This window comes from Anas platyrhynchos, chromosome 14 (genome assembly GCF_047663525.1).
Source record: "Anas platyrhynchos isolate ZD024472 breed Pekin duck chromosome 14, IASCAAS_PekinDuck_T2T, whole genome shotgun sequence".
Classification (NCBI taxonomy): domain Eukaryota; kingdom Metazoa; phylum Chordata; class Aves; order Anseriformes; family Anatidae; genus Anas; species Anas platyrhynchos.
The window spans coordinates 14,261,742-14,404,468 of NC_092600.1; the positions used below are offsets into that span (position 1 = coordinate 14,261,742).

At 49.1% G+C, this 142,727-nt stretch overlaps 4 protein-coding genes across 13 annotated transcripts in view; all 4 read right to left on the minus strand.

Annotated features, from left to right (window-relative positions):
* Positions 1-8,671: 8,671 nt before the first annotated feature.
* FGF18 (fibroblast growth factor 18) lies at positions 8,672-79,275 on the minus strand. 3 transcript variants are annotated; one of them, XM_072023323.1, is made up of 6 exons: positions 79,159-79,275; positions 78,076-78,112; positions 60,117-60,254; positions 53,195-53,375; positions 27,523-27,629; positions 8,672-9,683 (listed from the first exon to the last, which is right to left on the minus strand). In XM_072023323.1, exons 1-6 carry the CDS (start codon positions 79,236-79,238, stop codon positions 9,417-9,419), a joined length of 810 nt encoding a protein of 269 aa, XP_071879424.1. In that variant the 5' UTR covers positions 79,239-79,275; the 3' UTR covers positions 8,672-9,416. The 3 variants fall into 3 exon arrangements, with proteins under 3 accessions (XP_071879424.1, XP_027324380.3, XP_027324382.1); XM_027468579.3 differs by lacking the exon at positions 79,159-79,275 and adding an exon at positions 78,444-78,755; XM_027468581.3 differs by lacking the exons at positions 60,117-60,254; positions 79,159-79,275 and adding an exon at positions 78,444-78,755.
* A 9,333-nt stretch (positions 79,276-88,608) lies between these two features.
* NPM1 (nucleophosmin 1) lies at positions 88,609-101,107 on the minus strand. Its single transcript, XM_027468443.3, has 11 exons — positions 100,943-101,107; positions 100,359-100,438; positions 97,601-97,720; positions 96,694-96,787; positions 95,668-95,771; positions 95,228-95,289; positions 94,782-94,836; positions 93,534-93,623; positions 92,498-92,599; positions 89,933-90,007; positions 88,609-88,965 (listed from the first exon to the last, which is right to left on the minus strand). Exons 1-11 carry the CDS (start codon positions 101,004-101,006, stop codon positions 88,927-88,929), a joined length of 885 nt encoding a protein of 294 aa, XP_027324244.1. The 5' UTR covers positions 101,007-101,107; the 3' UTR covers positions 88,609-88,926.
* Positions 101,108-130,633: 29,526 nt separating this feature from the next.
* Positions 130,634-133,444, minus strand: TLX3 (T cell leukemia homeobox 3). Its single transcript, XM_027468561.3, has 3 exons — positions 132,791-133,444; positions 132,312-132,555; positions 130,634-131,625 (listed from the first exon to the last, which is right to left on the minus strand). The coding sequence occupies exons 1-3, from the start codon at positions 133,200-133,202 to the stop codon at positions 131,415-131,417; spliced, it is 867 nt and encodes a 288-aa protein (XP_027324362.1). The 5' UTR covers positions 133,203-133,444; the 3' UTR covers positions 130,634-131,414.
* A 7,989-nt stretch (positions 133,445-141,433) lies between these two features.
* The window catches only part of RANBP17 (RAN binding protein 17), a 161,041-nt gene continuing 159,747 nt past the window's right edge, over positions 141,434-142,727 (minus strand). For all 8 annotated transcript variants that reach the window (XR_011803456.1, XM_027468264.3, XM_038186373.2 and 5 more), the window contains one exon: positions 141,434-141,907. Coding sequence is in view for 7 of the 8 variants with exons in the window: in XM_027468264.3 (XP_027324065.1) it covers positions 141,811-141,907 (97 nt within the window). In the remaining variant the exon portion in view is untranslated. The remainder of the gene's footprint in view (positions 141,908-142,727) is intronic.

The following is a 142,727-nucleotide window of genomic DNA, read 5'->3' on the forward strand; positions in this document are numbered from 1 at the left end:
AAATGCTCGCAGCAGGGTCTGTGCCAGGAGGCGTGGGCGCAGCCCTCCCTGGCTCTCCAGCCTCCAAGCCCAGCCAGAGCCCCGCTCTCGCTCTCACCCACAACCTCTTCTCTGGAAGCTTCCAGACCAAACCGCTTCTGCTCATCCCCGCCTGCCCCTTTGATGCGATTTTTCTTCCCCCGTTGGTGCTGTTTCCGATGCCCTGTGGTTACCCATCCTGGAGCTCTGTGTGTGCCCGGACCTGGGGCAGCTCCAGGTGCCTCCGCTCCCTGCCCAGCCTCCAAGGCGCTGCCTCACTGCTGAGCAGAGTCCAGCACGGCCCTGCCTTTGGCTGTGAAGCAGCCAAAAAAAGGGTTTGGTTTCCATCCTGGTGCCTGAACCACTTGGCTTTGGTGGATGAACAGCATAACGCAAAGGCATGCACCCCAACACCATGCCTTGCTCCTGGCTCCTGCACCACACAGTGCCGGGCACGAGCCACCTGTAAATTTACAAGGGGAGGCTCTGCATGCTCCAGGGAGACAGAAGGACTTCTGCAGGGCCCGTGGACAAGCAGGTGGTGGGACAGCAGCACCCCCAAGAACGTGTCCCACCACCCGAGCCTCCTGCTTGGAGCAGCTGGCTGGGGAGGGCGAGGCTCTGGTGGTGCTGAGCACATGACGTGGTCCCAGGTCACACCTCGTGCAGGTACGAAGCAAACATCCAGCCCTGAACCACCTGGCTCCTACAGCAGATCGGAGATTAGGGCACTCCAGGCCAGGTTCAGACCACCTACGGGGACGGCTGGCAGCAGCAGCAGCAGTGAGGTTCAGCCGCCCAGGACATCCCAATCCCTAAACGGCCCCGCTCTGCACCCACACTGCTTCTCCACCCCCCAGAGCAGGACCATCTGCACTTAATTGCTTCTGTGGGACTGTGCTGGAGGAAGCCAGGCGGCTCCATGGAGGCAGAGCCGGTTGTCCTCTCCAGCTCCAACCAGGTGCACACAGCTGCCCTGTGAGCAGGCGGGCCTGTACCTCGTGGGACGTACTTTGGGATCCACCACGAGGAAATGCAGGATGGTGTTTGCAGGCAGCGTGGCTCCTCGGGGAAACATGGCTCTGGATCTTCGTGTAGGGGTGGAATGGTAACGGAGGGAGGAAGGACCCTGGGGGGCATCACGGAGCCCCTTGGCTGCTCCCTCAGCCAGCACAGGAGCATGAGAGATGACAGGGATGTGTGCTGGAAAGGGAAAAGGCTCCAAAGCACAACGGGAGGTGTCTTGTGCAGAGCCGTTTAGCATGAATAAAGCAGGGAGAAGCCACCACAGCTTTCACCATGCAGAAGGGGAGAACCGCCCATCCATAATGATATGGTGCTGAGTGCCCTCCTTGTCCGAGGCAGGTCTCTCACAACACAAGTCCTCCATTGCTGAGGAGCAGGTCTTAATTTTGCATCCTGGTTCCCCTTCCCAGACCAGAGCTATCACCAGCATGGACGCACTCCCAGAGCCCAAGCCCCAAGGGACAAAACCCAGCCCTGAGCCCTGTCCCACCAGCCGTGCCCCACACCCGCCTCGCAGTGAGTCCCAGTGGTCAGTCCCAGTGGTCAGTCTCCAGCCCCTGTGTTAATTTTCCCCAAGCCCAGAACCAATCTCTTTTAACAGGTTTGAAGCCCGCTGCCTTTCTCGGAATTTCCCCGCCTGCGTTTTGGGAGCAGGTGAGCGGGCAATCCCCATTCACTTTCCCTGCAGTCTAGACTATTCATTACTTTCCTGTCTCTAAATGAGGCGGGCGCAGTCCTTTCAATACCTCTTCATAAAGCGTTCCCTCGCAAGGCCTCTAATCGTTTGCATTGTCAGCCTCTGAGCACTTATTATTCCCCCTACATCCCCTCCGAGATCAGATATCCAGCCTGGAGCCCAGCACTTCAGCACGGGTCTCCTCGGGATTCCCGACGTGAGCAGGCAGCCTTTCAGGAATACTTTTCGTCCCTCTCTTTAACCATCCCCATATTTTGTTTTACTTTTCTGACAGCAAAAAGGAAAAATACCTCGGAGTCGTCGAGGATGGTTCAAGAAAAGTGCGAGCGATTGCAATTAATTTGGAGCCCTTGGAGGTGTGCGCAGAGCTCAAGCTATTCCTTGCAGAGTGCCGTGCCCCGCGGTTGCCGGTGGTGAATTTTAGCTGCCATTGTGCTGCCCATTCACCTAGCTTTGTGTGGTCTGACAATATCTCAACCCAAGGTGGTATATGGTTGCAGGCACTGCCGCTCTCGTTATTTACAATGGCTAATTAAGATCCTGCTACAACCTTCATCCCACCCTTAATTCTTATGAAGCAGCCAACAAAAGGTTTTGATTTCCTTTTTGGCTGGAAGACCTTTTGGCTTCTGCAAAAAGGGGATTAAGAATGAAAGCACATAAAGGTATGTGCACAATCACAAAGTCATAACAGCTCTCCCAGTGCAGTCTCCCAGGAATGAAACGCAGCATTAGCAAGAAGGGCTAATTGGGACTGGTTTAAGGAGTGCACATTGTGTAGCAGAGTCCGGTAACACTTTTGATCAAGCAGACAACACAGCCACAAATTGCTTTCTTCCCTCTCCAAAATATCTGACCCCAGAGGAAATGGTATTTTGCCTTTCCCTAGCAGTTCAGATGGACAGATGGGATGGGAACTGCTGGTGCACAGGGACGTAGCCTGGACAAGGAGACAGGTCCCCAGCACTGGCTCTGATGGCACTCACCAAAGTCACGGCTGTCACGGTCCCATAACTTGCCTAAAGCCATGGGCAGTATTTTGGGGTTTCAGAGCCACACCGGAGCACGCAGGCTCCGTCCCCTCTTGGCATTCAAGCAGATGTGGGTGTTAGACCCAGTCTCAGGTGCCTCCTGAGAGCCTCCTCGCTGCAAACCTTGCTCACGTGGGAGGCAAAGAGGATGGCCTCCCTCCTGCTGCCTCCCCCGCGGGCAGCAGCACCCACAGAGGGCTCTGCTGGGTGCTCCCCTCCCAGCCCAAAGCTTCCCCTCATGGTCCCCGTGTCCCCGAGCCAGCTCTGCGAGCCAAGCTGGGGAATCTGGTTCGTTAGCTCTTGGCAATGCCACCCCTCGAAATGTCATGGCATGCAGAAATCTATGAAAACCAGAGACCTGAGACATGTGTTTTTGTTTGTTTGCATGTGCCAACATTTCCAATGTCTCAAAAATGTGTGCCTGCAAAAGCTGCATGTGTGTTATTCATTTAGGATCATTTTCAGCCCTTATAATAGGAGGCTCATTTTATCCTTTTGAAAACTCTCGAGCAGAGATGATCACAGCCCTAAAGCCTGCCATCGCTGTAAACAACATTTAAGCTCCACGTAGCTGACTCTCCTTGGGAAATAATAGTGCCATGAAGGAGTGGAAGGGTTTTCACTATTTGCCTGTGTCAGATACATGGATAGATAGGCAGCTAATTCCTTTAGGTTCCTTTGTAAACTCCAGCCAAGATTTTTACATTCTGATTCATGCAAATACGGTCATATGATCAAAGTAACATGTGCTACCTCCCAGAAACTAATGCTCTAATCACTTACGTGCCCTGGGCCATGGCCTATCTCACACCATCGCTTTGCTCCGTGGTTCCTGACACTGCTTCCTCCTGTCTTTGCACACAACATCCCTCAAGTAGACAGCTGGCTCCCAGCTAGCCCAGGACAGGGCTTGCTTCAAGCTGGGAAGCATCACAAAATGCCCCAAAAGCCATTGCCTTCTCCCTTTCTTCTTCGCCCATGCCAAGGTTGCTGAAGGCAGATTTCTCCCAGCTACTGATGGTGACAAGGGACAGCAACACCCCAATAGAGCTGCGTTCCTCCAGATTCCTTAGCTCGAAAGTTTTGGGATGAAATCTCCAAATTACAGCTTTCTCCCAAGATTCCCACAGCTCCTCCAGCTTACTCAGGATGCAGTTTCAGAATTGCCTGCTCTGACAGCAAAAGGACTCCCTTGCTCTAGCAGGTGCAAATGCAGCCAGGCTGAGCAGGTTTGGGATGCTGGGCTAGGAGAGGGGCACTTGGGGTCTTCATGCCTTTCCCTGGCCCCATCCCTTTGGTCTCACCAGGACCCCCACCACCCATGTGCTCTGCCACGGGGCTCCCAGCCTGGCATGGTCCATGGCCTTTTGTATCCATACCCACACACAGGTATTGTGCCCTCCTACATGAGGCTAAAACACCATGGGGTAAAGTAAAACATGCTATGAGCTCTTTTCCTCTGGTTACAATTGCTGGAGAAGCCTCATCAGCTGGGACTCATGTCCTGGAGACAAGGGGGTGGTGGTGGAGGAACAGCAGGAACGAGCAAGGCATGGCTAAACCAGGAGGGCTGGGGACGTGGGGATGGCCACAGGCTCCAAGGAATATCTCTGGGTGTCTTTCACACAGAGCACACCAGTGCTTGGAGTGGGGTGGCATTTGCTGAAGAGACAAACTGCCACAGGAACAGCATTTTAGAGGGGGGAGTTCAAATCTCTTCGGAAATTTTGAAATCAGTTTCCACTGAAAAATAAGCAGGGGAAATTTCTTTCAACACCAAATATTGTTTTTTGTTTTCAACGTGAAGTTTCTGATTTGTCTCTGTCTTTTTTTACCTTTAAAATCATCTACACTTAAGAGAAGAAGTAAATTGTTAAATAGGTTGAATTAAATGTTTTTGGTAAACCCAAATCTCTCCACCCAGTACTTTGTCTCACTTAAAAAAGAAAAGTTTCAGTTTGACCTGATTTTTCCTCCCTAATTTTTCAGCTCACACCGTTGGAAATAACAGAGTCTACGTAGGTTACATCATTCGTGAGGAATCTCCTCTCATCCGTCTCCAAATGAATAACAACAAACATTCAAAAAATAATTGAAGTTTTATATATATCCCTTGGCCATTCAGGTGGTATGGCTGGCACGAGACAGCGGCACTTTAAACAGCTGTTGTGAATCTTAAGTGTAAACTTCCACCCTTTGGCAGTAAATCAGGAAATTATGCATAGGAATATACCTGCTTTCCCTTGGAGTAGACAAAAATTGCAATGTTTAATGCCTTGAGAGGGAATGGAGGAGAAAAGTTTTTCCCCAGGGTCACCCGGGCTTTGTCCTTCCCTTTCTGCCACTGCCAAGGGCTGAGCGAGGGAGACCGGGGCAGGCAAAGGGTTTGCAGGGACTGTTCACAGTCTCACTGGCATCCACACACCTCCTCCTTCTTTGTAGGCAGGTACCTGCCTTGGAGATTAAAGAACCAGCACTGCTCCACACACATGCACTTCTTCACATAACACAACCTTATTTTCCAAAGCTAGGTATGGTCACGCAGCATGTTCTCCCATCCAAGTTCACATGTGTTTTGTGTTAGCCAACCCATCCCACCTAGAGCCAACCCAGTGTCAGAGCTTTGCTGGTGGACAAAGTCTCCCCAGGGAGACAAATCGATTGACCATCTTCTACAGCCCAGCCTGGTGGGGCCAAGCCTGCAATGACAGCTGTGTTTGTTCAACAAGGCAGAACAAAAATATGCCGTTGTTGAGCAGGAAACACCAAACCAGCTTCTGCTGGGGTTAGCCGAGCTCACCTGGGCACCTTGCATGGGGACCCGGACACTCCTTGGCCTCTTGGCTGGTGCTGAGCCCCAGGCAGGGTGCAACAAAGCTGTGGTGAAGGTTTGCTGCACCCTTCTCTGCCCAGAGCTCCATGGAAGGCGAGGTTGAAAAGGGAAGGGCTGATCTTAGCACAGCACAGACAGCAGTTCACGAGATCCTTTAGTTGGGTTGTATCTGCCCCAATGACAGCTGGACCTGTTTCTATCCAGACTCTTTCCCTCCTCATTGCCCCTCAGACAAGAGGTGCTATGGGAAGCACACCAGTGCAAAGTTCAGATCTGGACCAGGATCCAGACTTTTGCAGAGCTCCAGTGCTTCACCTGGGGCTTGGGCTCTGCTCAGGACAGCCTCAGAGCCCAGCTGGGCATGGACCACTGACCCATCACTGTCATGGGACCAGCACAGGAGAACCACCAGGAGAGCCACCACACAGAAGATCTCCCCAGCCAGCAGTCCAGTTTGTGCCAATCACTCAACGTATTGACAAAAAACTCTTCTCTGGACCTACAAAGTGTCCCCCCTAGGACAGACTCACATTTCGGCATGCCTGTGGGCCCTGCAACACCTGCACCCAGCTCCATGACCAACCCAACCACGGCGTTCCCAGAGCACGCCACGATCTGATCCCAGCTAGGAAAACATCGCTACACATCTAGCCGTATTCCTCGAGCCGTAGTTACAATCTGCTATTATGAACTTCAATTAAGCTGTGTATTTGTTTAAAATGTGCCCACCCAGAGCTCCACACACATTCATGCCATCAGTTGCTTCGAGCAATCGCCTAGTGCTACACCCGTTGCTATTGAGGTTATTTCCACAATAGTAATTAAATCCTCATTAACAGTTTTCAATTATAAAGTAAATGAAAGGTAATAGCCTACAAAGGGAACCGCAGATCATATCCAGGGAGCCTGAAAAATTTCTGAAAGGAAGAAATAAACGCAGAAAAGCTTCTTCTCCACAGAGAGCGGGGCTGCTGGTGGCCACTGGCAACCTCCGGCCTAACCATGGGGCATGACCCAGGCCTAGAACCACCAGGTGCCCGGTGGCCGTCAGCATCGGCCTGCCCAGCTCTTGGCATGTGGTGGAGTTCCCCTATTTCTTCTCATTTCTTGAGTGTCTCTGCTCCCGAGCACCCATTTGCCCTTCCTGAAGGTGCTCTGAAGGCAGCCTGGTGATGAAATCATCTCATCTATCCTGCTGCTTTCTGTGGTTGTTGTTTTAATGAAGCGTGAGGAGCGGATGTTCAAACACACATACGCAGCACACACCATCCTCAGCCAACAGAGCTCTCTGAAGGCACCAAATCCAGGGGAGCAACGCCATCTTCTCACCACAGTGACTTTTCACAGCCTGAGGAGCCCACCTCACTGCCATCCACCAACTATTTCTGCAAACCACAACTGTCAGAGGCCCCTGTTGCCAATGCACAGCCCCTAGTTCGCACTTGCCAGACTCCAAACCCCTTCCTGTGGGCATTGCGGGACAGGGAGCAGATCTCCCCCAGTTGGTCTTGGCCTCACAGGAGACTCCTGCCCAGCCTTTCTCCATCACTCACTGCCTCCACCCCTTCTGATTTCCCCAACGGCAAACAAACCCTGTCGTGCTGACAGCGATCCTCAGTGCTATGGGCCATGGCTGTATTTCAAGGAGAAGAAAGGCATCCATAAACCCTTTCTTGCTCTGGAAAGCAACTGGGTTTCTCCTCTTGGAGGAACTCACACAGCAAATGTACAGCCGCTCCCCATCGCCCACCCCCAGAGCTTCTCTGAACTCTCCCCAAATCTCTCCCACGTGAATCAATCTGAAGGCAAAGCTGGCAAAGCCTTCCAGCCCCCACCAACCATATCCACCACCGTGCCATCAGACAGCGAGGTCCCACTTCGGTGCTGGTCCCCAGGTGGGTCAGGAGTGGCTCCCACTGGAAAATGGGCTGCCCGAGCCACTACCCACAGACACGGGTAGGGCATCACCTGTAAGGCTGCCCAGCCTCTCGCTGAGCAGCTTGGAGTGACCCCGCTCAGCATTGTTCATTTTTCTCCAGGCTTGCGAGGTTTGGAGATTTGCTCAGATAAGCATCCTCAAGTTTGCATGCTTATCTGCACCATCTCCCCAACTGGCTTTGATCTGCAGGATTTGGCTGCAGCTCTCAAAGCTATCTTGAGAAAGCTTGTTCTTGGGAGAGCCGTTCCTCTGATTAACAAGAAAAAGCTTTCTGAGTGGCTCTGAGCAGTTGGAGCCCTGGCTGGAACCGGGGAGTGCAGCAACGTGCGCACACTGCAAGAAGAAAGTCAAGCGAGCTTTTCCTTAAAGCTTCACTGGGTCTCGGTTGTCATTTCGGCAATGATTTAAGGTCGATTGTTCCACCTTTTTGCTGGTCCCTATTTAATATTGTCTCACCCACCCCACCAGGTGGGTCAGTACATGCTGCTGGCAAACAGGGAGCAGCGCTTCATGTTTACACGTGGCTTTACAGCATCCAAATTCTCTGCAAAACACTTGCAAGGAAAATTGGCTGTGCTGAGGAGGAAAGCAAATCAGCGAGAGGCTGGGGGAACCGGGCAAGGAGGGAATGGGTCTGTTTGGGGCTTTGCTAGGTCTAGGGAGAGTTTTAAAAGATAGAAGAATACTGAATCACGTCGACTCCATGGAAACAAATAGACCCTCTCAAAAACTCCTGTGAAGGAAACATGAGCTACACGTAAGAACATGTTAATTGAGTCATATGCTAATTTTCCAGTTTACCTTCTCCTTGGCCAAAGCTTTAGGAAATATTTGGTGTACTGAAAAGTATCAAATTTAAGCCTTGCTCTTGAAAAACTCCAGCACATCAGCCCATCACCCCACATAAGATTTCTCCCTTTTGGAAATGAGGGAGAAGAAAGAAGACAGTCTAGAGGAAAAGGAGAAATCACAGAATTAAATTAGCAATGATGTTTATAGCGGGGAAACCATCTCAAACATACTGTATAGCCCTCACATCAAGGGTAAATGTTCATCAAAAAAACAAACAAAAAAAAACAACACTATTCAGCAAAGGGAAAGAAGCATGAACAGCAAAAATATATACATGTGTTTTAAATAATTTTTTAATTGTTGAGGCAGTAATACTTGGTTCATGGAACTGCAATATACAGAGAGGTGAAATAAATAGCTTATATATATATAATATATATAATATAGCTGGTTTTAAAATATTCCCTTATCATTGGTGTACTAGGTCATTTTGTAGTCACTTGAATGTATTTAGCAGCATTCTCCAGAACTGAGCATAATGCAGGATCACGGAGCCGTGACACCTTATGTCGTCAGAAAGGTTACAGAAGATCGATGCGTCGAGAACTCCACGGAAACTCAGTCACTGCGGCACACACCATCTTGTCTCGGTCCAGCTTGCAGCAGACAATAAATAGATTACTGCAAAACTGGCAATTTTCAGGGCAGGGTCTCAGTAACTTTGGGAAAGAACTTTGGTTTTCTTTGGTTTTATTTATTTATTTTTAATAATTACTTTTTCCTCTGGGGATATGCTTGAAAAGTTGTCCTTTCCAAAAAGAGAAATAAGCACCTGTGTGTCATCAACAACAAGAAGTCAATTTAAATAGAGCAGTTCATTTTGTTTTTCAAGTCACAATAAATCCCTAACAGCTTTTCCCCAGCGTTTGCCATCTAGTCTTTTATTAATTTTTTTTATTTTTATTTTTTTTTAAACACAATGTACAAAAATAGAGCTTCTTCCTTATTTTTAATGTAAAAATATTCCTCTGGTGCAGTTTTTTTTTGTGGTTTATTATTGTGACACTGTTTTGTCTATTTTTAACTGGGGTTGGTGGGTCGTATTCTCTTAGTCCTCTTGGTGACTGTTGTGTACTTGAAAGGTTTCTGTATCTCCACTTGCCCCTTTGGGTACCTCTTCATAAAATGTACATCTTGCTGGTTCTCCCGGGTCTTGGGCCCTTTTCGTGGCCTCCCTTTTTTGGTGAATCCAACATACCAGCCTGAATATTTTGCTGACATCAGTGCCGTATAGTTGTTTTCTAGGACTTTTTCAATGAAGACACACTCCTTGCTGGTGCCATCAGGCTGAAAAAGAAAAAAAAAATCATTAATCATTATCCAAATGCAAGCACAGTGACCAAAACCCAATTTGGCATAAATAAAATCATCACATCTGGACTGTTGTTTTGGTTCGACATTGATAATCGGAGCAGTAACAAACATCAGCTCAAATAGAAATGATTAAAAAACATAAGATCACCCATTATGTGTTTTTCTTAAGTACTTCTGTCCGAGGGGAGATTTTTCAAAGACAACAGTCTATCCAGTCCAGCTCCTTCAACTGCAAGCAAAGCAAGACATTTCGCTTTGCGTATTCCACTAGCAAGGAGGATGAATTGAACTTGTTCCAGGGAAACCTCATACAAGATCAGGGGAAGAAAAAAAAAATTCACATGGGCCAAACAACAGTGCTTCTGCTTCTACTGCTCACTTTTGATATATTTCCAAAAATACCTTGTAAGCTGTGTCCACAACTACCTAAATCCCTCTAAAATTATTATAAGCCTTGCTCTAAGCTTTCTGAGTGCTCTGAACACTCCCCCAGCCTCTCAGGCATGACAGCAGGCAAATAAATGGCGCATGGGGCTCCTGGAACGAGCCGACCCCACTTGGATTCCCATGTTGGAGCAGCCCTTCAGGATGGGTCTGCATCCTACATACCTCCTGCACCCCAAAGCCAATGAAGCTTGGGGACAGCTTAGGGACAGCGGTGTCCTGGGCACCACATCCACCCCACAGCACGCCCCTAAATAGCTTTCCTCTTCACAGAGGGAGCCAGGCCTGAATGCAGCACTGGAGGTCAGATGCTCCTGAGTGTGAGAGCTGTTCCCTGACCACCTGGGAGCAAAACGCCCACAGTGCCAGGACTATTCAGATGCAGCCTAATGCAAACACACCTCCCCATCACTGCCACGGGCCCGTGATGGGACAGCACCCAGACCTCAAACTGCTCACTGGTTTCAGATTTTGGCAAGATGGGTTCTCCTCAGCTTGGAGGCTTTCTGCCAGTCCCAGAACTGAATTTGGAGTGTGACAACATATCAGTCTCGGGTTGGATTCAGGACTCCAATCTGCACAGCACTCACAGCGCTGGAGGGGGTTCCAGCATCACCCAACAGCACGTTTAAGTTGTTATGCACAGCAGAAATTCTTCTCACCTGCAGTCCTCTGCCAGAAGACACGTTTTGTCCTTTAACTGCTGATTTACTGGTGTGCACCTAGACCACATCACACACCGAGTGCCTCCTGCACCAGCGCTTTGTTTTAGGCATCAGAAGATATTGTGTAGACACAGGCTCACTTCAGCCCTGGATATTATATCAGCCCTGTGTGTTTTACAGACTCTGCCCAGCAAAGTCAAGTAAGGGGCTTTGGGTTCTGCAGGCCCATGCTTACGATTAAATTCATCCCTCTCTGCACAAACACCCCAGTGCCAGACCTGTCTGTCCCTGGGGGAACAGAGAAGCAACAGTGCCCAGCCCCTCCTCACGGGGCTGCTGTGGGCACAATGCTGGGGGAACGAGCCCCTTCCCCACGGCCAGCTCTGTGGGGCCAGGCTGCTGCTGCATCCTGAAAGCCTCCCTGAAGCCCTGCACACCCACAGCAGCTTGGTGCACTCCGGGGGAGCTGGTGTGCAGGGGCAGGAGAGAAGCACCAACAGTCCGAGCAGCAACATGTGGTGCTAACCTAGAACCATCCTGTCTGAGGGGGTTCGTTACCACACGTAGGTCTCATTAAGAGGGCAGGAGAGATCACAGCAAGTTCTGCACAACAGAACAGGACGGTAACAGGGAGAAGGTTTGAAAAATGGCACTGGATGACTTCCTCTAGCATCAAACAGCTAACCCGGGGGTCTGCATGCCTACGGGGACAGAGCCAACTGTGCCATACAACAGCAAACTCCATCCTGGGCCAGGCACAAAGGTCCTAATTTCATCATCTGCAATCTGAAGGTTACAAATGCATTAATGAATGGCAGAACTAGGCGAAGCACTGTGGTTTCAGTTCCTGGGGGGGTCATTCTCCAAGCCCTGGGTTTGATCAAAGCCACATGAGTGGGGAAGGGGGAAATCAGTTGACACCACAGGGTTCCACCAGGTTTCAATGTGAGGCCATAAAACCAGCCCCAGGTTTCTCAGGGCTCAGCCCACTAGAAACCTTTCACCAATGAATGGAGAACTTTTAAACAATACCATGGCTGGCTTTCAAATCCACCCAAAACCAGGTGCTGATGAACCGACCGAATTTGTACTGCAGGGGCAGCAGGTAATTGGAACGGCTGTTTCCCTCGCGCTTGCAGAAAGGTCCTGGCTTTGAGCCCTGACCTTGTTGCTAGGAGAATTGAGGCGTTTTCATGCAATTTGGGAGGTTTCCGCTTGCACTGCAATGTCAGTTTCTCATGGAAAACGAAGACTGGAATTAAAAGAAAACGTGTGTGTAGGAGGGGGAAGTTATTCTATTCATAACAGAGAAGTATTTACTTATACCTTCAAATTTGCCGACAGAGGCTAAGACGGAGACAGGAGGTGTAGGAATAACAAGGTGCAACTTCAGGCCAACCTCAGGGCTAATTTGAAGTAAACAAGGTACACGAGATAAAATAACTTCGTTCTGGAAGAGGAAGAGCTAAATGATTTGATAACATGAAATTACAGCAACATTTACAAGTACTTCAAGATAAATCAGGATAAGGACCTTGCTCTTCCCCAAACAGAGCATTCCTGTACGTGCTAAGACATGTCAGAGACAGACAAATGATTTTCAAATACTTACAAGATGATTTTACAGCATCTGTTATAATCCCCAATAGAGCATAAATCACTCACACACGTTACCTACACCATGGAGAGCTGGACCCACAGTAATCTATTAGGGCAAAATAACAATTTGTAAGGGTTTCCAATATTTTCTGTCACCTTGTTTTTATCGGGTGCCAATCATTTCATCACGTCCTTGTTAAAACAGCAGCCCAACACTCATGGAGACTGCTGCCTCGGTCCTTCTCTCCTCCATGGGAGAGAAGGATGGAAGAGAAAAGGGAGACAGCTCTCACCACGTGTGAGTGGCTTTCGGGCCAAGACAGCCGGTGACAAGGCAGCTTGCCCTTCTCTGAGGGCTCTCGATGCAGTTGTTTGCCACCAATATGGGGCTGCAACCTCTCTTGCAACGTCAGCAGGGAGATGCTGCCAAGCTGCATTTCATACATACTTCGCTGTCAGGATGCACCTTGCAGAGCACTCACCCTTCAAAACACAGAGTTTTATCTTTTGAACTGATTCTTTAAAATAAACAGGACTTCTTGAGAGCCTCGCAGCTGGGCAGGAGCTGCTGAGCAGCGGGGGAGGACCTGCACCCAGCCCCAGTGCCCTGACAGCCCCTCGGAGCAGGGCTGGCATGAGGGGTGCAGACAGACAAAATGCAGGGAGAGGAATCCACCTGCAGAGCTCCCAGCTGAGACCCTGCCCCAGGAGAACAAAGACCTCAGCAGCACTGAGGCTGTTCCTGTCTTTTACTCTCCTGAGGCTGAGGAGCGGGGCTAGCTCAGCTAGCAGTGCTCAGTCCCTTTTGCCTCTGCAGCCTGCTGGCACCTGCCTGCCTGGAGGAGGTCAGTCTGCAGGCTGTTATATGAATAAATGAAGTTTTAAAGAGAAAAGCTCAATACAGCATAATGGCTTAGGCCTTTCTCCTCCTTTTTTACTGAAAGCAGAGTGTGTACAGCATCCCCTCCCTGCAGGAAGCATCCCTGCCCAGCAGGACCACAAGCCCCACGCGGGTGCTGTGCCCCAACTCCCTTGGGACCAGTGGCCGTGACACAGCCCACAGCTGCCTCGCAGAAAGGGCTGTGGGACTGAGCCTCAGTCTTGCACCAACACCAATGCTCAGCTCCTGAGACCTCAGCTCTTTCCAGAGAAATAAAGATTTTTCTTTTTTAAACACACCCCCAGTCCCTGTGAGACGACCCGGGAGCTGTTAGCCAGACTTGAGATAAACTTCTTCCAAAATGCCTGACCTAAAATCCACCCTCCACAGAAAACTCTCAAGCATCAGGCAGGCCTGCGAAGAGGTGACAGAGAGCACAGCCCTGAGGGTGAGACACGGACAGACCCAGCGAGGCAGGCAGCGTGCAGCCGTGGCTTCAGCGGGGCATCTCCAGGAATTCACAGCCGGGCACCAGCTCTGGATGCGCCCAGCGGCGTGGCAGTGAGCTGGAGCTGTGGCAATCTCTTTATCAAGCAGGGCTCAGGCAGCAGCAGCTGCTCGAAGTCCAGAAATGGATCTCTCTGCTGCGGAACTGTTTATCCACCCCGGGCCAGCTTCACCCCGCGTGTAGCAGAAGGCTGCGGAGTTAAGGGAGCTGCATGTGAGCCAGGGTCTCTCCGAGTGCCACGAACTCACCAACGAGGAGCACTGGATTGTTTGTGCAGAGCATTTGGCGACGGCCTCCCCAGTATTAAACGTGAAACATGTTGAACTGACACTAAAGCAGAATTAAGTGCCAAAGCATTTGCTGCTTCTACAATTACACTCCGGAGCGCTGTGGTGCTCCTTCTCTCCCGCTCTCCTTTTTTATGACCCAACTTGGTCTTATTGTAGTTTTGCTTTCTTGTTTTAAGTTCTCCAAATGGAAAGGATCAAAGGGCTCTTTGTTGTTGTAGCAGGAGCGCGGCTCTGAGCGAGGCATTACTGCCACTAACAGCTTGCTGCTCAGGGGGAATTCACGGGAGCCTCTGTGCCACCAGCCTGAGCCAAAGCATTAGCAGGTGCAGCAGCCGCCTCCTCCTCCTCCCTATTAGCCCGCAACACTAAGCCACCTGAGCAGCTTTTTATGGGAAAGGGAGGCCAGGGCAGGTTTTCTCATTTATGCTTCACAAATCTGGCTCAGTGGGCACCGGCAAATCCAAACTTCCTTGGCTTTTACGGCAACAATAAGCTTGCACAAACGGCTCGGATAACGACACGGAGCAGTGAGAGATGCCTCCAAAAACTGAAAGGTTTCTCTGTTCGCAGAGATCAGGGCGCAAATTAAGCCCTGTGAGTAATGCTGTGTTAAGCTGTTGTTCGCTAAGCTTATGTTAAAACACCTCCCTCCCCTCCCCACCAAACCATGCTGAAATTAGGAGCTCGTGGAGTAAGGCTGGGGTGACTGAAAGCACTGGTGATGGGCTGCAAATAATGACAAACAAGCAGCCGTATGAAACGTGCCTGTTAGGACCCAGGAATGCCAGCTTGGCACAGGACGCTGTGACACTCAGTGTTTCAGGAGAGACGGGGATGACTCCCCTAATTATCACCTCCCTGCAAGTTCAGCCCCTCCAGGCTCTAAGTGAAATCATGGAGACACGAGCCCCCCATGCAGAGCCAGGACCCAGGAGGAGGGAAAGCTGCTACTCAAGCAAAAGGTGTCCAAGTGGGACACTTGCCTACCTTTTTTTTCCAGGAAAATCCCTGAAAACGGACCTTTTCTGCATCCCTCCCTCCCCCTCTGCAGACAGACGTTTCCCAAGCAGCGCTACCCCACGGTGCTGGGCTCTCACACCACCCCAGGTGAGAGGTCCCCCCACGGAGCACAACAATTATTTCAAAGGCTTGCTGAGAATTCCCTTCTAATGCTGGCACTGTTAGATTCGCGCGCCGCATTATACAGAAGAAATCCTGCCCTTTGTTTTCTAAATTTCAGAGCAGTGACAGCATGGAAGTCTTACGTTTTCAGGAAATGTCCAGCTCAGGACTCCCAAAGAGCCTCCCTGACCATCCCCGGCTGAGGACCAAAGGCCAGTGCACCCAGCATCACTGATACCCCCCTATAAAACCCCAGAGCAGTTTACGCAGCAAGTACGCAGTGGCGTGTGATTTTCAGCAAGCATATTACTTCAGTGTTTTTGCACCAGCTCAGCTCAAAGTCAAACAGATGGGCAGCACACAGAGCCTCCAGACTCACCCCACATGGCTCGGAAAATCCCGAGCGGAGGAAGGTAAGGCAGGAGCTATGTTAACGTAGCAGCTTTTAGCACTCCCACCTCTCCCCCTTCACACGTACACCTTTTAAACGCAGGTCAGAAAGCGTGACAAACGAGGCGGGCACAGCAGCTGGCAGCCACAACCCCGGCAATGCTATAGGAGAAATCCCCCCACAGCAAGGCAGATCCCAGTGCTGCGGCTGCCGGTAAGCTGGGCGCAGCCACACTCGTGCACTTTATAGGCATTATCGGGACAGATCTGTCAAAAGCATCCTGATGCTCAGCATCCAGGATTTATGGCAAGGACTCCTGACCACAGAGACACCTCTTGACCCAAATGCATTCTTGCTCCTAGACCAGGCTGTAAATCAGGGAAGCTGCATCTATAACTGCCAAGAGTTACTCAGCTCCATGCACGTTTCCTCCAGCTCTCTGGCCTCTGAACCTGCGCAATCCTCTGAGGAAAATACTTAGGAGTCATGATGGGCAGTTCAATAAAAGTGTCTGCCAGAGCACCGGAGAGGTTAATTACGTACACAGGACATCTAAGTGCATGCATAAAGCAGGGGAAGTAATGCAAAAATCTCCGCAGAGGCGATTCTCCAAAGAAGGTGCATCTGCATTTGCAGGCCCAGTTTCAAACTAGTTTTGCCCATGTTTCGCACCTGCCCATACACTTGTAGGCACTCCTGAAAGCAAATATGGGCAAATAAATGCAAATATGGGCACAGTCTTGCTTGTGAGGGATGGGACCTGCAGGCTTTGCAGAGCCCTGTCCTGCCCAGCTGCCAGACACAGCACGAACTGCAAGAACCAAGGAAGGAAGAGAGGGTTTACAAGTTTTTCTTTCCTTCTCCATTTCACTCAAAAACTCCACTTTTCTAACTGGTATCTGCTGAGCAACCCTCGTACAACCCTTTAAGAGCATTTTGTCACAGGAGAAGCAGAAGGATACGGAGATGAAATAAGTACTTGTAGGGGTGAACCCAGCAAGGCTGTGGCTGTGTCAGGACATGCCTCCTAACCTGCTGCTTCTGTCACAGGCAAATTTATTGCTAACAGCATGGCAGGGAGGCACATATCCATAATTGGAGCAAATTAGGATGGCTTCATCTGGAAAGATGCACATTTGGTTAATAGAAATTCCTAACTGCATCTCAGAGAACTGTGTGTACTTACTATTAATGACAAGAAGTGTCAATCACTCTTTAAATGAATTTTATGACAACTTAGGAGGATGTAATTTAAGTGAGTACTTTGGGTCTCCTGCAATAGGAAGCGAGGCTTCAGAAGATGTGAAACCACAGGCAGGTTTCAGACATGACATCTGAGCAGATCTGTGACATCCACCATTCCCTGCACCTGATCCAGCTGAATTTACGCCCCTAGGTGCTAACTGAAGGAAGACGTGGGAAGGTATTGCTACCCATCCACACAAAGCACCACCTGTTGGGTTATATGCAATGCTGGGCTTCATTTTAGAGCAGCCTCCACTGAGACCCGCAGGCTAGTTCTGAACTTTCTGTACGAGGTATGTAAAAGCAGCGCCATCCACCCTTCGTTATATGGTGACCTGTGCCACCACAGGAAAACTTAAATACTTTTGATTAAAACATCAGGTCTAGACAATAACTGGAGAAAAAAAAAAAAAAAAAAAAAAAAAAGCCAGACCAGAGCAGCTGCTGACCTCATCGTAGGCCTGCTACATCCTACATTTACACGCATTAAACAAACATGTACCGACTTTCTAAGTTGCCATTTCAAACAGGCACAATCCCATTCAGCTGACATTCTGGTAGTGACACCAGTTTCCCTGGGGTGAGTTTAAATCAGCGGAATATAGGACCAAGAAAGGTCATTGATTATCTGCAGAATGGCATTAGTTCTGTTCACATCAAGTTATATTGCTAAGAAAAAGGAGAAGCCCACACTCAAATCAAGTGCTATCCATAAACCATCGAGACTTGCTCCAGCCTGTGAATGACAAACTGTAAACAACAAATGTAAAAAACTGTAACTGCAAACAACGCATCAAAGGCTTTTAGGACTTGTTCTCCTTTAGGAAAACCTAATACTGCTCTTTAAGCACCCAAAAGACAGCATAAGAACATGTCAGGGACAAAAACATACTTAAGCAAGATATTCTTTACATTGCCTTAACAATGGTATTGTAATGGCCACACCAAATGGACTGTCTTTTGCTGCTGTTGGAGCATAGCTTTTTATTCTCCACTAACGAATTAGACTCTGCTCACTTCACATCCAAAAACCACTTGAGAGTCGAGCAGAAACAATCCTTGAGCAGCTGGATCCACCTGACTGCACATCTCAACTGCATCCCCTTAGGGAAGACAAGACCACATTGCTTTGTTCCTTGTTAAATACATCAGTGTATTTGCAAAGTAACATTTAGAAGAAATATCACCCCATCTTAAAGGCTCTCAAGACCAAAAAAATTGCATGTGGGACACAAGATGATCTAAGGAAAGCAATTAAATGCAATTTGATACAAGCGTCTGCACAAGGCACATGCAGCACACCCTCTCCACCCAAACAGGGTGAGGCATGACCAGGGCTCACCAGGGATGATCACCCCCTCTCAATAATTTTAATTAATGTTTAACCCTAGGGAACTGAAATACTCCAACGTGACACACAGCTGCAATCACCAAGAAACACAGACGACAGGATGTTAGCAGCTTTATGGTGACACTTGCTCCTTGAACACAGAAAGGATTAAATTAAATTATCACATAGCTTTCAGGAAGGTGGCATTTTTTGTCCAGAAGGGGATATACAGCTTTCTGCCACAAGCTAAGAAAAAGCTTTAGATGTCAAGCTCGCAAGCCTGGTCTGCAACATAAACCCTGACTTTGCAAAACTCCAGTCTGAGAGACAGAACTGGTAGTACTTAAGATAAAAAATACGTAAGGTTTTCTAAAGGGAAACATGAGGTTTGCTAAAGAGGAATTGCAAGAAATCTGTGAACTTATTACACAGCTCTCTGGTGACCAGACAGACAACTGGGACTCCATACCATAAAAGCAGAAAAAAATATATTTTTAAAACAAAAGGACAAGTGGTTGTCAAAAGGGACCTACCTTTTGCTTTTTTTTTTTTTTTTTTGAGCAAGCACCTGACTTAAAGTAGTGTGCCATTACTGAGAAGCCTAAGTTAACGGGAGATGCTGACACATGCCTCCAACATGACTACGATGGCCTCTTGACCACCTGGCCTGACCCACGAAATGATGTATCGAGCACCAGTCCCATCTTGGATGTTTTCACTACCAGCCGAGGAAGCCCTGGCTCACAGGGCGCACAACGGATGCCACAGTTTGGTTAAAGCAAAACCTGTCTTTGGTTAGCCTCAGAGGATCAACATCCACCTGAGGTGCTTAAAAGATTGCATCAGGTGAAGGTAACACAGCAGGACTTAGCACACACCTTAATACCCACATTATTCTTTTCAGATGCTAGATGCCCAACCCAAAAAATGTGAGTGCTCTGCCATGCAGAGCAGCTAGATCGGAATCCAAGCCCAGCAGCATTGTGCATGCTTAAATGTGCTTAATAACCTCAGTCTATGAAACCTGTGAGCTAAAGCCATCAGACCATGCAGGTAAAATGAACACTCAGCAGCCAGTGCTTTGAAATCTGAGTTCTTTGAGAACTGAGCAGCAAAGGGAAGCCATTGGTAAGCTGCCCATGTGGTGGCATAAAGCTCTGTCCGTGCAGTGCCACGAATACCACAACCCTCTAGGTCAAACAGCCTTCAGAGGTTTGGCATCCAAGCGTACATACACAAACACACCCCGAGGCCAGAATCTGTTAAGAATTGATGCAGTTTTTCACCATGTACGAAATAAAGGCATCTTCTCCACATAAGCAAGTTTATTCCATCTCTTCAATGTCTCCTGCACTGAGTGAGCTCAAACACTTCCAGCAATTCCTGGCTGTCCCCATCCTCTGCGCAAACTTCCCAAGCCTCATGGCTGTTCAATATTCGTCACCATCCACAGAACTCCTCTCCTGCCTCTGAATACACGGAGCTTCAAGATGACTCTGCTCTCCCTGCATCACCCAGACCTGCTGCTCACCACCCCCCAATGCCACGGAACATCTAAATTCCTTCCACAGCATTCATTCCCGGCATCACTTCCCCCTTTCTTTTTCACCTCCAGAGAAACTTTTAAGTAACACCCTGCTGTAAACAAATTGCCAAAAACACAGACCCAGGACAAGGCCCATTGCTAACAGCAAACATTAACGCCGCAAAGGCCCAGTTAACTCACACAAACCCTGACCACTTTGAAGGAACCACTGAGCACCTAAGTCTATTTGCTTTTGTGCCAAGGCAGCCTCAGTGTAATAAACACTGGAAAGTAGTTTCACTGGGTTCAGCCATAAATGGCTTCTTGGGAATCGTTACACGGTCGTGCCATTCAGAGCAGGGATTCCTGGAAAAGCCGGGCGACGCTCGGCATCTGAAGGCTGCCCCAGGCAGCCCTCAAGGACAGGAGTTGTTCCAGTGTGGCTCCTGCCCGCTGGGCATGCAAACCCAGAGCAGCCCTCAAGCTGAGATGCTCCATCCCCCTGCCACCTACAGCTTCAGAATGGAGGGTAAAAATCACCACAGCCCATTAGGGAAGGTGCATAATGGAGTCTGGCTGGCTTCAGAGAAGTTCCACGACAAAATTATCGTGTGTCTGCATAACTTGAAACGGTACAACAGCAACGTCCCTGTAACAATGTCTAGCAGCCCCTCCAACACCTCTCCAGCACTGCAGAGATGTGAAACTGCAGCAAGCAAACCAGATGCAAATACCCCCAGCATCCACAGAAGTTTGAATGCGATGTTTCAGTTTGCCCAGCAATAGGAAAGGAACAGCCATGAAAGGCTGCAGTGTTACCAAAAGCTTCGTGGTCTGGGGGCTGACAATAGAGGAGGGTGATTTTAGCTTCCGCTTGTGCCTTTAATTTTATGAGAATCTCAGCTTCTAAGTTTTCAGAACAAAAAAAAAAAAAAAAAAAAAAAATCAAAATTTTCTCCACTGGTCACAGGGAAAAAAAAAAAAGTCTGCTTAGGCAAATGCAGAAGACTAATCGCTCAATGGGAGGAAAACTGGCATTGTCTTCTCAATGGTTTCAAGACCTTTGCAGTCCTGGAGGCTCTGAGTCAGGATTTTTGGGCACTTGTGGTTGGTTTCAGATCAGGTCCATATTCCAACTACGAGAGGGTTCGAGGTTGGTTGGCTCCAGGTTCTGCTGGGAGTGTTTATTTAGATGACTAAAACTAAAACTCAAAGGGGAATAAAAGCTTGGGAACGGCTCATTTTAAAAAAGAACCAATTCCACCCTATATGAAGAACCAGATCGCAGTCCAAAATGAGATCTGAGCGAGATCCAGCAAAAGCCATGTCAAGTTTTGTTTGCAAGTGAGATGCCAAGTCAGAACAGTTTATGATTGAACACATCACAAAGAGATCCGCAAAGCGCCTGTTATTAAACCTGACACTCCACTGTTCCTGCTTGTGTTTTTGTTGCCAGTTCAGCATTCAGCCCTAGAAATCATTAGGTTTTATAAGTCCCTTTTCCAAGCAACCCGAACACTGTGCAACTCTGGGAAAAATTCCGGATAAGCATCAAAGCTGTGTGAAACTCGGAGTCCTGCCCCAAATCCAAGATGCAGTTAGGCACGGTTTTAAATATACAAGCTGGGGAGTGCAAGCACCTTGTCTGCTGGATCTGAGGACCAACCTACCAACCCCTTGACACATGAAACTGCTGAGTAACAGAGATCACAGCTGGCAGAGTGCCCCCCTGCCACACCATGCACCTCCAGAGCAGCTCGGCCCATCTTGGCAGCTGTGACAAGCTCTGGCACAGGGAGGGACCAGGGAAGACCCAGGACCACGAAGGACATCCTCAGGTAGGCAAATGGCCCCAGTCTCTGAGCCCACCCGTGACCGTCCTTGTTCTCAGGCTCGTGCAGACCCCTGGCTTTACAGAAACAAATTGTTTGCCCACAAACAATTTTGCCCCTTTGTGTTTCAAAGGTGGCTTTTCAAGAAAGCTCGCCCTCAGCCTTGACCTTGTGTCCACCCAAGTCAACTGGTGAAAAAGTGGATCCAAACACACTAACAAGGCTTTGGAGAATCCACCTGGTGTCTCTCAGCCAGGAAGTCCCCTGTCCTACAAAGGGTGGCTCCCAGAGAATAACCCCGAGCCCTTGTAACCCTACACGCTCCTTTTCCTGCAAGGCCAGGGGTGTTGTAGAGGGCCAAGACTGCATGCAAAGGCCGTAACAAGCGCCTTCGCTCTTTGATGCTGTCAGAGGTTTTTTTAGCCAACTTTCCTGACTAAACACACACATGCTTCAAGAAAACCCCTATTTTAAAGCTGTAATGTAAACAACCCCAAATTATTACTATCCCCTAAAGGCTACTGCTGGCAGGAATCAGTGATAAAGCTCTGCCAGAGCAGTCTGGCATCTAGCAACAATTTGTTTGTTGTCCTGCAAAAATACAGAGAGCCTTGCCATATGGTATTAGCAACTTTCTGGTAACATTAAGAAATATATTGGCTTGGAAAGCAGTTATCACACCAGAGAAAGCCTTACGTTTCTGAGGCAGGTCTATGCTGTAAGCGGCATCAGCGTGGCCGTGGCAGTCAGGGGAGGGAGGAGAGGCAGAAGTGTGCCACCTCCAGCCCCAGAGCTGGTAACCGGACCCTGGCACTGCCTTGCGGCAGGGCCGAGAGGAGCTGCACTGCGGTGCTCATCTGTGCTTGGTGACTGCCATGAGGGTTTCAGCATGGCAGGCACAGCAGCAGCAAATTTGTCCCCAGAAAGCCCCCGCGTTACCTGTCATTGAGCAGAAGCAATGCTCCAGCCACCCCAAACAGCCAGCGGGGTTCCTACCTTGCCACGAGCAGCTCTTTCCCACCGTTCAAATTAAACAAAGGGAAAGCGGAAATAAAAGCAAGCTCATTAAATTGTTATTTTTCTCCCAAATAACGCATAAATATTGTAATGATTTTCTGAGGATGTTTGTATATGGGGTCACTGAGGATTTTTGGAAGGAAACCAAAACAGAGATGGTGCAAGTCAGCATGTGGTTTTAGTGGGAAACTGCCCATTTTATAGCATCCCATAAACTTTGGCTTCAATTCTTCTGAAGGAGCTGAACTGATATAAATGAGAAGAGGCTTCTGGGGACACAACTTGTTTCCAGATTTGACATGCAGTGCGCTTTTCTGTCTGGCAGTTGTGTCGAGGAAATCATCAACCAGAAACACGCGGTCATCACAGCCATCTAGGAAAAAGAGCTGCAGCTTTTCTCATGCTTTTCACAACCACCACCACTCCCTGCTTTCCCCTAACATAAATAAACTGGCAGGGGATGATACTTGGGACAGACCCCCTTCTACCGCTTTTCTAACTCTGCCCCTGTTTCTGGAGTTTCCTCCGTAGCCACGTCCTGCCCCAGAACAAGGGCTCGCCCCCATTTACAGCGGCACTGAATCTCCTGCAGGCTCACAGTGTCATGAGCACAGCAGCACTACACAACAGACCAGTGACAGCAACCACGTTGTCCTGACAGCTCCTGTGCTCAGAGCCCCATCCCACCCTGGAGAGAGGGCCCCAGCACCTGCCGCCTGCTTCTCCTTCCTGGAAGGGTTGAAGAAGTGTCTCCAAGCACTGAGAGATGGAGCTGTGCTCAAAATGCAACCAACAAAGAGTGAGGAACAATATTGCTGTTGGATCCGGAAAATACACAACCCAGCTAAGGCGAACCAGCCGTGGAAGAACATCAGTGGGAGTGCTTGGAGCATCTTCTGAAGAAATTTCTGGATCAAATCTAAGACATGCTCAGCCCTTTCCCCATTCTTCTCAAATCATTTGGATTCCTTCCAGTCATTACTTACCTTCCCTGCTCCTACATATTGCTCTGAAAAAACACGTCTCCCTTGCCTTGGTCTACAAGAAGCAGCCTCTACTCCTCCTTCGCAACTTTGCAAGCAGCCTTTCTCTTCTGCCCTTGTTCAGTCCAAAAAACAGGCCTGTTCCCTCCTCTCCCTTTATAACGGGGAGAGCAGAATACTCCTGGTATGGACACCAGCACTTGTGCAGACCACACCGTGTGATCCAATGGGTGACTGCTGCAGGACCACAGGAATTCCCTGCAACTCTCCCCGGGGATCAGAAGGTGCCCCAATCCCAAGGACCAGCCACTGGCACCAGCTGTGCCCAATGCAAATCTGGGCCTCTCGTGGCTCCCATCTCAGACACCCTTCAGAGTAAGCGGTGGAGGGAGGTATCAACCCCTCAAATAGCACTGGGACTCCTCTGCCACCTTCCAGAAGACACTGATGGATCTTCAAAGTCTGTGTGTTACGTGAGGCACTGGGGAAATCAAATCAGTGCCTAAAGGAAGGGGCAGAGCTTTGGTAATGTGGTAATGGTGCCAACAGATCCACTTTAAGCTTCCGACAGATTACTGACCTCTTGCAAACACTGTCCTAATGAGAGGGCTGGGCAGAGACAGGCAAAGGAAATCGTCCCACAACTCTAGATAGCACAAATTTGCAGTAAGGACAGACACAGCAAGGGCAGTTAGAGGTGGCCAAGCTAATTAACAGCCACCTGCTCACATCCTGGTCTGCCATTCCTTGCTGTGGAGTTTTAAAAGACTGATCTTTGAAAAGCATCAAGTCCCCACTTCATTGACATCAGTATCTCAATGCATGGGATAAAAGAAGTGGAGGCAGAGAGAAAAAAACACACCAGAAGAACCACAGTTAGCAGCTCTGAGCCCCTCCAAAGTGACCATTAGCTCTTCCTACCCCCCAGATTGAATTATTGCAAATATTCAGAGTTCCTGCATTATAAATGAAAAGTCACCTCGTGTGTTTTGCTATGAACTCCTACGTATGAAAGAAGCTAGTATATCTACGTGTGCTAAAATAGACACCAAATACCCACAGGCAAAAAACATGGGAAAATAAATAAATAAATAAAAAGAAATCTTTCTTGGCCCTTCCTTAACATAACACTAAGAACCAACCAAGAAACACAATCCAGTTTGTTTTCCCCTGGTGCAGGCCACCTTTAACAGAGAAGTCACTCCTTGTACAACCCATCCAGTTTTCGTAAGCAGCCCATAAGAATATTGGTGACCTCAGAAAGTGTGAGCTGTGACAAGAAATACTGTCAGAAGCCTGCCCCACCACCTCTGAGCCCTTTGGCCAATGTTAGCTGTGAACACACATGCAGTAACAAATGAGTGAGAAAACACAAGGCTTTGGGCTCCTGAGAAAGCTCCATCAGATGGCCTACACTCAAAAGAGCTGGCATGAGTGCAACTTCCAATAAATAAATAAAGAAGCCAAAGGCTGCTCTTCTGAACCCAGTGGATTAATCTGTTTGCCTGCAACGTAACCAGCTCCAAAGCACTCCCAGTTTCTGGAGTGCTTCGTCACAAGTGCCAGCTGAGAACAACAACAACCTGCTCCCATTTGTAATGCCCGTTGTAGGTGATTATGGGAAACAAGAAGGACTAAATTCAAAGCAGGTTTTCAACTGGGGGGGATCCAAAAATGCTGACTGAGAAGGAGAACAAAGCCAGATGGCATATGCTGGTATTGTTAGGGATTATGCAGTGTAAGGCAATAGGAAATGAGCAGAGAAAAAGAACCAATTTCATCCCATGGCTCCTCTGCTGCCAAATGAACATACCGGGGCAACCGTGAAACAATCAGTTTATGGGTTTCATTCCCCTCCACCCCCAGACTGAACTTAAATATTTGTATAAGCTGAGGCGTAACTTTTATCTAATGTTTTCCTTGGGGTTTACTAGCTGTTTAGAGCATTCAGTCTAAAAAGCATTCCCTCAAACTCTTGCCACAAAAAGAGCTGAAACTATGATACTAATTAAAACCACACTCTTTGGTATCAAGAAGACATGCTATTATTTTCTTTTTTGCTCATGAGAAGCTGTTAATATGGGCAATGCGTCTGGAACATTTTCCTTCCAAACGCAATGCTCAGTACCCCCTCCTGCTCAGGTCGGCTGGTTTATGAACTTGTCAGCAGTCTGGGGTGGGAAGGCTCAGATGGCGTATTTACAAGAATAGATTTATTTTTTTTTTTTAATAACAAGCTGTTTGCCAACTTAATGTTATAAAAAGCACATCAAGAAAAAACAAAAGCTTTATGCTGCATGAAAGGTGACAAGCTAAAGAAATGTCCTGCCTTCTTGCCCAGTGGGCGAAATAAAGGGACTGATGTTGCCAAAATATACTATACATTCTGAAAAACAGCCTCTGACTTTGCCAGGATGCTTCTGGACACTCAGCACATACCGGGAAAGAATGTGGGTGGCAATGTGTACCATTAGTGACCCACACTGGGGTAAAATCCATTAAATTAAATGGTAATATTTCATGCTCATTTTAGCCCCATCAAATTTGGATGCCTCTAAGGCCTCCATTACTGTACTACCAGCACCTCATAAATATTAACATATTTATCCTCACAACATTTCTAAGACAAGGGGAAAAATGCTATTATTACATATAAATGATAGAAAACTAAGGTGTAAAAAAAATCAGCGGTTGGGTTTGCGTTCAGTGCAATGTTCAAAAGCATCAGCGTGTATCCCAAGACATCTACACCCAGCCAAAAACCAAATCTCTTGTCCAAGATCAAGCAGTGGTGTCCCAGTCAGAGCAGGTAATTACACCACAGAGGTGCAGGAAGCAGAGAGCAGTGCCCACTTTGGTCCAGCTCTCCCGGAGCACCACGTATTCCCAAGTCCCCACTGATTTTGAACAGCATCCTGGATGCTCCCGGCGTCACAAGAGCAGATCTTCAGTGAGCTAGGCAGGGCGCCACAGCTAGCGGCTGCATCTGAGAGATCTGGGCTCAGTCTCGAAAGAAGCATCTGTAGTGCTTGTGAGGAAAACAAAAGTGGCAGGAAGGATCCTCTGGGGAAGGCACTTGTCCCACAAGTGTCACTCTTGGGACCACAAAAGTAAATAATGTTTCATCAGAGCAATTGGTTTCTGGTTTCTGTTTGGGAGTGTGGCTTTCACTGCTCTGCCTTTGTTGACTCAAAACAAAACTCTGCTTCCCTTTTTCACAGCCACAAAGATGCCAGATTTTAATTTCTGGCGGTGCATAGCGTGGGCAGAGGGGGAGGGGGCCTTTTGGGGTGTTTGGTGATATTTTAGCTTTGAACAACCTCCTGCCTGCTTAGCAAGCTTCTAGGTTCGCCAACAATACAGAAAAACCGCCTAAGTTACAAAAACAAGTTAATACGTAAAAATATGACTTCAGCAAAGAAGTTAAGCTGCATGGGTGAATATGCTGTAATTTGCTGCATGCTTCCATCGAGCAGGGATCCAAAGTAATAAAATATTCCTGTAACGCTAGAACCAGGAGGCCCAGCCCTAATAAGATGTTCGGGTTCCAGTATTAGCTTTGCCACCCTACATCCTGACTCACCACTGAAACAAGTTCTCTGTTGCTACCCTTTCTAGCACGTCCCTGTGTTTCCTTTCTTCCAATTTCATTCTAAAGTCAGAATTGAATCAAGTCATGAAGTTATCATGGAGATGTCTGTAACACTGTCATGCAGAAATGACATCTTTTGTCAATTTCCTCAACCATGAAATGCAAACCCACATGCACCCAAATCATTGCCACAGAAACACGGTGGCTGGCTGCAGATTTGGTTTTATGGATGTGGAGGAGGCTTGGTGAAGTTACGGACTGCCTCAAAATGCCACGTTCCTGCTTTTCATTTGAGGCTGACAGACACAGCTCATACACACCATTACAGCTTTGAGGAGGCTGCTGAAGGTAACAGTCGCTTTACAAATGAATTAATTGGAAACACTTACCTTTCCCACTAGCTTGCCTTTCCTGTTCATGCAAAGGTAGAAGTCTGTCTCCTTCCCTTTGATCCGGACTTGACTGCCAAAAGTGTCCGTTTCCACTAGAAGCTGGGCTTGTAAAGGAAGAAGAAAAAAAAAAGCATTTACCAACGTGGTCACATGAAGTTAGAGTGTGCAAAGCTGAGCAGCGTATCGTCTCATTGCCTCCCCCTGAACCACACCACGCTGCTTGGATGCCCTACAAGGGAACAACTCAAAGAACCATCCATGCGCTGGGCTTCAGACTTGTTACAGGTGCAAGTCTGACACGTCTCCGCTGACTCCTGTGCAGATGCTCCAGATTTAATGCCCGTTTAGCACAGAACATGCACGCACACATGTGCGCTCCATATGTCTGTACTATCCCATCAGGAATACAACGCTAGATGCTCTCCTGCACACTGCAGGAGGGTTCTCAGTAAGAAAGTGGATTTAATTCTCATGCAAGGTACAAGACTAGCACGACTAAAATCAATTTCCTTTCCCCACAGGCAGCAGCCCTCAAACGCTTCACAGAAGCATCCCAGCCACACGCTCGCGGTGCAGACATCTCAGCGACCTCCTGAAGATCCCTGTGGCAGCTAGCAGGGTAGAAATTCAGCACTTCTTGTTCTGTATGATGAACACCCACGCTCAGAAGTCCTCAGAGCATCTAGATATGTTCCCAGGTCGTCTCTGATTTCTTTGTGGCAATCCACTTCTGCCAAGCCCTTGACTCATGCTCTAGCTAGGAGAAATATGGCCAATCTCATAATGCCTATTATTAAGGCTACAATGCTGCTTTGGAGCATTTCCAGCAGCCATGGCAGGGGCTAGATTTCTGCTGCATCTTTAGACAGTCTTGACACAATTTTATTTGCAGAATTGGGTCAAGCTGTCACCCAGATGCGTAGCATGCTATCATCATCACTGAAACCTATACACATTCAAATTCAGCATTTCATTCTGTCTCTGATCTAAACACAAATTCCAGTCATGCTCGAGGTTCAGATTCCAAGAATTTCCCTGGAGAGGCAGGAACATGCAGACTGGACATTTTGGTTCAGCTCCATCTCCGATATGCAGGGGAGAAAGTAGACATGGTAGAAACACAATGCAAGAATGTGTAAGTGTCAGCAAGTGCAAATCCACGGTCCTGCTCTGGAAATTCTCACGTTTGTAAGAACTGAGTCTTACCGTAGAAACACAGTTTTTGCCAAACTCTGGAGAATGTTTGATCTGTGCTGCAAAAAGTCACATTCTTTTTGGCATTCATATTTCAAACTTTAAAACCCTCTAAGAGCAAATATGTTCACTGTAAGGATTTACCATGGGGATAGAAATAGGAGTTTGTTTCATTTAAACACATTAATATTTTTCCCACTTGTAAAGTCAGCTTTTGGCTTCTGCAGCAGAGCAAATATCACAAACCTTTAACTCACAAGGGCCCTAAATGGAGTTTTCCCTTTGCAGCTCAGTCACATACGCAAGTTCAAGGTTTGCCAGCTACCAGCTGTTTACATTTATTTAGATATATTAAACCTTTATCACAGGGGATATCTAAAGAACAACTTCTTTCAGACAGCAAATGGGATAACACCTGATTTGTACCAGTATACTACTTGCAAACACACATAAGTATGGACATTTATCTCTAAATCTTTCAGAAATGGAACATATTTTGGGACGGACACCAGCTTGCCAGCAACAGCGGAGGGCTGCAGGCTTTGTGTCCCCACCTGCCAGGGAGGCACCAAACCAGGGATCACCTGCACGCTTAAGTGAGGAAGGGCCACACGAACCAGAAATGTTCCACCATAGTAAGGACATAAAGACAATCAAAGCCAGGATAACAGAGCATGTCACAGATCAAAGACAGGGCTACAGGGGAGGCCGAGCCAACTGGTATGTCCTTTGGAGAACGCCCACCACTACAAGCAGCTCAGGGGGGCTGCTCTATGTGGTGCTGCACAAATGGATCAGGCAATAGCCATTTATCTGTAAAGAACTGACTGTGAAAGACTGACTCCTCACATGAGGAAGGACCTGAGCACTAAATGGTCAATCTGAGAGTGGGAGAACAGCAGCCTGATCGCAAGAGGCAGTTCCAGAGCCAGCACGAGAGATGCCAAAGACTGGCTCATGAAACACCATCAACACCCAGAGCTCCGAGGAGCTGCCTGCAGACCTACAGTGCCAAATCCACCCAGTGATGCAAGCGGGGCCACCAAAGGGCTGTCCAGCCAGGGCTTGACAGCTTGCATGCAGGCGAAAACAGGACGCTGCAAGTTTGCCTGTACCACCTGCCCCGCTCCTGCTAGCCCCTGCTCGGAAACACGTCTCAGCTGCAAGGCATCCCCTGTCCCCCCGAGCCTCAGTGCTGCTACTAGAACTCCTAAGAATAACCCTGAATATCATATATGGGTCTTGTCCAGGCAAAGGAGAAGCAAATGTTGAAAAACTCTCCATTCCTCTGCTTGGGCTGCTGTCCTGCCAGACGGTCAGCAACCCACACGCCTCCAGCGCTGGGTGCCCCCTGTGCAAGTCCGTGCTGCGATGAACAAACACGGGGCACACCGTCTGCTTCCCCCACCCCCTCGTGCTGCAGCCAGTATGAGTAATATCCAAGCTGATTTTAATTTGAAAAATATCACCTTAAAAAGATGCCGGTTCCCTGCTGTGAAAATTAAAACCATCTGGATGGAGTGATTTCAAATAATTAATCTAGGTCTCCTTTGACACCACTACTAATTAAAATATGATACCTTCCTCCCCCTTTTTAAATAAAGAATTTAAATAAAGTTTAAAGATCTAATAAAATAATGTTATAATTTAGAATGAAATGGGACTCACCTTTCCTGTGGGCTGCAGAGGTTATGCCAGCACCAAAATCCCTCCCGGATGAGTGCCACTGCATGGACCAAGCAGCAGTGGATGGGCAAACACCCAGTGCAGCACCACACCAGTAAAGGCACCCACATAACCCCCTGTTCCAACAAGGCTCATCGGCCCCTGCACCTGAAGTCTAGGAACAGGGAGCAGAGGGAAGGAGGCTCAGCAGAAGGAGGATCCTGGCTGCCAGAGCATGGGCTGAGGCAACTCACGGGTACCGCTTCTGGAGAACCTGAGTCTTAAGATACTGTAAATGTGTTCTTACTTTTAGGTATCCTTGTCCTCCTTTCCTGCAAGAGAGATGAGTCTGGGCTAGGGTTCACAACCCAGTTGGTTTCTAGTCTAAGGCACCCTTTAGATTCTCCTTTTAAAAACAGCCACCTAAATGAGGGAGGATTTACCTGTCTCTACCTAAATTCTCTCAACAGCCCAGATAACGTCCATGAAAAACACATTTAGCTTCCAGACAGCTAAAATCAGCTGGGGTGAATCCCAGCCCTGTAAAAGCAAGGGAACTTTATGTGAGTTCTCGATGGAAATCAGCCACACCAGGCAGGGGCAGTGCCCCCACAGCAGCATGCTGCTCACCCCACTGCACTCCTTACTTTGAGCTCCATTTGCCCCTGGATACACTGGGAAGAGATTACAATCTTTATTTTCAAAAGCCCTGCACTCTAGCCTTCAGATCAGGTATTATTGTTTAAATTCTTTGACAACTAGATATTCTGACATATTTTCAAGGAAGGAAAAAAAAAAGAGAGAGAGAAACAGAGAAAGAAAGGAAAAAAAAAAAAAAGATGTCTTTAGAGGGTAAGATCTTCTGCTACATGCTTTTGCCTTATTGGCCCATTTAACCTAAACCTTCCTGAAAACTCCCACTGGAAGAGACTGGAATTCCTCAAATGTCTAGGTGAAAAGGATTACATATATATGTTGAAAAGCTATCTTCCAGCTAAAAAAACACCAAGTCAGGGAGATATGCAAAGGTGGCAGAAAATATGCCGAATTATCTTTCAAATATTTTCTGGGAGTGCAAGGATGGGAGCCAGAAAAGCCCAGGGAAAGAGAAGAGAAAGAGGGCACAGTAAGCACCAGGTTTATACGGTATCACAGAATCCTAAGTGCCAGCTAGTTTCAGGTGCAAAGGACAGTAAAAAGGAATATGCAAGTAAGGTGCAGCAGGACTGGATAATTATGAACATTTCTGAAGAAGCACTGACCATAATCAGAGTAAACCAATTTGCTTCTTCTCACTCTGGTTTTGCCTTCAAGGAAAGCTAAATGAGACAGGCTGGAGGAGTCAGTCTGCTGACGGCCAGCACAGGAGCCCATCTAACCAAGTCCTCCTGTGCTGTATTTGCACTTTCTGAACTAACAATTTTTAAAAGCTTCGAGGCCAGGCTACAATAGTCTACATCTTCAACAGGCCAGCTAAGGGAGGCTTTCTGGAGAAAAGGACCTCAGAGGGACCAAGTTCTCAGGCTTTTGTCATTTTTTTTTTCATTACAGTCTCACACAATTCCAAGTTGGGAAACTATTCTCAGTATCTGAAACCATTTCCAGTTAATGAAAAGAAAGGATGTATAGATGAACTGATGCTGTGGCCACAGCTCCTGCAATGGAGAACAGCTTTTTACATAGTTCCCAGCACGTATCACATCTAACTCATCCCCTGAGAGTTTCGGAGAAAAAGATTTATTCTCTTGTAGGACCTTCCAGTGAGAAGCCCAGACTGGCCAAGAGCAAACTCTTCTGCACATCCATGCAGTTTAAACTAGTTTGAACACTGCCTACCCCACCAAAAACCATGAATCCTTTTGATTTTATGTATGACCACAACATCAGAGAGAAAGATCCTGTCTCCACTTCACATTCATGACATAACGAAGAAGAAATAATGCCAAAATTACATAAAGTCTGTAGAGTCTAACAAAGCCTGTAGACTAAGGAGAAGTGAGGGAATCTATGCTGCATCCATTATTTTTATTTGCTCACTTTTATATTCCTCCAAATTGCATCATTTTAAATAGTTACAGCCCATACAACCCGATCCCCTTCTCCATTGCTCAGGTGCAAATCAGGTGTAACTACTGAAATCGGTGAGGCTGGTGGTCGGGAGGGCAGAGCTCTGCCCCACCTCGCAGTATCACAAGCTCATCCCGTCTGTCCTGGGGGAGCACAGGCTACGAATGTCAAATCACAACAAGGGGTGGTCACGAGGAGGTGGTGGAACAACTGCTCCAAGGTTCAGGCCCCCGGTGTTTCCTTCTAAACGCCTCTAAGCACCCATGTTTGAAGGGACGACCACCACCTCTTGTTCAGTCAACTGATGGAGTTAGGGACAAAGACAGGATTTCAGGCATGTGAGCCCCTTGGAGCATCAGCCCCTTCTTATCCCCCATGGCACTCCTGTGTGCCTGCTGTTGGGGCTGGAAGGGGAGCAGGGCAGAGGGCTCTGTGGGAACAGAGGGAAGCTCAGAGACAACCCGTCCCTCCCGTAACAGCACACACCAGTGCTAGCAGCTCTCAGGAACCAGACAGGTTAAATATTTGCATGGGAGACATCAGAAGAAAATCTATAATGCAGCAAAGACCTCAAAGGCACTTACACTGCAGCTACTTGATCTTGCACATACTTCCACACAAAGGATTTTGCACACCTCGGAAGTCCCTGGAGTGCTGATAAGGATCGCTGCATGGCCTCGGGGTCCTGTCCCTGGGTGGGTTGACACAGGAGGTAGAAGCTTTCCCCTCCAAGCCCTCCAAAGGGCTGTCTCCTCACTCTGCTGCCTGCAACCACCTTAAGGTCTTGAGGAGACAGAAAAGCCCAGGATCCCAGCAGCTTCAACAGAGAAACGAGCTAAAATTCCCTTCCTAGCACACACTGGAGCATCTTCCCAAGGTTTTTACCTCTGAAGTAGCTGATAAGGGCTTCAGTCTCTGGGAAATGCTTCCAGGCACTCTCATCTGCAACCAACAGTCTAACGGCAAAAAGATGTCCTGTCCTGTTTCCAGGATCCTGAGCTACCCACTCGGCGCTTGCTGGGCACGTCTACGTGACGCAAGGCCAAGACATGTGGAAATATCCGTGCTGGTGCCAACCACACCAGCCCATGTACCCAACCCAATACAGATGTGTGAGCACAACACCCTGCCACGGGCAGTTAATGCTGCAGGGTGCACAGGACAAGATATTCAGCTACTAAAGGCATTTGCGTACTACAATGTCACTTACATGCTGCTGAAGCATCCACTCTTTAAGCCTGTCACACTGCTAGAGGCTGCACCTTCAGAGATGCCCACCCCAAAATCCCCTGCCAGTCCAGCAGCGGCTAACCAAAGATGCCCAAGGAATGACTTGGAGCTGCCAGCGCTCCCCGAGCATCTCAGGGATCATCTCAGGTGAGCCTGCCTCACAGCTCTGCAGAAGGTGTACTGCTTCTGCCAGAACGGCAATACCACGGGGAAAAAAATGAGTCTGAAACAAAGAAGTACTCTTCTCAGGATTGCCCACTCTGGCTCCTAAAGGAGCTTTCAGACACAATCCCTATAAGCTAACTCTATTAATAACAATGTTCGTCTTGAGAGAAGTCTAAATGAAAATATTCACTTAAACTTGAGGTCTTTAACCAGTCCATACATATGAAAATCGTTTGACAGTTTAGTGGACATAAGACCAGAATAATTACCTATGTAGGTCTTAACATGTTTTACCCAATTTAAATAAAACAAAACAAAATTATATATGTATATATATGAGGACAACATTAAGACCATAAGTACCATGATACCTACCCAGATCTGCACTACCCAGAGTCCGGTTATCATTTACCCACATGAAAAGTGGGGGTAAAACATTGTCATTCTGGCACTGAGCCGTTTGCACCCATTTGTAGGTATATGAAAACAGGATTAAGCACTGGAGAATAAGAGACTTGGCCTCTTGCAGATGTTTTATACATAATTCACCATAGGAGACACTAAAAATACTTTGGCAGTAGCTTTAATTATGGTGAATAAGCTTATTTAGACAAGATTCAGTAAAACTGCAGGCAATAGGTTGTGTGCTTTAAAAACGTCTGGGCGGGGAGCGGCAGTGAACAAATTCTGAACTGAACTTTACCACCTGCGAGCTTGCAATGACTAAGACGTAGGCCTGGAAAGAGAAACGTTAAAAATGTTAGCACAGAAATTCCTCTATCTCACCAGGGTGTCTTGCTGTCTCCAAACACAGCTCAAGTGGACAGTATTTCTACAGAGGCAGGAAAACTGCTTGAAAAGCTGCCAGGCTCCAAGTCTGGAATTAGTGAAGGATGAGCCTCAAAAAGTTCAGAAGCTCTGTTATGCTTGAAAAAGCACCTAAAATGAAAAATAAAGGGCCAAACCCTGATGTCTTTGATCATTCTCATTTGAATAAACTCCTACTGACATAGTAAAGACCAACAGACAAGGACCTCAGAACCTGGCCCTGAGCGTGCAGCTGAAACGCATCCAAAGTATTGGAGTCTCTTGGGTCTGGAAATAACGTGAACCTTCCCCGTCCCACGGAGGGCTAGAATTACCACAAGAACAAACTTTGCAGAAGTTATTTTGACTCTCTTGTTCCCAGTCTCAGCTGAACCCAAAAAAAATACCGATGTACACAAAAATAACAATAAGCAGAGAATGACAACTATGGGAACCCCATGTACTCTTGCTTCTTCAAAGCTGCTCTCTTTGTGGCCAGAGGCGTAGGACAGACTGTATTCACCCCGAAGCACTCATCCATCTATCTTGGGCAGCCTGGTGGTTGGCTGCTCATCCTCGGCAATGAAGTAGGTGTGATGTTAGCATCACCACATCCCCTCACCGAGGAGTCCCAAGCACATAAATCTCTCCCCCTGCCAACACCGTGATGGTTTCACACACTCCAAAAGTTAGCCCCATCCAGGTCGTCATGTTGTATTTGTGCATACTCCAAACTGGTGTCAAATCAGGAGCAATGCATAAGGTATTTGCGGTGTTAGTTGAATTAAGTTATCAGCCACATCTGGCACAGAAATGAATGTTACACATATACCATGCAGGTTTTATTATTCTGTGCTGCCCAGTAAAAGTTGAAAATATGACAATTAATTTTACAGATAGGAACATAAGCGTGCTTGTGCATTTTCTCAAAGGGGCTCATTGTAACTCTCCTTTCTTCCAACAAGTTAAAATATGTTGAAAATAAAGTTGCACGATGCTACGGTATTTTCAATGGGATTCTTGTGGCTCTGGAACCCAGAAGAGCAGAGGCAGCAGCACAACCTACCTGAAGAAAATGTTCTGGCATAGAGAACATTTCCCCATATGTTTTAAGATTTTAAACAGGGATCAGTGTTACAAACGGATGCAAACACATTTTCAAAGAAATACAACTGGCTTTTTAATGCTCATGCTGCTGACACTCGCTTTTGCCATACAGAATATAATGTTCTAGTAAGAGAAGTATACAATTGTCAAATGCCAACATGACTTTTCCAGTACAGGTTGAAATAGGGGAGCGAGAACTGATCAGCTGCAGAGCCTGGTCCTTCCGTTCCAGGTATGCACACGCTCTGAACCGACTGCAGCCAAGGTGTCCCTCAGAGGAGGGTTTTCAATATCAACCCCTTAAAAAAGACCTCTCCCCACAGACATAACACAGTTCTTCCAGCTATTCTCAGAGCAGCAGCAACAGAAATAATAAAAATCTGATAACAAATTAACTCTGCCTTTAGCACCTTTGGTTTCATATCTATTTCTGGAAACATGTTTTTTTCTTAACTATTGCCTTTGGTAGACAGCATATGTAGGACTATTTACCTGCCTTTTACTTCATTTTAAATTGCATGAAAAGTTTCAAAAGTGTTTTTTTTTTTTCTTTGCATTTCTATAGTCACTTGGGACAAAAGGCATCTGGCATTGGATATTTAAATAAGACCTGTCAGAACTGTAAAATTAGTTTTACGTTTTAATAAATGTATTTTAAAAGCTCTAATGCAATTCTGTATTCAAAGCCCAACTGTTCAGATTTAGAAAAGGAGATTCCAAGTTAAATTTCAATATAAAAAAAAAATTGAGTACAGAACTAAGCCAGTTTTCTTCTGTGGCATTACGAACAGGAGCAGCAAAGGGGCAATATCTCTAACAGCTTACTGTTATTCTGTGTTTAAAGAACCAGTGTTGATAGCATGAAAATCCATATTATTATTACTTATTCCAGTTTCAATTTACCTAGAGACACACATCTTCTATAAAGCTCAGATTTGGTCCCATATTTACATCCAAATGTTTTTTCCCAAATACTTCAGTTTCCCAAATACTTTAGGCTCTGCTTATCTGTATGCCTGTAGGATCTTTTAACAAAATCCCAGTTTCTGTCTTGATTCATCACCCATATCACCGTGTTGCAAAAAGCCTGCATAGAAGCCAAGCTCAAACAGAACACGACCTTGTCCTGCTCCAGACCCTTGTCCCAGCTGCCCACATTTCTCCTCTCCCTGCACTAACGGGGGTGACCCTGTGGATCTGTGCAGGGGACAGTCCCTCGACACGGTGGGTGACACACCGGCAGGGATGCTGCTGCTGTAGGTGTCCAGCCTATACCTGTCCTAGCACAGAGGAACACAGCTTATTTAACTTGGAGGGCTCTTTAATCAGCATATAATTCACTTTTTAAAACTTCAGACATTGGGATAAAGCAAAAACGCAAAGGAAAATCCCTCCTCCCAGCCCTCGGTACCCTATGTCCATGATGAGCACATCGCTCCTCCCTAGCTGGACACCTCATTACTCTCCTCTTATCTCCTACAATCTTTAAGCAGAGCAGAGTACACAGAACAAGTTTCCCCTCGGTTATTTACAAACAGTAGAGTTGAAATATTTAAAGGCAACCCTGATGGCCACATCTTTAGCCTCCATGGTCAGGCCAAGGAGTTGGACCGCCATTCACTTCTGTGGCAGACAAAGCCACCTTAGGAACCAGGCCAAGGTGACCAAGTTGCCCCATGGCTGCGGCCACCCCAAACTCTCAGATGGCCACCGCTGCTGCAAGAAGAGCTGCGGGGACCATGACATCCCTCACGGGCAGAGCCACAGGCGTTTGGGGGCCCAAGGTCGTGCCACACAACTAGAGACAGCCCTTGGGAAACAACAGCCTGTCTGAAAGCTTTGTAGCCCCCTGGCAGGGTTGCAGCCACCTTAGGGCTGACACACAGGGGAAGAGCAGTTCCTCCACCTGAAACCTCAGAAGGAGCAAAGGAACCAGCTGCTCTGAGTGAAGAAGCTTCTGTGCAAGCTCCTGGCAGGGAAAGGGGACATTCCCTAACCCAGGAACCCACCAGGCCTGGCCCTTCACCAGAAAGGGGCAGAGCATGGGCGTGAAATGAGCAGAGACCCTTTTGTAGCCCAGGGCAGGCAGGGACAGGGAAGGGAAACGCCGCAGGTGTGAGCAGGCTCCACACAGCCTCCAGCCTCCCCACAACAGCTGTGGTGCTTGCCTTGCCTCTGCCTTCCCGACTCAGCGGTTTGCTTCAGGTCCACCTCCAGTGTGAAGAGTTAAAATTCATCCCCAACTGGCAAGAACAAGGAGGAGACAAAAAAGCAGGATGCTGGTGAATGATAACAGTGGGTGGCCGGTCGCCCGTGGCTGGTGCGCTCTGCATACAACAGGCACAGCCAAGTGTGTCTGGCCATAGACAATTATTTCACTCGAGGTGTGTGAACCGGGAGCTCTAAGAGCCATTCTCACGGCGAACCAACCAGCCATGTCAGGGAACAAAACCGCTCGCCGTGAAACGTCCCTCTCCTCGCTTGCGTCTCCCCACCGGGTTTTTCTGTGTTGTCCTTCCCGCTGCGGCATTTGCAGCGCTCAGAAAAAAGCAGGTCAAACATCCTCAAATGGGGTATTTAGTGCTTCCCCTCGGGTTTCCGTGGCTTCCCTGCCATTTTCCTACTGGACTTCCGAGCGCGGCAGTATTTATTGGGTAGCGAACTGACCCCTCGGCTGCGGTGGGCGAGAGTGCCTGACGTTAAGTGCTGCTAATGCGTTTTGCATTTGTGCTCGGGGGCAGGAAATCTCAACTTCCAGTGCCAAGGGGTTAATTATAATTTATATAGCAAGATCTCAGGCTGTGTTTTTTTTTCTCCAGCTAATTAAGAGGTACAATTACCTCTGAGAATCAAAGGGATATTTTGGTACCCAGCTCTTAGAAACAGATTACAGGCACTCAGAACACAAGGACATCTTAGCTTTTTTTTTTTTTTTTTTTTTTTTTTTACGTGTGCTTCACTGTTGATTGAGATCATTAAAAAGAAATTGTCGTATTCATAATCCACCATTAAAATGTACTGGAAAATGCCTATGAAAACAGTCGCAGTACATTGACATATTGCCCTGCTGCTTTCCCAGGGATTGCCTACATTTCCAACAACACATTTTCCTGGTATGTCACCTGCCGCTCTGGGCTCTGGGAAGAGGCACAGATCTGGGCAGGCTCACACCCTGCCTGGGGCTGGGGGCTTCCTAGGAGCAAGTCAATCCCCTCACCTCATCTGCCTCTGTCGGCTCCTTTCCTTCATGTTTGTGCAGAGGTTTAACAACTACAGTTCTCTTCCTCACCCCTCCCAGAGGTGTCTGCCAAGCCATTTGCAAAGGGTTAATGTAATTGAATATTCAGACATGGGGGGGTTGGGTTGAAGATGGCAAGAAAAAGTTCTGGGGAGCCTTGAGGTCCTGCCCTGGGGAGTCACCACAGCTCCACACACAGCACAGGCTGCACCCTCAGCCTGTCTTGGCACAGGCTAGCACATACGTATTGCACCAGACGTTATTTTTTAGGGATGCAGCGGACTATTACTCCGGGAAATGAAGCGCTTAAGTTAGAAACTGGTGCTGCGTAATTGTCAGCAGACCACATATGCTACAGGCAGTTACACGGCAGGCTCTCACGCATCTGTTTCAGCAGCTTTCACCCTGACCTGAAACACAGCTAGAAGCACGCGTGGGGCTGGCGGTGGCACTGAAAACCAACTATTTTTCTACAGAGGATACTAGGAACGTCCACCCATTTGAGCTAGACATGAAGCATGTGCTACCAGGGCCAGCAGAGCTCAGCAGCTGGTATCTAATGTCACCTGCCTCTGCCCACCACTTGATTAAATCTTCCCAGGTTTGTCTGGCTGCCCTTTGATGTGCAAAAGTAGCTAACTGGCTGTGTTGAATTTGCCGCAAAGCAGGAGGAAGTACACAAACCAAATACATGCTGTGAAAAGCGTTATTGTTAAATTATGAGGAGATAATGCAATCAACACCTCGGCATGGAGAGACGCTGATTGGTACTGCTCATCTCAAAGGAGCTCCGAGAAGTTCATTTGAAACCTGACAATCAAAAGCTCTGTGGCCTTCACACATCCTGCACGTCCTTCCAGCCCTTGAACCACTCCTTGATAGGCAATCCCCCGAGAAAGGGCACAGCAGTTGGCACAAGCTGTGTTACAAGAACATTTACAATTTACCCCAGCCTGCAGCAAACAGAGCAGTCCCTGCATTTCCAGGACTACAGCAGTCACCAAACAGAATGCCTGGTTTCACTGCGGGAGACCAAGTACAAATAAAGCAAGCTTTCCTATGTAAAAGTTGATATTTGGGGTATAAGATGGGGAGAGTACTTTTTAGAAGGCTTATTATTGTGTACAGGAGGGGGAAAAAAAATGCACAAGACCTACTAGGTGGTGCAAGCCAGGAAAGCTCTGCTGGAGGGACAAACCAAGACTGCATCAGTGCAGAAAGAGCCACATCTCTCTCCTAATGCCAGGTACGGCAATGGGCGCGAGTGCATGTAAGGAAGTAGCAGGCGGGTAAAAGATCTGGCTCAGCACTTGAAAAAGCAAGACAGGAATCACGAAACTGTTGCTTTGGAGTCCTAGCCTAAGCTGCTAACCTGCAGGATGTCTGGGGAAAAGAAATTGTGAATGCTCGATCAGCAGCACAACCAAGTTTTACAGGATAGAAAAAGAAAGGGAGGACAGATCCAGTGGGAAATACCTATCTACCTTTCCTCTCCTTAAAGCTTGCTGTTTATTGAAGAAGCAGCAAAAGCTCCAGCACACTTTAGAATACAAACGCTGACAGTGAAATTCAGAGCCCCGAACCGCTTCCAACAGGGAAAATATACTGACCGCAGTCTGTTTGGAGGTCAAACAAAATCAATAGCCTTTCTCTCCAGTCTGTCTCTAAACTGAGCTTCTTTCAAAGACATCCAGAGAAAATGGCTCATCTTTTGTTGTTGTGTGTGGTTTTGGGTTGGGCTTTTTTGTTTTGTTTTGTTTTTAAGTGGTCAAAGAGTCACAGGAGTATAGTATAAGAAAACTCTTTCCTCCCTCAACATACCTAAAGGATTGTATAAAGGTCAAAACTGCCCATCAGTTTTACTACACAATGGATGAGTTATCCAATTCTTGGGGAGGAAACCAAGCTGGAAGCTGCTTAACACTTGGTAAGAGAGGAAAAAATAAATCAATGTATTTGCTTGATCAGGGTATGTTTAAAGCTGGTTGTCAATTAGTTCGACACAGTTTGCTGTTAAAGAGCACAACAATTTAGCCCCAGGAGCTGAAATTTGCTGCGTTTCCTCAGGTTCCTCCTGCTGAGAGACTGATATTGGTTTCAGCCAGGTCAGGCACTGAGGAGAAGGGCTGAGGCTGAAAGTCACAACAGCAAAGCGGGGCTCGGAGAAAGGAAGCCTGGAGCGGATACAGCAGGACTGGGGACTCCAGTCTGGAGTCGGGGAAGCAATCTGGAGAGACAGACTCAGGCCAAGGGATTTCCTTCTCTGCCTTTCCTCCCCATTCAAAGTACACAGTAAACTGGTTTAATGTCCAGAAAGGAGTAAAGACAACAGATATTGTTTACAGCACTGGTGCAAAGCATGCCCCTCCACTACACAGAGCACACCTTGTAATGAACTACAGGTTACACCCGTGGTGCAGAAAGGTATCGTCTTTACAAACACAAGTCATGTCAAGCTGAGGGAAAGGGCAGAAGCACTAGCATGGCAGCATGGATAATTTTGCCTGCTTCTAATTTTTACAGGCTACAAATTCTTCAAAATCACAAGGAGGAAAGGGAGGGGCAGACCACCACAAGATGCTTCCTAAGGGTCCCACTGCCTCTGATGAAGAACCACTGTCTTCAAAGTAACTGATCATTGACAACTTGATCAACCAGGTCTGTTCTGATAATCACTGCTGAAAGACACTCACCAAATCACAGAATAATTTAAGCTGGAAAGGATCTCTGGAGGTCACCTGGCTCAACCCTCTGCCCACAGCAGGCCCCTCAGGATTAGACTCAGCTGCTCTCCTCGAGAACACTGACATTCTTGGCTTGGGTTAAGAATACCTCAGGGTGTATGGTTATTGTGTCAGATATCGCTGCAGACGAACAGGCCTGGGCTCCAGCAGCAGTGGAACTGAGAGCAGACCCCAACAGCAACCACATGGCCATGGCCGTACCCATGCCTGCCCCCACGATGCCTGCAGCCAATGTATGTGGAGCTGCACTGATTCACATTTACTTTTTGGGCATCAGGAAGGTATTAACATCCACTCCAAATCCAGCCACCATCCACACAGCTCCCACTGTCCCCAGTTTTTCACTCTGGAGGTCGAAGTTTCCTCTCCACTCCCCTACCACACATCTCCCCACTGACTCTGTGCCTCCACACTGCAGCTGGAGGACTGAGGTCTGGTGTGCTCCCACACTGCTGATTTTTGTTGCTGTCTGTGCTTATTCTAGGTATATCAGAGCTGCTACACGTCTCGGTAACTTCCCTTCTGCCTGCAGCATACACAGCATGCCAGCCCCAGAGCTACCCGGATCCTGACTCATGCACCATGCTGCGCACACATATGCTGAAGGAAGAAGGCTTTGTTCCACCAGCCGCTGTAAAGGGCACCTCATTTCTGAGCAAACATATTTAGCATCTCCTAATTAGGATTTTAGCTTCATCTTATGCCCACACAGGTTTGATAGTTCTGGCACTAGAAAATCCTGGCAAAGCCCAAAACAGGTCTCAGCACTGATGACAGTCAAATGTTCACCCAAACTCGTTACAACTGCGAGAACAACCAATGTGACTGTCCAGGAACTAAAATGCAGTTTCTTTGTTATGCTTTTGAGCTCCCCTCCTCCAGTCCTTCCAGGTGGCTCAATTTATCCAGTGGCCATACAGCTCTTATGTTTACTTGTTAGCACCCCCAAATTAGTAGGTGTAAAGTCAATATCCTTTTGCCTATTTGCTCCTAACGAGTCACCAGTCAAAACTTTAACTTGGAAAAAAAAAAAAGTCAAGAATGCAGATGCAGAAGCAAATGAAATAAAGGTAAGAATTGCTGCTGACCAAGCGTCACACAAAGAAAAGGGGCTAGCCTGGCCACGCAGCACCGTACTATTGTCACGGGCTAAAACCTAACTGCTTTGATTTGCCTCCCACTGGCTAAAATGGCTTGAAATGCAAGGTCTTAACAAAGGTGCAAGACACAAGAGGAACAGGAGGCACTGCTGGGCACTTAATCTCCTTTCAGTCTCACACAGTTGCTTTGGAAATGGCTCTGCTGAAGTCCGAGGACTTTCATGACCACAGGCAAGAAGAAACTCAGGGCTCAGTCATAAAAGAGATCCAACACTGTGACCCCTCCAGCTCCACACAACAAGCAGAAATTCTGTTCAGGATTTATACTAAAGTTACCCATCCAGGCTTCTGGAATCAGAGACAACAAGACTGATGCCAATGAGACAAGACCAGCTTTCAGCAGCTGAGTTCACCCACTGCTTTGACACATGTAATTTCAAACAAGGAATCCCAAAATGTCCTCAAGTGGTGAACAGGGGGGGTTATGGGAAGGATATCCCCCACATAATCTCCCATAGGAGGAGCCAGGGACACAGTGCAGACCTCATGACCACCCCTGGCCAAGCATTGGAAGCCATTTGGACATTGCTTTTCCACTTTTTAGATTTATCTGGTGCATATATGCCATCTGATTCTTAGCTCTTCCTTGCTGCTTCTCCACATCACAGGGTCTTCATCTCTTGCAGTGGCTGCGGGTGATCTTCTCCTGCTGCTACGGTTCCCTCTTCATATCTGGTTGTCTGCTTCCTCTCCTGCTTATTCTTGGAAAAAGCACTTCAGAACAAAGGGTATAAACCAAACCATACCAGCCACGCCAGCTTGAAGCCTGGATCCCAAGTGTATTTCGCCTGCCATATGCTCCAACACCGACCAGAATATGTTTCAGCTTGCGTCACCACCATCCAGGCACAACATCCACTCCTCCTCCGTCGCACGAGCGCAGTTCTTTGATGAGGAACAGAAGCAGCTGAGGATGAGGACTCATCTCCACCGCGCTACCTGGGGCCAAATCCTTCCAGCCAAGACAGCTGCCATCCAGTTGTGATCTCTGGGAAGCTGCTCGTTGGAGAAGACCCAAAGCTCATTACTGTTACAAGAAGGCTGGGTCACAGCAGATGGCTGGGTTTTCTCTTACTGCTTTGGTTAGAAAAGCACCCTTTTTGGCAGCTGTAAATGCAAAGGAGAAGGCCTTACAGGCAGTCATTTCAGCTCAGACACAAGAGGAAAATAAATTTGAGTACTACTGAGTGCTTCTTCAAACTCAGTCACTCCAGGTAGCATATGCAAAAGATAGGCATGTTCCTAAAGTGACTACAACAAACATCAGGGACACAAAGCTCAGGAGACATTTAGAAGCTCTCAGCTTCTATGTCACCATAAAAGCCTGAATCGTCTCTTATGGGCATTCTGAAAATACTTAAAATTCATTAGGGACAAAAGCATGCACTATTTATTGCTGGCACGGCTCATTAAGAAAGATGCTCACACAGTGCAGCCATGCAACCATCTCCCTCCAACCCCAACACTTCTCTCTCTCACAGTAAGAAAAAATAATGATTTTTTTTTTTTTTTTTTTTTTTTTTTTTTACTGGGCCTTCTCTTTCCCTTTACTTCCAGCTTGCCTTCCCCTTCTTGCGAGCGCTGAGGAGACCGCAGACGCTCTACACGTGTTCTCCTCTGCATCCGACTGGCAGGCAGTCTGGAAAATGCCAGTATTGGAACGGCCTGAATTCAGCGGTTTCTGAATGCTGATCGGACACTATTTCGTTCAAGCCACAGATAGTCACTTTTGGGGGGTATTTTCAGCTCCCTTTTTGGACTCTTCCAGATTTCCAAGCGTCATGCATCAGCAATTTCTCGTCTTCAGAGATTGATATTTTTCACCTTTCTGCTCAGCCTGAGGCTCTGTGCAGATTCGGAGGGGACAGGGCTCTTCTCTCCTCTTCCAGACGGCCACGCAATGCTACTGGCATCGTGAATGTTTGCTGTGCTCCACCTCGCGACTGCGGAAATTCCTATCTGGTTTTTTAAAAGTTGAGGTAAAATCTGAGCAATTAAAGTGCCTTAGTTTTTATAAAGCCTAACACCTTTCTTGAAGAAACCCAAACCTGAAAACAGCAATGTCCTCACAGCTTCTGAAAATACCAAAATCATTAGTTTTAACCAGACTACTGATACATTCTCCATTACCACCGTCTCGTTAGCATGTCCCCACTCATAACGCTGTTATCTTTTGGAAACCTACAAGGGTTTATTGCAACTCTCATGTTGGAGATCAGGGAGGTACAACTCAAGGATGTTGAGACAGAGGATGAAATTCATGCTATTTCCTCCCAGGTGAGGAGCAAAAGTCTTTACCCCAGCACCTAACCTGGTCAGAACGCAGTGGTGGAGGTTCTCCAGCTGAGGAACACTGCTGCCACCACTGATATTAAGTCTCCGGCAAAGCAAGCTGCTGAATATCAGTCTGCAAACTGCACTCTAGTGACACACCATCTTATCTTCAAAAGCAGAACTGTGCTCTTCACGCTCCAAGTTTTCAATTTCCCATCCTCTGTTTAAATAGGCATGAAGGTTATCACCATTATTCGTTTCCCCCAAACGTTTCTTACAAAGGACAAATCTCACCGGCCTCTTGACAACTCACACAGTCATCTACAGAGAAGCCAAAAATTACTAGAAGTCAATTTTTTTTTATTTTACAAGGTTTTCCTCCTCCCTGCAAAGTAAAAGCAATTTAAAAAGCCCTTCAGAAACATTGCAGTGACTAGCCTATTCTCTGGGCACTCTTAATTGTGTCCCAATAACCAACTTGAATTCATGATTGTCTGGATGCTCAGATACTGGAAAACCTCAGAAACCACAATACAGTGCTTGATAACAGACATTAAAATAAAACAACTAAAATCAACTCAAGACAAGTTCTGTCAGCACTTTTGTGTACAATCAGCCATGGCCTAGAAATATTTAAAATTATGCAAACATCTTGTAGAACTTTATCTCCCTATAACAACATGAAGTCCCCATGTATAAATTTTGGATAGAAGTAATTTTTGCATGAATATGCCTAGTGCCTATTTAGAATTGCTAAAGAGAAAGGGAAGCCCCAACTTTGTTTTTGTGTTATTTCATCACAGAGAAGAGCATTTAGCAAAGCAGCTGCTCAAGCTTCATGGGAAAAAACGTAATCACAGCAAGGCAGGAACAGATAATATCATATTGACCTGTCTTCAGGGTCTGGGCATTCACATTTTCATAAAGTGCCTAGGAAGATAAATCACTATACTAATAATATTTGTATTGATTATCTAAACTGAAGCAGCAATCGACTCCATTGTCTCACTTCCTCTTAAATTGCTCACAGATGGGATCCTATTTCCTATTCTGCATTTCTAATGGGAACACTTAAATCACAGCATAGAATTATATACACAAACTGTTAACAAAAACTCTTTTACGACTTGCATGAAAATAAAGATTTTTCATTTTGTAGCTCACTTTCCACTCTGCACAGAAATTAAAAATGACAAATTATCAGCAGACCTTTATATAACTTCTCTTCATTATTTCTGGGCACCTAACATTTACTGTCAGACAGGACTAGGTTTTCCAAACACCAAGCAGTGATTATAGGGGCTTTAAGTACAGACAGAACTAAAAAGTGACTCTTTTTTTTCCCTGAAAGTAAAGGCTCTTTAAGACAACTCAAGGCCCAAAAGTCGGGAAATTAAAGATCATTTTTGTGTCAGAGGAAAAACAAACAGCAGCTTCTGCTGTAAGGGCTACTACAGGTACTTACACCAAACAGGGACTGCAGAGGCAGCTGAACTTCAGGTGTGAAACAGACCACAGTGGGAGTCTGGGGTAGCAGCTATCAAAAACAAAAGTTTAAGAAACCAGCAAAAACGTACATTGTTTGAAATAGGCTTGTCATAAATCAAAAAGCAAAAGGTTTCTATTTTTTTCCCCCCAAAAAAAAACTTTTCATCTTGCCTAAGGAGAGCTTTCTGGCACAGACACAGAATAGAGCAGAAAAAAAAAGTCTGAAACGTACAGATGGTTCGTATAAGACGATTACAACATATTCGCATGGCTGCTGAACCTTTCAGAGTCAACTCTAAGGTGACGGCAACTGAGCCTCCTCGCCGCACGGGGAAGCCTGGGAGGTCCAGCTCCAGCCCCACTGTTCGTGGCTCAACAAAGCCGCGAGTCGGCTGCAATGCTTCAATTCATCCCGCCGCCCCTCGCTCCCCGCGTCCCTGCGCCTGCTTTCAAAGGAGAACTTTGCCACTGGCTGACTGCACCACCCAGATGAGGAGGGGAGACATTTTAAGGGAGAAAAAAAAAAAAAAAAAAAAAAAAGCAATCAGGGGATGTTGGGCAAGAGGAAAAAAACGAGACACAACACAGCAGCTGGACAGCGAAGGCTTCTCGGGCTTAGGCCAATCACCAGGACCCATATGACTGTACAGCTGCCATGGTGAATGATCATCGCTTACGCTGAGGTCAGCTCTGCCCCCGGGCTAAGTAAGTGAAAATAAATGGTTTAGAAGATAAAAGGTCTTTTAAAAAAATTATTTGTCTTGTTGTCATGTCAAAACTGTAATGGGAAGAGACTGGAGGCAGCAATACGTAGTTTAAATAGGAAACAGCCATCCTGATGTTTCAGCTGAATAAATTACAAGGCAAATCACAGTGCATTCAGGCTATCTGGCTCATCTACACTGGGCCAGACAGGCCCTTTTCCACATACCTGGCTCCTGGGAAGAAAAACGGGTTTCTGAATGCCGAGCTTGTGGAAATACAGCTATTAACTAGCCTCAGCCACCGCTTGGGCTACATCTCCCATCTTCCTTGCAGGTTAATTCTGTGCCTTCCAGCCATGAGTCTAGTTTTCCTTCCCGATCTTCCCAGGGGGATCAAAATTGATTTTAACTATTCTAGGAAGGGAAAGGGTTAATCAGTTTTCCCAAGGCAGCTTGCTGTTAAGGTGCCAGAAATACTGAGGGGAAAGAATGACTTGCTAAAGATGGGACAATGGCACTGGTATTTTGCATTTGTTTCCAGGCTTTGAGATAGAACAAATGGGAGTCATTAATGAAATGAGTTTAGGGAGTTCTAAATTAGCTGTCAGGCTGCCAAACCCAAAGAAGTGCTATGTCAGCTCATTAATTCTGGAGAGCGCAGGATTACCCAAACCTAGGAAGGAATCCTGCAAAATTTCGAGTCAATTAAAGGAGGCTATTTTGCTATAATAATATTTTCCGCACATATTACACCTCCTCATGGAACAGAGCCCACTTCTACCACAAATGAAATCTCTGGCGGGATGGAGTGTGGCTGATGTCTAGACAGCTGTAATGCGCTCTCCATGGGCTTGTCCACTGGCATCTCTGGGAAGCTGCAGCAGAACAGCCGGCAGGACTGCCAGCTGCAGGGCACATCACCCAGCCCGGGACAGCCCCAGGGAGGATAACCCATCTCCCCAAGCTCTGTGCTTCCCCTGCACACATGAGGATGCTGGTTGCAGCCTTCAGAGCTCGAGATCTGCCCACCAAAACAGAAAGTACAGGGTGCAGTGATGTGTACGCCACCTGTGATACATGAAGGTTTTTGCTTCCCTTCTCGGTCCACCTGATGCCAGTCCAACTCCGTGGACTTCCCATGCATTTTGTTGAGTCCTGAGCTAAAAGCCCCTGTGCCCAGAGGGAGTCCTTGAGAGCACCTCACCGGCTTGGGGTCAGTCCATCCAGCAGCCAAAAACACCAGCAGCCGATGGGATGCTGGGGATGAGAGAGACCGTACCTGTGTGCTGTGTCCCTTGTGTGGGGCATCTTCAGACAAAGCCTCCCATAAATGAGAAGATTTTATTTATTTATTTTTAACTGGAAAAGACCAGGTCAATGGACAAAATAGCAGTGGGTGATAACCTGTAGCACACTAGCTAATAACCCGTCTACGTACACCGTGCCCTCACCTTAAGGATAGCCAAGTATTTGCCCTAAATAAAAGTTAACTAAAAGAAAGGGTGAGCACAAACACCCCTCACATCCCCCTCACGTCTGTCACTTCACATTGCCCCTCAGGACAACAGCAGACACTTTAAAACAAAAATTACATGGCTGTGAAATACAAATGAGGCAAAAAATGCCTTCACCCAACCAAGAGAGCTCTGTCTCACCAACTGCACCGGATACAAAGATAGTGAACAAACAGGATAGAATGTCTTCTGCCTTTTGTGAAATGAAAATAAATGAAAGGATCTAAGGTTTCAGGTCACTGATCCCTCTCTTCCCTATCTGTACCATTTATCGGAGGTAGAATATAAAGGTTCCAGGTCCTTTTCTTTTTTTGTCAGCACTTTAATGGTTGTTTTTTCTCCTTCCCCCTTTCATTTTCTGAATGAAAGGACCACTTAGGAACCTGTAAAGTAATAATAAGCTTATAACAGGAATATTGTTTTTCTGGGCCAGTGCAAACTCTTCTGAATAGGTTGAGGAGATTAAAGTAAAAATGCAATCTGTAAATAGATCAGTCATTTAATTAGTTTATAGTCTGTTAAGAGATAATATTTTGCTCACATAGATCCGTCTGTTATCTAAAGATCTCAGAGCACTTTAGGAACATCAATTAAGCCTTAAAAGAAAACAACCTTGGGAGATAGGTAAGTGTATTTAGATTAATTAGTGTAGCTGTGAGCAGCAGGCATTATTATTAGATTTAATTTAGTCCAATAATTGACTTATCTGTTAATGGATTCTAATTCATCTGAGAAGGGATCAAATCCATCTGATTAAAAGGATTACATCGACTCAATTAATTCTATTAACTGACTTAATTTGCCATTTAATAATTCCACACATGGGGCCAGATCTTGGCCCTGAACAATGCACAAGCCAAACATCACATACCAGAATTATTATGCCAGTAAAACTATGCATTACAGAGTTGCATTTTTCCTTGCACATGGGACACGCGGGCCCAGATAAAACATTCAGGGGGGCTTCCTCCCGTTGGACTTCTCCTGGCCCTGCAGAATGCTCTCTCGCTGAGCCACGACTGCTCAGTCATTTTGCTGTGCTTGTGATGGCTGCCTGGAAACGAGCAATTCACTGCCTGAGATTTGTCACTTCCCCTCTTTTCTGGGCATTCTCTTCAACCAAGAGGTGAGAAGTTTTACAGAAGTCAATAAAACCTTGCAATAAAACTAACCAACTCTCCCTCCTTCAAAGGCAGAATAACCCTCACACGCCAGCCATTTGGAAGCTCTGTATGTGCAAAAAAATAAAAGGCATCTCTTCACTTGGACACACTGTTCTTTATCCAGTTGTGAATGTATGGGAGGAGAAAGGTGCTAAAATGTTATTAGCTCCCCATCCTTTAACCTGGCTAGTGCTTATTGTTCACGATGAGCACTATGGACCATAGCCATGCTCTCTCTCTCAGCAGTACTTCCCACACTAAGCCCGAGTCTGCACTGCCCTTGTTTAATATTAGCTTCTCTTAATTGGGCTGAGTTCTTGGAAGGACACAGCATCACTTTGAAAAGCCATGAAAACAGCATCTTGCCCCCAGTGCAGAGACTCTTAACACGCTCCATCCCCTAACCTCTGCTGAGCCTCCTGCTCACAGCCTGGACCCTGCAGCAGTGAGACTTGGAGCTGGAAGCACGCTCGGTAACACTTGCATCTCACAGCTTTCCAGTTTGGCACCTTTCTGCATTGCCTGTGCTTGTGCCCAGGGGGATACAACTGTCCCCCACGACTGCAAAGCTGGAGCCCAGCACAGGCGTTTCGAGATAGCCCTGCCTGGGTTTGTAACGTGGCTCAGGAAGGAGTAGGCAGGAGAACTCAGGGCTGGAGCCAGCTCACGTTCCACCTCCACAGGCACCTTTTCCCACATCTGTTGCTTTTTCTCAGATGTTGGCTCCTGCTCGTCCTCTCAAAGCCTTCCCCAGGCTGACACTTAGTCTCTGTAATCCTTCCAACATCAATTCACATCACCTCCACCATGATCTCGCCTTTCCGTGGGGACAGGGTTAAGACAGGGGAAAAGCTGCGGGAGACTGCATCGCCTGCAAGGGCAGCGCAGCCAAGAAAAGGAGTGGGAACTGGGCACTCCCAAATGCTAAGCCTAGCTCTGACTCACTGTGCCAACTTAAAGGCAGGAAAGGAAGAAAGAAGAGAAAAAGGGCAGTAGGAAAAACAGCCATCTGCTGCTTAAGAGGAAAGGTGTCCTCCTACAGAGGCTGTTCTGACCAGCTACACAGATTTGGATCAAAAGTTCGCAACTGTTCAGATCCCCAGACCTGGTTTAAGCCTCTCTCTGGTCTTGATCAAAGGTTACTCCATAATAATGCCTCTGGGGGAGGGGTTCCCAGCACATAATGAATCCTGTGTCATTGCCTTTGTATCCAGTTTTGGCTGTAACACAGATGGTTCTCACTTCAGTAACTCCGACATCTCTCCCCCCTTCATTATCACAGCTAGGAGCTCTGCATGGTCACATCCTGGACCTCCATGCCCCACCTCACTGTCTCCCCGATTATCATGCTCTAAGTGTTCCTGTGCCAAGCAAGATGATGAACAGATTTCCATAACCTTTCAGCATGGCTAGAAATGGGGAGGCTTTGCAGCTTGACACATCAAGGAGTTTTATTAGTGGGAGAGGGGGAGGGAGCAGGCAGGGGTGTTAGCAAATGGCCTCAGCGGTCAGTCAGCACACATCGGGTTTTTAGAAGGATGCCAGCAACCAGGAGCAGAGAGGATTTGGTGGCGAGCAGCAATGTGCACGCCAAGGAGCTCTTCAGACTGGAAATGTAAGGCTCTACAATTGTGCAGCTTCTCCACTGGTCACGAGCACTCCCCTGCGCTAGGATTTGTTGTTCAGACATGATTGCATATGTATGAAGGGGACAAGATGGGCTTTGACACATAAATTAGCACTTGTCAGCTGCTCACGGGCACACTTCCCTGCTGCACCCCACTGTAAATGCTGCCTTCTTTCACGGAGAAGCAAACTGCATCACGTTACCTGACATTCACCGCGGGCAGGAGCGCTTCCTGGGAAGCCAGCAGCTAGCACACAGCGACTAGTTTACATATCAAACCTTAAGAGAATGAATGTAATAACATGACACAATAATTAGCAGCTGAGTGGCACTTTGCACTCCTGTTTTCTCTGAAAATTTTGGAATGACAAAAGACAAGGTTGAAAATCCCTCAGGGCAGAGCCTTTCCTGAGACTGGGTGAGTTTGCACAACAGCTCTGGGGGCTCATTTCACAGCAGTCAGGCACTTTCTAGCTGACACCTCCAGTGGCACAGCTCTGCACATGTTGGCGTGGCAGTAGCTGCCCCGCTGACAGGCACGGACCGTATGTCATCCTGTCCAAAGTTCCCTGAGGGAATAACAATTCCCATATTTTGTCCTGCCCTTCATCGTACCCCATTTCCACCTCACCAGCACGGCACATGAAGTCAACCTCACGTGACACGTGCATGCCAGCCAACACATACGAACACATCTGCAGTGACACATACGGACTGTATGTCCGTAAGAGAAAAAGGACCATTTCTCAAAACAGCCCTGAAACCCTTCCAACAACAGTCATTCAGGCCTAAAACAACTAGAGCAAAATACCTCTGCCAAAGCCATCTCCAAATGTACCAGCATTAGAGAGGTTTTTTTGCATAGTACACCCTCCTGGAGGCATTTCTATCATAATGCTTATGTGCAAATCAAGACAAAAATAGTTGAACATACTGCTAGCCTGTGCAAGTTAGTTGCATTTCTGCAGGATCTACGTGCCCCAAAATTCAACTTAAGCACTCAAAGCTCAAAAGTCTGCTTAATTTCAGCTCAAAGCAAACACACACACCCAGAAAGATGAGAGGATGCTTCACTCATGCAATGGGATTCATCCAAACTCAAGCCCAGGTCATAACCACAGCTCCCAAGTTGCTAAGCCCAGGGCCCAAGTTCATTGGAAAAAAACATTCCAAGTCACCAACCTCAGTATCATTTACGAATTACACCAGGCAAACTGTAAGCTCATCTGATAAGCAGAAAAATTAATTTTGTCTTCAAGCACCATCATGCACTCATAAACTGGGGCATTACTGTACTGTGGGAGCTGCCCACAGCTGGGCAGTGAGCTGACAGCCTGCTCTAGCACTGTAAATTCCATGTTCTTAATCTGAAAAGTTTCTTTTTTTTTTTTTTTTTTTTTCTCCCCTGTGATCCTCTGCATTTTATTGCTCTTCTCATTTTTCTCCCATAAGGTTCTCAGGCCAACATAGTGAATTCAAGCTTTTGAACTGGAGTCTGGGGGATCCCAGTAAATATTCTTACCATATTTATCTCCATCTTCTCCTTTGGCACTGATCCTCCTGCCCAGCACTTGGATGTGTTTCCCGCTTGTCCTGCTGTAGAGCTGATAGAGCCGGAGCTGCTTCCTGCTCACATCGTCCCTTGCTCGCGTTTGGTTCTCCACGTGTATCCGAAAATCTACATTCTCCTCGGCAACAAACATCTGAAAGCGGGAAGGAGGGTGGGGGAGAAAGAGAACAGAATAAACTATGAAACAAAATAAGCATCTTGGATAGAAAGATTACACATCAACCTGCCAAAGGGCACATGGCGCAAGACGACTTAGATTTGGCTGGCCTTCACTTGACAGTCAAGGCCGTGGTATCAGGCACTCAAAATGTAATTCTATCCAGAGCTGGCTCTAGACAGTAAACCAAACCTGGATTTTTACAATCAAACTGTGGGGGGTTTTCTGAGTAAAAACTTCTGCTCGGTCTTGCTTTGATTTAATCCTGGTCAGCCACACTGACCATAAATTAGGCTCGCTTTTGCATATGCATAGACTCTACCAAGTTACGCAGACATGTATGGGAGAAAGGGGACTGACAATTCCATTTCAGAAAATTCGTGCTTCACCTTCAGCAGCTGCATGGATTAATGGCAGGGAAGAAGTTAAGGGAAAAACCTATTTATGCTGATGTTAGTAGACTGGATTCTAGCTACACACAGGCATAAAATCTAGTATGATAAAAGTGCCATTTGTTTGTGGGCCCTCTTCAGCATGTTTGTTTCCAGCTTTGCTTTAGTGAAGCCTGATCACTGCTGAAGGTCATTTGCTGCATCTTTGTCCACTCCAAGTCAGGGAGAGATCATTTGGACCAGCAAGAGCACAACTGACACGTCCAGCAGAGAGGTCATTACCAGCGGGGTTCTGGGCACTTGCGCCTCTTCCTGTGTTTTTTCTGGCCAATAGATTAAATTAACCTTAGTTAACTACAACCTTAAAATATTACAAGAAACTTTCTCAGCCATATCTGCCCTTCTCTGGAGATATTGTTTCCAATCTCAACTTACGGTTCCCAAGAAACACTGAAACAGGATTCCTGCTTTTGCTTTAGAGTCATCCCAGCTTGCCCAAGGTCAGAGGACCAAGCAACCAAGATGCTCTCAAGAAGGCCCTCCCAACTGGGAGGTTCAGCAGCACACACCCAAAAGCACTTCACACCCAAACAATACAAAAGACCAGAAATCACTCCATGATCTGCCCTGAGAGCTTTTGCACCACTGTGACCATACTGCCTATACAAATCCAACAAACAGACAATATTTTGTTGACAGACTCCCTTCACAGTATAATAAATAATTCAGAAACCAAAAGCAGCAAAATATTATTGAGAAGCACACAAGAACACTACCACACAACAGGCAATTTTTAATTTGACCGTGACAAATAATGTTCAAAGCTTGCTTATTGTTGATGAGTTCTAATGCTTTGTACCACTTGCACGTAAGAGATGAAATCCACAAGAAGAATCACACGGGAATCACACGGGAATACCTAGGTTTGGGGCTGGCAAAGGAATGCCACTTGTTCCTAGCAGGACTTAATACTTCCACTCCTAACACATTCCAGCTACAGCACGCTTGTCCTTCTAGCCTGAAAGCAGCAATGTTCTGATATATTAGTGGGTGGATGGAGCTCACGATGAAAATGAAAAGGGGTCAATAAGTCCTTGTAAAGGTCCATTCTGGCCTAAAACACATAAGAGCAAGTGGTCAAAGCACAGAATATAGACCCTCTTAAGCCTCCTACATCTGTCATCTCATACCAGCAAGTACTTCAAAGCCAAATAACCAAATACTCACTAAAAGTCAAAACCTCAAAAGAACTTTTTAGCTTTTCCAATTATCAAGTAGACACACGGATCAGCAGCAGGAGGAAAACTTCAGGCTGGCAGTGCTGCTTAGCACCAGACCTTCACTAAGCAACACAAACAAAAACATTATATTCAACACGGTGGCAACAGCAATGAGGTTCACAGGGATGTTACAGAATTGCCTTTGCTGCCCTTATTAAATGCTGCGTTTATGCTATTTGAATCCCAAGTCCTAGGAGAGAAACCTATTTAATTCTCTTATTTTACTGTCAGAAGTCAAAAGGAGACTGCAGGAGCTGGACACACACGCTGCAGAGCGAAGATTCAAGGTGATGCTGTGTCTAAACAGACAGTCAGCAGGATGACAGAAGTGACAGGCAAGAATCACACAAGTAATAGAAGCAACATTTCCCACTCCCTGCAAACAGCACAGCAAGAAGCAAGAGCACGCCTAGCCCTTGCACCTGCCAAGAGGACATGGCATGAGGCTAGCAGAGCTGAGCCTTTGCTTGAGCCAAGCTCTGCTCGCTTCCCTCTCCAGGGTCACCAGAGCTACCCTTTGAGCAAAGCAAGCAGGATTTGGCTTTTAACATGAATAATATTAATTTTTTTTTCTTCCTACATTTCTTCTTGCTTTCTTTTCAAATAATATTGTTACAAAGGATGCTGACCTACTAAAAATAGAGATGTTCAAATAATGTCAACAGTCTGCCTCGTACCCACAAAAGCAAGGCTATTTGCAGTTAAGATTCTGGCTTCACCATTCTAAGATTTAAAACAGATTTTAAATCAAGATGACGTCGCTCCATTGCTTTCACCACATGTTAATGAATTTCACATTTTTTCTAGGAAAAAACAAAACAGGTGGGATTTGAAGTAGGGGGAAGGGAAGGTTGTTTTGCTTTCTTGGAAACTTCAAATAGAAAAGGCGATCTATTTTCCAAAACGTGTTTTAATTGTCTCTTTGCACTGAAACACCTTCAGGGTGAACCAGCATCCCCACACTTTTCCTTTGCTGTGTCTGGTCTCCTATCTGTACCTAACAGCTTTCGTCCCTAAGCACTTTTCCACAAATTCACAAGGATGAAGCCCTGGGGTATGCTAGGACAAGGCCCAGGACCAGCCTCAAAGGTCCTGATCCTCCCTGACCGTACCCATGTCACCAGTCCAACCGAGTCCCCACATATAACACAAGGTCTTTCAGTGAAAGACAGATTTTTAACTTGCCAAAGCAACCTCCTTAAGAGGTTTCTCACTAGAGGAGATGAGCTGCGTTCACCTGGAGCTCAAGCACTTGCACCATGAAGGCCCCAGCCTGTAGCCAAAGTGCACACATGGCCTCTGGGCCATCCATGGAGCCACCTTGTGCTGCAAACAGCTCCAAACATGTTTCTCACAACTGTCCTGCATGGTACTGCATGACAACCAGATAATAAAGCGCTTCCTCCCAGCTCGAGAAGGGTAAGCTTTTATGCAGTGGGATGAAGTCAACTATTTCTCCCCAGAACAGGGCTCCCCCCAGCTGAAGGCCTGGCTGGGCATGCAGCTTAACTCCAGCACCCAGCAGCTCATCCAAGCACAGAAGTGGCCTGGCAGGGATCAGCCGGGGACAGAAGTGGCAGGGATCAGAAGTGGCCAGCAGGGCCATCCAGGTCTGTGCCAGTCTGCCCCTCTAGTAACAGGCCTAGCTCTAAAGCAGGGGAAGAAATCCTGAAAAAGGAAGGTGGAGATGCAAGTTCTCTCCTTGTGCCTGACCTGTCCCCCTGGTCAAGAAGCCCTGATGCAGAGAAGCAGTGAATCACTGGGATTTAGCTGTGTGCTTAAAGATAAGCACATGCTTAATCACTTTGTTGAAACAGGATGCTCTGCTGGAGCATAGCCAAAGTGAATTAGCTGTGCCAGCCTGGGCTGCATCTGGCCCACAGCAAAGAGTATCAATATTCTAAAATAAAATTTCATGCAGTGTTGATTTCATGAGATAAAACCTATTTGATCATTGCTGCAATCCATTCTCACAGTATCCCTGCCCTAAAGAGTATACTCCCTCAAGCAGCTAACTTTACTGAGATAAGGAGGTCCATTTATATATACCAAAAGAGTGGCTCTCCTTCATAAATCTCAAAAAAAAATTAGTAACATATGCATCCTTCGGTAACTGATCGCCAGCACTCACTCAAGAAAGTCACCTAAAACCAAGTCCATTCACCCCTAAATGTATTTTTGTAACGATCACAACCACACAAAAACGAATAATGTCTTCAAGTCCTAGCCACACTTTAAAACTTTAGGGCTTTAAGTTGTATTCACCAAAGCAAAATGAAATCTTTTTTTTTAAAAAACCATTAATGTGTCATTACTGCATAGAAAACATTACACACAAAATGACCACTTTTGCCTTTTAATCTGATCGTCCACACTAACCACCTTGTAACTGCAGATCCTGCAAAAAGCACATAACCCAACTCCCTGGAAATTACCATTGCTTTTCCGTTCGCTTCAACAAACCATAGATGAGGCCCTGGGCCAAGCACCTGCATGTGAGCCGTCTGGGGTCACCCAGCAGTGTTACATGCCAGCAGGAAAGTAAATTTGCAGCACCAGATCAGAACTGCTGAAATATCCTTACTGCCCGCAGTAGCAAACCTACAGATCCAAAGTTCATCACAACAGCTCTCCAAAATCAACGGCTAATTGTATCTTCTAGCTCCAGACCAGGAACATGACTTACATTCTCTTAAAACAGAAAAGGATTTCTTACATTACTTTATCTCCTCCAGCATTTTGTTGCTATTTGGCATTGCATTGTGGTCTATTCTGCAAATCTATTCAACTGGTATGGACCTTCACTGCCTTTGGAGGACAATTTTAGCATCTCCAAAGAGCAGGTGTCATTTAGCTCCATCTAGTTCTCTGCCTGCTGCTTATAGTCTGCAAAGTCTAACAGCATCACATTCATTTTCATTTGTATTCTTCCTTTATTTTCCTTTCCAAACAGTTCTTCATCCATTTATCACCACATTTTTCAGCAATAATACACAACTACAACAGCCTACCAGAAATACAGTTTGCAATATAGAAGTTTATGCAAGGGAATAAATAGCAGTCCTTTTGGGGAAAAAAAAAAAAATCACCTCAAGCAACTGATGCATCTAAAATGCCTTACCAGAAATATGTTCACTTCTGAAAATAAGCAGCTCTCCCTTCTCTTTGCTTTCTGTTTTACTTACCCAAGCATTCAAGGTAGGTCCATGTAGTCTTAACTCCTACTCAGTCACAGCAACTAGAAGTAACGTCTAATTCGTCTTCTGACAGACTACAGTGGGAAATTTTCAGTGCTTTTTTGTGGAATGGCTTTCAAACAATGACTGGATTTCATTTGAAATAACTTTACAACAATCCATCAGCTTAAAGAATGACTATCATATTTGTTAAATCCCAGATGGAGGGCAGGGAAAGACAATTTTGCTGATGCTGCCTAGGGTTTCAGCATTAAGTAATCCAAGAAACAGTCAAGAATCACAAAAGCCTCTGACAGCAGCACCGTGATGTTAGTCCTACACAAGCTCATGCCACAATTCTGAAAACACCACCACGTTGTTTTGAACTGCAAGCAATCAAAGCCCCGCCAAGGTCAATGAAATCCTTACAGTGCCAAACCATGTTTACGGGATTTGGCTTTCCATTCAACCAACCTCTGCACACTCCTCATTTTCTATTTTTAGCTTTCCGGTAAAAGGGAATATTAATATGTTATTGTTCATGTCATAAAGCGTTACAGCATTAGATGTCCAAGGCCCACAGCATGGCCAAATTAGCTGGGAGCTGGACTTCAGAATTTCCTGATTTTTTGCTTTTTATCGTACAGAGTCTCCAAGCCTCATCAGAGAGCAAACCATATGTCATTCCCCAAACTGAACTAGAAATACAAAATCCCTCTCACTGAGGGCCTTACTGATTTCAAAAGATAAACAAATCAAGCAACTCAAAGTCCTTTCAAAACCCAATCTGATAAGCAGGAAATACTTATTACCTTTCAGCCATCAAATCAACCTAATATTAATGATTTTCTCCGTGACCTTCTAAACACATGAAAGTTAACTTAATAAGGTCAACAAGAGGATATCCAAGACAGATCTCTCTCAAGTCTGCAAAGGCAAGTAACAAACCGCTTTGCTTCCATGACTTTGGCAAAATTCCTCTATGCCAATTACGAGATTTGCTAGCTCACCATGACAGTCATTCTTTGACATACAGTGAAACATAATGCATTCCTTATTTGCTGCTTTTTCTTATTCTTAACTGCAAAGTCAATCCACAGCCAGAATGTTGTTACATTCACATTATACAGCCCAGTTCAAAGCAAGACATACATGGATGTGGACTGCTTTGAGGTACTCACTTCTTTGTGCTTTTTTGGAAATTAATCTAACAAAGTGCCCCATGCAGGAACCCTAAGCAAAGGGAGAGAGCACTTCAGAGCAAATCTCTGTGCATCCAACAGGAGAGAGGCTATGACGCAACACTGCCAGGATGGCACAAATGTTATGTAAACCTTTCACAATAACACAATAATTTAGATTTTTATTTCATTGTTGTTTTACAAAGTGACTTCCTTCTGCTATTCACAGAACAGTAACTTTTCCTTGAAAAATAAATCTCCAAAAAGCTAAGTCACTCTCAGTCCTGGCAGATGTCACCTTGAACGATGCCCATGTACCCTACAGGATGCCCAGTAAGAAAGGGCAGCATGGTGCACCAAGAAATTGGTTATTCAAACAACACAGACACAAGGCTCCCAGACTCCACAAAAGACCCATGATGCTTACAAAGTATTTGACTTTGTTGTTGTTGTTGTTGTTTTGTTTTGGGGGGAGGGGGTTGTTGTTGTTCTTTGGTGAAAACATGAATGTCCTATTTAAAACCCAAATGCCAAATAATCTCAATTCACAAGAGCCACATTACTGCATAGCCCATTCACAAATTGAGTTATAAACCATTTTGGGGGGGGGTTGTTTCCTTATAAGGCTGTTTTAGGACCAGACTTTGCTAATGCTCTATGTCATAAATTCTCTAACTTGTGTACTTACGTCCAGTTTACGTCTATTTATTCTTGTACCAACAGCGTCCTTGAGCTTGAACAACACTTTTCCCCCTTGCGCTTCTCCTTGTGACGCATTCAGGCTGCTCCCTTTCTCCGCTCTCCTCCCAGCCTTCATTTCGCCATGCTGGGGAAGGAAGAAAGCCAAGTACGGCCGTGTTCGCCCGCTCTCCTCGCCGACCGCCCCATGCCCACTCCCCACGCCAGCCCCCACCCCAGAGCAGCTCCCGCCCGCAGCAGGGGCTGGTGCTCAGCACCGCGCTCTCGCCACCATCCAGCGCGGTCACAGACCCTCTCCACTGCACACGCCTGGCCTACCCTGGCCATTTTCACAGCTGCATTGTGTTGGTGGTTTGTGGCAGCCACCTGCCATGCACATGGGTCCCCTCCACCTTTCTATTCCTGCCCACCCCCCAGGCTCTGGCTACAACATGAGGAGAACGGCTGGGGCCTGGAAGAGGGGACATGCAGGGTGCCACATACATGGGTCCAAAAGCTGCTCTGCAGTTTTAGCCTTGCTGTCTCCAGAGAGCTGCCTGCCACACTGGGAGAGGCTGTGTGTTAAATCTCCTCGAGCCTTCATCCCTCCAAGCCACACAGCTCCTAAGGGAGACAGCCATGGCTCGGCCAAACCACCCGGCTGCCCCCCTCGGCATCCTCTGCCCGTCTGAAAGCAAAGTGCCCATCGACCCGATGACGGACGGCAGTATTGCTGAGTGCGGCACAAAACCACGAGGAAGTGCCAAAAAACTGGAACCTGAGAAGGCCTGAGGAAGCAAATGTTTTATGGCCTATCACTGAGTACTTGGCTGCTTTCTAGAGAAAGACGATGATGCCTTCGAGAAAACCAAGCTTCTCCTTTTGATGATGGGCTGAATCTCAGCCAGGACTGTGAAAACGCACCATTTGCTAGATGGTGACATTTTAAACTCGTTCCACCCAGGGAAATGGTTCAGTCTGGGGAAGAACAGGGTTTCAGCCTTGATTAATGATGTAAAGAAACAGCCACGCTGTGTAAAACCAGGAAAGGAAAGGGGTGGGAAGGCTTGCAGGACCAGGCCTCTCCAGCCAGCGCTGCCACTGGAGCAAAGCTCAGCACCCAAGTTTTGCTGCAGTGCTGTTCTATCAGACATGCACCACCAGCAGCATCCTCCACATCCCTCCATCTGCCTGTTCTCACTGATTCAAAACCAGGTCACTACCTGCAATGCGAGTGACATTGTTAATACATTACCAAAAGCAGCAGCTCAACCATATGCAAGGGCAAGCCCACCCCTGCAGCATCCACTCTTCCCTCCACAATAGCCTGCGTTGTGCCACGACATGGCAGTGCCAAAGGGACCAAGACTGAGCTTCCTGCTCACTGAGCTACCAGGACCATAAGGAACCTCTTTCCCCATGGGATAAGTTCCCATTACCTCCATTAACCGAAGCAAACCATTCCCATGTATCTCAACCACATGGCTATCCGCAGGACACTGCCTTTTACCATAACTAGATTCTCTGCAAACACAATTCAGACCTTAACTTTTTATTTTTCTCCAGTTGTAATTTTTTCTTCTTCTTCAGGATTGGTGTTAATTTTACTACAGCTACCAGTCAATGAGCAAGCAGGGCTTTTTCTTTCTTCCTTTCTTTCTTTGTCTTTCTTTCTAATGCTTGTTATATCTCTCCTATATACTTCCTCCCTGCACAGAAATATCCCTTCAAAGCTTGATATTATTGAGCAGCTTTCAACCATGCCCAGCAGAGCCATGTATTCTCTGCATTTGTCTGGCCTTTGTTTCTAGGAATGAAATACCAGTGTCTTAACAGTGTGACTTCATTTCACTACTTCATTCCAATACTTGTTCTATTTCTATCCCACTGGGTCAAACTCACCTATTGTGAGACCTCACCGATTTCAATTACATCAGGGATTAATTTGTTCCATGGCGTTGAAGCTGTTAATGCAATCCTTGCTGGCTCTAGATTAGAAAAGGCACGATCAAGACCTCCCTCGCAGGCAGTGTGTTTAACAGCAGTCTTGATCTTCATTTTGTTCTTTTTCTCCCCCCCCCCCCCTCCTTTGTGCCCCTTTGCCCCTCTTTTCACAATCTTCTCCTTCCTTTCTAAATTGCCCTTATCAGAACTGGGTGGTCCTCCTGACTTCCACTGTTACTGGCAGAAAGTTGCCTTCCAGCAGCCGCTGCCCAGCATTTGCGAGGGAGCCTTCCCTGCTGGAAGGTCAGCGGCGACAGGTCCGACCTGGCGCTGCACAAGCTCGTGGCAGCCGGGCTGCTTCATGAAAACAGAGCACAAGGAAGGTCTCAGCAAGGGACGTTAAAACCAAGTCCTCCTGCGCTGCCCTCCCTCTGGCATCGCCTCTCCCCAAGATGTCACAAGCAAGGGCCAGCTCTGAGGAGTCACTGCAGGACTCCGCACACCCAGGTGGATCTGCAGGAGCTCAGCTCTGCAGCTCAAAGCATCATTCATAGCAATTAGGTTCTCTAGGAAAAAAAAAAAAAAATAGATTCACCACATTGCAGGTAGAAGCCTGAAATATGAATTTGTTAAGTGACTCTAGTTCTCCATTCTGGAGAGGGTGTGATCATGGCAACCCAAACTGTGGTGCCAGCTGAAGCACTTAAATGTCACTGGGACCATGACCTCACTGCACTTACATTGCTCTGGATGCTTCCCACGATGCAGATTAAACCCAGCCTGTGCCATGCAGCCCTTGCAGAGAAGACAGGGTCAGCTCTAGAGGATGCGTTACTTTACAACAGGCTTCCCAACAGTACTGATCTGCAAAAATCACTGCTTTCACAAGCTTGAGCTTTCCAAAGTACTCCGCTTTAACACTGAAATCTCCTGCTTTAATTATTCCCCAGATGGTTTTTGCTGGGCAATAGCTAAGCTCCTATTGTTGCAGCTTCACCACAGTTATTTCCGACACCTGCAAGTTCAATGAGGGCAAAACAAAACCCAAAACAATTTCCCACCTTCCCACCGTGCCTTCCACAGGGTGCACTCTCAGGAGGAAGTTTCGGCATTCATTAATTCACCACACACTCCACATTCCCAGCTCAGACCGACTGCGCTGGCTTTCAGAGCGCCAGGGACATCACTGAAAGCGGGTCCCATGGGACTTGTGAGCCAGACACAGTACGGCACTGTCACCTTTGGCATGGGAGACAGCAGAAGCACCGTCACTTCAATAAGCTGAAGCTCCTAGCTGATCAGAGGCAACATGCTCCAAGCTCTGCAGGTGCCACAAGTGACCCATGGCTCTGTGCTACTGCCACCACTGCTAGCACCAGGATGTATTTTTTGGAAGTAGATTCATGCTTATGTCCCCCTGCCATCACCAGAGCAGCCCTCCCTCATGGCATGGATACTGCTGCAAAGAAAACAGTAACCAGGCTTTGCAAAACAGCCTCAGTCAACCTCTGAAATCCCAGCTCCACAACACGAGCAGTTGGATTCGGGGAGCTTGCCATACTACAACTGCCTTTGCTAACAACAACGACAACAAAAACGTTGCTTTTCATTAGGGAGAAAATACTCACACTGAAATCAACTGCCCTGATATGCAGGAATGAAAACTAGCCAGCAATTCAGGCTGCTGCAAGTAGTTGTCTCTCAGTGTTTCTGAACAGTTGAAATGTGCATTCAAAAAACAAAACCTGGAGAATAAAATGAAAGTCTCTTCAGCCTAAAACACACTCACAAAGCAAATCTGGTGCCCAGCACGGCAGCAGCACAGAAACCCCTGAGCCCACGCACATATCACCTGCACCAGGAGCCATGAAGGAGGCGATTTTGAAGCAGACCCAGAAGCAGCAAACAACTGCCCCCAAACAACAGGGAGTGCCTTCGCAAAAAGCGTGGGCATCTCTACAAAAGGCAAAAACAACAACAATAGGGCTGCCCCTGCCCTGCTGCCCATCCCAGGGTGCTGCTGGCTGCGTGGCCCCAAATGCATGCCTGGCTCGAGCGGCTGCAGCGCCCCGCTTGGCACACAGCAACAGAGCAGCCCGGGCTGGCCATGCCAGCAGGCTGAGGTGGAAACCAGGGCAGTCCTCACTGCAGGGTGTTCTGGGACAAAAGCTACACACACACCCCACTAAAAATACTTAAAAACAAATTGTTCATCTCTTCAAATGATACCAAAAAAAAATACCGAATTCAAAACAGTCCTGAGCTTTTCTCTCCTTCCCTCCATCAGCAGGCACATCGTTCTGGGGCAGATGCTCCAGCCATGAAGCTGTGTGGCCTGCTGTTCTGCAGCAGTAAAGAGAAGAAACCCCAAGCACACTACCCTGAAACAGGTCAGATAACCCTGGAAAAAGGCAGTCATTCCTCTGTAGGAGTTACAGTGACGCTTTAAAGCACAAGCCCGTCGGGTCCGAAGTAACATCTCTGGCTCTTCTGCTCAATGCCAGCCCCGCTGGGACCTCCACGAAAACAGCAGCAAAAGCCCAAGACATGGGAAATGCAAGTGATGCTCAGTAAAACACCACTGTCAGGAGGAGACAGACGATCACCAGAGACCGATCTCCCCAGAAAATAAATAAATATTTGCAGTGGCGGCACAGCAGCAGGGATCTGGTGTTTACCCAGGTAGCTCCTTTCATCCCGGTCCCTTGACATCGTCCAAGGAACACACAGGTCCCTGCTCCCACTGCAGAAAAGCAACTCCCTCTAGGGTAAAGCATGGCAACTGCCGACAGCGCACACAAGTTTAGGGCAGCATTTCCAGAACTCCTTTTTCAACTGAGTTTACAAAGGAAACAGAGATGGGAGCTACTGCCCAAGGAGACAGCTGTTAGCCACCAGCACCCATCTCACATGAAAGGTGGCTTCTCCAAAAGCACACAGCTCCCATTGCTCTGCTGATTCAGTGGTGAGGATGCTGGAGACCCTATCGAATTATCCTGTGCCACTTCTCCTCTATCACATTTCCTCTGGAAACCTTTCACTAAGCTGCAGACAGTCCCACTCCTGCTTATTCTGGCAAGATAACACAGTGACCTGACATGGGACAGCTGCCAAGTGGAAAGAGACCTGCTCAGGTGTCACCCCATGATTCGGCAGCATCTACACAGCTCTGGAATGTAAGAAAACAGCTGTGGGCAAGGACGGGAGGGTTAATTCATCTAACAGTACCTGGAGGCCAATCTGGGGATTTTCTGGAACTGCAGGAGCCGTTTCACTGGGAAGCCAATTAATTTGTGCTGCCGATACCTCCCTTCTGCCTTACCTTCGTCTCTGCCAGCCTGCATGCGGTTTTTATTTTTTCACGCCTACTTTTTGGACTGGCTGGCATTAGCTGTTTGAGATGCCAAAGCCTTCGCATAACTCGTCCCCTTCCCTCCCTACATCTCAAGTTTCTGTTTTCTGTTTCTGTTTTCCTACAGGTGCCTGCAGATGAGGATCACCTCCACTCCTGCTGTCTCTGCAGGTTCGAGGAAAGGATCAAATCCATTTTATGGAAACTACCAAAGCATCACCGGAAACTGGTAATGCACAGCAGCCCCAGTGCGTTTCCTGAATGCCAGCCTGCTGAGGCTAGTTATTGAGGGAGAGAAACCCCGTCTCTCTGGGCTGATCTCTTTCAGATACAAGTCAGTGCCCGATGGGGATGCCCAGCCTGGGGCAGCCTCTTCAGCCTGACCCCGCACAGCACTGCAGGAACCAGCCCCTGGAGCTCTCCGCAGCCACCAGGGACTTGGATAAAGCAAGGTCCTGTGGTAACAACACTGGAGGAGGATTAATCAGGGTGAAAAGTGGAGCAGGCCAGCAACTCGCCCAAAAATAAATTGCAATTTATGAAGTCACAGCCGTGGAGCTGAGCACCTGTTTCAGCCACACACTTTGCCAATGAGTTTCCTTTTCCTTTCCCCACATTACCGTGACCAAGCACCTGCAATGTTAGGGTCTGTCCCGCATAATCCTCTGCCTGCATCCATGAGAAATATCTTTATCTGCAAAAATCTTGCAAGTTATTTCTGGAACAGGGCTTTCCAGAGCTGATTTTGATCAGTAATTCACTTATTTGAAACATAAGATGTAAAGTTTCCATCGTCTTTGTGTGGGAGATATTTTGCCTTGATTTTGCTGTAAGGTTTCGCTAGGCAAACAAAGCAACTCCATGAACCGTGCCGCACAGCGGAGCTTTCCGAACCCCAAAGACATCCCTGCAGGAACCTGCTGAAGCAGGCAATGGACAGATCCAGTTTCCATTTGAAGATGTGTCACTACTTTTAAATAAATCTCTTCAAATGTGCTTACCTGGGAAGACCCAGTTCTATTTAATGAGTTTAATTGATTTTCACTAACAACCGCCTTTTCCACTTAAGGGCATTTCTCCAGGGCCATGCCATCTCAAAGCACACTGCAAACCTGCCGCCACCGTCCCAGAGGTGAGACAAGCACCTCTGCAGCACTACTTTAGCGGGTACTGAGCTGATGATGGGCAGTGCTAACAGGAGCACTGAGCATGTATTTGGTGCTCCCGGCTTCCCTTTAAAGCCCTGCTGCCACAGCGTCTCCTTTCTGATGAAGCCCGAGGGTATTTATCGCTGCCTGCTCCTGCTTGCAAGTCTGCTTAAACAAATCACCCCCGAGGCTGCTGCCTTGGGATAACGGGCTCTGCAGGCATTTTTTACTCGGAGTTATCAACTCTGCTCTGCCTGCAAAACCCATCAGCCATAAAGAGAGAGCAATAAAAAATACCCTGCCTGGGCTACTCTGCGCTCTTCCTCCAGCACAGCCAGCACCACGTATCTGCTAACAGCACGGAAAGTTTGCTTTCCCCACAAGTTATTTTCAAGCTCTATTATCTCCCCTGTTTACACCACGCTCCCTCTATTATCAAGAGATCTCCAAGTAATTTATAAGCCCACCAGCTCCCGTGCTAACGTGGCAATAAATCAGGCTTACACAGAGTGTTGCCTACTGTTGGGAGCAGCGGGCAGGACGTGGCTGGGCGAAGGCACGCGGCAGCAGCCACCCCACGTCCTCTGCGGCCACCAGCCCCCTGCAGATCATTTGGGAACCTGGCTAACTGCCCCACAGCCTGCTCCTGGACAGCACTGTGCAGAGGTAGGATGTAAACCGTGTCTTAGGAACCCAAGAAGCTGCCAAGGGAAGCTCCATTGAAAGTGGAGTGGCTTTTTTTCTTCCTATTTTTTCATTTTTTATTCCTATTTTTTCAAGCTGATACCTAGCTAGGCAGCCCTGAGTACTGCATCTCTACAACTCTGCCTGCTGAACCCAGTCCTTGGATGAGACAAGTGAGACAAGGCACGCACTGCTGATGTGCTCTTCCAAGTGCTCCACCTTCAGCAGCGCTCAGACAACTTGTTCGGAGTGGGCTGGTTTTGTTCTGAATGGGCTGGAGGTTTATTTTTAACTATCTGGGGAGGATTCCAGTCTGTGCCTCACCTCGCTGTGTTTTCCCCATCCGACACAAATACAAGCACACAAAAGAGGGTTTTCTTTTTAAAAAATCCAACCGAAGGAGGAGGATGTTTTTGGCTATTTTCCCCGAGGAAAGAGGTTGCCCATCTAATAATCCCTAAATGGGCAGTGGGTTGTTGGGTTTTCATCTGCGCCTTTGAGCCTTCGATCCCTCTGCCAGGTTGCTGGTTTTCTTTTCCACAGAGTTGCAAAACCCCTGAATAACAAGGTTTGTGCATGGAAGTGCTGACACAAACCTTAACTACAGCATCCTGAACATGATACCAGAATAAGGACGCTCCCTGTGTGGCCCAGAGTATGGATAAATAAAGCATTTCAGCAGCCAGCGCCGACAGATCATAAACCTCCACAAGCATAAATACCAACAACAACCCAAAAAGATTAGAGGGCTTATGGGTGAGCCAGGCTGGGATGATTTAGAGTTGGGGTGGAAGGGTCATTATTTCTGAATAGGTGGGGGCGAGCAGGCCAAAGAAATCAATAAACCATTCGGCTGCCAGGGAAGGAAGGGGCCAGGCTGATTGCGCGGACGCGAGCCCGACGCGCTCCGCATCAGGCTGGGGACACCTCGGGCTCACCAGCGCCGACGGCTGCGGGCAGCACACAGCACCCCGCTGCCAAACGAGGGCACCCATGGGACAAGGCCAACCTCCGTCCCCGCTGCAAGCACGAGCTGCGGGACCGAGCTCACCCCGGGACTAGCTGCAGTGGGCTCCTGCTTCCTGCAGTGAGCGCAGAGCTTCGCAGCCACCTTCCCAGACCAACAGCTGCTGACCGCGGATTTCAAAGGCCATAGCAATTCCTCCCCTGCCTTTTTTCTCTTCTCATTCAGCCCTCCTCGTTCCCAAATCTTGGATGTTTCCTTCCCCCGCTTCCTTTCTAGTGAGCTGAGCAATGACGAATGACTTGGGCTTAACAGGCGTTGCAGTAGGGAGCGGAGCCCGTTTATCAACATAACAAATATATAATGCACAAATAAACACCTACTTGTACCTAATAGGCCAATGCACCTGGAAGCCCACCCTTGGGACGCCACATAGCCGGGCATTCAGGTGCCCATGGACATTGGCAATGCCAACAACTTCCACGAGGAAGCCTGAGCTCACGAGCCTACAGGTGCAAATAGGAAGGATCGCCAATCCCAGCTAACCAGAGCAACGAGGCGGTGCTTGGCATGGGGGGGAAACTACAGAAACCTGCTCTGATGCCTCGCAGGGAGCCAGCCACCCCCTCTGCTGCCTTTCCAACTATATTTAAAGGAAACTCTCTCTATATCAGTTAATAAAATAGCTGGAAACCTGACCAGGTCATGTCAAGCTTAGCAGAGTTAATGAGTTTCAACTTTACGTAGGACCTTGAGAGATTTTAACATCAGTAATTTCATCTTCCCTCCAGAAATGAATTCCTCAATGGTTACACTGCAAAAATATTCCTAGGACAGACAATTCTGCTGCTAATATACTAAAGATGGCATTAAAAAAATCAGATTAATATTGAGCCTTATCAAACGTACAGTACAAACCATGTGTTGAATTTAATCCAAACCAAACTGTCAATCTGCCTTTGGGATCAGATATAACAAACATGTGAGCCCGGGGCCAGAAATGAAAGCATGGTTTGTTTTCTAATACAAGATTTGTACTGATCTGTATTAGCTGCGCTCCTGCACGGAAATCTTGACACTGCAAATGCCGGACAAACCCAATTTCTTACCTTTCTGCTTTGGTGAGCCGGGAAAAGTTTTGTTTGTTTCTAATCAACCTTGCATTGCAGGTTTCCTGTTTTCAGGGAACAACTCTCAACAGTTTCTGAATATAAATCTTTTTTTGAAATGTTTTAAATAGGGAAAAAAAAAAAAAAAAAAGGAGGTATTATAATCATTAGGCACAAAAAGTTTGGGCTGCTGCAGCCCCGCACAGCCTGCCTATACCAAGGAGACCCAACACGCTTTGCTGCACCCACCACCAGCCTCCAGAAAGGGACTTTCTGCCACAAAGCCTGAGGTTCCCCGGTGATTCCTTCCTCTGACACCCCAGCATTTGTGCCTGTGTCACCAGGATGCCATAAAGCCCTGTGCCTCATCCCAGATGTCCCCATCCCTGTGCTCACCGAGCATCCTTCTGCAAGGGAACCTGCAGGACGGGGTGGGAGTCCTGCCGGCACCAGCATTTGGGACCAGCAATGAAAAAGCACCAACAGCCCCCCAATTGGGCTGGGAATGCCTACAGATCCCCTCCTGCCTGGGCTGCCACCCAGCTAAGGTCACAGCTCTGCGAGCTCAGCCAGAGCTAGCGCAGGTTTTGTTAGACAAACCCGCTGCTTGACCCGCTGTTACTCAGCCTCTTGGCACGCAGCGCTACGGCGCGCACCGGGGAAATCATGCTCCCAGACAGAAACGGGAACCACACAAGTAAATTCCATTTTCTTGTTTGCTAAATTCAAAGGGCAATTAAAGTCATATTATCTACTCTTTCAATATAAACAGCCAGAAAGAAACTCCTCTGCCTCTCTGGCAGACTATTCCCATCTATTTGCTTCCCCTGCAGGTCACCGCGATGCTCACACTGCGGGATCAGCAGCGAGCACGACCCCACACAAATCCCCCCAGCAGCCCCACAGCTCCCTACCCAGCCCCAAGCCCATCGGATTTGCTGATGATACTGTCTTTCCCTGCAGTTATGCCAGCTTGTCATGCAGCAGGAAAATCCAACAGGGCTTCCCATGGAATTCGAGACAGAGTTTGCAAAAGAATCGCCTGGATACCAGCATCAGGCACACGCAGCACAGTGTTCCTAGGAAAGGCCCCCACAGCCAGCCCCACTGGCTTTCCTATTGATTGCTGGGGGGCCGCTTGCCGTTCTGATCTCAGCTGGTCGGAAGTCTCACCAATCGCTGTAAGGTCACGACCACGGGGTCAGAAACCTGCACTACATACATCATAATTTATTTTACAGCTAATCAATACAGACCCGCGCCGTGCAGTCTTACAGTGCGGCGTCACAGCTAGGGGCTGATGCTGCTCGTGCAGTATTGTAACCCTAAGGCCTGGCAGCTTACGGGGTGAAAATCAGCTTTCATTTTACAGCTGTAAATCGTGGCTGGAAACCGAGCGCACACCCCACCGGCTATGGGTTGGTACTTTCATACAACTGGGTAACATTCTGCTTACGGTTTGAATCCAGACAGTACTAGCATCTGTTCAGCATCATCTCTGTCGCGGAGATAATTCAACAGGACAAGCCCAAAGAGAGGCTCGGTGAACGTATTGCCCAAGGCATGCATGGAAGGAGGGGTTCTCAGCTCAGAAACGGGGTCGGTCCCATTCTGGGAGAACAAAATCCCAGCACTGCAGTGCCAGGTGTGGGTGGCAGGGAGGAACCAAACCAAGACGCTGTTCCTCACCGTCTGAGCAAGTTCTCATCAGCAACCAGAGACTCTTCAAATGGATTAATAGCAACAGAGAATTAGCAAAAAGCCCTTCTACCAGCGTTGACTTTCACTGTGTTTTCTAATTTGTATTCCCAGGGTTTGGGGAAACACAACCCACCAGCTATGCCCAGGGCACACACCGCAAACCTCGTTATTTGATGGGCTCACCATTGCCTCCTGCAGTTGTGTTAATTCTGCTTTGCTGCACGAGGGTAGCTCAGGATATTGCAAAAGATACACCAGCTTTTTAACAAGCTGTCCTTGCAAATGATGCCAAAGATGGTATTTTAGCAGGAAAGACAGGAGGATGAGAAATGCACAGGAGGAGAAAGAGGAGCTGGGAGGAAGAAGCAGCGCTGGAAATACCTTGCGGGACAAGCAATCCACTATTAATTAATTGCTGCGCTCTGGTATTTGTACAGTGCCCTGGGAAATTCACCAAGATCTAGTGATCAATCTCTAGGTGACCTGTGGTATAAAACGCTACCAGGAGGCTCACGGGGCACACTGCGTCCTACTTCGCTTCCCTTTGGTGCCGTCCCCCTGCTGTTTGCTGAATCCATCCAGCCCCTCCAACCCGCATATTCAGCCAAAGCCACGGGACAACGAGCCATGCTTCCACCTGCCCCATTTTGTCCCTGTGTCCGGAGCTCTCCTGCAGGCTTTTAGGATGCCCAGGGCCAGCCAAATCTGCCCCAATTGGCCCAGCCCAGGAAAGCACTTCCTCACCTTTAATCTCGGTGGTGCGGTGCGAGCCCCAGGGCTGGGCTCTGCCTCATTGTCTTTAATTCCTGGGCAGCACAGCCACAGGACCCTCTGCACCCTCCTGCCCTGCACTGCTCCCCGCTGAGCACTTTCTATCCCATTTCAAGCACCCTCGGGTGGGCTGTGGTCAGCCAGCAGCCTCAGCTCTGCCCGTTTCCTCCAGAGCAAAGCTCACCTCTGCCAGCATCGCCCTGGACGGGGCGAGCACCACTTGAGCTGCGAAGCAGCCAAGCAAACAGCACCTATCTCCAGAGGATGCTGCTGGCACACCGTAAGGAAGTGTTTCCCAAGGAGTGTTGGAGCAGAGCAACACATTTCTTATTTCTCCACCTGAACCCTTCTCCAGCGGGCCACAGGAGGTGGCAGGCATGCTCGGTGCCCACCCGGGTGGATGTGTCTCCGCTAAGGGGGAAGCACAGCCACGCGTTTTAGCTCAAAATCCAGCTGTCGGCCCAGGCAGGAGAGGCAGGGAGGAGGCCGAGGGGAGGCTGCCCTCCAAGGGAGCTGGCAGGAGCGGGGGCTCGGCCCCACACCCCCCCGGGGGGATCGGCACGTCCGCTCCCACCCACCGCAGACACCGGCACGGCGAGGAGCTCTCACAAAAGAAAGCACGCAGACCATGACAGGCTAAGCCTCCTCCTTCCTCTCTCTGTTCTCCTTTCTTTCTCTCTTCATGCTATGGCAAGGCTGCTGAATGCCAATAAGAAAATACTTTGGCAGACTCAGACGGTCTTTTCTATGTTTTTTTTTTGTTTTTTTTTTTTCTCTTATTTCCCCTCCAGCTACTTCTCTGGATGCCTAATCCTCAGTGGGCGTCCCAAGAGATGCTGCGAGCAGGGAGATGCGTGGCTCTGCACAACGCCCGCTCCCACCTGCAGGACCGAGCCTCAGAAAGCCAGGGGAGGGTCAAACCCCAGCCCCACCACCACAAAAAGGTGCAGGGGGCTCAGACACCCACGGGAAAACCCTGCTGGTCCCCGTGGCTGGTTGGTGGCTCCCTGAGGGAGCTGAGCCACTGCCGTGAGCCTCATCACTCCTCCCGTGACGAGCAGGGGTCAGGATGCCCACGGAAGCCAGGCTGGAGTCTGCCCTCACCCGCCTGCACACAGGCACCACAAGAAGGCAGACGGCTCCTTCCGAAATATCGCAGTTCCCTGAAAACATTTTTTCACCTGCTCTTATCAAAACTGATATTGAAAGCGTCCAAATCTGGGAGAAGTCAAAGCACAGGAAGATACCGCTGGTAGGGAGGAGAGGAGAGCACGCAGTAGGGGTTTTCCCAGCTTCCAAGGAAAGGAAGAGACCCATAAAAATGCTCCGAGGGTCCAGGAAGGAGGTCACAGATCCAGAAGAAGGACTTTTAACCCCAGGGGAGACTTTCTCTCGAGTTCAGACTCCTTCACGGAGCAAGAGCCACTTGCTCAGCTGTGTTCACATCACAGCCTACAGAAAGCCAGCCTGGTATTATCAGCCTATGCCAAAATAAACCATCCCGGCTTGCTGCTGATGCTGGTGAGTCCTGGCGATGCCGGTGATCGCACCTGAGCTCTGACAGACCCTCAGCTGCCCCCCCCCACCTTCAGCAGCATCCCCACATCCAAAAATGCACCCACAGGGCTCAGGAAGCATCAGCCCTGCCCCGTCCACTCTTTTCTGTCCTTATTTACTGCCTTACAGCCAAGCTGCCGCACAAGCAGCCAACAAGCAGCCGTTAAGCAAGCATCCCTCCAAACCCCAGCATCGTTCACCTCCAGCCAGTTTTGTTCATGCCAGCTGCAATATAGAAGGTAAAATACAGATCAGATACAACCCCACAGCATGGCCAGCTATCATGGACAGGGAAATTGGACCCCCCGCCCCCCCAAATACTGTTCTCTCCTGCACGCTCACCTCAACAATGGCCAAGCCCTTCCTTGTTTCCTTGAAGCACCCCGCACATCTCCAGAGCTTTGAAAGCTCAATGCAAGCCGCAATGTATGTTTGGAGATGGAAGCATCCGAGCAGCAGCTCTGCTTTGCCACAACACACACAGAAACCACCAAGCCCCAAAATACTGAAGCACGCACGCTTGGCTCTGCCTGCTCCACGCTGCCTCCCATTTCTCCAGAGCCCGAGCGTCTCCAAAGACCGAGACAGAAACAGGGCACGAGGGGCAGGTTCAGGATGCTGCGTTTCCTAGAGCAGAGCAGTGAGTCAGCAGGAAAAATAATGAAATAAAAAAATCACTCATGGCAAGCAAGCACGGTCATTTCCTTGAGAGCAAGGGATTTAAAACAAGAACCTGTGATTCAATACGCGGTCAGCTCCTGCCTGCTCGGGCTGCAGGCTAGCTGCGGGATGGCCATGGAGCCATGCAAGTGGGTGTTTTGTCCACCCCGAGCACCCAGCCCCGAGCATGGAGCCGCATACACAGCACCACCAGCTCCAACCCTGCTGGGACCATGCGCTCCCCACCACCGAGCTCCTCTGCTTCCAGCTCCATCAGGTTTTGCTTGTGCAGTTCCTCCTGAGCTCTCGCTGCCTGATAATTGAGAGTTGCTGTGATCAGAAAACTCAACAGAAGATTTTCCTGCTCGAGCTCAGCCCGTTCTCAGCTTTTCCAAGACCACCGTTAGCACATTTTGTCCTTCACACCAGCACCACTAAAGCTACCCGTCAGCACCCCCGTGGAGGAGCTCGTGGGGTAACGCAGCACAGCAGGACAGCTCGGTGCTGAAGTTGCTGGTGATGGTCACGGTCCCAGCTGAGCGGAGATGACAACCACGGCATCTCACCTCTCCCCAGCCCCCGGAGCCTGTCCCCGTGCCTGCTTTGTTCTGGTGGCACTGGCGGCCCCCAGGGACCGGTGCAGAGCCAGGGGAGAAGCGGCCCCGTCGCTGCCGCTCGGCAGACTCATGCCTCTGACATGTGCTGCGCGCAGCCCGGCCAGACCGCAGGATCTGGCTCGCTGAACGTGTGGAAGCAACGCTTCTCCATGTCTCACTTTACAAAGCCCCAAACAATAACTGTCTGTAGCTGCACAGGAGCTTAGGAGAAACATAAGTTACTATTGGCATAGCACGCAGCAGCCTTCCTCTTACACAACAACAGCAGATGTGAAAATAGCACGGTGCTGCCTTGTGCACTCCTCTGACCTCCTGTTTGCTTCTGGATCAGATTCCAAAGCTGGATCTTAACCTACAAGAGCCGTAAAAGCAAAGGATTTGGCCCTATCGGGGACCTCTCCATAATCTAAGACAGATGCACGTCGTGTAGAAGAGCACGCCGAGGTTTACCGGGGCAGGGGAGCGGCACGGCCGGGCAGCCCGTGCTGGCACTGCTGCTGCTGCTGCGCTGGAGGCAGCGCGGGGCCAGGAGAGCTGGCAGCTCCCAGCCCTGGCCCCCTGTGGCTCAGCTGGCCTCGTTCGAGGTGAGGAGCTCCCAAAGGTGACACGGTCCCAATGCCATCGTCCTCGGGGCTGTCAGAGCCAGCACAACGTGGTGACCCGTCAGCCACATGGACAGTAACACGTCCCCAGGGTGCTCAGAGACACAGGGTGCATCGCAGGCTTCTTGGCTGTGCTGCCCCCAAAACCAAACCCAAAACCGCACCAGGATGCACAGAGAGATGAGTGCGGGGAGAACAAATCACACCTGAAAGCGTGAGACAGCAGCGGAAGAACTCAACTGGAGAACGCCAAGGGGAGGTACCAGCAGTCAGTGACCTGCACGGGGTCATCCCTGAAAGAAAGCTGCACGAGTCAAGTGATCTCTCCAGTGTCCCCAAGGACACCCGCTGCCCCTCCTGCCTAGAGCTGCTTTCGGGACTGCAGCATCCCCAGGCAGCAGAGCAACTGCCCAAGATGGGGATGTGGATGGAGAAGGAGCCACGCTCCTCACAGCCCTACCTGGAGGGGACACAGAGCCGGGATGCTCGCTGCTGTGTGCAGAGCTGGGATCCCCTCCGACATGGGATGTCCTAGAGGAGCCCAACTCCTCCACAAGCCTAAACCTTGTTCCCAAAGCCCCCCGTGTCCTCACCACCCCGTGACCCACCCACAGGTGATGCTTCCCCATGTAGAAACACCAGCGTGGGTCAGACAGGGGCCTTGGTGCCTTCGGGAACGCTTCCAGCCCGCAGGCGAGCGGCGATGCCACCTTGCACAAATCCTCCTGCACGAGGAACCACGGGCACAAAATCCCTGGCGCTGCCCCGGGTCCTGTCACCTTCCCGTGCAGAGCCACGGGGTGATGCTCAGCAGCCTGGGAACACGGTGCTGGAGCCAGCAGGCAGGACGACCCGCTGCTCACGGCAACGAGGGGAGGTGAGAGCCGGCCTTCGAATATAATCCATCCACCCTGAGAATATAATCCGCTCCTAAACCTCCCCAACACAACGCAGAGCCCTTTAAGCAAAACCAAACAACTTCCTCCAGCCTAAATAAATATTAAACCTAAGCGATGCATTAATTTGCTCCAGTTCACCAAAGGCTAACTCCTACCCAAACTGATCATTATAAAAGAAATCCTATAATCCCTCGCTCCCATTCAGGCTCAAAACATGTAATCCCGTGAATAAATCCAGAAAGAAAGTGTAACAGAATGGGCAATAAAAACTTACAGCGTTCACATCTTTTCATCTACCATTAATACTGTAAACACTCACTCGAAGGCCCTTGAGTATGACTAATCTCGTGTTTTGGCTCCCCATGCTCAGCGCCGTAAGAGCTCGCCTCGCGCCGCGGCACCCGCCAGGACCCGCCGCCCCCCAGCCCCGCAGCGCCCGGCCGGGGCGAAGCTGAGCGGCAAATCCCGCAAAATGCTGCAAAATCAGCACTAAAAAGAAAAAAAAAATCGAGAAAGTATGGTTCTAATAGCACGAGAGCGCGGACTGACTTTTTTTTTTTTTTTATATTATTTTATTGCTTTGGAAGCCTGCAAGCTCCAACTGTATAAATGCCAATAACTTCCCAAGTTTTAAGGCTGCTGAAGTAAGAGATCAGATTTTAGCAAGTGCTTTCCAGGCAGCGAGCCAAACTTTTCCTGATTCACTAAAAGCACCGAAGGGAAGGGGAGAGGGAGGGGGCTGGAGGGCTGATTAACTTCAGTTACCACACAATCGCAAAAAAATGTCTCCTTGCTGCAAAGGGTGCCATCGCTGCGAGCCCTGCGCAGCCTGTTATTCCTCGGGTTTGGAAAAAAAAAAAAAAAAAAAAGGAAAAAAAAAGAAAAACATCAACAAAAAAATGCACTGGAGCAACGCAACGAACGCCTCCCAACCACAGGGTAATTTACAGCTGTGGAACCCCTCCCGACGAGGAGGCTGCTCCGCTGGTTTTATGTTCGAGCCACAATTTTCAGGGGGGATGAGGGGGGAAAAAAATAATCTGATTTTTTTTTTTTTTAGAGGAAGGGAGCAGGGAAGGGGCTGGTTGGGTTTAGGCTTGGCCGGGGGGATGGAGCCCCCTCCCAAACCCATGACCACGCTTTGCCCAGACCCTGCCTGGCTGCGGGAGGACGAGCAGGTGCAACCCTAGCCAAAACTTGGTGCAGGGCCAGGGGTGGCACGAGCAGCCCCCAGCCCAAGGGACACCGGCTGGGAGGTGACGGGGACACGGCACCTGCCCTGGCCACCCCGCAGGTGGGCGTCCCCCGGGATGCCCGGCTGGAAGCAGCACCCTGGGGAGCCCCAGTGCTGCCGGGGGGCAGCGACCACCCGTCCCCGTCCCACGGGTGCTCCTCCAGCGGCTGCGTTCCTGCCGAGGCAGGATCAAAGGCGGGCTCGGGCTTGGATTGCGTTCTCCTGAATAATGGGGAGGGAGCGCGCAGCCTCCTTCTCCTGGCTAGGGAAAGTCGTGTTTTTCAAAGTATCAGTTTTTGGGAGTAAGTTCCCTACGAAGAAGAAAAAAAAAATAAAATAAAAATGAAAATAGGGCGAGCAGGAGAGCGCCTGCTATTCCAAGGCAAGTGCATCAATCAGCGTTGTGCGAGGAGGAGAGTCCAACACTGCCTCTCACATCATTAGCCAGGCTAATGCACTCCAGAGGATCCCGCTAACGCAGGCTACCGGCGCCCGGCTGCGCCCCAGCCCGCCGAGCACCGAGTGGCCACTGGAAAGCGGCTCAGCTCCCAGGGCAAGTGCCACTCCAGCATCTGGCGTGGGGATCATTTTAATGCGGCTATAAAAACTAGAGGGGGAAGAAAAGTGAAAGCCCCAGCCAAAACTGCCTGGCACTCCGAGGTCAGCACGCCGCCTTTGTTTCTTTTTTTTACAACCAAAAGCGAAAGAGGACAGAAAGGACACGTACCTGTACCTGAAAGCACAGCAGCAGGAAATGTAAACATCTGGAGAGGAGAAAAAAAAAGCAACAAAAGATCAAATGATGCGGTAAAATGGTTAAAGTCGGATTTTTTTTTTTTTTTGCTTTGTTTTTCTTTGCGATTTTTTTTTTTTTTTTTAAACGGCGCAGCTCGATGCTCTGCGCATGAAAAGGCTCGGCTCCCCATTCCCACCTGATCGCGAGGAAAACGCAACCGGAGCCTCCAAAAGGAAAGTTTGAAAAAGAAAAGCAATTAAAAAAAAAATAAAAAATAAAATAAAAATATTTATATATATGTATATATTTAAAAAAAAAAAAAAAAAAAGGAGAAAAAAAAAAGATGCCGTAATCCTTACAGGCAAGTGCAGGCGGAGAGCAGTGAATACATCGCTGGAGGAGAGGGGGAGGTCGGTGGCTTGCCGCTAGCGGAGTGCAGCCCCCCACCGCCCTGACATGGGAGCGATCCGGCCGGCAGGCTCCGCTCCGCTCCGCACCGCTGGAAGTTGTGGTACCGCCCGCCTTGCCTCCGCCGAGTGACTCGCTCAGGCATCAGCTCTCCTCTCCCCCTGTCTCTCCTCCTCCTCTCCCTCTCTCTCTCCGCCTTTGGGGGGGATGAAGGTGCTTATTGTCAGGAACTTCCGATCGTCAGCCCGTGCCCCCCCGCCGCTTTTCCCCCCCCCCCCCCCCCCCGCCCCGAGCCGGCTGAAGCCTCCCCGCGGCTCCGCGCCCCCTCCCCGGGCATGGTGCGGAGCGGAGCGGGGTGCGGAGGCGGTGCCCGGCCGGGGAGCCCCGCGAGGAGCGCTCGGCACGGCCGCTGCGGTGAAAAATAAAAGAGGGGGGGGGGGGGGAGCACAGCCCAGCTGGGAGGGCTGGGAAAGCGTGAAAAGTATTAAAAAAAAATAAGGAAAAAAAAATAAAAAAATAAAAACATGGAGAAAAGGGAGCGGGGCCCGACGGAGCGGGCAGAGCCCGAGCCGCGAGGAAAACCCCGAAAACAATTAAATAATGGGGGGGGTGAGGGGGGGCAGCCCGCTGAGCACCCGTTTGGGGGGGGTCCGGGGGGGGTCTTACCTCGGCGCGGCCGGGAGCGCGGCGCGTCCTCGGTGAGCCCCGGGCGGGCGGCAGCCCCCGGACCCCCCCGGGCTCCCCATCACCACCCACACCGGGCAGGGGCATCCCCCCCCCCCCCCCCCGGCCCCCCCCCAGCCCCCCGAGCATCCCCCGGGGGTGTCCCCGCGGAGCGCCCTGCCCGGCGCGCTCCGGCACGGCTCGCCTGCCCTCCAGCGGCCGCACGGCAGCACCGCAGCCGCGCAAAGCAGCCCCGCCGGCCCCCCCCTCAGCCCCCCAGGTCCCCTTTCCTTTCTCCTTCTTTTCCTTTTTTTTTTTTTTTTTTTCCTTCCCAGCGAGGAGAAAAAAAAATTAAATAAAATGTTCCCACGTTGAGAGCGCGCGGTGAGTGCCCGGGTGGTTCCCAGAGCTGGTTTCGGGCAGACAAAATGCCAGGAGCTGTTAACCTCCACGCGTGTTGGAACTCTCCGAAGAGAGCCTAGCGTCAGTTAACACCTTGTTAACTGAGAACATAACCCTAGCTCAGGACTGCGGGCTTCCCAAACCCTGGGATAGTGGCACGCAGGGGCACCCATCTCCTGCTCTCCCCCCGGGCAGGGCACCCCAAGCTGCCCCCCGGTTTTCTGCCACGAACCAAGCGGCCTCCTCATCCCTGACCCTTTGGACAACAACTCGGTGGTTTTCAGCTCATAGTTTCAGGCCCAGGAGTAACAGAAAGCATTAAGTTTGTCAAAACCCTCGCAAAATCAAAGCTCTTTGCTTAGTCAGGAAAGTATTCAATATATTCCTAATTATCCCTATTTCTCTTTTGCTCAGACCCTCTCACAGCCCCCATACCCTTCAAACCTGAGCTTTGACTGTTCCACCCCAGCTTTCCCACACACCAAACCTCAGAGCAATTGGAAAATTAATCTGAACTCTCCCCAGACCAGCCTCAGGACGTGAGTCGGGCCCTGATATGCTTTCAGTATCCTCAGGATGTAATCTCCCCTCTGACCCTACCATAGGCACAAGTGCCAAGAAACGCAGAGCCACCGCACGCCCCACGTAGGGAACACCCCAGCAGGGGCTGGCCATGGGAAGCCAGCACAGCCCTGCCCAGCAGAGCCTGGAGCCCCCAGGAGAAGCTGCAGACATGGCCACCAGCCCCCTGCAGATGGCCAACGTGCCACAGGCTGCTCCAGTTCCATCCTTAGATGAAACCAGATTTCCCCTGCTCCACCAACAGCCCTCGCCACCTTTCCCACTTCCAACCCCCCAAGATATCCCTGAAGCCGTAGGACCCATTGATAGCACCGCATTTTCCTCCACCCATGAGGACAGAAACCCCCAAGCAGCAACAGCGCAGACACCAGGAATCCCCCATCACCTTTTCCCAGCCACAACACCCCCACAACCTGCCCCTCACCACCACCAGCACTTCAGCTGCTCCCCGTGCCCACCAGCAGCTCACCACAGGGGTGCCATCAGGAGGACAACGCCTGGCACCTGCCCTCCCTGCTGCCCTGCACCTCTCTGAAGCAGGACCCCAAAAGCCCCCCCGGCTGCTGAGACCTGGCCAGCACCACCCGCAGCTCCACAGGGCTCTTGCTGAGCAAAGTGCTGGCAACTGCTGAATTCACTCCTTCTCCTAGACCAGAAAACCCCAAATGGCTAACGTGAGGCACACCAAAGCTGCTCTCCCTACACAGCCTCTCTAGGGAGCAGCTGAGGGCACTTCTCAGGCTTGGAGCACCACCACTAGTGACCCACTGTGAAGGGGCAAAGTCCCTGACTCAGCCATGAGCCCCCATCCCACCCCATCAGAGGACATCTGGCTCAGGGACACGGCCCCAGACTTCGGGTCCTATGACCTATTGACCCACTATGAACCCACTGGCCCACCGTCATTCCTGAAGCATCAGCTCAGCACCAGCAGCATGACACCAGCTCTTGGTTGGCCCTACAGATACTGGCAGAGGGTTTGGGGAGCGCTCAGGACATGCAACCAAGCTCAACACCCCAAATCCACACCAACCTCCAGACCACGCGGTGGGGATGCACCACCTATGACGCCAGCAGCTCCTCACCAAGAAGAGCATCACCTGAGCCAGCCCAGGCTGGGACCTGTCACCCACGAGGGCTGTGGTGACACCAGGAAGCCACCTGAGCACCACTCACAGGCTGTGGAGCTGGCACCTGGCGCTGCTGGGTCCACACTGGACATAGGGCTGGTGGGTTTTAAAGAGGACATGCTGGGTTTGCAGGGGGGTGGTCATCCTGAAAACACTCCCTGTGTCATCACAAATGGGGTTTTCACTTGAAGATCCATGTTTGTGCCTCAGGAGTGTGAGGAAGCCCTTCAGTCTTTAAAATCCCAATAATTATCTGGAGAATAACAACAGCAGAAGTGAATCTTGTTCAGGCTGTCAGGGCGTCCCCTTCCCTGCTCAGGCCACTGGGAGCTTTATGGGGCACAGCACATTCAGTGGGGCTACGCACTTAAGCAGGGGGGAAACCTCCCCACCTGCAGGGTGTCCCTGTGTGCCTGGAGCTCAGAACGGGGACAAGAAGGCCAGTGCAGGATCCCGGCACCCTGCACTTCCAGGGCCCTTCCTCCCTTGCAGCCAGGGTTTAAAGGCACAAGGAAAACCCCAGGCTCACGTTTTGCACGGTCCAGCAACGCAGCTCAGCCCTGCCAGCAGTACCTACACTGGTTTTGCCCCATCAGGTTCTGAATCTCTGCCCTTGGGTCACATCCATAAGTGACTCTTACTGAAAAATAATTTATGGAGGACTTTTACATTTTAACCTCTCTGAAAAAGGACAGCCAACTTTGGAAGGGATGCGGTGCATATTCCATCCATACCCAGCATGCACACAACGAAACAACCTCAGCCCGAGGTAACGGATTTGGGGAACTCTTCTGCACACAGATGGGCCGTGCAGGGGGTGGATACTTTACAACTATGCTCATTTGACAGAAGAGCACCAAAAAAAAAAAACAAAAACGACTGATTGACATCCAGTCGCAGCGATGAGCAAAGTCAGGATGCAGCTTCGGCCGCACGCTCCGGGGTAGAGCCTGGAAGCACAAAGCACAGAGCCACACCGCAATATTTGGACATACAGATATGGATATCTAGGCCACAAAAAAGCTTAGCAAGCAAGGCCGTAATTTCTAACAAACTCATCCATGGGGACGCTGAGACCTGCAGGAGACCAGAGCTGGGAGAGGGCCTAGCCCGGGACACAGCCCCCAGCACAAGTCCCATTGCTTCCCCAGCAGGGCTGCAAAGCCCCTGCAGCCCCCAGCCTTCTGTCTCCACTGAGGGACTCAACAACTGGCACCACTGATCTCAGGTGTGCAAGAAGTGTTGACCACGTCATAGCTGCTGGGAAGCCCAGCTGGAGAGAGGAAGGTCTCTGCCTGCAGCCTGGGTGAAGAAACCAAATCCATGGAGCAGCACTGAGCAGAGAGCTGTGAGGGATGCCCTGAAGTCCCCGGGCAGCCAGGGAAGAGTGGAATAATGTGCAACGGAATCGTAGAAGAACAAATCATTGCAAATTATGGAATATCAACCTTGGCAGCTTTCATTTAGCAATACAAACAGGAGGGACAACCAGCTGGGACAGCACCGAGTCCCACAAGGAGGGAGCTGGCCAGGACCCCCCAGCCCGCCCAGCTGGCCCACGGAGAGCAAGGCTGCTCCCAGGAGCTTCCTGGGCTTCTTGGGAACAGTGGCAATGGCATCGCTGCTTTACCTTGGGCTTCCTCTGGTCCCACCACCCACAAGCATCACAGGTCCCCTGGGAGAACACGTGGCAGCTGCTCAAGTGCTTCTGGAGGGAGGAAGAACAGACAAACCTCTGCAGAGGACCCTACACAAACCAGTGGGAAATTCCAGCCTTCGCACTGCATTAAATCCTAGAGCTTGGCTCCTTGGATTTATATTCCTCCATGGTTTCATTTTTCCCTAAAAAAAAAAAGTTGCAAGCTGTTAAGCTTCAAAACTTAATATTTCCTTAACTCGGAGCTTTTCAGCTCAACAGCTCTTAAACATAAACCTCTTTAACTGAAGTCTCCTGAATTAAGCTGTCTCCAGCAAGTCCCCACCTCAAGCCCAGCCCGTGGAGCCTTTCTCCCTGGGGGGACAGGTCCCTGCCCACGCCGCCACCACAGCTCCCAGGGACTGTCCCATGGGCAGGACCTCACGTGCAGGCTGCACGACCACGCGTGGCCCCACAGCTGCCGTGTGCCACCCCAGGGCAGCTCAGGGCTGATGCGATTCGGAGCAATGTGCAGCCCTGGGCGAGGGCTTTTGGTTCAGCATCATCCCTCCTGGATCTCCAAGGCCTCCTACCAGAGAGCATCAGAGCTGTAAGCAGTCAGCAGCAGACGGACCTGTGCAGGATTCGGCTGGCAGCGAGCACCAGCAGTGAAGGTGCGTTGTGCTCCTGCACAGGGCTGCAGGGACAGCCCTGGGTACGCTCCTGCTGGGATCCCATACGTAAGGCAGGCTGCTCGCTAGGAGATGCTCCTCAGGCTTTATGCATCCCTCCTAACACAGCAGGAGGAAGACTCACACCGGTAACCGCGCCCTCAGACTGCCACCGAAGACCAAGCAGAGGCCACTCAGCACATCCCACTTAAGTCTTTTCTTAGCTTTGCAAAACAAAGTTGGGCAGGATGATTGTTTCCTTTCATGTAGCTACATCAGGTAGCTTTCAAAAAAAAAAAAGTCAGAAGAGCTCAGTTCTTTCTAAAAATGAGGCTGAAAAAAGTACATTTCTACTGAAGAGCACCTGGCTTCAGAGCCAGAACTGGAAGTGTAACAGATAGATGGGTCATCTTGCTGTTTCCACAAAATACACCCAGATGGGACCCTGCCCTGGAAAATCCACCACAGCTCTGCAAAAAGATCCCCTGGAAGTCCCAGTGTCCAGCAGCAGGACAGGGTTGGAACCATTTACCTCTGCAGCTCTTCACCCTCTCAGGGATACTCCATGCTAAAGCCACGCAGCAGGGAATGGATTCGTGCAGGGGCACGGGGTTCACATCAGTGTTCAAATGTTGTCTAAATACTGCGAGAGCAAGAGGGACCAGGAAAACAGTGCTGTAAGTGGGAATGAGTTGGCAGGGACTGTTCTGAGACACAAAGCTGGAGGGAACAAGCAGAGGCATCTCACCTTAGTCTGAGACCCTAAAAAAGCCCAAATCCTCCAGCCTCTGTCTCGTTCTGCAGTCTCGGGATCACAAGGCTCCGTTTCCTTTGTCCTGGTGACCCCATAACATGTTACTGCCCTCAGTAATGGCTTGTGTCGGTGGAAGCCTCTCGGCAAGGACGCTCATGGGATAACAAGTTCACCCTCAGCTTAACGAGCCCACGGGCAGCACGGCACTGCCTGCCAGGACACCTCTGCAGGCAGGCACCATCAGAGCTCCGCGGTGACCTTCCCCTGCAGGGTCTCCACTCTTCCTGCCCTCATTTTGATCCTCAACCCCATTTGCTCTTTTTTTGAAGAATTGCCCTTTCTGATTCTTTGTTTTCTCCTGGGATCCTTTTCCCACAAAGGCCCTTTTCTGGCTGGGTTCGGGAGAGCTGATAGATGTGGCGCAAGGGGAGAAGAAAGTTTCTAAAGTAAGCAGCAGCACAAAAGTCATCCCAAAACAGCTGACCACAGCCCATGCATGCAATTAGAAGAGTCAAGTGGTCTCCACATTGCACTTTTATAACATCTTAATTAACACACAATATATTTTTGATTGACTTATTTGGTCCAAATAAAGCACAGCTTCAAATCCCCTCTTAAAAGAGCCACTTGCATAACAGACGACCAACAGCCAGCCACCGAAGAGCTGATCCAACACAACACACCAGATTGCTTCCAAAAGCCTAAATGTGGGTAAAAAGCAAGCAGAGGGAGGCTGGGGGATTCCCTCTGCTGTCCGAGAAAGGAAGGACAGTATCAGCCCTGGCAGGCACCTCAGCACCCCCTCTTCTCCTGTGCCTGGCCACGCAGGCTGTGCTCTGCCCTTTCAGATGGAGGAGGCAGTGCTCAGACAAAGCAACCCTTACTAAATACCAGATCACAAAGCCTCCAAACCTCACTCAACACAACCAGTTGCGCGTGGTGCCGCTTGCCAGGACCAAGTGCCCATTAGACCGGGACAGGGAATAAAGGCACTCCATCCAACGCTCAGCTCCAAACCACCAAAATCGTTTGGCGCTTTGTCTACGACATTTCACAAGCGGGATGCAGCCTTTAATTCCCCTTTGGGGAAGCAGCGAGAGGAATAGGGATCGGCTTGTTCCACAGGGAACGAGGGAAGGAGAAGTTGGGAGAGGTTGGCTGCAAGTCAGCAGTGGCACGTTGGAAGGAGACAGGACACAGCCTGGGGCACTTGGTATCGTTACTAGAGGAGGGGAGGACAGAGCATGTTCCAGCATGAACTTAGCCCCGAGGGACCGTCTGGGTGGCAAGGAGCCCAGAACCACCACCCATCCTGGCCCTGCTTTCCATTACCTCAGCCCACACATGCTCCCTTCCACCCTCCCGCCAGCCATGCTGGGGTTGTGCCTCTCCAAAGGCTCCAAGCGGGGCTGAGCGCAGGTGAAGCAGCCGAGGCCCACGCTTGTCTTAGGCTCCGAGATGTCCTAATCATACGGGAGCAGCAAACAGAGCCCCAGGGCAGAGTTAAGGAAGCCACAAGCACTTCTTGAGCACAAGGAAGAAGACACAGACCAAGACCTCGACCTCCTGAAGCTGAGAAAGGCAGTTTCACTGCAGGACCTTCCATCACCTGCTCAGCAAGGAGATGTCCAGACTCCAGGCAGCAAACCTGGAGACAAAACACGTATCAGGAGCAGCTGAGGCTGCAGCCAACACCATGCAGCAGAGGTTGAGGAACAGCCACCTGAAGAAGTGTTGACCCCACAAGGCACGTTGCTTTGCCATGGCACATGAGAACGCCTGTGCTTGCATCACCGCTCTTCACTCCTTCTCTACCTCTGTGCTCTCAAATAAGCCGTCCTCAAGGACCAGAACCATACAGGCTTTTGTAGTCCCTGTCATTGGATGCAACCATTTCGAAACATTCCAGTTTTAGTGCAATCAATCATGCCATTAACACATTCAAGGGAAGCACTGCAGGAAGTCGAGAGCAATACTTAATGCTTCAGCAACCCATCCTGTACTTGGTATCTTCTCTTCAAATCTAAGCTTAAATGCTTTAATTCAACCTTTTAGGCTCCAGTCAAAAGAACTTTAATTGGAAGAACTGGCAGCTGCCTGTGAAATCCTACCTGGAGGACAAGGCTGCACAGCCCAGGAAGCCCAGAGCAGTCATCGGCCGGCCAGTCCCAACAGGACCGAAGCGTTTGGAGACGTGACTGGCAGGAGCGGGCAAAGCCCGGCCCTGGGAGGGCTGGGGCAGAGCCACGGAGCTGGGCAGGGAGCAGGCAGCAGAGAGCCACCAACTCCTCGCAGCTGGAGCTGCAAGGACGTAAGCTGACAGAAAACAGAGTAAGCCAACTCACTGGAGCTAATTAAAGGTATCATGTCTATGCCACGATGTAGATGCCTCATGATGCGTAATGGCAGCCTGACAAAGATGTGGCTTTACATACTTTAAGAACACATTTTCCCACTAGAACTGCCCATACAGGCTCCATCTTCCCCCTGCAATCCTGCCACACATGGCTGCACCCCACTGTCCTGCTTTGTCAGTGACCTGTGGGCACAAAACACCCTGGCTTTTCTTAAACATTTAATATTCAGAATATTTTATTGGCTGGATAACCTCTTGCTAAAATTACTGTACAATTTTAGTATGTTTCAGCCAAAATTGAGGGCAATTTTGCTTAAATGAGCCTGTCTGTGCCATTAGCTCTATTTCACTAGGGAAATTTGCGCTCACTTGTGCGTATGACATCATCTATTGACATAACCCCACCGAAAGAGGCATTTCAAACGCTCATGCTCTGCCATTTCACATGCTGCAATTATAGTCAAGCTTAAATGCATCTTTGACACCAGACGTGCACTGTGGCTCAGCTTCCCTACCATGCGCAGTGCTTGGCTTCATTTTTCCCAAAGGAAGCGTTTGCTTCCAGACAGTTGCATCTGCTTCCATCGCACCCAGAATCTCCACTGCAGAAATGAGTTTTTGTAATAGCAAACTAAATATTTCTGTTCAAGTCCTTCAGGCAGAAAAATCCTCAACCTGTAAGACCTGCTCTAATGCCTTTCAGTTCCCAAGTTTAAGATTTCTGCTGGGAAAAATAAGAAGTTGCATTAATTCTCACACATAACAAGGATTAAATCAAGCTTAATAGTTACAACTGTTTAAGTGTTTATTAAGTATCGTTTAGATCTTCATACCATTACTGCAGTTACTACACAGATAAAGCATTCGAGCACCTGAAGCAATACAGCATTTAGACAAGAGCTTTGAGGACACATTCACAATGCCAGGCATATCATCCACGCTTTCCTTCCTCCCTTCACATACAAGTACCTTTATACCTTGGCATTTCTACTTTGTATGACAATAAAAACACACCCAACAAGAAATTTTAAATCAGCCTCATAGTATCCTTAGGATCAAAACCAAGAATAGCTAGTAAGGCTCCATTGTGCTATCTCAGCCACTTTAAAGGACGTTTCCTGCTTAGAAAGTTTCATCATGATGTTTACTCTGAGAATTATTTTTCCCCAAAGGCCAATGTTAGAAGTTGTACAGAAATTGCCCCACTTAAACTGAAGCATTAAACTTGGACAGCCATTATCTGGAGCACCTCGGAAAATGATCTGAGTAACTGCCTACCTGCCCATCTGAGCTTCTGGGATTTGCAGTCCTCAAGGACTGGAGATTAGCCCTCCACCATTCCCAGGAATTTATCCACTGGTCACTGATCTCCCTCGGTGTGAGTTCTCTAGGCACACCCTTCAGCACTGAAGCTTACTCTCTCCTCCACAAAACCCCTACCCCAGTCATTAAGTGAGACAACCTCAGAGACTGTAGCCCCTCAGAGGAACAGCACTGCCAGCAATTCCCAAATCAAAAGCATTACATTTTACAAGTGGAATCACAAGCCCTACAAATTTAGTTGTTAGAGAAAAACCATAAACCAAAGAGCAATGAAGCAGGTCAGAAATTGAGATGCAGGAAGGGCTGTTTTATGCAATTATATCATTAGTGGTCACTTCCAGACAAGAATAAAGTCCCGCTTACCACCTAGTCTTCTCACCAAGCCGAACGCTCAGTAGCTGTAAAATTCATACAAATTGGGATAGTTGTTTTTGAAGCTGACAACACTGATGACAAAGTTGACTGATGAGTACTTGCTAAAGAGAAGCAGCTAAAATACTTTAGAATTTTATTCTGTAGTTCCTACAAGAACTTTAAAGCCCTGTTATCTTCTGCAGTGAGTATGCAGACTACCCCAACCCATAAAAAAGAAACGATAGTACTTTATTAAAATACTAAATTTTATTTTTTTTCCACGTACATTTAGTCTTCCCACCATTTCCATTTGTCTGACCACCACCACCACCATGCCTTATCAAAACATTCCATACATACTTAAAATGAAGCTGAGGGTGGAGTCCCATCTTTAAAAACTAAACAGGCATTTTGGACAACACATTCTTGGCAAGGTAATCTGGATGACATTTATCAGACACTGTAGGGAAAGCTCTTTCAGCATTTGTAAAAAGGACAGCCAAATAATGGTTACAGAAGTAAGACTGCAGATTTTAATGAACTGTTTAAACTGTTTTCTTTTCTTACAGAGTCTGTCTCCACTGCCAGAGAGCTTGAATGACCTGGAAGTGTACACAAAAAAGTTAGTAATTGAAATCTATTTTTATTATTTTCAGTTTACTATCTCCACTTACTCTATAAAATACTAACATTAAATTACAACAAAACTGCATTTCTTTCAGAGAAAATTAAGTTGAAGGCAACACACTAGCTCCTTCTGCTAAAAGGCTGTTATTCACTCAGTTGCAATAGTAAGAATTCAGTGAAGGTAAGAGGATGGGTGTGGACCAGCTAGGCAAATATTGGCTGAACTCTGCCTACCCTGGCTAATGTCAGACCAACTCCAGTAGCTGAGGCTAACTGCTTTTAAACATTCTTTCAAGAACCTATCAATTTGTCTATCAGACAAGTTTACTCTGAACCACTGAAGGAAGCAGGAAAGCATAAGGAATTCTGTCATTGGAAGAAAGTCTTAACTTACAGGAATTTTGATAGGGAAATCTAAGACACATTTTAACCTAGTACATGTTGAGTAATAACTAATTCAGAAACTTGCTTCCTGATACCACCTTTTGGCTTGCCCTCTTACAAGAGTTCAGTTGACTTTGGGAGAAAACGCAGCAAGAAAGCCATAATATCAATTGCAAAACAGTTCCCCCTCCCAGACACCCTCCCCAACAAAAGGCTGAACAGCAGACTGGCCTAGGTGGCCAACTTCAGCAGCAAGGAAAACCACAGCTCATTTCCTTAGCCAATATGGTGCCAAAAGGAAAATTCTGTGGGTTTAGTAAGCAAGAGATAATTTACCAACCATATAAAAGCTGGAAAAATGTAATAAAATATTAGCTTTCTCATCTTAGCCAACTAAACCCTTAAAACCGTTCCCATTTATTTAATTTGAAGTATTGTTCGTGGTTTGTAACCCTTTGAAACAGTCCAAAGCTTGTAAAGATTAAGAAGTGGAAAAGAATCCCTAAGTCAGGTTATAAAAGTTTTTGGATTTTATCAAGTTTCAATAAATTTAGTTACCTTCTGGTCCTCCGTCCTGAAACAATTCTTAACATAGTTGGCGAATTTGGGTTCCAGCTTAGGAAGGGAAGAACCCTATTTTGAAAAAAATAAACTTTAGCGTATGCAGGCCGTTTCATCATTCCAACAAACAACTCCAACAAAGCTTAAATACCTTGCAATACAAGTGGAATTTTACCAAACTCAACTTGCAACATCCAAAACCCACCAAACCATTTTTTAAAAGTTTGTTTTTCTACAGCACCCAGTTATTTCTCAAAGCAGCGTGCCTACACACTTAAAACGCCCGTACAAGCATCGTTGCTCCGAAACACAACAGCAAGCAGTCTGTAGTCAACATTCCTGTGCTTTTCAGATCAACTAATTCTACATTTAAGGATTCCTACTGCGGGGTGCAATTTGTGACACGTATCTGCTTTAGCTCTTCTCCCAAGCAAAAATTTAAGTCATCTCCCACCTACATTCCCTCTCCCAAACCCCTTACATCTCAGTCTGATACAGCAGTTCTAAGAATTTAATGAACTGTTTGAGACATTTTCTTTTCACCTCTGAAACTGTTTGTATGTACTCAAACATACAAAACAGGCTGAGTAACTCACGATCTGGGTTCATCCTCACACCTCCCATCTCCATGGAAGATACAGCACAGTATAATTATCCTCTCACACGCCCCATGAGCAATTCTTCAGGTACATCAGTTCAAGTATCTAGCTAACTATGACAGTACACCTAGCAGGTTGGCAATTTTATGTTCAAGGGATACAATGCTACACTGAGATTATGTGAAAGATACAACCAAAAAGCTTGTATTTTGACTAAGTCTTACCTACCAAGTACTGACACTTTTCTATTAGCTTGCTGACATCTACTTACTGGAGCGGATCCCCTGAATTAAATTAATAAAAGCTATTTCTGAAGCTATTAACTTGCTGGCTATTACAGCAAAAAGCCACACAAACCGTTTGATTTACTAAGGCAAACTAACAGCATCTTGGAAAGCCTTAAAGGTGCCTGCTATTGCTTCTACAGTATTTCTACCTACACAGCACTTCTCATTGCTGAAAAGTTTTTACTGGGAAGTGTAACCTACAGCTACCTGCCAGCTAACTGGTGTGCATCCTTCCTTCCAAAGGGACATCTCTGCCTACCGTGAAGAGCTAAGCCCCTTCTGCCTACACTGCAGAAACACTGATCATTGCTCCTCCATGAGTCATGCACGAAAAACCACCCTAACGCCCAGCTGATCCAAGAGGTTAGCTTGACCTAGCAGAACGATACCATCCATCCCCATCAGGTTCACAATTTAGAGATAGGCATTTCTATCCCAATTAAGTGTCATATATCAGTGTCATCATAAATCGCTCTGCACCTACTATATACACCTAAAACTTTTTTGCTCTATTTCAGAAGTTTGTGGGACAAAACTGCCTTAAAGCTTTAAGAATCTAAACCCAAGATAAACCTAATGCTTCCACAATTATCAGAGGGCTGAAGTACCTCTCCTCTGAAGATGGGCTGAGAGCTGTTTGGCAAGGAGAAGAGAAGGCTTCAAGGAGACCTTACAGCAGCCTTTCAGTGCCTAAAGAGGGCTACAGGAAAGCTGGGGAGCAACTCTTTGTCAAGAAGTGTAGTGACAGGGCAAGATGTAATGGCTTTAACCAGGAGTGTAGATATAGATGAGCTATTAGGAATAAACTCTTTAGGCTCAGAGCATGGTGAGGCACAAGGTTGCCCAGAAAAGCTGTGGATGCCCCAGGCCAGGTTGGATGAAGATGTCCCCCTGCCCATGGCAGGGAGGTTGGAACTGGCTGATCTTTAGGGTACCTTACAACCAAAACCATTCTGGGATTCTAATTCTTTAGATGACTTGAATGCCTGCATAAGGAAAAAACAGTTCTTCTCAGACCAAACTAAAACCAGAACTCTTTGTAGCACTGACATCAGCAGAGGCTTTAGCTTTGTCCAAAAATAAATTTCCAACCAAGACTTTGGATCAGTTACATGCTTTCTGCAATTCAATGTCAATGAAGTCAATGAAGAAAAAACACAACAGCAGCATAGTGTACATGTCAGATCCCCACTACCACCTATGCTGCAGTAAAGCTTTGTACTGTACTGCAAACCTAGATAGCACACATCCAAATTTGGCTAATGAGGAAAGAATTGCTATTACCCTCTACACTTTTACCCAGCCAACCTACAGACAGAGCACCTACTAAAATGCAGTTCTTTTATTCACAAACACCTATCTCCCCCTTCTGGAAGTTATGAAGTCTTACAGGCAGCACAGTTTAGTCATGTCATCCCCCCATCACCACAAACTAGGACAGTTCACTGACTTCACATATTGGTAGAGTAACAATAGAGTTTCTTATTTGTTCCTTTCCTTGTGAGTACCAATGCTCAGCTTTGTCCTAAGTGAGTTTTCATTTCTGAGCTTCAACATCAATTTACTCTGCTAACAAGACTGCAAGCAGTGACATGTAAACATTTCTTACCAACATTCTTCTGCTGCACAAGTATTATAAATAAAGCTGATGAAACCTGAAGTGTTAGAAAACTCACCTTGTCTATGGAGGCCTGCATTTTTGCTTTAATCTCCTCTAACGACAGAGGGACTTTTGGTGTTTTTGGAGTTAGAGATTTATCCTTCTTGGAATCTGGAGTCTGAAAGGTATTGTTAGAAAATTGCTTATTAAGCTGTTCAGTACACAAAATCATTTTTTTCTGAAAAAATCGTAATATAAATGTAAATCGTAATTTATATTTAATAGAAGAACTAGCTATCACAGACATTTCAGATTATTTTCAACAAGTCACAGAAAAAGTTGAGTTTCCAAAACATTCTTCAAAGAAAATGTAAAGAATGCTAAGTTAGGAATTTAACTGTAGTTATCTTATGCTTCTGGGCATGCGTCAACACAGCTGTTTCTCCCAACACAAATGAAACTGAAAACAGGCTGAACATTCAGTGATTTCAAGTTTGCTCCACAACTGCAGCCAGATTCAATTCATACTTCAAAAAAGGTACACAGCCACAGCGCTTTCCAGGTGCTATGTTGCTCTCCATCCCACACTAATTTCTGTATTGACCTTCCCTGTTTGAGTGCACGCAGGAAGGAAAAGCTGCATAAGGAAGCTTGACAATTACAGAACTGAAGAAAACTTTCAGTTCTCACATGGATCAGTTTCCGAACCCAAGACATTATTAAGCCACAAAAGCAACACTGCTGGGACAAGGTAGGCAGCAAACTAGAACCAAGAGTGGGACTTCCTAATAGCAACGGTCTCCCGTTGTACTGCAGCTGAGTGTTGGACCAACACTCTTGTAGAAGCAGGTAGCCCAAAAAATATACACTAGCCAATTAAACAACTGGTTTGCTAACTTTCACAAGTGACAGCAGAGCTGATTACAAGTATCAGCTGTTGTAGTTGTATAGGCAGTTTTACTGAAGAGTTTCACAAGGCAACACAATGCAACGAAGCAACAGCATGGTTCCTATTCATTCAAATACTTTGGATTAGTACATTTTGTTTCTGGTAGGCAAGGAAACTAGCTTCCACAGCAGAACAAACATTTGACTCATTTGCCTTCACTCACTTTTGTTTTGGATGCTGGTGTGGACGGCTTAGAGTCTTTTCCATTTTGCTTTGCTTTCTGCATATTTTTTCCTGAAGGCTCACGGACAGGCTGAAAAGAAAGCATTTAAGCTTGTCATGAAAAACTGCTGTTATGCTCGCCAACATACTACTAGAGACTATGACAAATACATACTATTTAACTGCAAGCAAAAAGGCACCCTCATTTCCCATGCAGTATGATCAGTGTCTCGTATCTGAGCATAAACAGCTTATGCAACAAACTCAAGTGACAAACTGCTGGTCCAACACAATACAGAACATAGTCAAGACAGTTTGGTTATGACGCCATACAACTATGTGGGACTTTTCCATACATTTATATAATTATCTAAGGGTATATGTAAGACCATAGGGTTTTTCTGGCAGAGATGGTGCAAGGGTTAAGTCTTTTTTTTTTTTTTAATAATGAATTCTAGATGTCACTGCAAGCCTAAGATCTGACCAGCACTACTTGTTATTTGTAACCCAATCATTAGCTCTTCTATGTATGTTATACAGAAATCTTGTCCAGGATGTGAAAAGGCAACGGATTCTTGTATTCCTGTATAATCAAGGGACCATTTCCTTCAGTCACACTGGACTTGATTATATAAAACTTGCAGTCAAACAGTCTTCACCAGACATTAAGCTACCCTGCATTATTACCTAAAGAAATTCATCAGGAGAAAGAAGCATTTAGTGAAATAAAACATTAAACGTTTGTTTCTAAGAACGTCAATATGCAAATGTAAGCCTTTAAAAAAGATTGCCATCTTTCATCTCTGTAACTGTCAAATCGTCTTCCTTTGTTTTTACCACCAGATGGCACTCAAGGGCTGATGTAATTTCACATTCAAGCACTTGGCTGCCTGAAGCAAGTCTTTTCCTATAGGCTTACACAGTTCAGAACTTTTTTTAATTGAAAAAAAGTCACTAAGTCCTTTCTCAATCCACATGCATCAACAGCGTTTTATACATAAAACCAAAATAGCCTGACTACTGCATGTGGGTATACGTGGACAGTTAAGAAGCACCCAGACACCACTCTGTAACGAAGTAAGAAATCAGATGCCTATGCATCAAATTCATGAGAGTTAATTAACACCTATTAAAAAGGAGGTGTGAGTACCTGTCCCTCCTGTCCAGATGAACTGTCCATCTGGCAGTAGCACATAAAGAGGGGTCGCTATGTCTACATTCAGTAGATACACACAAACATGCCACTTACTTTTTTCATTGGCGTTTTGATCTCTTCCTCATCATCATCCAAGTCATCCTCATCACTAGAATTAGAAAGGGGTCACTCACCATAACTTGTTTTAACGCATGACAAGGTGTTAGGCCAAATAGTCTTAGTACTGTTCAAGTATTTAAAGGTACTCCCTTTGCTTTAGTACTCAATATGTGAATCTTAGGGCTTTGCAGTAGTACTAAAGAAATTCTAAATTTTCTTGAAGTTACTGAGTTATGGTAAATGAAGTTTCCTAACCCAGTATTACATATTTGAATATGTAATTGATTCAGGTTACATTGTGCAGATAAATTTGAGCTCATTTTTGGTAGCTAAGACCAAGAAGTAGCTTCCTCACTTAACATCTAGTTATGTCACTCTTAAAGTTATTCTTAAAGTTATCCTTGTGTTTCAAAATATATGATCAAAACTAAAATACATACTCATCCTCATCATCATCTTCATCATCATCATCTTCATCATCTTCTGATAGTTTTGCTTTTTTCTTAAAAAAGAAAAAAAAAAGAATTTTAAGGGTTTACACTACAGTGTTTCAACAGAATCTCAAACTTGCAGCACACTAATGTTTATTCAAAATACTGCACATATTGAGTTACTTCAGTGGTCAAAGTTTCTACATAAATAGCCTTCATATTAGCCTATTCAGCAAAGCTTTGAAAACATCTGTAGCTAACACATCCTTTAACTTAACACATCTCAAGATCTAAGTACAAAATAGCCACCCCGCTGCCGCCGCCTGCCCCCCCCCCCGAAATATCAGACCATTTATTAAGTAAATCACTGCAAATCACCTAACCACTCCTTGGCAGAATAAATACCAAACCACAAGAAAATTCTGCAGACCAACAAATTAGAAGTATACCTGTGGTGTTTTAGATCCTCCTCCACTCGCTGGTCTCTTTGTTGAGGCATTCACAATTTTTGTATCCTCCTCCTCATCCTCTGATTCTGGTTCTTCCTCTAATGCTGATAAAATGATGGCAACGTGTGAAATACCCACCTCATTTAACAATAGCAAAAAGAAGATTACTAGTAAAACAAATTATCACCCACAACTAAGTAAGGCCTTCTTGGGATGCTGGAACCAATTGAGCAAGCTTCCTATCAGCACTAACCACTAAGTCCAGAAGCTTTTCCAGCTGACTGGGGGCAGGTACTACTACACCAAAATTGAAGAATGGAAAAAAAATACCCATATGCTACAACACTCATCTCAAAAAAAGCCATAGGAAGGTAAGAGCAAGTACTTCTTCATATCCAGAACATGTTTAAGAATTTCTAGAATGATCAGCTTCAAGACAGTTCTATAAAAAGTTTATCCCTTACTGAAAAAAAAATAATAATAATTCACAGAGGCTTTCCTCTGAGTCTAAGGTAAGGAAAAAGCTCCCATATGGGGAACAGCAGCATCCATTTTTAACGGGAGCGATTAGAACCCAAATTGAGAGGCTGACAAACTCCCCTTATCCATACAAAAATGAGGCAAGAAAGTCTATACAAGCATTTCTCTGAACTCCTTTGCCCTCAGTTACTTCAGGCTTCTGAAGACATTCAGTGTGTTAGGTCAGAGGTTGGACTCGGTGATCTTGAGGTCTCTTCCAACCTAGACAATTCTGTGAATTCTGTGCATTGCTCAAGATACCAGATACACCTCTAAAGTTCTGGTAGTGCTGACAGTAAGGTCTCAGGGCTCTGCCCCCAATGCAATTCAGGCTCAAGCATGGGAACTTTCCAACAGCAATGCCTTAATTAAGCACATGGCACTGCTACAACATAGCATGCTGACCAGCTGTAACACGAATGTTGACTTCAAGAACATGTAAGAAGCTTTTGCTTTGCAAATTAACAAACATTAGTTTTGAAGATTAGCAACCAGAACAATACATACCTACAAGATGTTGACCGCTGACATAAACAGGCCCGGAACCACATTTCAACCTCAAGGTGACTGGCGGCGTGATCTCGAAGCCGCCTAGTGAAACCTAGGTGAACAAAAAAAAGCATTAACTATGGAAGGTGAGGTGTGCGTAACAATCCATTCAAACAAAACCAGCAGCACCAACATCCGGAGATTCCAATGGTAATACAGCAATTGCAAGTTTCAAACTGGCAGAATATTTCAGAAGTGATTCCAGTCTAAGTGCCACAATAGGGTCGGATTTACAACAGTCATGGCATATCATAATTAAATCATGCTTTTCAAAACCAGACAAATCCATGTTTCTGTACAACATTGCAGCAATGATAATTTCAAGATCAACCATCACACCTGCCCCCAGCATTGTGCAATTCCACTTGCACAACATCAACAACCCCGATTCAAATTACATTCCAGATGGCAAGAACCAAAGGAAGGTGCTTTTAATTCCACAGAAGGTAGCAATCATCTTTACAATCTTATAAGAATTTCTGATCTGAAGGAAAAAGTAAATTTTCTCATCCCAGGCTCCAAGAAAGCAACACAGACTAGAGATGCACCCACTTGCAAATACATACATTTGTATACACGGAGATGACATACACAATTAATGTAGCTTCTTTAAAAATGCGTAATTTGAATCGAAGTCTATCATCTCCAGGTGACTAGAACAAGTCTGCTAGGTGCAAAAAGATATATATCCATTTAGCTTGCATTCGTGGCATGTGCGAAAGGTGACTCTTCTCTGAACCCACTCACTATGCCTCACTACATCACTTGCAGATCATTACAATCCAGACAACCTAGACCTTTACTAACTTGTCCTTCTCACCTGAGACCCAATTTGTAACAGATGTTTCCTTGCTCATTTACTTACTGTAGGTTGCACAGACATTTTCAGAGACGCCAGTACTACTTTAATAGGGTTGCCTTCATAGTCCAATGCCTCTGCTTCTACAACGTGTAATTCGTCTTTGGCTCCAGCCCCTAAAGAAACCTGTGAAGCAAAGAACAGTACACATTCTGAGAACCACAAATACTCAAAGACTTTTAGAGTACATTCACTGTTCTGTGACTCAAGACTTGCATCTGTGATTCTGAATGCTAATGACTGAGTTGCACTCCTCCTCCAGCCAATAACCTCTTTTCCAGTAACACTGGTGCTTACAGGGTGGGATTGCAGACAATTGCTTTAATGAAGACACAGTAAAGCTTTCTGGGGGGCAAGTGCTAAGTCCTACCAGCACTGGAGCTGGTCCATAGGAAGAAGCACAAATACGTAACTACAGAAACAGAATCCACTACTTTCATTCCCAGAGTACCACAGCCTCAAACCTTACCTTTTTCCTACCATGTTGCATCTGCCAAATATCTCACCACATCACCTACTCTATGCAACTACAGTATGCACTAAGTCTGAGGAGGAGTGAAGTTTTACATAGCTGCTGAGTTCAATGCTATTCTTTAGGCAGGAGCCTTCTGTATTCATTCACCAAGGAGAGAGCTGCTGTCCCAGCATATTTTAAGTTCCTCTGTTCCTCACACCAACAACAATGGCATGTTCTGAAGACTCAAAATCATAGCTGAAGGGAGGCACAAATGACAGACACGGGACAGGCCTAAAATTCCTGTTTTCTTAACCTCTGAGTCAGCATTACATGTAAGAGCTCTGAAAACCAATAATGCCCTCAAGTATTACCATTATTCCTGAGACAAGTTAACAAGGCTCTCTCTGTGCCCTTTTCCAATGGGAATGAAAAGAAAGCTTCCCACCCCCCCATGGAAGATGTGGGTGTAAACTCTTCAGGCTGACTGTGGGAACTTGAGCATGCCATTCTTTAAGAGCTGTGTTTTAGTCAAGTTATCATGATCCAGGGAAGGCTTTTCAGGCTGAAGACTGAGAAATAGGATACAAAAGTTACTAATCCTGACATGTCTTGTTACTGTAAATTTGATCAGGGGAAATTGGTGCTCTGATGTCATCTCTCAAATGGGTTAGTACCACAATGAATCACTCTCCTGGTGGGTCTACCCACCATGACAAGTTTCATTTCAGAACTTGCCCCCACCCCCAGCTACCATTGTCATTTGCACAGCTCAAGCAATACTCTGGCTCCTGTTTGCTTATTGAGTGGCTGGCAAGTAGCTTTTCTTGGGCTTTGCCTTCTGCACTGGAGAGATGCACAACTGCAGTACGTAGGCAATAAAGTGGTGACCACCCTGCTTTATCTCAGCTTTCATTAGTAAGACCAGACACGTACATCTGTCCCCATACCACTTTCTGCCTCTACATGCATCATGAGTCCCGCTTCCCCTTTCACTTTTACTTTTTTCTCCATCTCTTACCTACATGCCTTGCATGACATGTGTCAGCCCTTGTTCACCTAGTATGTTATCATGGGCACAGATCACAGGCACAGAGCTCACTAGCTTCAAGTTTCATCTCCCAGTACCTCCTTTCTCTGCTTGCCACACTATTTTTTGTTGACAGATGCTTCTTAGAAGCTTCCAAACTTCCCAAGATATTTCCATTTTGTTCCTTCTTATTTCAACCCCCATAACTCCTGTGGACAATCTTCTCTTTAAAAGACAGGTTTTTGAAGGAGACTTCTTTCCAGACAACCCTAAAAAACTAAGTACTGATAAACATTCAATCTGGTTCATCCTCAGTGAAGGATGTACACTCAGTCGGGAGATGCTATCAGTAATTTCCCAAATCAGAATCTGTGGATAAAGCCATACAATTAACTGTCACTCTACAATTAACTGTCACTCACACTGACACATTTAATCTGCATTAGGTGTGAGGATTACCAGATGAACTTGCCCTGCCTATACTAATTATTCTTCCCTCAAAATAAACTTTAAAAGGTTACCAATTAAGTACAAATTAGTCATTGTCAAGGCTACAATTTTCATAAAATGCAAGGACTGAAGACATGTAATTTAAAAGACTAATGTGTAAATGAGAGCATTGTAACCATTGTTTTAAGCTGTGCCTTGGACAAGACTAGCACCCAGATCTCCCACAGGAAGCAATTCCCAATTCTAAAGCTCTTCTGTCATCAGGATGTATCTTTGTTCTTAAATGATAAAGCACAGAAACAGTACAACTCGAACTCCTTGCCTATGAAGTTGTGGCATCTTGTGCTTATGCTAACCGTAACAAAACATGCTCAGCCTTGAGCAAAGGCCTTGACATGCTGTGTCTTGCTTACTGGGGCAGTAAAAGACATGTATTATTTGCTGTTTGCGGGAAGGAAAAAAAGGCACTGGAGTTTTATCTGGGAAATGTACAGAAAAGCTTTCCAAAATAAAGTTTCCATAGTCTTCTGATAGATGTCCATCTATGATTAAAATAACCTCTTCTCCCCTTGTGCTCCTGCAGCATCTGAACTGTTAACATTAGATTTGTTAGTGTGTATACTCCAGCCTTTAATACCTTTCAGCAAACACTAATTTACTCTAAATTAATTTTTAAGCTTTTTCAACCTTATATCACTTACTATAAAGCATACAATATCAGTGGACGTTTTTGTTACACTTATCACAGAAGGGAACGAATTTACACATTAAATGCACTCCTCACAAGACCACCCACCGGTACTTCAGCTTAAAACACGCATGGTACTTGCCGTTCTCAAAGACAGCTGATGCTCGTTTTCTTCATCGTCTACTTTGAATTTGTACTCCTTATCTGCTTTAAGCTCGCAGCCTGCGAAGAAACCACCGAGCGATGAGCAGGGCGCGATACGAGCACAGTGCGCTACTCACGGGCAGGCACCCACCACCCTTTACCCCCAATCCCACCGCTCCAAGACTCCCCGTCTCCACGACCCCCCCCCAGCCCCACCACGTGCGGCGGGCAAGGCCGCGGCCTGGTGCCGAGCACCGACGGGACCCCGGAGCGCCCCGCGGCAGCACCACCCCACCCCCGGGGGGCCGAGGTGCTCAGAGCCGTGCCCCCCCCTCCACGTGCTCCCCACGCGCGGCCGGGCCGGGCGCGGAACAAAGCGGCCACGTGCCCGCCACGTGGGGCGCGCGCGGCGGCGGGGAGCGCGCGCGGGTGGCGGGAACAGCGCCGCGCGCCCCCTCCCTCCCCTCACCGCCCCCCTCCCTTCCCCCTCCCCCCCCCACCCACTGAGGCGCCCCCAGGCCGCGGCCTGCGCCAGGCCCCGCGCGGCGCGGAGGAGGCCGGCTGGCGGCGGGCAGCCGTTACCGAAGAGGAAGGTCTGCGGGCGCAGCGGGCCCATGCTCTCCATGTCCATGGCGCTGTCCTCCATCTTGCGGGCCTGCAGGCGGCGGGGGGGGGAGCGGAGCGGAGCGGAGCGCGGCGGGGGGCGTGCGGCGCGGCGGGCGGACGCGCACTAAAGGAAGCCGCGCGCCCGCCCCCCTCCCAGATATAGCCCGCCAGCTCTCGCGAGAGCCGCGCCACGGCCACGCCCCTGCCGAGGGGTGCCGCGCGTGCGCAGTGCCGGCCCCCCCCCGCCTAACGGGGCTAAGGGAGGGGGGGGGCGAGAGCGTGGCCGTGGGGGCGGCCTCAAGATGGAGGCGGCGCTGAGGGGGAGCTGGGGATGATGCGGCCGGGGGAGGCCTCGGTGCTTCAGACTGGGTGCTTTAAAGCTAATAAAGATAAATACGCCTTACCTGAGCACCCCCTCCTCACACTGTGAACACGCAGCCTCAGAGCACGAGCCCCTCTGTTAACGTGCAGTGTGTAACTCGCATCCATACCGTCTGCGTTCACCTTCACGGAGTAGCAAATTCAATTCTCTTGCCAAAATGCGACAAGTGACACGGTGGCGAAATGAATCTAATCCCCCAAAATGCACCATTCACCTTGCTCCCTCACAGAGCTCACCCCCTTTCAGAAACAGTAAATGCAGTTCCACAATCGCTTATTTTCCAGAGTGAGGGCTCGTATTTTGGTCCAAAACTCAATTAGTTCCCCAAAGGTGAGGTTCTGTGAGCCCTGGGTTTACCAGGATACATCCCCCTACAATCCTGTTAACATTAAAGCAGATTGTCTGCCAAGGTTTTGTCAGGTGGATTGCCACAGGCTGACTCAAATACAATAATAGTAAAATTGACTTGTGTGTGAAAACAAGGTAGAGGAATAAATAGGGCGGCTTGCTGTGTGAGTGAGGGTGGGGGACCTGCACTCTTGTTCAGACATAACACCTTGATGGATGTCAAGTCACAAAAGAGGAGTTTTGCACTTCATTTTAAGCCTGGTCTCGGCTCCTGTGGAAGCTCTGCAAGCGCCGTGCGCTGCACACCAGCTCTGTTACTGCAGTGGGCACACACGGGGACACTGCGGGTTGGGGACCACAATCATGTCTCTGGAAAATACGTTCATGTCAGGAAAAAAAGTAACTGCATCGGGGCAAGGACATTAAGCCAGGTGCTGGGCTTGTGCTGTGAACAGCGAGGGGCATGGAGACCTGGGCACGGGGCACTGCATTTTGCTTCAGCCCAAATTCTGTCCTGCCCTTCACACATTCTTTGTGAGGAGCAGTATTTTCCCACCTGCTGTGCCTTTGTTTCCTAACACTGCTCATTCATACCCTACAGTCATATTTTCTATGCTGGACAGTTTTTGCTTCTGGATGTGACAAACCATGAATGCCCATAAGGAAACTGGAGGTCACAAGAGAACATAAGTGATCCTGAGTATGTAATAGCTCATTCTGTGAACCTGGAAATGCAGAACTACCTAAAATACGACAAATCTGGTACAAATAAGAATTAACTAGTAGGTCTGCATGTAACAAGATCTGCATCTGTTTTCCATTATAATGCTAAATCTAAGAGCTTGATATAAGACATTAACTTCAAGAGAAAAAAGAATAAAGATGGGTGTTTCAAAGCATATGCTTTGCTCCAAGTAAATGTAAGACAAGAGTAGTGTCTAACCTTATCATTTCATTAATTGTCCACTGGCAGATAGATGCCAAACAAAAACTGCGAGGAGTGTGCAGTTTCTTTAAACTGGTAACAAAGCCTGATTGCTCTGGAAGGACCAGAAGTTGTCAGGAGATGGAGGAAGTTTTCAAGGACAGCACAGGCTTTTCTACGTCTTTCCTAAGCTCCTGCCCCAGTGCTAGACCACAGTAGTCTTCTTTGTGATTTTTGCAGACAGAACTGCCACACCAAAGATGCCGTGGTGCCACACCTTTTCCTCTGAGTAACAATTTTTTGGGTAAAGCTTCGATTATCAGCAACCTGAGACTAAAGCCAGGAAGTGAACTCAGAACAGAGAGAACTTCTAGCCCTCATAACTGTGCAGAAAAACTTCAATCTTAGGAGATTCAAGTATCAGAGAGGAAACAAGCAGCCTGCGACCAGCTGAGCTGAGGAAGGCTGGCTTCCTTCGAGTGGGTGTCCATAGCTTGTGTCTGACAAGGTGGCAGCTCCCCCACAAACTTCCTTCATCATCAGAGTACTGAAAATCATTCTGTGTGGTTCCTCTGGTGTCTAAGGATGAGCTCACATTTTTTGGGTGGGCAGGAACCAGGGGAGGCAGGGAAAAAAAGTCTCCTGTCCTCCCCAGCCAGTCTTACACACGTGTAACAGTACTTTGAGCCCTCTGCTAAGCATGTCTGAAATTCATCTGCAGTCACTTCTTGGTGTAAGGGCAGAGTGATCACACAAGCAACATGAACATCCTTTCCAATTTACTGCACTCGAAATCTCTCTAGGACACCAGAGAAGGAACAGTGTTTCATTTTCTAACTTCTGGCTTGGCTCATTTCTCATGATCTTTAAGAAGCAATTCCTTTGAAGGGTGACTTTTAAAATGTAGGTAAAGAGTGGGAGCTTGGCAGTGCAGGACAGGGAAGACAGGCACAGGGATCTGTGAAGCAGCAGAGGAAGGAAAACACATTGAGTATGGTGGCCAGCGTCAACTGGCAGAGCAAAGGCAGTGTTAATTGATCAGGCATTTCAGCCAAGGGGAGCTGTACAGATACAGATAAGACATTTGTTTGATCTGGCTCGAAAATAGGAACTAGTATCAAAATCTAAAATGAAGTTTTGGCACAACCCTAACGACAAGCAGCCTGGAGTGGGAAGGAGAGATTCTACGTGGTCACAGTGAAAGAGGCTGCAGCTGTTTGCACGAACACCTACCTGATGTAAAGCCAACGGGAGTACCTGGCTGCTTGTCAAAACCACCCCACAACTTGCTCCGTGCAGCGCTCAGCAGCTCACAACGCAGGCTGTGCTTGCAGAAGTCCACCCAGTCCTGCCGAAGGGAAGCAGTGCAGCCACAGCATGTTCCTCTTCGTACAGAGTCGCTTTTAATTCAATTACAGTCTTCCATTACCGAGGAAATAAATGTGGGAGGAAACAAAGGACAGACACAGAGAAGCAAAACACGGGTAGCAAGTAGGAGATATATGCTTACTGCATCTCGTTTGGCTCCACAGGGCTTTAGAAGGGCTGTCATATATCATGACATTTATTATTTCTGCCATGTACTAGGATGAGAAGTCCATTACAATATCGATCATTTTACTCTGCTCAACTCTACGCCATCTAATACTCACATAGCTGAAAAAGCTTACAAGTGATTTAGAAATAGCTGCACAGGGAGAACTGAGGAAGAAATCGGAGTCAACATGGTTTCCCTTAATGGAATTCTCTTTTTAGTAAGCTTTTACAAAACTTAGGAAATTGCATTTTAAACATTGTTAAAGCCATAGCACGGTCGCATTCAAGCAATCAGAAGCTACAGACATGATAAAGGTTTTCTATGCAATCTTAATTTACACACTGCTGCAATGATACGATGTTCAGCTCCCTTGCTGTCACATAACCCTCCACAGAGCTCCTCCTCCTTTCACCGGTCAATAATTCCTAGCCCAGAGAACTCCAGAAGAAATTCTTAAAAGGTATCAAAACACTTACCATTCCTTGACATCAAAAGGTTTGACTTTCAAACCTGAAAATCCCTGTGGTTCCAGTGAACCTGGAGTAAGTGCAGTAATCAGACCAGGTGGCACAGGGGAAGCACAAGCAGTACCTGGCAGCAGGACATGCTTCAGCACTGCAGCAGCAGTGAGGACAGAGCTGTCCTGTAGCTGCAGATCATCTCGGTGCCTCTCAGCCTTACCTGGCTGTCTTCCCTCTTACCTTCAGTCTTTGTTTTACCTCTGAGCCTGCCATGGGTGGCACCAGAAGTTTTCTCTGTCCTCCTTCTTTAATGTACTGTCTGCCCCAGGCCCAGCTTCTCCAGTATCTCATTATTTATGCAGAGCAGCCTGAAGGTTTGCATCAGAAGATCCTTCAGCTCTGGAGACTGAAGTCTGGGACTGAAGCCAATAGTGGCTGGTGACCAGGTCAGCGTGCTAATGACAGGGTGTGCTGGTGCTGCTCCATCTCGTCTGTGTTCTTACACGTAGCTTTCAAGGGATCCTTTTTGCGTAAGGCCCTATTCCAGAGATTCACTCCTATAAAGGAGGAATGACAGGCAAGCCATGATGTCCATAAGGAAGGCTTTCAGGTGGCACAAACTCGCACAGATAGATTACACTGGGTGCAAGCATCACAACAGTAGAACATGAGCTAGGCTGAGCTTTCTCCTTATTTATTTCTTTATCAAGTACAAAAGCTGTAACAACAGATGCAGGGTCTAAATACTTGGTATGAATGACCAAGCCTTGAGTATGGGATAATTAACTCTAATTTAAAAATAACATATCGAGCACCTAAATTAAGGTCCCTTAAAATAAAAAGACATAAAAACTGTACAGTTCTTTTTTTTTTGTGTGTGTGTGTGTGTGTACAGCTTAAGCTCAGATTTGGCTCTATTCATGCCCAAATGGATGGCACGGGCTTAGGTTTCAGCTGGTTGTTTGTAATACTAAAGAGTAAAAGTTGGATTCTTGGGGTGGCTTGGGCCATACCAGCAGTATAGAGACCTTCGTACGTTCTGGGATCAGGGCTCTGAGTGACACAGGAGCTGGATAGTGGAGTACCTGGGTTAGCGGGGCCATGCTTTGGGGAAAGGTGTTAAAAATCTGCTTTTTCTGTTAGGTTATATGGCCTGATGCAGGGATGAGCAGCAAGAGCTGTCTTTGCTCGCCTGCCTTCATGCTGGCTATGAGTAAAAGCCACGCCTCAAAAGGGAACAACAGGTAAAAGCTGTGGACATGTTACAGTTCAAAGGGACATGGTGTCCTGAACTTTCTCACCAATATCCAGGCCCGTCCTTACCAAATGAGAGCCTCTGGTCCTTAAACAGGGTATCATCAGAATATAAACTGAATTCTAACGACTTTGTACATCGTGCACATCTGCCTGTTTTGCAGCAGCATTTCAGACCCGGGTTGCTGCCAGCACGCCCAGCTGCTGTTTCCTCCCCAGGAACCACGACCCCGGGGCATGCCTTATGCACGGCTTCTCCTCCTGCACTGTCTCTGGGAATTTTTGCCTGGAAAACATTGCCCCTAAATCTTTACACCCTTTGACACTTTCTGTGCCCTGCTAGTCCCAAGGGTGAGACCGCCTCCCAGCAGGACATCATTCACTGCCCCGGACCACTGCTATACCTGCTGCCAGCTCACAACAACCCTCTGCTTGTTAAACCAATGAACCTGATCCCGAAATGATGTTCTGCATCAGTGCATGAGCTCTCCTGGCTGTCTACAAGCAGCTGTGGCTCAGTCACAACCGAAGGCATGGAGATAGGAGATAATACATGGTGCTCCACATAAAGTAGCCTGTTCTGGTGGTCACTTTTCACGTGTATTTCTTCTGCAGTCCAGGCTATAAAATATCCCCTGCCATGCGCTGTTCCTGCAGGCTCTGCAAAGGCAGAGCTAAGGCTGTGAGGTGGGACCGCAGCAAACACTCATCCAATTTCTGAACTTCTCACGTTTGATGTAGTTCATTTCTATGGCTTCAGTGTCAGAGCATGAAGGGCAAGTCCATGTGGTGTTCGGGAAGCAGGTGAGATGCTGTCAGTCAGACATAATTTTGGGCAGGTGCTCTGGGTGCCATCTTCAGGAGATGCCTTCCTCCGAGCTGTCTGTTCTCATTTCAAGATCAACAGCACCATCTAGTGACCCCAGGCCAGCTCCTGATACCTGTCTGCCTCCTCTCACATCTCATCTGTTCCTCCAGGTCTCCCCGAAGGGGGTTGTCTGTCTCTTCCTATCCGCAGCATTACAGCTCGAGGTTACTTAGCTGAAGCTCTTGCATGGTGCAGGCTGAGAGCACTCAGCCACAGCCCCCTGAGCAGGAATGAGATGATCCAAATTAACCTGCAGACCAACAAACATCTCTGTGTCATGTACCAGACCCCATCTGGCTCAGTGCAAGCCTTTTCTGCCTTCCTGGGCACAAGTCACAGCTTCTGCATTCAAAATAAATCTCTTTAGGGAAATAAATAATCCATCCTTAGTCATCCATTGGTTCTCTGCTGGGCTTGACCTTGCCACATGTTTACGCCATGTAAAGCAAGGACCTCAAACAGAGCAGTCAAAGGTCATGTTTTGTCCCCAAGTTCCCAGTGCATGTGTAGCTGATAACACAGATGTCAAAAGAACCAAAGGCATGGCCAGATTTATTTCTACTCTTGGCTTAGAGCAACAGGCAGCTCCCTATATCCAGCATGCAACGAGCCCTTCTGCTCCTCTCCCCACCAGCCCCACCGCTAACCACCCCCAAAAAAAAAGAAACACAAGGAAAACTTCCAGGATCTGCACACAAACCTGCAGAGGCGCCTGTTTCCTTACCATCCCAGCCCCTGCACCACTGCAAGGTGCAGGAGATAGCATTAAGTCACTGTGTGAGTGCAGGGCACAGCCACATCTTGACTTCTACAGGGAGCAGGTGTCCTGTCAAGAGAAAAAAAAATAAATAAATAAAAAATAAAGGACTATTCAATGACAAGAAGCATGGAGACTGAGAAACAACTGCCTGCTGTCTCACCTAATAGAAGAGACAGAGGGGCATAAAACGAAACATGTAGGTGGCAGATTAAAGGTAAATAAATAAGGAGGCAGATCTTCACCCAACATGTAGCAGGGCAGAGGAAGTCACTGCCACAGGATGCTGAAGGCATGGGAATTTTACATACATTTGGAGAATGGGTGGGAACTGAATGTGTACTCATGGGAAAAGAAAACTCATTGGAGGGTGAGTAGACAACAGACCTGATCAAAAAGTCCTTGAACTACTTGGTAAGATATTCTGGGGAAAATACGGCCCCTTTGACTCACGGTTGCCTTCAGCCCAATATACTCCACCCTGCTGGTTAAAAGACTCAGGTCCAGACTCGAGTTCAGTGCTGAGGCTGACCACGCTCTGCTCAGCGGGGTTCCAGGGCAAGCAGCAGAGGCTTAGGAGATTTGTGCTGGCCGTGGCCCTCCAGGCACAGCCATCTGACGCTCCCACATGTGGAAGTCTGTCGGCGTGGCCCTCCCATCTGGTTCTCTGCATTTCCCACACCAGTTGGATACTCTGGTCAAGAACGGTGCAGGTTCGTGTGACCCAGGTTTTTAAGAGGCTGACGAGGGGGTTGCCAGTGGTAGGAGTCCCATGGGATGTTAGTTCCCTAAAGAACTGAGAACCAAGAAAGAGGATTTCCACCTTGCTCAGGAAATAAATAAATAAAAGAAATAAATTATTATTTTTCAATACTCCTACCAATCTCTTCTGGAATTTGAAAGCCTGAGCACAGGTAACAGCCCCAAAGCAAGAGCTCCCCTCTGTCTGGTACAGCACTTTTCAGGCCTGGCTCTCTGCTTGCAAATTCCTAGCAAGCTGCTGCTGACCTCTTTGCCATCTCTGCTTTGTTTTATTAACCACAAATGTGACCTGTTCGGACACAACCAGTTGTACTGCACACATCTGAGCAGCGTCCTGCGGCTGCCAGGTAGGGCCCATCCATTTCATTCACTTTTGTCATGGCGCCTTTTAGCATTTAATTACCAAGCAGCACTCCTCGGTCACTTTACTGCTCATCTGCCATTTCTGTCACCTCAGCAAGAGCCCAGAATCTCTCCAGCTTCTTCACCAGCAGGGTTTGGAGGTGGGAAGGTCTGTCCCAGGTACATCGTTAATGGCTAGCTGTTGACAGCTCAATTAGCCCTTGGCACTCAGCTGGAGCTGAGCAGAAGACCAGGTGGATGAGCTCCAAGGGGGCCACGAGGTCCATGGTGGCATCCTTCTGTCCCGGTCATCGTGGCGCCCACCAGCAGGCTGCCTCAGCTCCGATCTGAAGGGAAGCAACCACGATCCACACCGTACATCAGCTGTAGGGGAGCACGCGGTGAGCTGAGGGGTGATGTGCCCTCAGGTGTCACCTGCCACCAGCACCTGAGGTCCCTGCAGAGCTGCAGGATCCCTGCTGCTGCTCCCCATAGCACTGAGGGTGCCTAGCTTCTGCTTCACAGAGGCTCCACTGTTCGTGTTTCATAAGACATAGCATCACGGTAGGCTTATGTTTCCAAAACTAATAGATCTTAAAATAAAAAAATTAAAAAAAAAAATGTCACTGCATGCAATGACAAAGGGGATCACGTTCTCAGCTGATACAAGCGTCCTCAGGGTCACAACCTCACCCTCCAGGTATGTCAAATCCACTGAGTCGATGCAGATAGAGCAAGGACTATCTTGTCTCACATTTTTCTTGTTACTACACGGGAAAGCACGGATGAATTCTGCCACCACATTTGCATGGCGAGGCCCACGGCATCACACCGAGGTACCACCACCAAGACCACTGCCCCACTGAGGACCCGCGCTCCAATTATTGATCTCATCAGTGACAACACACACCCATTTTTGTCGCAGTTTTGGGCCCTGGGATGGGCAGGACCTCAGCTAACTGATGGGAAGCCTTGGGGTACTCAAGATAAGTCCCTGTCAGTGCAGTCGCCAGGTCGGGACTTGCACTTGGATTTGGTGCCCCCTCGGTGGACCAGGGGTGGGTACCCACAAACTGACACAGGAGTGGATCTGTCTGCACTGGAGCTGCCTGTGCACCAGAGGGCACTGTGAAATTACATATGCCGAAGGAAAATTTATCGTGCCGGGGCTGGGAAAAGAGCTCGGCTGGCAGGAGGGGGGAGTGGGGTCTGAGGCTGTAAACAAGGGGTCTGAACCTTCACGCCACCACGTGAGGATCACTGTGAAATATTAAAACTTGTAAATAAGAGACTATACTGAGAAACAGATTGTTTTGCTAATGATTTTTTTTTTTTTAAGTCTTAAAAGCAGCATCAGTCCTTGCAGTGTTTAAGTTTGGGCTTGATTTACCTTTCCTTTATGAAGGTGTAACTTAAGGTGCAGCTTTGCTGGGGTCAAAACCATTTAATCGGCGTAAGATCTGACTTCAGGGTATCCTGAACTGCTAAGGAGTCTTCCTACCCGTCCCTGCAAACCCCGAACTTCACAGTGCCGTCCATTTCCTGGATAGATGTGGGAATACAGGCACCCGAAGCTCACCGGGGATTCCTTCGGGTGGAAGCCCTGTGGCCTCCAAGCAGCCCTGAACAACCAAATCCCAAAAGTGCAGGGGCTGCGACACCCAGACCCCGGCTGGGAACATCACCGCTAGACGGCACGAGCAGCTATGCAGAGGAGCAGATCAGCCCTGGAAAGCCCGAAACGCTCCCCGGGGACACATCACATCGCCACATCACATCACATCTTGGCTCTGTGGACAGATTTCTCCTCTCTCACTGCGAGCGCAGCATCCTTCACCAGCGCTGGCCTGCTTGCTGCTGGTCTCCTGCTGGCACCCCAACAACCCAACAAGCCAGCACCCCGACCCCAAGGGAGGAGGGCTGCAGGAGCACGCAGAACAGCCCGCTGCAGCTGGTCGAGTCCACGGGGAGCCCGAGGAGGGGACCCGGGAGGTGCAGGCACCTCGGCAAGTCAGTCCGAGGATCCCAGCTCAATAACTGAGAGGCAGATAATAGCATTTGAACACTATCTTCTCCAATTCAATTGTATTGATTTATTGCCTGTCCAATGAAGCTGTGGAGTGTACAAAATGGTTAATCTTATTTTTTTTTTTCCTGCTGTCTTCTCAGAGGAGTGAAGCTGTAAACACTAATCCATGCAAGTGGCGGGGGGGGGGGATATCTGACTTTCAAGGCAGATGCTACAGCCTGCCCGTGCAAAGCTCATCCCACCTCAGCGCGGGGCAGGGGAAGGACACAAGCCCTTCTCTCCCACTGACAAGCTGCTCCATGAGTGCCTGGGGCTTGCTTACAAACCCCACAGGCATCGCCATAGTGCCTTAAGCTCCAGGAGCAGGTAGGGCAGGAGATGGGACAAGGCCAGACCCTGCCACGCTCAAGGTTTGCAGGGCATTTTGCAGGATGCTATGGGGTGCAGCAGCAGCAGAAACATCCCGTGCTGCCCTGCCAACCCCAAAGCCAGATGCAGGGACACTGGGCTCCATCATACTGTCGGTACACAGGGCCAGCACAACTTGCACAACTCACCAGGTCGTTTCAAAGCCCTGCAAGCAACATTTCAGCCTTGCCATCAGAGCACCAGGCAGGAGACTGTTTGAAGTACACTGCTTCAAGGTGGGCTGCCACGATGCCCGTGGGTGCAAGAGGGTGCTGGGTCCTGAGCTGGCCAGCTGGGAGAGAAGGAAACCGATTTACTTAAAAGAAACAAAAACAACAAAAAAAGTATTTTCTTTCAAAATGTACATTTGCAATTAAAGGCTAAGTATGCTGTATATTTTATTAATGATGTGGGATAGCAAGGCATTTTAAAGGTCTCTTTTGTTTTGATGATTTTTTGGAGGAGGGGAAGGAATTGAAATGGAAAGCTTAACACTTATAATTTCAAAAATTTGGCTTATATTTTAGGTTCTGGTAACATGCAATTACAGGCACTTAGAAAGAATTCCCTTTTTTATACTATGCCCTAGAGCATAAAATTAAGAGGCCAATTCAGGCTTTGTACTGCTTTCAGAGGCAGTTTGCTTCAGCATAGATCAACATGGAGACTGACTGTCGCCTTTCTATTGAATTAGGTCTATATTTTTGACAAGTATGGCAGCAGTATCATCACTTTAATCACCAACAATCCATTGTGTCTCTTTATGCTAATAAATAAAACATTCTGCGTTAAATATTTCCCAGTAAGCACTTGAAGACCTGCAATCACCACTCCTTCTATATGTTCCCAAGTAAAATAATACAATGGTAATAAAATCAAATGATGTCTAGGAGTTTTATAGACAACTAATAGCAGTTATTGCAAAGTGCACATCAGATACCAATTGAAGGTTACATTTCTCTTTAATATAATATAGCATGCATATTTCACTAACTGTCTCTGTATATCAAGTGAATTAAACAATGCGATGATATAGGTCAAAAACCAGGTTCTTTAGGAGAGGCCTCCAGGCTGAAGAGCTTTGCTGGAGGTGTGTGTGGAGCACCAGATAAAAAAAAAAATTAAAAAAAAAAAAAAGAAAAAAAAGGAAAATCATCTGAAGTTACTTAGAAATTCCAAGGAAGCCCCCTGCCCTTCCTGACTCTCCCCTCTTCGTGGGGTGCTGCTGGTCGTGAGGGTCTCGCACACCATCCCAAAAGAGGCTGGGAGAGACCCCAGCCCATCACCTTGGCCTCAGTTCAGGGGGAACATGCTGGTCTAGGGCCAGAACACATTCGGAAAGCAGGGATTTTGGTCCTGGGAGAAATGCAAGCATCAGCGCCCAGGAGTCACCCCAAAGAAATCCTCGCTAGGCTTCAGCCCAGCTTGCCAGGGGATTTTTCCCATCCCCGTTACTAATATACCTAATATATTCTGGGGCCCCGCCTCAGTCAACACGAATTGTAAACCATCTCTCTAATCCCCTCAACAATACCCTTCCCCAAACCTTTTTTCTAGCTTAATTAGATATTCTATCCCTTTGGTTTAAAATAGTATTTAATTTCACTTAATGATTTCAACAAAAAATATTAGGATTCCCCAAACAGACATGTTCCTTCTGAATTCTCTCATTCTTTTTCCAAGGGCTTCAGTTTCATCTTTTTGTTGCTTTGTCAAAACACAGCTAATTGACTGTCCTAAAAGTACAATTTTAGTAATTTCTCTCAATGAAGCATCGCCGCCTCCTCTATTAGCACTACCTAATTGGACTTCGAATCCCCAGCCGGTGACTTCACCCATGCTACGGGCCCGAATCGCTGCAACAGTAAATATCAGCACTCCAGTTAAATGTAGGTTGGCTCACATTCCCCCAAAATTGGCTTTCTGCTCCTCGGAGTACAATCCGATGTAATATTACATTAACCGTGGTTTTTGTTTTTTTCGTGTTTTTTTTTTTTTCCTTTTTTTTTTTTTTTTTTTCTTTTTTGAGGGGGATTGGAGGAACCGAGGGGGAGCCGAGGCTCAGCTCTGCATTTCAGCTCCCCGGCGCCAGTGGGATGGGCACGCTGCGGGGCTGCGGAGGCTGGCAGGAGCCTCCCCAGCCCCGCAGCCTCCCCTCAAGGCCAGCTTGCAGCAGCTCTGGCCACAGGGAAAGCGCCAGGTTAGGGGACATCAGCATCAACCCCTGCTGGGTGCCCATCAGGACCAGCCCGATGGGCACCCAGCCCAGCCCATCCATCACCCAGGGACAGGTCCCAGCCCGCTCACCATTCCCCATCCCCTCTCCTCCGCCTCCCAAAAGCACAGCACGTGGCTTTCAGCCACCGAAGACCTGGGCACACATGGTGTCAGCCTTCCCGGCCGTGCCACGCCGCAGCAAATGGCCCACGGCGTTATCTGCAGCAGCTCTAATTATCCTCCAGCATCTGCTATGGAAATGCAAGCATCAGGCCAGGCTACGAGTAGAAAGCAGAACCAGAACTCCTCGTTGATGCCCATAATAGGCACCGAAGGCGTGTAACTCTGCCTAATTGCTAATTGTTAGGAGTACTGCGTTGCTGCCAGAGGTGCCCAGAGCTGCCCCTTCGCTGCTCCCCTCCCTGTGGGATTTGGGAAGACACCGTTCCTGCTGCCTCCTGTGCCACCTCCCTCCCAGGGGACTCCCCAGAGCTGCCCCATGCCCCGACCCCTTCCTCATGTCCCAAAATGGCAAAGGGAAATTGAGCAGCAAGTGTAAACGCAAGCTCAGAGCGGGACAGAGCACTCGCCACGCTCCATCTTTCAGCTCCAGCAGTGAAATCCTCTGGGGCCCGATGAAGGCACTTGACCCCTTGCCCCCCCCTCCTCCTGTCTGCAGCAGGGGATGTCAATGCTGCCGGCAGTGCGGGGGGCGTGGGTGGGCTCGGTGAGGGCTGGGGCTGCACCTGCAGCAGCGTGGAAACGCCGTGAGATGCCCCAAGCATTACACAGCGTTCAGAGAGAGCGCTCCCAAATGATTTTTTCCCTTTCCTTCACCCTCGGAAGGGGTCAGCTGCAATCCAAGTTTGTGTTTTGGGATGACGCCTCCACCACCCACGCTGCTGTGGGCGCAATGCCCTTGCAAGGCTCACAAGCACACTCCTTTCTGCTCTGTCCTTGCACAAACCACTTGTAAACTCACCGCCAGCGAGCCCAGCTCCTCCAAGGCGACTCACTGCTCTGCTTCTCAGCCTCACTCCGGGCTCACTGTGGCCAGGCAGTAATTTTGGGGGCTACCCTGGGTTTCCTCCCGTGGCTGAGCGTGGAGGCCGCCGCTTAAAAGCTGTTGCTCTCATCTCCTCCCTTATTGCCAGCAAGCGCTCCGGCGATAAATGTTTTCTTGTAAACATGCCATAGATGGAGGTAGGAGCCAACGAGATGGAGATGCCAGAAGCTTTTTGTCTTCGTGATTTAGTTTCTTATTAGAACATGCTACTGGGAAAGAAAAGATATCATTGATAAGACTGACATTAGAGTCAGCCAGTAAAATTAAAACCCTAAGGACCGGCCTGGCCCTTTTCTTGTCAGCAAGGAATACAGACTCCCTGCCAAACTAACACTTTAAGGTACTCATAAATGTTAGGGACAAAACTTTATAAAATAAAATAAAACCAAGAGCAGGATTTTAGCTGCCTCCAGCTTGGGCGGAGCAGCGTGAGATGCTCTCAGGGGTCTGGCCTTTGCCCCAGCCCTGAGAGGTGCCAACAGCTTTGGGCTGGGGTCAGAAGAGCCTGGTGTCGGTGCTTCCTTCCAAAAAGGTTAGTCCAGGTGATGCTGGGGAAAGCAAGCCTTGGAGCACCACTGAGAGCTCGTGGCAGCACCCAAACCTTGCGAGCACACGTGCACCAGGCGCTGACGGATCCACGCAGCCCAGCTGCCAGCTCCTCCCGAAGGCTGCAGGCACATGGGGCTGCAGGAGGGGGAACAGCGGGCTGCTGCTCATGTTGGACTTAAATAAGCTCTGCTCTTTGTGCTTGCATATTTTAGGGATGCATTTATCATGAAAATAAGCCCTTAGAATAATTTTGCAACAAGCACTGCCGTAGGTGCTGTGCCACGAGGGTGAGGGCGGTGCTGGGTTTCTGCAGGACCAGCCTCGTGGCCGCGCGCCGGGCTTTGAAGCAGCAGCAGCAGCAGCCAGCCGGGCTCACAAAGGGCTTCCTTAATAAATTCTGATTAATAGCGAACGAGTTCCTCCTGTCCCAGCCCCTTTCACGGCTTTCCCAACAGCAGCAGCCCAGGCCTGCCTGCACACGTGCACCACACGAGCTTTACACAAACGTTGCGTGTCATTAACAAAACACAAACCAGCGGGCATATCTTAACGGGAAAAGTTAAATCTCTTTATGCAGTTAAATAAAGATACCTTGTCCAGTCATTAAGAAGTGATTAGCTTATCTAAGAAATAACAGCGCTAGTCCTGTCAGACTGGCACACAAACACTAAAAAGAGCAGGGATCAGATATCACATTAGGCTAATTATAAAGAGAAGCAAAGACAAGCAGAAGCATAAAATAGCCATGTGCACAGCATTTTGCTGCATTTTTTCTTTGCGTGGAAAAGCCTAAGTGCGTTCTGCAAAAGAGAAATTTAAGTATTAAAAAATTCCTCCTCTGGCATTATTGATTTAGCACCGCCTGCACCAAGGCAGCGTGGACACACACAGGCTCCCACGCCGTGCAAAGCCAAAACCCAGCGAGGACCGAGGAGTGCCTCAAACCTGCTGGAAATCCTCGCACCCGTGCAGCAGTGCCGGGGCTGCTGGAGCGAGGCGGCGATGCCCCAAATTCTCACTGCATTTAAGAGGCAGTCACAGGGACTGCTGGAAGCCCTTGCTGTGTGCCCACCTCTGCTGCAGACCTCCAAGATCCTGGTAGCCTTGCAGGGACACCATTGGGTGCCCAACTACCACCCGGGAATGCTGTTGCGGCAAGGAAATTCACCACCAGCAGCAACCAAGCCTGAAACCTGCACAAATTTTGGCACTCAAGAGACCTTGGAGGCAGGCGGAGGGCTGCACAGAGCCCCCTCATCTATCAGGACATCACCCATGAGAAAGCCACCCAACACACCCCAAGTTTTGCTGAAGCCAGCAGAGGACAGGACTGCTCCAGCCAGAAATACCTGCTCCCTGCTGGGGGAGGTGGGAGGTGGTTTTCCATTTTTAATACTTGCATCCTTTTTAAAACTTTCATTTGCCAAAACCTAATATGAATAATGATGGCAGGTCCTATTTTCCTTGAGGTAATACCAATTTTAATGCATTGTGTCTTTTATTTTTTTTTAACATAACTGTAGTATTATTGAGGAGCAAGTAGTAAATGATAGATACTTTAATGTAATATGAGTCAATATGTATTTATATGTGCTTTATGACTTAATCAATATAGCTACATTAGCAAGAATAAATATGGTGTTTCCTTTTCTGGCCTTGGAAGGAACAAATAAGGAAAGTCACATCGCGAAGTTTAGGGATGAATAAAATCTCAGATAATTTCACAGACAATTGAGGAAATCTCTGACATTCATTTGCTCTCCAGCACAGAGTGAGTACGTCCCTGGGCAGCGGTGCCAGGAGGCTCAGCTTGTGCCCCTGCTTCAAGCTGCTCCCAACACATACCTAAGAGGAGCTTAGAAAAGGAGACAGGCCCCAGCACAGCGCCTACGTCCACTTTTGGCTCTACCACTGAAGAAGACGAGGAGCCCACAGCTCACATCACCCCCAAGCTCCTGCTGCACCCTGCCAGCTCCCTAGCAGGAGGGGATGGGGCAGTGCTCCTGCTCTGGTCCATTGGACTCCATCCGCTGCTGCCAAAACTACTCATGGAGCATCCACTGTTATCACGGACAGAAGCTTTCCCATCAATTACTTGTTCCATGCAGAAGACACCCTCTGCATAAACGTCAAAGTGGAAAGCAGCCAGCACTTGCCTGTTGCCCTCTCGATAACAGGAACAGACCTTACAGGAGGGGCACTGACCCAACCAGCACATGAGAGAAGCCCGGCCCCACCAGCGAGAGCTTCATCCTGCACGTCCTACATGTTCTCCCCACAGCAGCCAGCCTTTGGCTGGAGTGAACCCAGTGGGGAAGCCCGTCCCCAGCTCCTCTCTGCCCCCGAGTCGTAGTTATGCTTCTGGCCCCTCCTCGGGTACCCTCCTGGGGATGCCAGTTCCTACCCCAGGGGCTCGGTTACCAGCACAAGGCAGTGCCACGTCCCCTTGCTCCCCTTGGACAGGCAGAGGGAGCAAGAGCCAGCACGTGCAAGCTGCCCTTGAGCACCTTGAGTGGGAAGCAGGGCAAGGCTGGCCTCTCACAAGGCCTTCAGATATCCCCAAACCATCACAGCAGAGAGAAGCTCACTCCTGGCAGTACTGCTGGAGGCCAAATCCAGGCAGCATTTGAGTAGAGAAACAAAACCAAGACCAGTGCTTGCTCATGCCCGCAGACCCCGGATCCAAGCCCATGATACGCATTGCTGGTGGCACTCCCAGGAAGGACGGCACTTCTGGGTGAAAGCAGAGCGTTTACTGCTATTTACTGCTTATTCTCCCAGATGTAATGAGTTCGATGCAGAGCAATGTTGGTCTAAAGAAATAAAGCTGGAAAGCGGCTTGCAGTTCTGCCTCCTCTAATGGCACTGAGGGTGGCTCAAGAGCCAACTTTCAGAGCTAATGCTTCCAACACCACTTTGCCTTGAAGACCCCAGTGAGACTCCCAGACAAGGTGCACTCTGGGGAGTTTAAGACAGGATCTTAAATCACCTCCTCTGGCTGAAGCCACTCAAAGCAGTGACCGGTGTCCCTCCATGTCACCCAGCCACCTCTTCTCCCCCCCCAGAGCCCACCTGGCTGCAGCAGGCAGCTGAGGGCCGCTCCTCCCAACGCCTTATTCCTCAGCTGGAGTCACCCAGCCCCACGAGGACCTCGGGCCTGGCCATCCTCCCTGCAGGCCTTCAGCAGAGGCCGTTCCCTCTGCTAACGGGGACAGAGCTGGGCTGTCTGTGACCTGAGATGCTGTGTGGGGGGCTCCTCTGGAGAGCGAGGGCTTCACGCCAGCTGTGAGCCACCCATCAAGGGGGATAAACCTCTGGAAATTCAGCTGCTGCTCGTTACTTCTGCCTTTGGCACAGCCAGATGGGTTCTGCCTCCATCCTCCACCTCCCAAGCTCCTCGGGATGTGCTCTTCTAGGGCTGGGCTGAAGGGTTTGGCCCAGAAGCGCTGAGTTCCTGCTAGACACACCTCAGGCCAGCTGTGGCTGCCCAGAGTGAATTAGGTGTAGCCTTTTCCTCGTCCAGCCCCCTCGTCCTCCACTGGGCCCCCCAGGGTGTTCTTCTGCCACGCCGGATTTACTCAGGTTCCTGTGGGGTCAGGGCTTGGCCTCGCAGGTGACTGAGCCTGGACTCACGTAAGGACAGGGACAGGAAAAACCAAACCAAACCAAACCCAAACAATATCCCCTCCAGCCCAGACCTGGGGAGTTTGGCAGCATTTGTTTATTTTTAACAGATTGCTGCTGCTGCGTTTCAGACCTCTTCCTGTTGTGATCGTTAGAACTTTTAACCGGATCATAAATCTTTTATTAACGTTTGGTATTATACTAATTAAAACTGTTCCATATATGTATTATTAATTTCTCCAGCACTTCTTGCGAGGGTGACATTTTTAGCTGGCTTAGCAGAATGCACCATAGTAAATAAGGAGAAACTCATTTCCAGGCAATTAGGCTTGCAGAAAAATAAGTTTCTTAATGGAGGGCACGATCATTACAAATTTTACCTAAATAAACAGGGTTTCTTAATGGTAACTCTTCAAGCTAAGTAAACAGATTGGTGTGGTAATGTCCTAAGCAATACTTAAATGTAACTGTTTAATAAATTGGTAAATTACTCATTTCATCTTAGAACAAAATGGTAATACTGTAGTAATAACCTAGTATATATTCTGTAAATATGAAGCATTATCACTTTAGCTCTGAAGAAATCACCACTGTGATATGTCAGCATTGATCTAAAACTGCAGCATTTTATCTCAAGTTTATTACCCATTTTTGAGAATCGCTGAGATTTTCAGAGCATAATGGCAATAAAAGAAGAATTTAAAAAGCGCTTAAATGTGCATAAGTTAATCAGAGGTATCCTCGGGGGGAAAAGGAAATTTGGTAAAACATGAATTATAAGCATCATTTAAACTTACTTTGGACACTAGAGATAATAAATGGCACCATAATTTAGAAATAGCTTTTAACATCAATGACTGTAAGTAGCACTTTACTGTTCATAAGAATTGCAAAGCAACAGTGCTGAGGCCAATTTTATTAGCCATTTTTTTCTTTATAAAAGCAATCCAACCATTTCCAAACTGAGCAGACAGGAACAAGAGTTACGTGTTAATATGCAAAATGCATTTCAGTTTTTTTGTTTTTGTTTTTCCTTTTTTTTTTTTTTTAAATAGCCAGCAATAAATTTACCCAAAGATACAGTCCGAGGACAATTGAATGATCATTTAAGAAGAATAAAGCTCCTTCAGAGTTTACATATTTAGGAAAAGTGGATCAGAGGAGAAAGAGGAGAGAGAGAGAGAGAGCCTGGCTCGTAGATCCCTATTTACTGGGGAACGTCGCAGCGCTTCCGAGCGGGGGCTGTAAATCCAGGCAGCCACCAGAGGAACACGGCTTTTCCTTGCTGACTTCTCGCCACTGACAAGCCAGCCAAGGATCACAGCAGTTCCTCCACCAGCACTGCTTCCTTCCTACAGGCAGAGACCCCACATCATGCCTCTTGGAGCTGCACCCCTCACACCAACGCATTTCCATGCTCTTTGGGCACACAGACACCTGGGTGCTTGCTCTGTAGCTTGGGAGAAATTACTGTATTTTTGTCTATATTTTAATTATTTTGCTCCTGGCCACTTTAGCACAAGCAAAATCTAACAACAGCCTTTACCCTACACTGCCCACCCAGCTCCCCCCAGTAATTTCTGCAGCGTGGCGCGGTCACGCACCAGCCCTCAGACAAAAACGAGCAAGGTCGCTCGCGTTATTTCCTGGGGAAACAAATTCGAGCTGTGCTGGTACCAGATGGCTGCTGATTTCGTGTCGATGTTGGGAAGATTAATTCAACCACTAAAAATCAGAGCCTCGACGCGGACACCGATGCTGCGCAACAAAGTGTGTAAGGAGGGAGGCGGCGTCACGCTGACTCGTGAGCACGGCCTCCTCTCCGGGACCTCAGCACAGCCTCCAGTGGAGCCCAGCACCAGAGGGACGGCCACCTCGTGGAGCAGAGGCAAAGGATGCAATGCCAGCACCTCTCCTGGCTAAGCTGAACAAAGGGAAAACCCAGAGGTGAAGCAAATTGCAGCTTCCAACGCGGGAATCCAAAATGCAAACAACACCACACCAAGCAAACAAGTGTGCCACCAATTCCAATGGCTGGAAGCAAAAATTATGCAAAAATCGGGCAACAAAAATGGGAGCAAGAGATCTATTTTTACCCTGACTGTGATTTGGCACTTTAGCTGAGAATCGCTTCTCCAGCACGAGGAATGTTCCATTCAAGACTCGATTGCCTGTTAAATGACAGATCTTAGCTCAAATCAGGGTTTATTCAGGAGGAAGGCAATGTCTGTGTTATTAGACACTGAATTAGGACGAACTTGTCATGGAACAACTATTTTTTAATTTACTCTTCTTAACAGAAAGCAAATCTCTAAAAATCTTAGGGTGATTTTTTCAAGCACTCATGTAAATCTTACTGTGATTCCAAGTGGACATCCTCAGACACTGCGGGGCGGTCCCAGAACAACTTCTAGCACAGATTCGGGGAGACCTGGCCATGCAGCTTTACCCGGAGAACCCCAGTGCTGTGCTCCACGAGCTGGGAAAAGCTTCCCACAACCAAAGCAAACCTGCAGAGTCTGTGCACCCCCAGCAGTGATATGTCCAGCTCCAGCTGCACCTGCAGGTGGACAGCCCCAGGGCAGCCCCTCCAGCACCCATCTGAAGTGTGCAAAAGGGTGCAGGGCACGAGCCCACTCAGCCAGAAAGCAGAGCTGGATCTCAGCTCCATCCGAGCTCCTGCTGCCCGTCACGGGCTGCACACGCTCGTCTGTCAGTCTAGACAAGCCTTCGTACATGCCATCAGGAAAACTAAACGCGTGCAGTTATGAAGATTAAAACTCCAAACAAAAAACGTGCGCCGAAGCATTTGGCAATGAGCGGGATTGTTAAATTGTCCCCACGAGCCAGATTTTCAGTGAATCAGAAGAGCTCTGCGAAGGCTCTGTCCCAGCCTACGAGCAGTATCGCAGAGCCCAGGAAACACTCGTGCAGCAAGCGCAGGCCGCAGCGCGCTCCTCGTGCCACCCCAGCGCAGGCCCCGCACTCACCGCTGGCACTGGGCAGGAGGAAATCATTCCATGTGGGCTCCCCCCGAGCCACTGCAGGACTGGGGGCGGCTGCCGGGGCTTGCCCGAGCTGGCTTTGGCCTCTACCCCAGCCCTGGCCACTGCTCGAGTGCCGAGCGGGGCCGTGTCCTGCGCCGCCTCGATGGCCCCGCGTGCGCTCGCCTCCTGGCAGAAGCTGCGCCCGCTCGGCTCGGCCCCCGCTGTGCACTAACGACATGCGGGCAGCACGAGCCAAGAGCTGGGAGCAGCTGAGCTCTCCCCCTGCCTGGTGGGCTCAGGAAGAGTTACAGGTGTGGGACTTGGCTTGGCTGCTTCACTTTGTCCTCATCTATTTCCATGCGCGGTTCAGCCTACGCTCCAGCCGGGGCACAGAAATCGCCTCAAAACGGATTTGTTCACTAAAAAATGAATGGGAAAAAAAAATAAAATGCATTTCTCTGTAACCAAGCACACCACGAAAGCCCTACCTGGGGGTTGCCCATGGCCAGCCCTCCCCTGGGGCCACGGGGAGCACGAGGGGCCCTGGGCACGCAGGCGGCCGAGCAGGTGGCAGCGCGGGCGGCCTCCCCAGCCGCCGCCCCGCCGGGCCTGTCAGCCCGCGCCATCGTCACCGAGCGCAGATGTCGGCCGGGCAGCCAGCGCCGTGCCATGCGCTGCCCGGGTGTGCTCCAGCGGCTGGCTGAGAGCCGCTGCCGGGGCCTTTTTGTTTTTGGTTTTTTTTGGAGCATCCTCTCATGGGGGGGTTGCCGCAGCTTCCTCGCACGTGGCTTCTCTCCTTTCCCCCTGCCACTCGTGTAATGCAGCTTTCCCTGCTCTGCAGGGTTTGTCAGTGGCTCGTACCATGTCTGGGTGTGTTTGCTGCCTTCTGGCTTGCTCGCTGGCTCGGGGGCTTCACCACATTGCTGTCACAGCACTTGCCGTCCGGATGGGACCCCCAGGGCACTGCGCACAGGAGTTTCCCCTTCCTGCCCCTCTGCATGGCCTCACCCCAAATTATTTAGGTTCCTGAGGTGATACCCGGCTGCTTGCTCATGCCCAGCCCTGCTGCGCTGGGGTTGCAATTGCAAAGATGCATTTTCCATCAGTGCTCTGGGAGGTCTCCTCCTGCTGATCCCACCTTGCATTTCTTGCTTGTGCCACGCACCCAGCGCTCCCTCACCAGCTCACCCCCACACATGGGGCAGAGGCTCCCAGAGGCATTCAGTTTGGGCAGAAAAGCCACAGAGCAGCACCAGGAGTGGGCAAGGAGATAGCAGCAAACTGAGGTGGACAAAAAAAGGCAGGTTCAATATTTTTCCCTATTCAAAGTGACAAAAAGCAATTTACACTGCGTGCATCCACCCAGAGTCCCCAGGTTTATTCTCCACCCGTGGACGTGTCACTTGAGATGCGGGACCACATCTCACACCCAGATGAAAGGCTCCAAAACCCTGCTCTGGGTAGTGGGAAGAAGAGAAGACATCTGTCTTCTCAGATGTGCGAGAGCACCTGGCAGAGCGCACAGGGAAATGGTGGCTGTCCTCATGAATTTTGAACAGGAGGCTTAGGTCAGACAGGAGCTGCTTTTCACTGGGAGCGATTTAGGAGTGGATCACACAGGGAAGGCTGGAAGCTTCACCTAAAGAGCTGTTTAGACAACCACATCTGCAGTGTTTGAAACACAGCCCTGACATGAGGAAGGGCACAGGCTGCTGTATTTTCCCTGCCCCATCTGGTAGTGGGGGAAGAAAACAAGAAGAGCGTAGTGGTTTAGCTCCAGCCCCTGTACAGCAGAACCGTATCCTTTCCCCTCTAAGCACTCAGCCAAGGTATAAATGGAGAAGGGCAACTCCGTAGATTGATGTCGGAAAGCCACAGCATGACAAGGCAGGGGAAAAACAAACAAAACAAAATCTAAAACCCCACAATTTCTACACTTGGTAAGCTCAGAGAAGGACCATCCTGCAGCTCTCCAAACAGGTCCTGTGCATGTTTTTTTCCTGAACCCTTCACTCATTCCAGGTACCCCCAAATATTTCAGCCTGGGAAGGGAGGCAAAGGTGTTTTTCCTGCTTGGGCTCTCAGGGGTGATCTCTTGCCACACAGGGTACATAGGCACCAGGTTTGATGGCTCTAATTCGGCATTTCAAGGTGAAAGTCCTAACCCTGATGTGCCAAGCCAGGCACAGAAAAGCTTCCTCGCCCACCACCCCCACGCTCCCTGTTGGCCTCCTGCTGACCAAGGGGGTCAAATTCAAGTTCAAAGCATTCCTGGTGAACACCCTGAGGACACAGGAACCTCCGCAGCTCCTGGCAAGCTGGCGTCGGTGCCATGCACAACAGCTGCTCCGCTGGAGCGCCGAAACCACAGAGCTCCCCAGTGCAAGGCGGCAGCCTCAGCAACCGGGTCCCCAACTGTGCAGACTGCTTTCAGAATCAATTACCCGTCCCGGCCTCTTTGGGCGAGAGGCAAAATCCTGCTTCCTTCTGCAACCCCACAAAAAGGGTTAGAGCAGCACTAGGACACCGCTCTAGCACTACAGGGATGGGCTGCGGGAGGACTTTGCTCCATTTGGAGAGAAAACGGCGGCACCAGGAGCAAAGCGCCCAGCGACCACCAAGGGGCTGCCCGAAAATGAGGGCTGAGGAACTGCTGGGGAGCAGAAAGGCTCTGGCTGTGACCTGAGAGTGGCAGGGGCTGCAGGCAGCAGCAGAGGCCACGTGGAAATGGGACACTTGCAGTAGACACAAGCGCCACGTGGAGAAGGAAAAACACCAAGAACTCCCAGCAGAAGCACCGCCATGCAGGACTTCGTTCAGGAGCACAGGGCGAAAAGAACTTGTGAACCAGGCTGCAGGACTTTACCTCCCCTGTCCTGTTTTTGGGTGCCAGAACCACAGCACACTGGGCTACCAGCAGGGTCCCAATGCTGGAGGACCCAGCTCCCATGGCAGCAGCAGCCCTGCGGACACCCCGAGGTGCCGGAGGTGCAAGCAGTGATCACAAGGGGCTGCAGAGCAGAGGCCCCCGAGCTGCTGCTCCCACATGGCCTTTGTCTGGATGCAGTGGAATCATTAGAAACACTTCCCCTTGTGGCAAAACTCCCCATTTACCAAATTTGGAGGAAAACAATAACTCAGGTATGGATTGTGCCATCATTACCAGCAGCAATGCCAGGTGGAAAGGAAGGGATGCTGCCCCCATCAGCGGGGACATCCCCATCCACATCCCCTCCTGGCACCACCAAGCCCCAGTGCAGGCACCCTCGCTCTGCCTCCTGGCCAAGGGAAGGACCTGCAGGCTGCTTTAATTATTAACCCTGGGCTTTGTCCCCTCCCCAGTGGGGCACCCACCCTGGTGGGACCGGGCTGTCCCGCAGCGGGGTCCCTCGCAGGCGGCTCCATTACCATTAATGGGAGCGGCGCGCGCCGGCGAGCGAGGGAGGGGAGCCTAATGTCTTTATATTATACCACCAATTAAGTACTCGGGGTCATGTCCTCAGCTGATGTAAAGTAGATGAGATCCACTGAGCTTAATGGATCTCTGCTGATTTACACCGAACGAGGAGCTGGCCCTCTCTGGCTCCTGTTAAAACATCTCAGCCCTTCCAGCAGCCTTTGTGTTTAACAGCCCCGCGCTCCAGCCAGCCTTTCCTACCACTCCAGTCCATAAACCACAAGCTTTATTAACTAATAATTAGTTTTTCAAGTTAAGTTTCACTGTCGTATTTTAAGAAGCTGCTGCCCTTACATCAGGTGGGGAATTTGGAAGCGACTCGAAGCAGTGGAAAGAAAGCAGAGGAGAGGCTTGGCCAGGCTCCGGGTGCTTAAAGCCCTGCAGGTGCACCCCAGAAGGGGTCTCTCCACCCACCCACCAGCACCCAGCTCCCCGTGGCAGGAGCTGGGCACCTCAGTACTACCTGCAACACACCGCCTGAGCACGCAGGGATGTTTGGAAGGATTTGCCACAGGCTCCCCTCATCATTTTTTTCCCCAGTCAAATACTAAGGCACCTAAAAACACCAGCTCAGGAGCTAAGCACGTGATGAATGCCAAATTAAATTACAATTAGAAGACTATTTTTGCAAACACAGATAATTTCTTCACACGTTAAAACACAGCTTCCAGCATACGTGAGCTTCAGCAGGCACACAGATCGCTCTTTTTTTTCCCTTCTGTCACTGAATTGAATAAGGAATGTTTAGTGTATTTCTGCCACAACAAGGAATAAAAGCAGCATGCTGTACAGAGCTGGGGAGGAAAAAAAAATAAAAAAAATCACAACAGCCTAACACAAACGTTCTGAACAAGGAACGTAATATGGACAGCTCTTACAGACACAGTTCTCGTGCAATAACTTAAACAGTGCAGATTACTACTTGGGGAAATAAAAGACAACATAACTTTGAAACTTGAAAAGCTCTTTCTTCGTTGTAATCAATTGCAATAATCCATGTCAGTGATTTAGATGAAGATCAACTTTACCTTTCTTTGCTGATGACACAAAACTAAGAGCAATAAAAAACTTAAGTGCATTTGCGCACAACTAATGGATTGGATGTGGCATGTGCCAATGGAAGTCAGTATGTATAATGCAGCACATGCTGGATGCCAAATTAATGGGATCGTTTGGGCATTCTGGAACACTTGTGGCATCGAGCTTAAGTCATCTAAGGAGCCTGGCAAGGGTTGATGACCTTCCATTTTCCAAAGCCTGCAGAAGCCTTGTAACATTGTAGGCAAAACATGACCGTGAATTTTACCCACTCCGTCCAGCTGCTATTTAGTCGAAAGCAGAAAGATGACGGAACTAAGACAATGCACCCGTGCCTGGTGCCCCTAATACAACAAACAGACCGAAGTGCAGGTTGACCTGGACGGGGAGCTGTGGTCAGGCGCACAGATGACAGACCAGGTGCTGCCATGCCTGCAGAGCCCAGTGATCTGCATCGGGCCAGGGGCTCACACACATTTGTACTGTGTTTGCTTCCAACCTGGATTAAATCCTGAAGCAAACTGATCCCAATACGGAGAGGAATGCCCCTACCTGCTAACAGCATCACCGAGAGATGCAGGGGTTTGTCCTAGCAGCTCAGGCTAGTGACGGAGCTGGAGATGCCATTCCCCTCCCCATTCCCTGCTCCCAAACCCTGGCAAACAGGGCCAGGGGAGGAAGGAGCAGCTCCTGGGGCCGTGGCACAGCTCTCCAGCTGGCCAGGCACAGCTGTGCAGAGCAGGATAAAACGGGAACAGAACCACCTGGCCCTGATCCCTGCAGTGCAGCCACCTCATTGCAGTGAAGGTCCCAATCCCACAGCCTCGTCCACGGGAGTGCACTGGGTACTCCACAGCTCTGGCTGAAAACTTCAGTGAGGCCACCAAGGTCCACACGGCAGGCACGCCGATCCTTGCACGGGTGCTCTGTAAATGTTACTGGGAGATGTGCTGCATGAGTCCCCTACCCAGGGCCAGATTTCACTTTAAAAAATGTAATCAATCAAGGTGTTTTGAAGAATGGCATGGGGCACGGCAGCACATTGTGCCCAGCTCCAGAAGAGGTGCGGGAGCCTTCACCTGTGCCACCCAGAGAGCACAGGAAAGCTGTCAGGTGCCTCAGCTCCACGGACACCTGGACATCTCTGAACGCACAGCACAGAGGCGCCTTTAGGCAGCCAGCTCCTACTTTCCACAGTGACTTCAAGAGAGTATTTTACCTTGTAGCTGCAAATAAAATTCATAGGAGTAGGATATCCAAATGCCATTATTGCTCTAACCTTAACGCTGCTGCAAGTCTGAAAAGTTCAGAGCTTCGTGGCCCCCAGAGAGTGGGCAAGGGAAGCACAGCATGAAGGGAAACACCCCCAGCAGAGCACAGCACAGGGTGCACGTTCCCCTTCTCCCCAAAATGCCCAGCTGCAGAATGCTGTCACCCCGCTCCAGTTGGCTCGAGCAACTTCTGCCACTTCGGGAGCAGCAGCTACAGCAGCAGGTGCTCACCCAGATGAGCCACAGCCCCCAAAATAATTCCTCATCGGTGGTAGCGATGGTTGCAGTGCAGAAATACACGCTTCAAGGAAAAATCCTCCGTGAGAGGGAGGTGTAAATCTCGGTATTATTTATGTTAGCTATAAATAAGCTAAATTATGACCTAGCTGAGTGAAACACTTTCGTAAACCGAGGCTCTGAATATTGTGCAGTTTGCATGTTTACCAGGGCCGCGCTTTCATCACCGAGTGGAGAAGGAGAGCTAATAACCCATTGATTTTAAGGGCCATTTAGGAAAAGGATTGCCTATGCAGATCTGATCACCGTGCATTACTTCGTAACATCTAATACCCTGGGCACAAAATAATGCTGAGAGATGCAAATTCTGCAGCCATTTTTATACCGAGAGGGGTTGCGCCCGTGCATGCAAGCGTGCTAAGGGGTTGCTTTGGGTTTTGGCTGGAAAGTCAGGAGGGACCCTGACGAAGGGGTGAGTGTTTCGCGTGGCCCTGGCTGCCCTGAGCCCTGCACTGCGCACTCAGCTGCTTGGCCCCACTCAGAAAATCACTTGCACACCTGATTAAGCCAAGTTAAGACACCGATCTGCCCAGCGTTAAGTCCCATGGATAATTCAATAACACTCACCCTCGTTTTCCATCCCCATGTGTTTGAACAGGAGTTTTCCCAGGCTTGAAGCTCCGAGAGGAGGGAAGGTAAGCACGCAGCCTGTGCCTCCCAGGGTGCCCGCGCACGGAGACGCGGCCGTTCAGGCTGCTTAGGAAAGATCATCCACATGCTAAGAATTATCAGTTTCCTAACAGCATCAAACATCAACATATTAAAACGGCTCAGGGGGATGTGTAGCCCCTCCAACACTCTCAGACCACATCTTTCTCACCAGGCTCATGCAGCCTCTGCTCAAAATGCACCCCCCGAGTGAGCCGGGCCCGTAGGAGAGCGGCCGTGCCGCAGTACGGCTGTCGGAGCTGCTGCTCTCGCTCCCTCTCCCCCTTCTTTGGGTGTCTGCAGGAGGTTCCCACGAAGGGAAGGGGGCATTTGGCAGGGGTGGGAGGGTGGGGGCAAACCAGGCTGCGTCAGGAACCTGCAAGTCAAACCGCTGCCCGCAGACAGCAGCCCGGATCGAGGTGTCCGAGGCACCGCGCACAGCCCGGGGGCAGCACGTGGGCAGCACTCCCACCAGGGTCAGCACAGCCAAGCAGCCCACCCCAAAAACGAGCCTTCTGCTCCCCGGGCATCTGCACCCCCAGGGACGGACAGGCTCACGCTGGGAGCACCAAAGGTCCCCGCACGCCCCGTGGCTGGCTTCACCCATTGATGGACATCCCGAAACGCACAGCAGGGAGCGTCGGGCAGCCCTGCCACCCCCGAACCGGGCTGCCAGGGACCGCTGCTGTCACCCACGGGGAGGGAAATGCAGCGTAGTGGTTCCCACTGGCGTTTCCCTGGCGCTCCCATGAACATTGCCCAGGCAGGGGCTGGAGCTCTCCCCGCTTCCATCGCCTTCCTCGCAGGGCCACATCAGTGCCCCCGAGCCGTCTCACCCCACACACCGCGGATGCGAGCTGCAGCCTGGCCCTTGTGCTCTGCACATCTCCGAACCCCAAAACCCTCTCCTCTGAACAAAGACACCACGGCGAGCCCCAGCACACAGCTCCCCGTGCCAGCACCCTGCTACCGGGGCTATTCGCACGGCAGAAACGGCAGCCACCGGTTTCTGAAGTCCTTCGGAAAGTTGGGGCCCCCCCGAGGCCCGATCCCGCCGTCGTGCCCCCAGCACGTCCCGGGGAGGAGAGCGGAGCCCTGCCGGGGCTGGCAGCACCGGGGCTGGCGGCGCTCGGTGGCTTTGCCGAGCTCCGCGCCTGCCGCAGAGCCGACCGCGGCGGTGCTGAGCTCTCCGACAACGCGCAGGGAAAAAATAAAAAATAATAATAAAAAATATGCAGGGAAATCGGGAAAATACAGCGGCGTGGGGCCGTGGAGTACTCCGACAGCTAAAGAATAAGGAGGCGTTGAAAAAAATTAAAAAATAAAAAAAAAAAACGCAGGCAGTTTGTAGCTGGCAGGGGGCACCGACCAAACACAACAAGGAACAGGCGTGAAAGCGGGGCCCCGCTTACTGCAGCCCCCTCCCGTGGTGCTGAGCTCGGCTCGGCCCCGGGGCAGCTCAGCTCGGCCCCGGCCCGGCCTCCCCCTGCCCGCTGCCGTTCCTGGCGCTGCCCGGCCCCGGCCCCGACGGCGGCGGCGGGGACGGGGATAGGGATGGGAACAGTGATGGGGATAACAACGGGGACGGCCAAAAGCTGTGGGCAAGCGGAATTCCCGAGAATCCGTGGCCAGGGACAGATCGCCTCGTTGCTTTTTTTTTTTTTTTTTTTTTTGGTTATTATTATTTTTGATTTTTAATCCTCCGTTCCCCGCCAGACCCCTCCTCTCGGCCGCTGCCCAGCTCAGCCCGCACATCCCCGGGTGCTGAACGGCGCCGGCCGAGCAGCCTCGGCACAGCCCCGGGGGCAGGATCGGGCCCTGCCTTCGCACCGCCGCAGCCCCCCCCCGGGCTAAACCAACCCAAACCCAACCCAAATCCAACCCAAACCCCTGCGGCAGGGGCAGCCCGAGCCCCATCGCCCCCGGGAGTGGCGCTGGCAGGAGATGCGGTGCCGCTTCCCCCCCCCCCCCCCCCCACCCCGGGGACGGGCTCCAGCCCCGACCCTGCCCCTTGTTGGGGGTCGGGGCCAGCCCAGGAGCGGGCGACCCCCGGCGGCCCCGTTCGCGGCGCCCGGCCCCGCTCCGCCGCCCGCCGCCCCCGGCCGGCCCCGCAGCCCCCCAGCGGCCCGGCCTTCGATACCGAATAACCCAAACGCGAAATAAAAGCGGCAAACGAAAGGCAGCGGCCGCAGCCCCCCGGGCCGGCGGCGGGGTCGTGGCAGCGGCTCCCGAAGCCGCCGGCACCGCCCGGAGCCGCGGGTGCCGGTCCCGGTGCCGTCCCCGGTGCCCTCCCGGTACCGGCCCGGTGCCGTCCCCGCTCCGCCGCCCGCTCACCTCCGGCTCGGCCCCGCCGTTTCCAGCCCGGCTCCGGTCCCCGTCCCCGTCCCCGTCCCGGTCCCGGTGCGGCGGCGGCGCCCCGAGGCACGCAGGGAGCGGAGAGGCGTTTTTAAAGAAAACGTTTATTTACACGTCTCGGCAAGTACAAAGTATTATACATGGTCTGTGTCAACCCCAAATCTTCTTTATTATGAAACATAAGGCGCTTTCTCTAGAGTCGGTGGCGAAAGGAGAGGGTGCGGGTGCTGTTTCGGTGCGCTAAGCTCGTCGGCAGGAGAAGGTGAGGACGAAATAAAGTGTGTGTGTCGCCTGAAAGGAGCCCTTATTACTACGGTGAATAAATTACAGCTGACATTAACTTCACCTGGGACAGATGGAAGCTACCGCTTTTCAGCTTAATAGGGTTTCCTAAGCTAATGAGTCATCACCGGCTCCACTTAGTCCCCTCCGCTAAGTGATAGGTAGGTGCGTTTTTTTTTTCTTTAGACTATCCTCAGAACGGGAAAAAAAATAAAATAAAATAGCCTTTTGTTCCAAAGCCAACACAAAATCCCTATGTCCGGATTTCGATATAAATAATCGAGGTTTTATATAATTCCATATTAATAGTGCCCAAAATCTCGATGCATAAATAAATTAAATTATTAACACTTCTTACAAAAAGTGACATTATCTCCCCTCCTAGTGGAACATCGACACGAAGATACAAGCGGAGCGCGGGGCCCCGCCGCGGCCGCCTTGGCCCCGGGGAAGCGGCGCGGGGGGCCCGGTCCTGCTGCTGGGCCCGGGAACGGGGCCGGGCCCGGGGGCTCCGCTCGTGCCGGGACCGGGACCGGGACCCGGAGCGGGGGCGAGTCCGCTGCGTGCCCGGCGGTGGCCGGGGCTCAGACGAGGGAGGTGACCGGGGGGATCTTGGCGCTCTCCTCCTCCCAGGGCTGCAGGTTCTGCAGGGCGAACAGCGACGAGTTGTGCAGGCACAGCGGGTCGGGCTGGATCGACTCGTTCAGGGACTTCTGGAAGGCGTCGTGCTGCAGCTGCAGCATCAGCCGGCTCGCCTGCTGCCGCTCGGCCTCCCGCTCCTCCGCCGTCTGCCGCCTGCCAGGGGACACGCTCAGCCCGGCCGCCCCGGGGACGGGCACCGGCACCGCCGGGACAGGGACCGGGACCGGGACCGGGACCGGGAGCGGGGCGGCCCCGGCGGAGGCGCTGCGGGCGGCGGAGCCCCCCGAGCTGCGGCGACCCCCCCCCATTTTGCAGAATATCTGCCCTTTTCGGAATCAGCCTTTTGCCGGACAAACCGTCCGAGCAACCCCTCGTTTTCCCGATATTTCCCCCGATTTTTGCAATCCTTCCCCCGAATTTTCCCAGTAATTCCCTTCCTTCATTTTTTTCGTTCTTTCCGAATAGAACATTATGTTAAAAAAAAAATCACACGAAAATAATAACAACAATAATAATAATTAAAAAACCAACAACAAACAAAACCAACCAACCAAACCATAAAAAAACACAAACCAAAAAGAAAAACCAAACCAAACGAACAAAACAACCACGACCCAAACCAAAGCAAAAAAATAAAAATAAAGAAATAAAATCCCAAACCGAACCCAACAAAAAATCCCAACCCAACCCAAAATAACTAAGGAAAACCAAGGGAAGGAGGAGCCGCAGCCCGACGCCGAGCTCCCGGCTCCCGGCCCGGCTCAGCGCGGCCGCGGCGCTGCCGGGGCTGCGGGCGGTGCCGGGCCCCGACGGGGCGGCCCCGGGGGCTCGGGACTCACCGCCACTTGGTGCGCCGGTTCTGGAACCAGGTCTTCACCTGGGCGTCCGTCATCTTGAGGGACTTGGCGAGGGCGGCGCGCTCGGCCGACGCCAGGTACTTCTGGCGGTGGAAGCGCTTCTCCAGCTCGCAGATCTGCACCCGGGAGAAGGACGTGCGCGGCTTCTTGCGCTTCGGCGGGGTCCGGTTCTGGTAGGGGTGCCCGATCCGCCGCGTCACCGTGAACGGCGTCAGCGCCGCCGCCGCTGCCCGGGGGGGAAGCAACAGGGGTCGGCCCCGGCCCGACGGCGGCCCCGCGCCCGCCGCCCCCCGACGGCGGCTTCGTGCCGGGGGGGGGGGGGGTGCCGGGGCCGCGCCGCCGCCCGCTCCTTCCCCCCGCCGCCACCGCTATTTTGTTACGTTTTTAATTTTTATTTTTTCGATTTCTTTTCTTTTTTTTTTTTTTTTCTTTCCGTTAGCCGCGGCCCGGCGCCGCCTTACCCGTGAAGCGGTCCTTGACGAAGCGGCGGCTGCTCTCCATCCACGGGAAGTTGAGGCCGCCCAGGCCGGGCACGGCGGGGATGGCGCTGGGGATGGGCGGCGGCACGGCCCCGGGGATGGGCCTGTGCGCCGGCACCCGGATCACGCCTCCGGGGGCCAGGCTCAGGTTGACGCCGTACGAGCCCGAGTCCTCGAAGGGCGCCGCGATGGCGGGGAAGGGCGCGGGCAGCGCCGGGTAGGGCGCTCCGCCGCGCCCGCCCAGGAAGGCCGCGCCGTCGGGGCCCCGGGGGGGCGGCGGCGGCGGCGGGGGAGCGGCGTCCGGCTCGGCGCCGCTCAGGATCTGGTCGATGCCGAAGCTGATGGGCTCGTGCTGCGGCTGCGGCTGGGGCTGCGCGCCCGCCGCCGGCTCCATCCTCCTCCCGCGCCGCCGCCCCGCCGCCGCCGCCCGCGCCCGCTATAAAGGAGCCGCTGGCACCGCCCGGCGCGGCGCGGCCCGGGACAGCGCGGTAGGGCCCGGCTCGGCCCGGCTCGGCCCGGCACCGCCCGGCACCGCTCGGCACCGCGGGCCCGGCCGGCCCCGCCGAGCGCCGCGCGGGAACTTTGCGGAGCGCGCGCCGCCCCGCCAGCCCGCCCGGCATCTCCGCGGGGCCGCCGCGCGCCCCGCGCCGCGTGCGCCCCCGCCGCCGCCATTGGCCGCCGCCGCCCGGCCTCTGCGCTCCCATTGGCTCCCGCCGCCCCGCCACCGGGGGAGAGCCCCCCCCACACCCCCCCCCCCTCCCGCCCCGAACCGCCGGACCCGCGGTGACGTCACTCGGGGCGGGAGGACAATGGGCGCGCGCGGGGCGGGGCGCGGGGGCGGGGCCGCCGTCGGGGCGCGCCCGCGGGGGGGAGCGCGGGGCACGGAGCCCCCCGGAGCCCCCCGCAGCCCCCCGCAGCCCTCCGGGCCCCCCCGGCCGCCCCGTCGGGCACGGCCCCGCCCGGCCCCGCCCGGCCCCGCGGCCCCCGGCGGCGGCGATGGAGCCCCGGCGCCCGCCCCGACGGCAGCGGGGAGCGGGTCCGGGTGTTTTTTTTTGGGGGGTCCCGGCGCGGCCCCGGCCCCGGTTAATTGGCGGCGGCGGAGCGGGAGGCGGCCGCTAAGCGAGTTTGCAGACGCTCCCTGACGTCCAAATTGGACTAAAGGCGTTAAAAATTAAATAACGCTCAGCCGCATTTACTTAGTTCCCCTCTTATAAAGGGAAATGAAAACAGGGAATAGAATTTTCCTTTTAATAGAATGTAATGGTATTTGATCAGCACCTGGTAGGGCGAGCCCGTGCTCGCAGGAGCGGTGACAAGGCGGCAGTTTATTAGTTTGTACAGCCCGGGATTCAATTACCCCGGCGCGCCGAGCGCGGGCGGCCCCCGGTCCCTGCCCCCGCCCCGACGGCCCGGGGGGGCTATGGGTTATAGGGCTATGGGGGGCTACGGGGGGCTGTAGGAACCTATGGGGGCCCCCTCGTGTCCCCCCCCCAGCCCCGGTTGAAGCCGAGCCCCGGAGCCGCCGCCGCTCGCCCACGGAGCGCGGCGCTGCCCGCGGCCGTCGGGGCCGTCGGGGGGGGGCTCCCCGTGCCCCGCGGTCCTTCAGCTCGGCCGTTACCGGGCCCCCCCCGTCCCCTCCCGTCCCCCGGAGCCGCCCGGGACCACCCCCGGCCTTGGGCAGCCCGACGGGGCCGTCCCCGCTCGGGGCCGCCCGCAGCAGCCGCCGCGGCTCCCCCCCGGCCCCGGAGCGGCGCTAATCGGATTTCCCCGAGCCCGGCAAGATGGTGCGGGGCCGGGGGGCGGCGGGGGGCAGCCCGCGGGGACCCCCCCTCCGGCCGGGCAGCGCCGACGGGGAGAGCCCGGCTGCGGGTGGGGGGCGGCGGGGAGAGAGGAGGGGGGGACACGGGGAAGGGGAGCGGGGGGGGGGGGTGACAAAAATAAAAGCAACCCGGGGGAGGGTAAATAAATAAATAAAGTGACACCCGGTCCTGAATCAGGGCAGGCTTTGTTAGAGAAAATTGCAGCTTGATCTGCATAATGGGAACTCTGGCTGCCCAAGGCTATCTTTTTATTGCATGTGTGTCTGCTGTTATCAATTTTGTGAACGATTTCACAGGGAGCCTGGCAGACTTGAGCTGGAATAATATGCAAAGATGAGCTTTGAATAATGAATGATGTGCTTTTAAACCAATTCCAAAGTGTCTGTGATAGTACAATATGAAAAGGGGTGGTAAGTAATAGTATATTTAAAAGGCGCTAGTATGTTTTTATTACTATATTTAAAAAGATATCTATATTATTTTTGTGAAATGGATAATATATCACAGAGTCTTTGATAATCAGCTAAACAATACATTTTTCTTTGGGAAAACTCTCCCGGTTTTACACAGTTAAATATAGAGTAGAGCTTTGTAACGCTCGGCTACCTTATTAAATATTAACTCTATTTTAATATTAGCTTTTAAATTTAATATGTTGACGTTCTGCAGTTTTACTTTAATTACGTTTTATAATTAATAACCCGGGACGTATGGTATACTTAAATGCGGCTCCCCCGCTGCCGCCTCCTCTCCCTCGCCCCTCCGCGGGCCGGGGGCGCGCAGCCCCCGCGCAGAACCCGCGCAGCGCTGGGGCTCCGCGCCCGGGCTCGCCCCGACGGCGCGGCCCCGGGACCCCGGCGGGGTCTGCTCGGGGCCGTCGGGAGCCGGAGCCGGGCCGGGGGCAGGCAGCGGGCACCCGCGGTGGGCTCGCAAGGTTTCCCGTCCCGGGAAAAGTCGCGCTGCGCCCTGCCAAAGCACCGCCGGAGCCGGCGGGGGGGGGGTCTGGGGAGCTGCGCCCTGGGGTGCTGCACCCTGGGGAGCTGTGCCCAGCCACCTGCAGAGGCACCGGGGGGAGGAGGAAATCGAAGGGGACAAAGGAAAATAGTGGCACACAAGAGGAATAACCAGCCGGCTCCCCAGCTCCTGGAGTTTGCCCGCAGGAGGATCTGGGGGCGGCCAGGCAGAGCCCCCCTCGCCTGCCCCAAAACCCAGAGCTGCGCCCAGCCCCGTGGCTGTGGGGTGTGGAGGGGGATGTGTGACAGCCCGGGGGGACTGGGTTTGGTTGTGGGGTGCACGTGAACCCCTCAGCCCCTGCCACATCCATGGGCTCAGATCAGAGAGGGCGTCCTCACAGGCCCTGCCACATGCCAGGCAGCAGCTGATGCCACCGTCCATCTGCAAGGAGCTTCCCGTAGGCTGGGAGAATAAAACCGTGATGAAATAGGCACTGCCCCAGTCCCAAACGCCTTTTAAATGAGTCAGCTCCTGCACCCCTCTTCCATTGTGGCCCCAGACATTTCGGTTCCTGCGTTTGGGGCAGGTTTGCTGGCAGCAGCCCCAGCCGTGCTGCCCACACGTGCTCCTGCACCCCATGGGCGGCAGAAAGAGGCAGCAATTCCTGGAAAGCAGAGGCAAGATGGGGATGGACCCCTCTCCTGGACATGTCCAGTGCCAGGGAAAACGAAATCCCTGTCAGGAGGAGGCTGGTGCTGCCAACTCGAGCATCCCCACCCACCCCCTGGTCCTGCCGCCACCCTGAGACCACCCATGGGTGGCTCTGGGGGACCCAGGGCAGCCCCTGGTTTTAAATCCGGCTGCACCCCGAGGCAGCATCCCTCCATGCAGCTCTGCTCTAAGTAGCCTTTGTTAAATGTTTATTGACAAAATTTAGCGTGGGCCAAATGATCCATTACTTTTTTTTTTTTTTAATTTATTTTTTTATCATATTTACCATTAATTATTTTTAAAACGGGGCATTTTGTTTCAAAGGTGAGAGGGACAGATCTCTGGGAATGAGACCAAGAGAAACCACTGCGGGACTCCTCCAACCTTTTAAAACCGGGAGGCAGCGTTTTATAATAATGGGCCGTTAATTGATGGCAACATCGCTGCGCAGCTCCTAGGAGCGGGAGCGCGGGGCCGCAGCGAGATCGATGCTCGCGCAAGAGACTTGAGGCCAGGAGGCCCGGCTGGGCTGGAGCAGCCAGCTGGAGAGAAGCGACCCCAGAGCTGGGGAAAACATCCACCCCGAGCCCTGAAGAGGCTGTGCAGCCCACCCGTGTCACGCAGGTGGATGTAGGAGCGCTGCAGTCCCCCCCTCCTGCCCCATCCAGCTGTGATCCTGCACGTCCAGCGCCTCCTGCCCCGTCCCTGCCTCCTGCCCCAGCTCCAAGGGCTCCTGCTGCCAGGGCCTGGGCTGGCAGTGGCTGCAGGACCCTCCCCAAGGCCCTGCTCGAGTCTGAAACAAGGTAGGAAAAAAAAAGTGTTGTGAAGGACGCGTGCTCATGCCTCTGACCTAGCACCAGTCTTCAGCAGCATCTCCGTGCCTCCTCTCTGGCGGTCTCACTGCCACAAATAAATCCTCCTCCTCTAAAGGATGCTCAGGGCAGCGTCTCCTCTCAGGTATCACCCCGTTACCCCGAGGCTGTGCTTTGATGCAGGAATCCAGCCGCTGCAGGGCAGCTCCCCTTGCAGCCAGGTCCCGCAGCCACCAGGCCCGCTCGCAGCACCTCGCATCACAGCCAGCCGCAGGTCTGCAGGCGGGGACACGACACCCCAAAAGCAGCCCCCGATGCTGCTTCGGGTTTTGTCTCTCCCCACACGGGGCCTGGAAGCGGTGCTGGGTGAGGAGAGGTTTCTGCTGCAGCGCCTGGCACTGGCAGCAGGCAAGGCCGGGCTGGCTCTGTACGGCCTGTTCTGTAGGGATAAAGCGGGGTGAGAATTACTAATAAATAAAATCCCTTGGGTAACCCCCAAATGTGTCCTTGAACACACGGCACCTGCCACTACTTATGGACCCTCTGCAGAGGCTTTTGCCAGGCCTCGCAGGCCGGCGGGGTGAGGCTGGAGCGGGCAGGGGAAGGAGGCCGGGCGGCTGGGCAGCAGCCCCCACCTGGGCCGCTCTCAGCTGTCCCCTGCCGCTGTCCCCGCTCCTGCAGGGCCCTGCCAGGCTGTGCTGTGCGTCCCTTCCAGGCAGAGCCCCCCAGCTCTGACCCCTTTCACCCTCCCGCACCTCTCCTGGCACAGAGGGGCGATGAGCCCCCCGCCAGCACAGGCTGGGGGAGCCAGGGTCTGCACTCACCGTGAGGCACCAGCCCCCAAAAAGCAGAGGAGGGAGGTAAATAAACCCCGTGGGTCCCTGCAGAGGGGTCGGAAGGGTTAAACGCCATCAGAGCAAACGGGTAGAGGTGGCGTGCAGCCTCAGACTCCAAACATACCTTAGTGGCTTCAAGTCACGTTTCAGAGCGCATTTTTATCCGGTTGGTAGACTTACGGGTTTTATTAGAAAAGCCTGAACTTTGTTTTGGCTCAAAATCCGTGCATTGCTCCACACCAAAGCATGAAACCCAGTGACGTGGGGAGGGCGCGAGGGAAGGAGCCGGGGCTGAGAGGAGAGCGGCAGGAGGACGCGGGGCAGACGGATCCGTTTCTTTCTGCCACCTCTGAGCACCTCAGGCTGCGGTGGAGCTGAGGGGAACGTCCCGGTAACGGGACAAACCCTGCAGGACGCGGCCATCGGGTCCCCACGCCTCGCCAAGGGGCTGCGGGGAGGTGCAGGTGCTCGCTGCGTAAACCCGGAGCGCAGCCGGTGCCTTCCTTCTCCTCTCCTATGCTTGTTTTATCTACCAACATGCGGTTGCTGCCAGATTTTTCTACTAAATATGACTTTTGTTGGGCAAATTACATTAGGATGGATGCCGCAGGTATCCATTAAGGTTTATTTATCGTGATACTGTTTGGATCTCACACTTATAAATAACTTATGTTATGGCTTTTGTTTGTAGAAATGTAACTTACATATTTTATTGCGCTTTCTGTAAGCCTCAAAAAGAATGTTGTCAAAGAAGCGCTCTTAACAGCAATCTAAACTATGGTACATAAAATCTACACTAACATTATTTTTTAATACAGCAAGGAAGCACGTTATCCCTCTACAGTTTGAAAGGTTTGCTGTCATCATAAACTCATACTACAATAAAACATTAACAAGTCCAAGGAATTATTTTATAAAGTGTGCATATACTCACGGCTGAGTTTCTTCAAAGCCTCCTTATGCAAGCAGGACAAGATATTAAAACTTTGTGTTTTCCTTAGAAAGCTGCCTTTGCCTGTGCAAGCAGAGCGAGGCTGCTCGAGGGGCTGCTTTATTCTCCCCTCTCAGGAGGACAGATGCTTACCTGAGATTTGTTTCTTGGTGCCTCTCGCTGGGACAGCAGAGAACACAGCTGGGGGAGACTCAGAACTATTTTGCAGCCCCAGTTGGTTTGCATAACCAGACAGACTCACATCGGGCTCTTGAGAAGAAAACACTGGGGGCCAAGTACAGTCTTCCTTTCTGATTTTTGTTTTCCATTTTTTCCACTTTTTTTTTTTTTTTTTAAGGAGAAAAAAAATCCAAACCTCTTAAGGTAATTATGTGTTAAAAAAGAAACAACAACAAAAAAACAAACAAACAAAAAAAAAAACACAACCAAACAAACAAACCAAACCACGCACACAAACCAAAAAGGAATTACACATCCTTTGTAAACAGATGAGGAAATTCTGTGCTGTACCCACTTTGTCAGTACCCTTTTAAAGGCTGACACTAAAGACTCTCGACAAAGAATCTGGAGTCATAAAATACATTATTTGCTATACTATCCATTTTCAACCTAAAAGCAAGAGTATTTATATGGTCAGCTACTCTAAATAAGTTCCTGTTGTCAATTGTTAACCAAGGTTGGAACGCTGTTCAAATACGCGCATCGTGTGCCCAGTTTATAAGGTGTTCTTTAGATCTTACTTGTAAGCTGTAACAAGGGATGTGTTAGAAGGGAAGTTTCAAAAACGCACTCCAGCGCCCCAGGGAGTCAGCAGCCTTATATTAAAGCAAGCCCTAAAGTCTGAGTGCCAAGTTACGAGGGCACACGGTGCTCTCCTTTTCAGCGTGCCAAACTTCAGCTTTCAGCAGAGCAGCTCATTTAACCAGCAAACTGACTGCTCTGTGCGCACAAGCAGCTTGTATGCAACCGATATTTATTTCCACCCTATGACAAGGAAAACCGGAATTACAGAACCCATTAGCTTTCAACTGAGCCTTTTAATGCCAACGTTGAGTTGTAAGGTTATGGAAGGGTTCGTATAGCAAACCTGCCAGAGAGGCAGTGGCACGGCTCAGCACTGAGCCCTGCAACCATTTGCAAGGTAAAACGGAGAGACTTTTCCCCAAATTCTGCTCCCCATACACATTCATGTGCACATGTGCACACATGAGTGTGAACCAGTCCACAAGTTTTGCAGCTTGTAAAATTTGACTTGGGAGCAATGATTCTAGTTTCCTTCAAGGACCGAAGTGTAAGGTGAACAGCTGTACTAATTCCTATTTGTTTCAGGTGTTGATAATGATCACCCACTTACTGTGAAGTTTTCAAACCTTGGCACTTCACAATACCAAAAAACCACTGCTCTTTACTAACTCCATCGATCCTTTTCTCAGGTACACAGCACTCCTGGAAATCAAACCCTTTGGCTGCACGTTAAATAATTTCTCCAGCTAAGCTTAAATGAAAACAAAAAGCTGCTTAACAAAATGATTTCCTTTCAGATCTAGTTCCTGCAGTTTAAAAGTGCAGAAAAATAAAAAAGAGTTGCAAAGAAAAAAATTGAAAAATCTATAGGAAATATTGGTATGAACTTTTGCTCCCTGATGGCCACAATAAAAAAATCATATTCTGATCTAAACAGTGGTGAAATGTTCCTAAACACAAACAATATAAGCAAGCGTGAAAAGCACATGAGATCAATTATTTACATAAAAAAAAAAGAAAAACCCAACCCAATGCCGATAGCTTCTAATTGCACATAATAGCATTTGTACATTATGAACTAATTGACTTACTGCTTAAATAGTTCTAATTTTCGTTAGATTTTGCTTCAATTCATTTGTGTATTTCATCAGCCCACACAGTGCCTCGTACCCGCCACAGAATAATGACATTAATTGTTCCACAGAAAATCAGCGTGGCGAGCTTACGCGTGAGCTTCAGACTGGAGTAGGGATTTTGTTTTGGTGCACACTGAACTCTTTATGTCCTCTGACAGGTGAAGACAAATTTGCTGAATTTGCTGGTTTAGATGCATGTGTTCATCTTCATTGTGCCACAAGCCATTTAAATATGGGCAATAAGTCTCTGTAACTATCTGCTTGCTTTTTCTGTAGCGGTGGATGAATTAAATCCCTTTTAAACAGTGTCATAACGTTTTGCATTTTTCCCCCCTCTCCATTTCCAAAGACCTGGAAAATTTGTACTTGTAGAATTCAAACAACTATCAGTATTTCATTAATGGTTGCTCCATCAACCATTATGTTGCACATTTTTTATTATGTGCAACATGCTTAATTTCCTTGTCATATTCATAGCCTAAAATGCTCATTTTTACTCTTCTTCCACTTTGTTATCCATGTCGTCATAAACCTCCTGTGTTGAAAAGAAATGTATAACATTTTGTAGAAAAATAGCAATTTTATTGTTTCAAAAAGATGTCATATAAAATTTGCACTGGTTTTCAACTCATTTTCCAACAAATATGAACTCAATCAAAATGAGCTCAGGGTTTTTTTTATTGGTAAGAGATGTTTTTTAATACTATATGCAGAACTGAGAATCATTAACTAATGCAAGTTCAGAAGGAATGCATATTTATTTTGTTCTTTGGTTAAGTACTGTTTCTACACCATTTTGTAAAGATACAAGAACAAGATAATAAATTTTGGTAAGAAAGGCTGAAAATGTTTAAGCTAAGGCTGATTTTACATTGTTTTCACTATTACAAATCCTTATGTTTATGCCAGAGATATAAAAAGGCAGAAGTTATCTTAAAAAAATAGTTTTCATAAGGGACAAAATCTAACAATTTAACAGGGTCTCAAAACTTTCAAAGTAGTTTTCTTAGCCAGTGCTCTGGTTTCCTAAGTCAATGTCAACTCATCATGTCCAAACTGCCGGGATCCGAGGCGCCTTCGCTGCGCAGAGCTTCAGCCATGTCTCTTCGAAAGACTGACATATTCTGAGTGAACCTGGGAAAAAGACAACCCAAACATTTCATTAAATGAGATCTGATACTGAGGTATCGGTTTCAATAATTGGTAAAAGGAATAACTAAAATCTAAATTAAACTGAAAAAAGAACAGAGGAAAATGCAGAAACAAAATCACTAGGTGCCCTCAAAACCCAGTTATATAAAATAATAATGAACTTACTGGCATGTACGGAAAGTGTTATAAACTCATTTCAGAAGTAAGCTGGGAAACAAACGCATCGAGAAACCTTTTCCTCTCGTGTGACTCGGAACACGTCCCCTCTCTCCCAACCTCCAGCAAAGGGCTCTCTGGGACATGTCAAGAGGGTGATCAAGTCCAGGCTATCTTAGACCTACCTCCCCCCCCTCTCTGAGTACAACCTGTCTCTGTGAAATGTGGCACCATCACCTATCTGGCACAGAATGATTCACAGAAGCATTTCCCAATAGTTTTCTGCTGGCATTTGTTGGATGGGAAATTTGTCCAGTGGCATCAGACAGGAGACAAGGAGAATTCTGACTCAGCTTTTATGATGGCCCAAATCTGATCTACTTCCCTGGGCTATCTTTACCTGAAACGAAGCATTTGATTGCCATTTATCACATACCCGTGTATGTGTTTTGAAAATAAAAAAGATATTTAAAATGCTAGAAAAGTATATTGCACCCTGCATGTAGGATCTTCAGGTGTTCCTTTGTTTGTTGCCTCAATGCTCTTTGCTTTGTGTTAGATGTTGCTGGCTCACTACAGTGAGGCTAATAAAGTTTCCCAAAGAACAGCTCCTTAGGGCTCCTTCCTGCGAAGGGCTGTGCGGACA

Coding starts and splice junctions, on each gene's coding strand:
- FGF18 (XM_027468579.3), bottom strand. CDS start 78,637: ATGCCTGAGCGAGTCACTCGGCGGAGGCAAGGCGGGCGGTACCACAAC. Junction 78,113..78,443: donor CTCTCCGCCTGCACTTGCCT/GTAAGGATTACG, acceptor TCTCCTCTCCAG/ATGTTTACATTTCCTGCTGC. Junction 60,255..78,075: donor TGCTGTGCTTTCAGGTACAG/GTACGTGTCCTT, acceptor TTCCTTCCCCAG/CATGGCGAAATGAAGGCTGG.
- NPM1 (XM_027468443.3), bottom strand. CDS start 101,006: ATGGAGGACAGCGCCATGGACATGGAGAGCATGGGCCCGCTGCGCCCG. Junction 97,721..100,358: donor ATCAGCTGTCTTTGAGAACG/GCAAGTACCATG, acceptor TTTGCTTCACAG/GTTTCTTTAGGGGCTGGAGC. Junction 96,788..97,600: donor AAATGTCTGTGCAACCTACA/GTAAGTAAATGA, acceptor TTGTTCACCTAG/GTTTCACTAGGCGGCTTCGA.
- TLX3 (XM_027468561.3), bottom strand. CDS start 133,202: ATGGAGCCGGCGGCGGGCGCGCAGCCCCAGCCGCAGCCGCAGCACGAG. Junction 132,556..132,790: donor CGTCAAGGACCGCTTCACGG/GTAAGGCGGCGC, acceptor CCCCCCGGGCAG/CGGCGGCGGCGCTGACGCCG. Junction 131,626..132,311: donor AACCGGCGCACCAAGTGGCG/GTGAGTCCCGAG, acceptor GTCCCCTGGCAG/GCGGCAGACGGCGGAGGAGC.